This window comes from Leucoraja erinacea, chromosome 31 (assembly GCF_028641065.1).
Source record: "Leucoraja erinacea ecotype New England chromosome 31, Leri_hhj_1, whole genome shotgun sequence".
NCBI lineage: Eukaryota > Metazoa > Chordata > Chondrichthyes > Rajiformes > Rajidae > Leucoraja > Leucoraja erinaceus.
In genome coordinates this window covers 4,149,400-4,271,717 of record NC_073407.1, presented here as the reverse complement: position 1 = coordinate 4,271,717, position 122,318 = coordinate 4,149,400, and the positions used below count along the sequence as shown (strand labels likewise).

Below are 122,318 nucleotides of genomic sequence, written 5' to 3'. Positions count from 1 at the left end.
GAATCAGGATCAAACCCAGGTCTCTGGCGCTGTAAGGCAGCAACTCTACCTCTGTGCCACTGCATGTCATCCACACTCGGACAAAGCATTTAAAACTCTTCACTATGGAATTTCTATGCAGCAGCTGCCTTCAATGAGTGAGATGGATGATGCAGTTACAAACCACAATGAAGGAAAGCATGACTGGGATTTGTTCGATGGACGTCTTTGTCACCAGTGAAGGGTCTAGCCATCACTTGTGATGCACTCTCTTAGAGCTTTGATCTTATTACAAGTACCATAGCCCCAAAAGAACATCTTTTAGTACCAATGTCCTACCTCCGTTTCTCTGTTTGTTAAATTACATTATCAGAGTAATTGTCTTCCCAAAAAAATGAAACCTATGAAAATGTCTCTGATGCTAAGATGTTGGTGATTTTTGCAACTGCAACTGTCAGAGTGGAACACACACACGCACAAACACACGCACACAGCCAGCTCCCTTCACCAGCCCATGTGAATTGTTCAGGCAACGCTCCCCCAGCTTGCCCTGTCTAAAAATTCACATGGTGCAAAGCAAAGGTTGTAAAAGGCTGTAAAAAGACGACTAAAGCACAGTGTGTGGTAAGTCCTTTAAAAGGGTGGGGCGGGAGAAGGAGTGGAGAAAACTTTTAAGAAGCCAGATACACACGGCTGTGAAGCTCGGCGGACATTTAACATTACCGGTCGGTTATCCTTAATTCTGAAAACTACAGCTTACCTTTTTCCTTATGAGCCAATGAAATTCACTGGTCAGCACCAGCTCCAACCTATGAGAACCTCCGAGAAACTTCGACCTCCTGGCAACCCACCTACGGCACAAGAATTTTCGCTACTCTCCATGGCGGCTTCATTCGTCGCCGCTAATTTTTCAACATGTTGAAAAATTCACGGCGACCATGATGAGGCCGCAAATAGTTCCCAGAATGCGGGAACTCCTCGCGACCATGAAGACGACTCCCCGGCAACCACCCGCGAACATGTGGCGACTGCATAGTCTCCTGCAGTCGCCTAAAAAGTTGCCTAAGTGGGACAGGCCCATTAATAATCAAATCCCAAAAGCTCAAGTCAGAAGAAAATTACAAGCAGTCTTAAAGGTGGTTTAGATGAGTTACTCGAGATCTGGTCCTTGGCAATTGAAGGCAAGGCTGTAAATGATGGAAACATTAAATTTGGGTGTCAGCGTGTGGCTAGAATGCTAGTGTGGACATCATTGGGTGTGTAGTACTGAAAGAGGTTATAGAGATGGGGAAGGGCAAGGCCACCAGGATTACAGTTGGTGAGGGAGTTTATGAAGACTTGTGTGGTCCTGAGATCCCAAGAGCGATGCCGTCTGGAGCTATGCTCCTGGTAGGGCCACCCATGGCGGTAAAGTCGAGGGGGAGGTCTCTGACAAAGAGAAATCCAACCAAGACCTCAAAGGTGGAACAGGCAGAGGATGATGGCTGACTTTAGTGGAGCGTCACAACGGCTGGGAAAGCAGATGAAAGCTGCAGAAGAAAAGACTGGTCGTCTTGGACTCTATGCCACTGGCCTTGACCCAGATCTGTCAAGGACCGTGTGGTGGCTGTCTGTGCACCAGTCTCCCCATGTTAAACAAAGTCACGCACAGGCGTCCTCCATACAGGGAATGCACCTAACACCCTGGATTAAGTCCTATGGCGATCAGCAAGTGGCGACGGGGGCAGGATTGTGAGATCTGTAAGCCCCTAGTCATAAGCTGGCACATGAGCGGTGGTTGCTAGATTCAGTCGCTGGACTGTTGGAATGAGGCAGAAGAGCCCTGCAGCAGCTGCACCCATGACTGAGCAGTCCTCTTTAGGATCCACTCTGCTCATCCCACTTGGGTAAAGGGCTAAAAAATTTCCATTTGGAAAAATGGGCTGAAAGATGGCAGATGGAGTTTAATGCTGATAAATGTGAGGTGCTGCACCTTGGCAGGACAAATCAAAATAGGACGTACATGGTAAATGGTAGGGAATTGAACAATACAGTTGAACAGAGGGATCTGGGTATAACCGTGCATAGTTCCTTGAAGGTGGAATCTCGTATAGATAGGGTGGTAAAGAAAGCTTTTGGTATGCTAGCCTTTATAAATCAGAGCATTGAGTATAGAAGCTGGGATGTAATGTTAAAATTGTACAAGGCATTGGTGAGACTAAATCTGGAGTATGGTGTACAATTTTGGTCGCCCAATTATAGGAAGGATGTCAACAAAATAGAGAGAGTACAGAGGAGATTTACTAGAATGTTGCCTGGGTTTCAACAACTAAGTTACAGAAATAGGTTGAATAAGTTAGGTCTTTATTCTCTGGAGCGCAGAAGGTTAAGGGGGGACTTGATAGAGGTCTTTAAAATGATGAGAGGGATAGACGGAGTTGAGGTGGACAAGCTTTTCCCTTTGAGAATAGGGAAGATTCAAACAAGAGGACATGACTTCAGAATTAAGGGACAGAAGTTTAGGGGTAATATGAGGGGGAACTTCTTTACTCAGAGAGTGGTAGCGGTGTGGAATGAGCTTCCAGTGGAAGTGGTGGAGGCAGGTTCATTGGTATCATTTAAAAATAAATTTGGATAGGCATAGTGGATGAGAAGGGAATGGAGGGTTATGGTATGAGTGCAGGCAGGTGGGACTAAGGGAAAAAAGGTTGTTCGGTACGGACTTGTAGTGCCGAGATGGCCTGTTTCTGTGCTGTAATTGTTATATGGTTATATGGTTAAAAAAATATGCCCCACCAATAGCCTGCCTCAAACTTACCGCCTGGATTACCGTGTCCAGAGGTATCACCACACACGGTCAGAAACACAGAAATATGAACATGAACTTTGGAGCATGGAATGTGCGCACATTGATGGACAGTTCAACCAGTAACAGACCAGAGAGGAGAACCACGATCATTGCAAGACAACTGAGAAGATGCCGGATGGACATGGCTGCCCTTTCTGAAACCCGGTGGGCTGACTGAAGGAGGAGAAGGGTGGCTACACTTTCTTCTGGAAAGGAAAAGCTGCTGATGAGCCCAGATTCCATGGTGTTGGGTTTGCCATCAAGAACCAGCTCATCAGCCACCTCTCTGAACTTCCTGTGGGAATCAGTGAGCATCTTGTGACCATCCATCTGGTGCTTGCCAACAACCAGATGGCAACAGTTGTGAGTGTCTATGCCCCTACTTTAGACTCTGAAGTGGAAGTAAGAGACCTTCTATGCCCGCTTGGACGAGACACTGTCTAAAATCCCCAGGGAGGAATAGATTATTCTCCTAGGAGACTTCAACGCTAGGGTCGGCCGGGACCTCTGGAAAGTACCATAGGAAAGGAAGGCATCAGGAACATCAACTCCAATGGAGCTCTGCTTCTCAGCAAATGTGCTCAGCACGACCTCATCATCACCAACAACCTCTTTCGCCAGAAAAACAAACTTAAGGCATCTTGGAGACACCCATGCTCCAAACAGTGGCATCTCATTGACTATGTCATTGTACGAGCCAGGGTTCGCCGTGACGTGAACATCACAAGGGCCACGATCGATGCAGATGACTGCTGGACAGATCATCGCCTCATCCACTCCATGATGTCCATCAAACTCAAGAGGAAGAGGAGGATTCATACAAAGCAAGGCTTCGGCCAAGGCTGAACCTTAAAAGCCTGGAGGAAACTGCCACCCAGCAGCGACTTCAGGCTTCTCTTGGGGAAAGCCTCCAACAGGAATATCCTGATGATATTGAAGGATACTGGCTCAAATCCACCGTCCTTGATACATGTAAAAACATCCTTGGGTGCCAGTCCAGAAAACACCAGGACTGGTTTGACAAGAACGACACCGAGATAGAACAGCTCATCTCCAAGAAAAGGAAAGCCTTTCGTGCCTGGCAAAATGGTGTAACCTGCAAGGCCAAAAGAGCGGCTCACTCCAGAGCCAAGGTGGACGTCCAGAGCCGGGTGAGGGAGCTTAAGAACTCTTGATGGACAGATAAGGCTCTGGAAATCCAGAGACTGTCAGACTCTGGTGACGGAGGCTTCTTCAGTGCTACTAAGGATGTCTATGGTCCAAGATACCGTGGCTTAACCCCACTGCACTCAAAAGGCGGACAAGAACTGTTGATGGACAATGAGTCCATTTACGCCCGATGGAAAGAGCACTTCCAGGAACTCCTCAACCGTGACAGCACAAGTGAATCTGATATTACCCACCGCATCCCTCAGAGTCCCATCAGAGAAGACATGGAAAAACCTTCCACTAGGACAGAGGTTCAAGATGCCATCAAGAGCCTTAAGATCAACAAGTCTACTGGTCCAGATGGGATCCCAGCTGAGATCTTAAAGTAAGGTGGACCGGAGCTCCTGTACCGCATTCATGCCCTACTCCTCAAGGTCTGGGAAAAAGAAGAAATTCCCTCAAAACTCAGGGATGCTCTAATAGTGACCATTTGCAAGAAGGGTCACAAGGCTGAATGTGGAAACTACAGGGGCATCTCGCTCCTGTCAACAACAGGCAAAGTCCCTGCTCGTGTCCTGGCAAACCGACTTCTACCACTGTCTGCAGAGGTACTCCCAGAATCATAGTGTGGCTTCCGCCCATCCAGGGGTTCAGCAGACATGATATTCACAGCACGCCAACTCCAGCAAAAATGCCGTGAACAAATGCAGCCTTTGATGCTTGCCAACAACCAGATGGCAACAGTTGTGAGTGTCTATGCCCCTACTTTGATTGTCGAAGACCACAGTGAAAATGTCAAACATCAGGCTCTCAGTGGCAAAGTTGTTTAAGTTAGCAAGGATGGATGGGTGAATATATTGATTTGAGTCAGGCTGCAGGCAGCAGAGCTTTAGGTGCCCTCAGAGGTGGTTAAAGAGAGGAGAAGAGCTGGCCAGGAGATAACTGGAAGAGTTGTCTGGATGTAACAATGATGTAGGTGTTCAAAGACACATACCAAGTGTTTCCTACTGATCTGAATTCACATAATTATCAGTTTAGAGTGTTTCTTTTAAACAAATGCCAAATTTGTCAAATCATCACTTCTCGGTTTTTTCCAGCTGCTGTCTGACATGTTTCCGACACTTTCTATTTTTATTACAGATTTCCAGCACCTGCAATTTTTTCTCCTTTTGCTCAAAGGAATATCTTGTGTCTAATTAACCACAAATCACAAGTTAACTGGACTCCTGGAGAAGCCATTAAAGAACCTGTAGCAAGAAGTTTGTGGGGCGGATGTATTTAGAGTTTTGAGGTAGTGGGGCAAGGTTCAAGGCGGTTGTTAAACTAGTGTTGGGCAAGTTGGTCAAAGGGCCTGTTTCCGTGCTGTGTGATTCTCTAACTATATAAGTATACACAGGCCCATTTGTAACGGAGATATTTTGGAATGTAGTTGAGTCTTAACTGCCCTCTGAGATGGTGCAACAAGATATTGAGAAAACCCGCGCAGTCACGGGGAGAACATATTAACTCTGTACAGACAGCACCCGTAGTCAGGATCAAAGATCCTAGAGGAGCAAGATAGACCACTCCTCGAAAAACGAGTAGTATGACGTGTGTGATCGTCGACGCCATTTTTTGAGGCATTTATTGGGCTTCCCCCACACTGTCATGGCGCCCTTATCTAAATTTCATCTCACTGCTCTGCTATCAAGTATTCTAATCGTAAATCTAAACGACCCGACCTGTCATTCTTTAGGTTCCCCAATAAAAAAGAAAGGTGAGAAAATATTTTTATTATTTTCAGTCGATATTCTGTTGTGAAAATGTTATTTTCTGTTCTCCCATCAACGGCTATTGGGAAACTGGGTTTGTCGGTACATTAGAAAGTTATTAGACTTATTTTTAATAGTTCTTTACTCACCACAATAATAAAGACAATTTTAACACTTCTGTACGTTTTTGGTTTTGTTTTGTAAGGGATTAGTCTCCACAATATGGCCTGCGGACACATTAGGTCCAGTGACCAGGAGATTTTTCGAGCTCAGATTCAAGTCCGAGAATGGGCGGCTGTTACCCATTATATTCCTCGAACATAGGGACATAGCAAACAACACTCACATACATACAAGACATCACAAGCAAAGATCACAAGCCCGCCGTGAAGAAGGGTGCAATCAAATATTATATAACTCTGCTCTATCATCTTTGGGTGCAATGGTGGGTCGGGGGGTTCGGTGGCGGCGGCCGCAATCAAAGATACTAGTGGAGCTCTGCTCTATAATCTTTGGTCGGAATGGGACGGCTGCGCGTTATAATGTGCTATCGTTCCACTCTCCCTCTCCCCCTTCTCCCTCTCCCCCTTGTCCCTGTCCCCCTTCTCCCCCCTTCTCCCTCCCCCCTTCTCCCCTTCTCCCTGTCCCCCCCTTTCTCCCTCTCTCCCTTCTCCCTCTCCCCCCCTTCTCCCTCTCCCTCTCTTCTCTCAATCTCTCTTCTCCCTCTCTTCTCTCGATCTCTCTCCCCTCCTCTCGATCTCTCGCTCCCCTCTCTTCTCTCGATCTCTCTCTCTCTCCCCTTCTCTTCGCGATCTCCCTCCCTTCCCTCTCTCCCTCCCTTACCTCTTCGTGAGAGTTGGCAGCTCTGCTATGCCTTGGGTCCAAAAGAGGATAGATAGAAAATACTTAATGGTCTTTGTAAGAAGATTTGAATAAGCTCTTCTACATTTAAGGTAAATTGACATATTAGAGGCAAAACGCATTTTCAATATACAGGTCTCTCCACACAACTGAAAACAATTGCATTTAAGTGATATATCATCCATTGTTCAGGCAAGTAGCACTAGGTTACAATAAACTTCCTGCATATTCCAGGAATTCATCTCATAAAAATGGGAGAGGCTTAAATGCATTGTAAAATCATAAATCCATGTTGACTTGGACTAATGCTTTTACTGCTATCCAAATGCCCCATTATTACATCTTTAATAATTGACTCCAGCATCTTTCACACCACCAAAGTCAGGCTAACTGGTCTGTAATTCCCCGTTTTCTCTCTCGCTCCTTTCTTGAAAAGTGGGATAGCATTAGCTATCCTCCAATCCACAGGAACTGATTGTAAATCTATTGATCGTTGGAAAATAATAGAAACATAGAAATTAGGTGCAGGAGTAGGCCATTCGGCCCTTCGAGGCCATTCAATATGGTCATTGCTGATCATCCAACTCAGTATCCCGTTCCTGCCTTCTCTCCATACCCTCTGATCCCCTTAGCCACAAGGGCCACATCTAACTCCCTCTTAAATATAGCCAATGAACTGGCCTCGACTACCCTCTGCGGCAGAGAGTTCCAGAGATTCACCACTCTCTGTGTGAAAAAGGTTCTTCTCATCTCGGTTTTAAAGGATTTCCCCCTTATCCTTAAGCTGTGACCCCTTGTCCTGGACTTCCCCAACATCGGGAGCAATCTTCCTGCATCTAGTCTGTCCAACCCCTTAAGAATTTTGTAAGTTTCTATAAGATCCCCTCTCAATCTCCTAAATTCTAGAGAGTATAAACCAAGTCTATCCAGTCTTTCTTCATAAGACAGTCCTGACATCCCAGGAATCAGTCTGGTGAACCTTCTCTGCACTCCCTCTATGGCAATAATGTCCTTCCTCAGATTTGGAGACCAAAACTGTACGCAATACTCCAGGTGTGGTCTCACCAAGACCCTGTACAACTGCAGTAGAACCTCCCTGCTCCTATACTCAAATCCTTTCGCTATGAAAGCTAACATACCATTCGCTTTCTTCACTGCCTGCTGCACCTGCATGCCTACTTTCAATGACTGGTGTACCATGACACCCAGGTCTCGCTGCATCTCCCCTTTTCCTAGTCGGCCGCCATTTAGATAATAGTCTGCTTTCCTGTTTTTGCCACCAAAATGGATAACCTCACATTTATCCACATTATACTGCATCTGCCAAACATTTGCCCACTCACCCAGCCTATCCAAGTCACCTTGCAGTCTCCTAGCATCCTCCTCACAGCTAACACTGTCCCCCAGCTTAGCGTCATCCGCAAACTTGGAGATATTGCCTTCAATTCCCTCATCCAGATCATTAATATATATTGTAAATAGCTGGGGTCCCAGCACTGAGCCTTGCGGTACCCCACTAGTCACTGCCTGCCTAATGAAGAACTCAACCATATTATGGTCACTCTTGCCCAAGGGGGCAGTACAACAAGATTGCTAACTAACCCTTCCTCATTACTCAATACCCAGTCTAAAATAGCCTGCTCTCTCGTTGGTTCCTCTACATGTTAATCATATGTATAAATATATATGTATGTGTATATATATGCATGTATATGTATATGTGTGTATATATGTATGTATATATATGTTTATATGTGTGTATGTATGCATATAAATGTATCCATATGTATGTGTGTATTTGTATGTGTGGATATGTATGTGTATATGTATGTATGTATGTGTATATATGTGTGTGTATATATGTATGTGTATATATATGTGTGTGTAAATATATATATGCATATATATATTATTACTATATAATTATATATATAATTGCCTTTATGGTTTATGTATATCATCTTACAAGACAAATAAATTAATAGTGATTATTTAAATCAAAGTAGCTTCTGATCCATGAGAATAAACTTAACTATCTCTAACTTGCCTCTCACACACAGACACACATTCATATAAATATATATAATATGTATACGTTAAATTTAATTTTGTGCAGTGTGTGTTAAAGCAATACAATGCAAGGGAAACTACACAAAGGAGGGGGCTGTTCCCGCTACAAGATACTCGAGGATCTTTGCTTTGGATCAAAGATTATAGCGGAGCTCTATAATCTTTGCTTTGGATCACAGCGGGTGGCATACCGGAAGTCGCGTGTCGCATTGAAAAATGGCGGCTGTGACGTTCCGTCACGTACTACACGCCAGCCCATTGAATTTCGAAGGAGTGGTCTATCTTGCTCCTCTAGGATCTTTGGTTTTGGTCACCTTGCCATTGGAAGAATGTTGTTAATTTGGAAAGAGTACAGAGAAGACTTCAGGCTTTAGAGGTACAGTGCAGAAACACTTGCTTCATCCCACCGAGTCCATGCTGACCAGCGATCACCCCGTACACTAGCACTATCCTACACATCGGGGACATTTCACAATTTTTACCAAAGCCAATTAACCTACAAACCTGTACGTCTTTGGAGTGTTGGAGGAAACCGGGGAACCCGGAGAAAACCCACGTGGTCACAGAGAGAGCGTACAAACTCCGTGCAGACAGCACCCATAGTCAGGATTGAACCCGGGTCTCTGGCTGTAAGGCAGCAACTCTACATCTGTGCCGACTTACGAGGATGTTGCCAGGACTTGAAGGCCTGAGCTAGTGGAAGAGGTTGAACAGGGTAGGACTTTTTCCCCTGGAACCAGGAGCATGAAGGATGGTCTTATAGTGATACATAAAATAACAAGGGGAATTGATACGGTGATAGTGGAATCCAGGCCTAGAGGACATAGGTTTAAAGTGAGAGGAGCATGATTTAATACGAGCCTGAGCGGCAACTTTTTCCCGCAAGGTAATTGGAATGAGATGCAAGAGGAGATAGTTGAGGCAGGTATCATAACAGTATTTAATAGACACTTGGACAGGATAGGAAAGGTTGAAATAGATATGGGCCGAACCCAGGGGAATGGGGCTGGCATAGACATAGTAGACAGTCAGAACCTTTCTCCCCCAGGGTGGAAATATCCAACACTGGAGGGGGAAAGTTTAATAGCAATGTGTCGGGGACGTTTTTTTTACACAGAGTGGTGGGTGCCTGGATCATAGTGCCGGGGGTGGTGGTAGAGGCAGATATGATGATGGCGTATAAGAGGCTTATAAATCGGTACATGTAAGTACAAGGAATAGCGGCATATGGATCATGTATAGGCAAGAGGGGATCAGTTTAACCTGGCATTATGTGCAGCTCAAACATTGTGGGCTGAAGGGCCCGTTCCTGTGCTGTACTGTTCTATGTTCTTAGATTGGGGCATCTTGGTCAGTATGGATGAGTTGGGCTGAAGGGCCTGATTCCGTGCTGTGTGATTCGATAATTCTACCAGGTGTGATATTATTTACCATGCAGTGTTCAGGAGTATTGGCAAGTAGAAGGCGGGGCAAGGAGAGGGGTGATCGGATGGAGACGAGGGCCGCAACGTGCCTTTAAAGACGTCCACATCCGGGACTGTTAAAATGGCGGCAAAACCTGGCCACTCTTGTACAGTATGTGGACTCAGTCGGCTGTTTCTATTCACTATCTACCGAACAGAGGTCAAGGAACGAGCGTTCACGTCACGGCCCTGTTTCCACCAATCTTTCCACCGCACACAAGAAGTGACAAGGCCGACACCACTGCAAGCAGATGCCGTGAAGTGTGTTCAGTTCTGGCTGAACAACTTCTAATCTTGATGTAGACTCGATACGAAGAAGATTTACCGAGCAGAGGATTGTATGCGCCATCCAAGTGCACCCTGGGGAATTTCTGGGAGCGCTGGGCGCCACGGTGGAGGGGGGGGGGGAATGCATCATTGACAAGGATTGCAATATAGTTTAAGAATATATTGTGTTTTCTAGGTCTGCACAAAACTTGGGTGTGTTTAACTTACAACATAAGTCTTTAATCTTGGACCCACAATACCTCTACTCTGATCAAGAAGGCTCATCAGCGTTTCTTCTTCCTGAGGAGACTGAAGAAGGTCCATCTGTCTCCTCAGATCCTGGTGAACTTCTACCGCTGCACCATCGAGAGCATCCTTACCAACTGCATCACAGTATGGTATGGCAACTGCTCTGTCTCCGACCGGAAGGCATTGCAGAGGGTGGTGAAAATTGCCCAACGCATCACCGGTTCCTCGTTCCCCTCCATTGAGTCTGTCCAAAGCAAGCGTTGTCTGCGGAGGGCGCTCAGCATCGCCAAGGACTGCTCTCACCCCAACCATGGACTGTTTACCCTCCTACCATCCGGGAGGCGCTACAGGTCTCTCCGTTGCCGAACCAGCAGGTCGAGGAACAGCTTCTTCCCGGCGGCTGTCACTCTACTCAACAACGTACCTCGGTGACTGCCAAACACCCCCCCCCCCCCCCCCCGGACACTTATTATTATTTATTCAAATCGTTTGCTACGTCGCTCTTCCAGGGAGATGCTAAATGCATTTCGTTGTCTCTGTACTGTACACTGACAATGACAATTAAAATTGAATCTGAATCTGAATCTAATGTTTTGCTCAAATGTTGGCAACAAGACAATTCAAAATGTCTGGACCCTCACCCACTACAGACAGGATAAACTATATACAAGACATGTCCCTTTGTCCTGTGCAGTGCCACCTGCTGCATGGGAGGAGCAACAGGTCCTCCCAAACCACACAGTCCACCAAACATCACACTATTTGACATTTAAGAATTTTTGTTTAGATAATTGGGTGATTTTGTATTATGGTGGTGGGTTTGCTTGGTATTGTTGTGTTGTATATATATATATATATATATATATATATATATATATATAAAATATTATATATATATATATATATATATATATATATATATATATATAAAAATATATATATATATATATATATATAAAATACACAACAATACCAAACAAACCCACCACCATAATACATATATATATATATATATATATATTTATTGAATTTTATTTTTTTTTTATTTTTTTGTCATTCAGACCTTTCGGTCTGAACGAAATTTCATTGCCTTGCAGTCATACATATAATAAAAATGACAAAAACACACAATAAACACAAATTTAACATCCACCACAGTGAGTCTACCAGGCACCTCTTCACTGTGATGGAAGGCAAAAGTCTTAAAGTCTTTGTCTCTTCCCTCCTTGTTCTCCCTCTGCTCCGAGGCGATCCAGGGTTCGGATGTTGTGACCCCGCCGGGTGATGGTAAGTAATGTCAGTCCCGCAGCTGAATCTAAGCGCCGCGAATGGGCCGGTTCAAACTCCGCCGCCCGGGGTGGTCGAAGCTGCCGCCCTCCAGACCAGCGGACGCAGCTGTTGTTGCGGGAGCTCTGGAAAAACAGGTCACCAACCTGTGACCTGCGAGCTCCCGACGATGTCGTCCACTGGGCCCGCGGCCGAGCCTCTGAGGTCGGGTCAACGCCAGAACGCCACCACAGCTCCAAGGCTGCCAGCCCCGCCATTAGGCCTCGGCGGAGACGGGGAATACGACAAGAAACGTTGCATCCCCCGAAGGAAGAGACCAAAAACATGTTTCTCCCACCCACCCACACACATACACAACCTAATAAAACAAAATTAACTAAAACAGGACAAAAACAACAAAAAAAAATGAAGAACAGACAGACTGCAGGCGAGCCGTAGCTGCTAAGGCAGCAGCGCCATCTTGCATTATCCGTGGAATAATTGGTTACATTTATTCTTAAATAAAACCCAGAGAATTGTACTTGTGTAGGGCAATAATCTTACTGACCTGTATGCCAAAAAAAGTATTTCCCTGGACCTTAGATGCAGAGTGCTGGAGTAACTCAGCGGGTCAGGCAGCATCTCTGGAGAACATGGATAGGTGACGTTTCAGGTCAAGACCCTTCTTCAGATTGAGAGTCAGGGGAGGGGGAATCTGGAGATACTGCCTGACCTCCAGCTTTATGTGTCTATTGTCAGTGTAAACCAACATCTTCAGTTCCATCTTACACTTTTCACTGTACCTGCACGAGGTCATAAAGAACCATCGAACCATTGATTCTGAACACTTGAGCAATCTGCCAGCAGGTGGTGCTAAAGCACCTTAGTACAAGAGGCATCAAGTAGCAATGTACAGGTCGATCCATGTACTCTGCATGAAGAAAAGTTGCCACCTTAATGGCCTGTCCCACTTAGGCGACTCTTTAGGTGACTGCCAGGTGCTACTTTTAATGAAATTCACCTGGCGACAACCTCCGACAGCACCGACGCCAACCTACGTCAGCAAAAATTGTCGCCTCTTGTCGCCGAAAAATGTTCAACATGTTCAAAATTATGCGGCAGTTGTCTGTAGTCACCCAAAAAAATCGCCCCTTACACAGTCTGTCTCTTACAAATCATTCTCCTTACATCTTAAACCGATGCCCTCCAGCTTTGGACTCCCCTACCTTGAGGAAAAGACTGGTCATTCACTCCATCTACATCTCTTGTGACTTCATGTGTTCTAGGAGCAGAATTAGTCATTTCGGCCCATCAAGTCTGCTCCACCATTCATTCATGGCTGATCTATCTCTCCCTCCTAACCCCATTCTCCTGCCTTCTCCCCATAACCACTGACACCCGCACTAATCAACAATCTGTCTGTCTCTGCCTTAAAAATATCAACTGACTTGGCCTCCACAGCCGTCTGTGGCACTGAATTCCACAGATTCACCACCCTCTGACTGAAGAAATTCCTCCTCATCGCCTTTCGAAAGGTACATCCTTTAATTCCAAGGCTGCACTCTTTGGTCCTAGACTCTCCCACTAGTGGAAACATCCTCTCCACATCCACCCTATCCAGGCCTTTCATTATTCCGTAAGTTTCAATGAGATCTTCCCCCTCATCATTCTAAACTCCAGCGAGTCGAGATAACGTTATAACCTTATACCCTTATATAACCTTGTAAATCAGTGACTTTACAACCTCTGTAAGGTCACCTCTCAGCCTCTTGCACCCTAGGGGAAAATGACCAATAAACCACGAAACCAAGACTCTGTCTCTGCACCCTCATCTTGAAGCTCAAATCCTCCAGAGCCAGTCACATCCTCACAATGTGGAGACATAAGATATTGGAACCTTGAGCCAAGCACAAAGTGCTGGAGGGATTCAGCAGGTCAGGCAGCATCTGTAGAGGGAAAGGCAGATGCGTTTTAGGTCGGGACCCAGACTGAAGAACGGGCCCCGACACGAAACATCGTCCATCCATTCCCTCCACCGATGCTGCCTGACCCGTTGAGTTCCTCCAGCATTTTGTGTTTTCCTCAAAATCCTCATACCCTTCTTTGCTCTTTTACCAATTTCTCGATATGCGTGGCATTATATGCTCGATATAATAAACCAGTACACTCCCCTTGGATAAGTACCTGAACTGCCCGCGGTCTGGAAGGTTTTCCGACTGAATGATAGGAAATGGGTTAGTATAGACAAGTGTGATGGTGGGAATGAACGACCAGTTTCCGGGTTTTGTTACTATATGAAATAGAAGGAAGCCATTTGGCACATTGAGTCTCTGCCAGCCCTCAGAAGATTCCCATTGGTCCCCTTCCACCATTTTGTTGCAACCTCCTCTCCTCTGATTGTCCTACTGTGTACCTTGGTCAGGGGTCATTTACAGTCACCATTTAACCTATAAAGATGGCTTTGGGATATGGAGGGAAAATTGACAATCTCGGGAAACGTCGTAGGTGACAGGGAGAACATGCAAACTCCGCACAGACAGCACCAGAGGCCAGAATCGAGCACACGTCACAGGTATTGTGACATTTCGCCACCGATCACAATTATTCCCATAGATTGTTCTCATCTTAAACCATGCTCCCACTCTATATCATGAAGAAATGGCCATTAATAGTTCTGTTTGGAGATACAGAATGGAAACAGGCCATCTAACCCACCAAGCTGACCATTGATCACCCCGTACACTAGTTCCATGTTATCCCAATTTTGCATCCTACACACTAGGGACAATTTACAGGGACCAATTAGCATACAAACCCACATGTCTTTGTGGGAGGAAGCCGAAGCACCTGAAGAAAACCAACGAGGTCACAGGGAGAACGTGCAAACTCCACACAGACAGCACCCGAGGTCAGGATCAAACCCAGTTCTCGGTGTTGTGAGGTAGCGGCTCTACCAGCTACACCACTGTGCCACCCTGCTGAGTTCATTTAAGATCATCCTGAACATATTGAATGGATGAGATGACAAAGGAGATCACGATGGCACAGCGGTAGAGTTGCTGCCATGCAGCGAATGCAGCGCCAGAGACCCGGGTTCAATCCCGACTAAGGGTGTTGTCTGTATAGAGTTTGCACGTTCTCCACATGATCTGCATGGGCTTTCTCCGAGATCTTCAGTTTCCTCCCACACTTCAAAGATATACAGGTCTGTAGGTTAATTGGCCTGAGAAATGTAAAAATTGTCCCTAGTGGATGTAGGATAGTGTTTAATTGTGATTCGACTCCTAACTTCCAGTAGAGTCCCTGGTGGACTCTTCGGGAATAATGACCACAAGGCATAAGGTATAAGGGTGCAGAGGTGATTTTTACCAGAATGATGCCTGGATTAGGGTGTATTTGCTACATATCTCACTTAGAGCCTCATTGTAACAGGCCTTTCGGCCCACTTAGTCCGTGGTGACCATCAGTCACCCGTACATTAGATCTATGTTGTCCCAACTTCGCATCCTGCACACTAGGGCCAATTTACAGAGGCCAGTTAACATGCAAACTGCACGTCTTTGGGGTGTGGGGGGAAATCAGAGCACCCGGAGGAAACCCACGTGGTCCCAAACTCCACACAGACACCGTGAGGCAGCAGCTCCACCCGCTGCACCACCGTGCCGACCTTCTCTGCGCACTTACTTATCAATACCATCAGACGGCAAATAACAAAAAATGTTTTTTTTATTTATTTTAACCAAATTGAATAATTTATGAGATGTTTCAGGTTCACTTTATCCACCGCACATTATTCAATGTTACCAAAGTGCAGAGATTAATAGGTTACCCCCTCTGAGAGACCTTATTAGTAAACTTCCCCTGGTGCTGCTTGTAATGTTCCTCATGGATAACTTGGCTGGAGTAGTTCACGGGGAAATGGATTTTTCTCTCAAAATTATGCTGAGGAATTGCAAATGTTAAATCATCCAGAATTAGACTTCTTTGTAGACCAAGTTATTGATTGGGCAGCATGGTGTCACAGCAGTAGAGTTGCTGCCTTGGTAGGGTAGGGCAGCTAATGTTATCCCACTTTTCAAGAAGGGAGCGAGAGCGAAAACAGGGAAATATAGGAACATAGAAAATAGGTGCAGGAGTAGGCCATTCAGCCCTTCGAGCCTGCACCGCCATTCGATATGATCATGGCTGATCATCCAACTCAGTATCCCATCCCTGCCTTCTCTCCATACCCCCTGATCCCTTTAGCCACTAGGGCCACATCTAACTCCCTCTTAAATATAGCCAATGAACTGGCCTCAACTACCTTCTGTGGCAGAGAATTCCACAGATTCACCACTCTCTGTGTGAAAAATGTTTTTCTCATCTCGGTCCTAAAAGATTTCCCCCTTATCCTTAAACTGTGACCCCTTGATCGGGACTTCCCCAACATCGGAAACAATCTTCCTGCATCTAGCCTGTCCAACCCCTTAAGAATTTTGTTCAAGAAGGAACTGCAGATGCTGGAAAATCGAAGGTACACAAAATTGCTGGAGAAACTCAGCGGGTGCAGCAGCATCTATGGAGCGAAGGAAATAGGCAACGTTTCGGGCCGAAACCCTTCTTCAGACTGATGGGGGGTGGGGGGGGGAAGAAGGAAGGAAAAGGGGAGGAGGAAGAGCCCGAGGGCGGGCGGATGGGAGGGTGGGAGGAGACAGCTAGAGGGTTAAGGAAGGGGAGGAGACAGCAAGGGCTAGCAAAATTGGGAGAATTCAATGTTAATGCCATCCGGACGCATGGTCCCCAGGCGGAATATGAGGTGCTGTTCCTCCAATTTCCGCTGTTGCTCACTCTGGCAATGGAGGAGACCCAGGACAGAGAGGTCGGATTGGGAATGGGAGGGGGAGTTGAAGTGCTGAGCCACCGGGAGGTCAGGTTGGTTATTGCGGACCGAGCGGAGGTGTTCAGCGAAACGATCGCCCAACCTACGCTTAGTCTCCTCTTAAGAATTAAAAGTTTCTATAAGTTCCCCCCTCAATCTTCTAAATTCTAGCGAGTACAAGCCGAGTCTATCTAGTCTTTATTCATATGAAAGTCCTGACATCCCAGGAATCAATCTGGTGAACCTTCTCTGTACTGCCTCTATGGCAAGAATGTCTTTCCTCAAATATAGACCAGTTAGCTTGACAACGGTGGTGGGGAAGATGCTGGAGTCAATTATTAAAGAAATAATAATGGTGCATTTGGATAGCAGTAAAAGGATTGGTCCAAGTCAGCGTGGATTTATGAATGGGAAATCCTGCTTGAATAATCTTCTGGAATTTTTTTGAGGATGTGCCAACTAAAATGGATGAAGGGGAGACAGTGGATGCAGTGTATCTGGACTTTCAGAAAGCCTTTGATGAGGTCGCGCACAGGAGATTAGTGGGCAAAATTAGAGCACATGGTATTGATGGTTGGGTATTGACATGGATCAACAGTTCGTTGGCAGACAGGAAACAAAGAGTAGGGATAAACGGGTCCCTGTCGGAATGGCAGGCAGTGACGAGTGGAGTGCATTAAGGCTCGGTGCTGGGGCCGCAACTGTTTACAATATATATTAATGATTTTGATGATGGGATTAAAAATAACACTAGCAATTTTGCAGATGACACAAAGCTGGGTGGCAGTGTGAACTGCGAAGAGGATGCTAGGAGGTTGCAGGGTGACTTGGACAGGTTGAGTGAGTGGGCAGATGCATGGCAGATGCAGTATAATGTAGATAAATGTTCACTTTGGCGGCAAGAACAAGGAGGCAGATTAATATCTCAATGGTGTCAGATTAGGAAAAAGGGAAGTGCAACGAGACCTGGGTGTCCTTGTACACCAGTCACTGAAAGTAAACATGCAGGTACAGCAGGCAGTGAAGAAAGCTAATGGCATTTTGGCCTTCATAATGAGAGGATTTGAGTATAGGAGTAAACAGGTCCTATTGTGTGCAGTTTTGGTCTCCTAATTTGAAGAAGGACATCCTTGCTATTGAGGCAGTGCAGCATAGCTTCATGAGGTTAATCACTGGGATGGCGGGACTGTCATATGAGGAAAGATTGGAAAGACTAGGCTTGTATTCACTGGAATTTAGAAGGATGAGAGGGGATCTTATAGAAACATATTAAATTATAAAAGAACTGGACAAGCTAGATGCAGGAAAAATGTTCCCAATGTTGGGGAGTCCAGAACCAGGGGCCACAGTCCAAGAATAAAGGGGAGGCCAGTGTTAACCATTGCTTCTTTATGAAGATAGACACAACATGCCGGAGTAACTCAGCGGGACAGGCAGCATCTCTGGTGAAAAGGAATGGGTGACGTTTCGGGTCGAGACTCTTCTTTAGATATTTTGTGTCTACGGTTTAAGCTAGAATCTGCAGTTCCATCCTACACATTGCTTCTTTCTGACTCTGCAACCAGAAGCTAATCCTCTGAGATATTGTTCTCGGCTGAGTTTAATAACACAGCCCTGGGTAAGTCAACAGTGGCATTCTCAAAATCCACTCAAAAACACAAAGCTGCTCTTCACAATGCCTCTGAGCCGTGTATCAGCTACTTGCGTGGAAGTGCATACCTTATGAAGATTAATTGGTCAAAGCCTCCCATCCACTGAAGAGCTTCTTATTTCCAAGTGGTTTCTAAGCAATGTTGTCGGCTTTTTACTTTTGCTTAAATCATTCTCTCTCTTTGCACTTATTATTGGTTTAGGTGTCCTGAACTGTGACCCTGGTCTCATGGGCCATAGTCCCAGTAGTAACTCATCCCTGATATCAAACTCTGGTTTGGATATCCCTATTAGCTCTTGCTCTCCATCTTTCTGCTACAGCAAGGTCAGATGGTTCAGGCCCAAGGCCAATGTGGTTTGTAGATACAGTCAATTTCTCTTTCGTTTTTATTTTGGTTCAGTTAAAAGTGTTTAGTTTAGTTTAAGTTAGTTTAGAGACCAGCGTGGAAACAGGCCCTTCGGCCCATCGAGTCCGCAGTCGTTCTATCCTACTCCCTAGGGACAATTTACAGAAGCTAATTAACCTACAAACCTGCACGTATTTGGAGTGTGGGTGGAAACCATTTATCGAGAAGGAGACGAGAGGAATTTATCTCTTTAGTCAGAGGGTGGTGAATCTGTGGAATTCATTGCCACAGACGGGTGTGGAGGCCAAGTCATTAAGTATTTAAAGCCGAGATTGACAGATTCTTGATTAGTACGGGTGTCAGAAGTTATGGGGAGAAGGCAGGAGAATGGGTTTGAGGGGGAAAGGCCCTTTATTTTGAAGCTATGGCCTCTGGTCCTAGACTCTCCCACCAGTAGAAACATCCTCTCCACATCCACTCTATCCAGGCCTTTCACTATTTAGTAAGTTTCAATGAGGTGCCCCTTCATCCTTCTAAACTCCAGCGAGCCGAGCCCCAATGTCGCCAAACGCTCATCATATGTTAACCCAATCACCCCTGGGATCATTCTCGATAACCTGGACCCTCTCCAACACCAGCACATCCTTCCTCAGACGTACTCCAAAGACGTACAGGTATGTAGGTTAATCCTCTTGGTAAATGTAAAAATTGTCCATAGTGTGTGTAGGATAGTGTTAATGTGCGGGGAGCGCTGGTCGGCGTGAACCGGTGGGCCGAAGGGCCTGTTTCTGCGCCATATCTAGACTGAAAACCAAACCAAACTAAAATATGGACTCGAAACTACTCACAATGTCTGGGCAAGTTGGGCCAAAGGGCCTGTTTCCACGCTGTGGAACTATGACTATCAGGATTGAACACAGGTCTCCCAAACTGTGAGGCAGGGGCACTAACCACTGCACCAACGTGCCGCCCATTCAAAAACTATCTCAGGATTTCAGAAGTTCTGACTAATTATTAGCCTTCGAGCATGAGGAGGACAAATGTCACAGATGGGAGAAGGGGGGCGTCACTGGGTGGTGAGGACTCCTTACCTGAGTTTAGAGTGGGGGAGATCGGAGTGGATAAAGGGCCTGTTCCGCTTAGGAGGTTTTTTGGCGACTACAGGTGACTAGGCTGTCGCCAAATGGTTACGGGGTGGCGCCTGTATGGTCGTGAGGCGTCTCCTCAAGTCGCCTAAAGAGTCGTAGCGTTTTACTGGTCGTCGTTGGATTTTGAAATGTTCAAAACCTTTTGGCGACTGTGGGCTTGACGTAGCTTGTCTGCTCCTGTCGTAGGTTTTGTCGTAGGTTGTCGCCGGGTAATGACATCGGCGAATTTCATTGGCGACTACCTACGTCAATCGGCGACTGAATTGTCTTCAGTTGTGGCCGACAGGGTGGTAGCTTGTCGCAGGTGGAGGTAGGTTGATTTCGGCTGTCATAGGTTGTCGCCTGTGTGGTCGTAGGTTGTCGTAGGTGTGGTTGTAGGTGGACGTCCTAATGGGTCGCTGGTTGTCGGTAGATTGCCGTATTGACGTCGACTAGGTGGTAGGTTGCCGTGGACATTGTCATTGGGGGGGGTGTCGCCGGTTTTTCGGCAACCTGCTACCACTGTGACTGTCACCGGCAATCGCTGAAAAAATCGCCTAAGTGGGACCGGCCCTTAAGGTATTATAGATGTAGAGACGTCAGGATAGAAACATAGAAATTAGGTGCAGGAGTAGGCCATTCGGCCCTTCGAGCCTGCACCGCCATTCAATATGATCATGGCTGATCATCCAACTCAGTATCCCGTACCTGCCTTCTCTCCATACCCCCCTGATCCCCTTAGCCACAAGGGCCACATCTAACTCCCTCTTAAATATAGCCAATGAACTGGCCTCGACTACCCTCTGCGGCAGAGAGTTCCAGAGATTCACCACTCTCTGTGTGAAAAAATTTCTTCTCATCTCGGTTTTAAAGGAGTTCCCCCTTATCCTTAAGCTGTGACCCCTTGTCCTGGACTTCCCCAACATCGGGAACAATCTTCCTGCATCTAGCCTGTCCAACCCCTTAAGAATTTTGTAAGTTTCTATAAGATCCCCTCTCAATCTCCTAAATTCTAGCGAGTATAAACCAAGTCTATCCAGTCTTTCTTCATAAGACAGTCCTGACATCTCAGGAATCAGTCTGGTGAACCTTCTCTGCACTCCCTCTATGGCAATAATGTCCTTCCTCAGATTTGGAGACCAAAACTGTACGCAATACTCCAGGTGTGGTCTCACCAAGAACCAAGGTGTTTGATGAGTTTCATGGGAGTTGGATACAGAGGGGGTGAGAGAAATGTTATTTTTATCACTTCTGCTTCAGTTTTATTCCTGACGTTATCAGTAAGAGGTCAACTTGTTCCAATTCCAGGTAAATATATTCATCACTCCCCAGGCACGAAGCAGAATTGATCCATTTCCCCACTCTATAACAAACACAAGGCTGACATTAACACAGCTCGGAGTTTATGAAGGAAAGGCCACTCCCAAGACATCTAAGTGCCAGTCAATCAAGACAGAAGAATTGATTCATGTTGATTATAAAGGAAAACAAATAAAAAGGTCCAAGCATCTGAAAGCTGTGGATTAAAAGTAATTTATCCCCAAAGTTTAAATCCAATGACAATTACCCACAACGGCATTTCTGTGGACTATTTCGTGCTTTGTTTTAGTTTTAAAGATACAGCACGGAAACAGGCCCTTTGGCCAGTGCCGGATTTACGTATAAGCTAAACAAGCTATAGCTTAGGCCCCCACTTTCCAGGGGGCCCCCCGAAAAAATTGATGGGCCTCGAGGTCTAGGGGGGCCTCCGGCCAAGGCAGAACACCTACCATTCAACTCTGGGCGGCCCCCCTCTCTATCTCTCTCTCTCCCATCTCCCCCCCGCTATCCGTGTCCGGGCTCCGCTCGCTCCTCATCCGCCGGCACGGCAAGCCGCCTTGCACATGCGCACAACCACGGCAAGCACATCATCGGCCGCCCTGCGCACGCGCACTGCAACGGCATCTGGTCGGCGCTGGGCACTTTCTCCCTCGCTTTGAATTGTGGGAGATTTGGCCGCCATGGCTGTCCGGTCGTTGGGGGCCTCACAAGTGGAACAGCTTAGGGCCTCTCTTCATCTAAATCCGGCACTGCTTTCGGCCCACCGAGTCCGTGCAGACCAGGGATCCACGCACACTAACACTATCCTACAAATCTATATGTCTTTGGAGTGTGAGAGGGAACCAGAGCTCCTGGAGAAAACCTCACAATGGCCCATTGTTGGCTGGGGATGATGTGCTAACGAGAGGGATACAAGGATGTGAACAGTGGATCTGCTAGAACGACTAGGGTGCGGGGGATGGGGGGGGGGGGGGGGGGGGAAATGCAGTGGTTACTTGAAATTTGAGGAAGTCAATGTTCATAACGCTGGGGTGGAAGCTGCCCAGGCAAAATATGAGGTGCTGTTCCTCCAATTTGCGCTGGGCCTCACTCTGACAATAGAGGAGGCCCTGGACACAAAGGTCAGTGTGGGAATGGGGAGGGGGCTGGATAACATTTTAACTCCACTTCCCATTCACATACTGACCTTTCTATCTTTGCAAGAGATCCTTCGGAGAAAACCCACGCAGGTCACGGGGCTGAGTATACAAACTCCGTACAGACAGCACCCATAGTCAGGATCGAACCCAGGTCTCTGGTACTGTAAGGCAGCAGCTCTACTCAGGGTGGAAGGAAGTGCAGTCCCGATAAGTGTGGGATTTGGTTGTTTTGTAGTAGAAAATAACAGGCCCTTCGGCCCAACTGTTAAACGCACAGAGTCTTTCACCCAGAGTACGGCAATCAAGACACAGAGGGTATAAATTTAAGGTCGGGTGGTGAAAGATTTAATAGGAACCTGAGGGGTAACTTTTATACACAAAGGGTGGTGGGTATATGGAACGAGCTGCCAGAGCAGGTAGTTGAGGCAGGGACTATCGCAACATTTACAAAACATTTGGTACATGAATAGGACAGGTTTAGAGGGATATGGGCCAAACGCAGGCAGGTGGGACGAGTGTTGCTGGGGGATTTTGGCCGGCGTGGGCAAGTTGGGCCGAAGGGCCTGTTTCCACACTGTATCACTCTATGACTCTGTGGAAGGATTCAGAGTGGCTCCATGACCTGCCCCTTATTGTAAACCACTGCTTCCAACTCCCACCCCAACTGATAAAATACATTAAGCACCCCCCTAGCAACGTGGCTTCATGTACTCTCGCTCGCTATTTATAGTGCCGTGGACCCAAAAGGATGGAGGCAAATTAAAATGACAAATGTCTCCCTTGGAGAAAGAGGATGATATTTTTCTATCCAATTAGTACTTTACTCGAGAGATGCCAAGTGATAGCTTGGTTGACGTCATCAAGACTTATGTTGAAACCTTTTATGTCTAATTCTCTTCTTCCCAAAAGTCACGTTGACTTTTTCAAATATTAAATGGAGAACATTTGTCTTTGTCAGTGAACATTGCGTGCGGACGGCAGCGATACAGATAGATGCCACCAGTCTCTGGCCTCTCACATATGGCAGGAGCGCTGATAAACTACCAGCTTCCTCATGCTTTAAGCTTCTTTATTAACCATGTGCAACAGTTATTTCCTGAAGAAGGGTCTCGACCCAAAATGTCACCCATTCCTTCTCTCCAGAGAAGATGTTGCCTGTCCCGCTGAGCATTTTGTGTCGATCTTCCGTGTAAACCAGCATCTGCAGTTCCTTCCTGCACCTGCATTATTGATTGCTTGAAGGATCATGTTGGGCACAGACATTGTGGGCTGAAGGGCCTGTTCCACTGCTGTACTGTTCGATGTGCTGTCTTAACGTTATGTGGCGTAGCAGTAGAGTTGTTACCTCGCTGCTCCACACGCCCAGGTTCGATCCTAACCTGGGCGGGTAGGCGGCGCGACTCTCGTCAGCAACGGCCTCTGCAGCCCGTCCGCATTTTAATTATTTTTTGTCTATGTTTATATGTAGTTTTTGTTATTTTTTGTTGGGGTGTGTGTGTGGTTTGGGGGGTTGGGGTGGGAGGGGAGGGGGGGCTTTTAAATCTCTCCCTGCACTGGATAGACCCGACCTTTTCTTGTCGGGTCTCCGTTGTCGTTGGGGCTGCAATGAGGAGCGGCCTCCAACAGAAGAAGCTGGGGACTCTGGTGCCGACTCACCTCACCGTCGCGGAGCTGGCCGAGTCCGGAGCGGGTGGAGCGGTGGTGGAGCGCTGCTGCTGCTGCTGCTGCTGCTGCTGATTCGGAGGCTGCAACTGCGGGTCTGCGGACGGCGGCACCGGGAGGGAGATCGCTTTTCAGGGCTCCTGCAACGGCGACTTCTCCCGCCCGAGTTGCGGGGTCAAAGAGCTCCTGGAGCGGGGCCTAACATCACTGCCCCGAGCGGCTTGGAATGGCCGCGGGACTCTGCGAGCACACGCCGGGGGCTACAACATCAAGACCCGGTGTGCGACCTCGCACCACCCGGCGTGGCTTTAATGGCCGCGGGACAATCGCCATCGCCAGCCGGGGGCTTTGACTTTGACTCTGTCATCGGGGGGGAGAGAGTGCAGTGGAGAGATAATTTTTTTTTGGCCTTCCATCACAGCGATGTGATGGATGTTTATGTAAAATGTAAATTATGTTGTGCCTGGTGTCTTTGTTTGTAATGTATGGCTGCAGAAACGGCATTTCGTTTGGACCTCAAGGGGTCCAAATGACAATTAAATTGACTATTGACTATTGACTATTGACTATTGACTAACCTCAGGCACTCTTCTGTGTGGAGTTTACACGTTCTCTCTGTGACCACGTGGGTTTCCTCTGGGTGCTCTGGTTTCCTCCCACATCCCAAAGACACACAGGTTAAAATTGTCCACAGGATAGAACCAATGTACAGTTGATCAGTAGTCGGAGGTAGACACAAAATGCGGGACTCAGGAGATGCGGCCTCTTCCGCTGAGTTACTCCAGCATTTTGTGTCTTCCTTCGATTTAAACCAGCATCCGCAGTTCTATCCTACACATGATCAATCGTCGGCATGGACTCGATGGGCCGAAGGGCCTGTTTCCACAATGTATATCTAAAGTAATCTAACAATGGGGAATAAGCTGTTCTTGAATCTGCTTGAATGTCCTATCAAGCCCGACAGAAGATAGGGTGTAGAGGAAAGAGCGAATTGCACCTGTCTCCAAAGACACCAGGAAGTGTTCTGTCGGGCTGCATCACAGCTTGGTTTGGGAACAGCTCTGCCCAAGACCACAAGAAATTGCACAGAGTTGAGGATGTAAGCTCCAGCCTTGTTCATTCAATAGATCAGACTTCCTGACAGTAACTCCATCTGCTAGAGGGCAAGGCTATAAGGTGGGAGGGGGAAAGTTTATTGGTGGTGTGTGGCACATGTTATTTACACAGAGTGTTGGGGGCCTGGAATGTGTTGCATGGGTGGTGGTGGTGGAGGCAGAGTGGTGTTTAACATAGACACATGGATAGGCAGGGAATGGAGGGATATTGATCATGTACAGGCAGATGAGATCAGTTTAACTTGGCTATCCAGTAGAAGATACAGCAGCTTGAAAGCGCGCACCACCAGACTCAGGAACAGCTTCTTCCCCTCTGTTATCGGGCTTCTGAACGGTCCTTCCATAAGCCAGGGCACTGTCCGATTCACCTCGACCCCATTGCGGACATTGGACTTTGTCTCTGGAACTGGTGCTACAATGCTGAGAACTATATTCTGCACTCTGTATCTTCCCCTTTGCTCTACCTATTGTTCTTGAGTTTGACGATTGTATTTATGTATAGTATTATCTGATGGCGTGCAAAAACAAAGCCTTTCACTGTACACATGACAATAATAAATGTTGCTTACCTGGGTACGTAAGAATGTCAGGAACGAGTCAAGAGACTCATGAGTCTTCTTCATTACATGCAGCAGGACCGGAACAATAAAACTCTCACTCAAACCTGCTTCAACATTCAATATTAGTTTAGAGATACAGCGTGGAAACAGGCCCTTCGGCCCACCAGGTCCGTGCTGACCCACGATCACCCCAGACACTAATACTAGCCTACACACTAGGGACAATTTACAATTTTTACCAAAGCCGATCACCTACAAACCTGCACGTCTTTGGGATGTGAGAGGAAACCAGAGCACCCGGAGAAACCCCACATGGTCACAGGGAGAACGTGCAAACTCCACGCAGTTAGCACCCATAGTTAGGATCAAACCCAGGTCTAATAAAAGGACTGGACAAGCTAGATGCAGGAAAAATGTTCCCAATGTTGGGCGAGTCCAGAACCAGGGGCCACACAGTCTTAGAATAAAGGGGAGGCCACTTTAAGACTGAGGTGAGAAAAAACTTTTTCACCCAGAGAGTTGTGAATTTGTGGAATTCCCTGCCACAAAGGGCAGTGGAGGCCAAATCACTGGATGGATTTAAGAGAGAGTTAGATAGAGCTCTAGGGGCTAGTGGAATCAAGGGATATGGGGAGAAGGCAGGCACGGGTTATTGATTGGGGACGATCAGCCATGATCATATTGAATGGCGGTGCTGGTCCGAAGGACCGAAGGACCGAATGGCCTCCTCCTGCACCTATTTTCTAAGTTTCTATGTTTGGCGCTGTGAAGCAGCAACTCCACCGCGACACCCTGAGTCATATCCTCCATTAATCTTTGCCAATGCTTTCTTGGTTAACAGCTGAGTATTTATCTTGAAGATAGACACTAAATGCTGGAGTAACTCAGCTGGTCAGGCGGCATCTCTAGAGAAAAGGAATGGATGACATTTCAGGTCGATATCCACTTTTAAAAAGTCTAATACGTCCTCTTCTGCGATGTTTATGGCACCCAACACTTGATTAAAGGATAACAAACATTTCTGGTAATGACATGACAATGGACACCACTGAACACCAATGGAAACAGAACATCTTTGACTGGAATGGTAGCTCTGTTTCACTTCCCAAAGATTTTGCCTGACCCCCCCCCCATCCTTTACTGATTTTACTTTAGATTTTCAGCATCTGCAGTTTAACAAAAAAAAATCACGATATAAGCTATGATGGGAAAAAATATTTTCAAAGTGGAGCAAGAACTGCCCAGCCTGCATAAGGGTTTTGACCCGAAATGTCACCTGGTCCTTTTTCTCCTGAGATGCTGCCTGTCCCACTGAGTTGAAGAGTCATAAAATCATAGAGTGATACGGTGTGGAAACAGGCCCTTCGGCCCAACTTGCCCACACCGACCAACGTGTCCCAGCTACACTAGTCCCACCTGCCTTCATTTGACCACACCTGGAGTATTGCGTACAGTTTTGGTCTCCAAATCTGAGGAAGGACCTTATTGCCATAGAGGGAGTGCAGAGAAGGTTCACCAGACTGATTCCTGGGATGTCAGGACTGTCTTATGAAGCAAGACTGGATAGACTTGGTTTATACTCTCTAGAATTTAGGAGATTGAGAGGGGATCTTATAGAAACTTACAAAATTCTTAAGGGGTTGGACAGGCTAGATGCAGGAAGATTGTTCCCGATGTTGGGGAAGTCCAGGACAAGGGGTCACAGCTTAAGGATAAGGGGGAAATCCTTTAAAACCGAGATGAGGAGAACTTTTCTCACACAGAGAGTGGTGAATCTCTGGAACTCTCTGCCCCAGAGGGTAGTTGAGGCCAGTTCATTGGCTATATTTAAGAGGGAGTTAGATGTGGCCCTTGTGGCCAAGGGGATCAGAGGGTATGGAGAGAAGGCAGGTACGGGATACTGAGTTGGATGATCAGCCATGATCATATTGAATGGTGGTGCAGGCTCGAAGGGCCGAATGGCCTACTCATGCACCCAATTTCTATGTTTCTATGTTTCTATCCTCCTGTGCTCCAAGGAATAGAGGCCTAGCCTACTCAATCTCTCCCTGTAGCTCAGACCCTCTAGTTCTGGCAACATCCTCATAAATCTTCTTTGTACCCTTTCCAACTTGACAACATCTTTCCTATAACATGGTGCCCAGAACTGAACACAATACTCTAAATGTGGCCTCAACAACATATTCTATAACTGCAACATGATCTCCCAATTTACTCAATACTCTGACTGAAGAATTACTCCAGCATTTTGGGTCTAGAAACAGAGAAACATAGAAACATAGAAAAATAGGTGCAGGAGTCGGCCATTCGGCCCTTTGAAATGATCATGGCTGATCATCTAAAATCAGTACCCTATTCCTGCTTTTCCCCATATCCCTTGATTCCTTTAGCCCTAAGATCTAAATCTAACTCTCTCTTGAAAACATCCAGTGAATTGCCCTCCACTGCCTTCTGTGGCAGAGAATTCCACAGGTTCACAACTCTGTGGGTGAAAAAGTGTTTCCTCATCTCAGTCCTAAATGCCCTACCCCTTATTCTGAAACTGTGACCCCCAACATCGGGAACATTTTTCCTGGATCTAGTCTGTCCAATCCTTTAAGAATCTTATATGTTTCTATAAGATCCCCCCCTCATCCGATCAAAGATGTTCAAAGCTTTGACACAAGACATTGCAGATGCTGCAATCTTGAGCAAAAAAGCACAAAGCACTAAACAGGTTGGGCAAAATCTCTGGAGGACTATGGTAGTCTGGAGAAAGGTCCCGACCTGAAACGCCACTTATCCATGTTCTCCAGAGATGCTGCCTGACCCGCTGAGTTACTCCAGCATTCTGTGTCCTTTGCATTGAAAGTTGGATGGATTTCGCAACCGTGTGGATGTGACGAACATGGAATAAATATCAGGAGTTTAAAACTCTGGGGGGTGGAATTGAATCTTTCTCTTGCTGTTGAAGCTCATTTGCTGCTAATGAAGACTTCTGTTTGCTATGAGAGAAACGGTGGCCTATAATGAGAGTTCTGCACTTTGAGAGGTGTGAGAGATGTTTACATTAATGACAATTCACGCTGTTTGCTAATGGAATTAGATCCAATCCAGAAATAAGACTCAAAACAGTTCCACCTTTTGATGCAGTGAGATTCCCCAGCTGAATTGCCGTCTGCAGAGAAATTAAATATACATTTTGTTGGAGGTTCATTACGGATGCATTTATTTTGCCTGTGATACACCTCTCAAAGTAGCTGTCAGAAGTAAAGGGCCCTTCACTTTGTATACAAGCCTGCGGCAGAAAACATGAATGGCAGCTTGCAGATGATAATGCAAGATGTGACCTTTCCAGGAGATGAAACGATAGCACTCAATGCCTTCCTGGGATCTTTAGAAGTCTTGCTCGTTCATTCATGGCGTTTTAAGTTCCCGGTTCAGAATGCAGCATCTTTTGTGCCCTACCTTCCTGCAATCAGAGGAACCTTGGCTGCTCCTCACATCTTGCCCAGCGTTATTTGTGGATCGACATGAAACGAGGAATCTGCCGCTTTGTCTTTTAATGAAAGACTGCTTTGAGGTTTTGAAGTGAATTCAAGTGCGGCTGGTTGCAGAAGACCTGGGTGGCGAATTCGCAGACAGGATGGTGGTTGCACCCCCACTCACTACTGACTGGAATCTGTGGAACTCATTGCCACAGACAGCTGTGGAGGCCAAGTCATTGGGTATTTTTAAGGCGGAGACAGATGGATTCTTGATCAGTGCAGGCGTCAGGGGTTATGGGGAGGAGGCAGGAGAATGGGGATGAGAGGGAATTGATAGATCAGCCAATAATGTTTAGTGCAAGATAAAGTCAGTGAATGTTATTCATGTTATTCCCTTTATCATGTACAGTATCTGTACACTGTGGACGGCTCGATTGTAATCATGTATTGTCTTTCCGCTGACTGGTTAGCGCACAACAAAAGCTTTTCACTGTACCTCGGTACACGTGACAATGAACTCAACTCAAGGAAACTTTGCAGTCTTCACTGTCCACGTGGGGATCGATGTTTTGGCAATCAGGGCAAGAGAGTGGAGTTGAGGTGGTGATACGATTGTTTTGTTTAGAGACACGGTGTGGAAACAGGCCCTTCGGCCCACCGCGTCAGCGCTAACCAACGACTGTGCGCCCTGTACACTTGTTCTATCCTACACTCTAGGGACAATTTATGGACGTCAATTAACCTACAAGCCGTCAACCTGGAGAGAAGGATCTCGACTTGAAACGTCATCTATCCATGTTCTTCAGAGATGGTGCCTGACCTGCTGAGTTACTCCGGCACTCTGTGTCTTTTACATTCAAACCCTGATGAGTTGGTAAACCTTGAAGTGTGGGAGGAAACTGGAGCACCCGGAGAAAACCCACGCGGTCACAGGGAGAACCCGGGTCTCTGGCGCTGTGAGGCAGCAACTCTACTGCTCCGCCACCGTGCCGCACCTTGTGTGGGAGCGTTTTCCCTGGAGGTTGAGGGGGGAACCTGATAGAGTCATAGAGTCATACAGCACGGAAACAGGCCCTTCGGCCCAACTAGCTCATGCCTACCAAGATGTCCTATCTATGCTAGTCCCACCTGCCTGCGTTAGAGGTACACAACATTACGAGGGACATGGATAGAGGTTCCAGTTGCAGACTTTCCCCAGAGCAGATACACACAAAACGCTGGAGTAATTAAGTGGGACAGGCAGCATCTCTGGAGAGAAGGAACGGGTGACGTTTCAGGTCAAGACCCTTCTTCAGTCCCAAGAGTAAAGATGTGTATAACCAGATTTAGGACAGGGGGCAAGAGGCTCCAAGTGGATGTGATTGGGAACATGCTTGTCCTCCCTTCACGCCTCCATCCCCCACCAGGAAGGTATCAGGGCCCTGGGTCTGTCCTTCAACAGAGACCCCTGTCTCCGGGACCTTTCATATTCAAAGCCTGAGGAGTTGATCAATCTTGGAGTGTGAGAGGAAACCGGATCACCCGGAGAAAACCCACACGATCACAGGGAGAACGTGCAAACTCCACACAGGAGTGCTCTCTACTATCCCTCTCCACCACCTGGCAGAACGTCCTCAGCCTCAACAACTTCTCTTTTGACTCGTCTCACTTACTCCAAGTCTATAGTCTATTGTCTATTAAAGGTGTAGCCATGGGAACTCGCATGGGCCCCAGCTATTCCAGCTGCCTCTTTGTCCGTTACATTGAACAGTCCTTCTTCCAAATATACACCGGCCTCATCCCCCAACTGCTTCTCTGCTACACTGACGACTGCATCCGTGCAGACTCAAGGACTTCATTAACGTTGACATTCTTGCTATTGAGGGAGTGCAGCGTAGGTTCACCAAGTTAATTCCCGGGATGGCGGGACTGACATATGATGAAAGAATGGATTGACTGGGCTTATATTCGCTGGAATTTAGAAGGACGAGAAGGAATCTTATAGAAACATATACAATTCTTAAGAGATTGGACAGGCTAGATGCAGGAAAAAATTTCCCAATGTTGGGGGAGTCCAGAACCAGGGGTCACACAGTTTAAGAATAAGGGGTCGGCCATTTAGGACGGAGATGAGGAAAACTTTTTCACCCAGAGAGTTGTGAATCTGTGGAATTCTCTGCCACAGAAGGCAGTGGAGGCCAATTCACTGGATGTTTTTAAGAGAGAGTTAGATATAGTTCTTAGAGCTAATGGAATCAAGGGATATGGGGAGAAAGCAGGAACGGGGTACTGATTCTGGATGATCAGCCATGATCATATTGAATGGCGGTGCTGCCTCGAAGGGCCGAATGGCCTACTCCTGCACCTATTTTCTGTGTTTCTATGTTTCTATGTAACTTCGCCACTAACCTCCATCCTGCCCTCAAATTCACTTGAACCATCTCTGACACCTCTCTCCCCTTTCTTCATCTCTCTGCCTCCATCACAAGGGACAAGCTATCAACGGATGTCTAGCAATAGACACCAGGTGCTGGGGTAACTCAGCAGTTGTGCCAGCATCTCTCGAATCAAGAATTTACCTGTCTCTGCCTTAAAATTACCCACTGACTTGGCCTCCACAGCCTTCGGTGGTAAAGAATTCCACAGATTCACCTCCCTCTGACTAAAGAAATTCCTCCTCATCTCCTTCCTAAAAGCACGTCCTTTAATTCTGAGGCTACGACCTCTGGTCCTAAGAGTGGAAACATCCTCTCCACATCCACTCTATCCAAGCCTTTCACTACTCTGTATGTTTCAATGAGGTCCCCCCTCACTTCCTTTGTGTCACATAGTTCTGCTCTCCCTCCTTGTCCCCTCAGACAGAACAAGGACAGAGTTCCCCTGGTCTTCACCTTTCGCCCCAGCTGCCTCCACATCCAACACATTATCCTCTGGCATTTCCGTCACCTCCAACATGATCCCACCACCAGTCACGTCTTCCCATCCCCGCCCCTTCCCACCCTCCACAGACACCATTCCCTCTGTAACTCCTTGATTCGCTCTCCCTTCCCACCTAAACTACCCCCGCCCCAGCTACCTTTCCCCGCAACCACAGGAGGTGCAACCAGTGGCGTAGCGTGAGGGGGGCCAGAGGGGCAGTTGCCCCGGGTGCTAAATTTTTAGGGGCGCAAAAAAATTGTTGGATAAAAAAAAAATTATTAAATGGCAAAAGATTTTGTTCTAAAGGCCCACTGCACCTCTTTGGCAGCCGTCCCCTGAATTATTGTAATAAAATGTCATTTTTTTTGCCATTTTATAATTTTTTTTTATCCAACAATTTTTTTGCGCCCCTAAAAAGTCTTAAGTCTTTGTCTCATCCCTTCTTATTCTCCCTCTGCGCCGAGGCCGCTGCCGCTGTCCCAGCCGCCGCTGTCGTTCCACTGGGCCCGCGGTCGGGTCGAGTGGCCGCTGCCGGCGGAACGTGCCCCAGCTCCGAGGCCGTGTGGCCACTGCCGCTGCCCCGCCCCAGCTCCGAGGCCAGGCCGCTGCCACTGTCCAGCTCCGAGGCCGTGTGGCCACTGTCGCTGTCCCCGCCCCCGCTCCGAGGCCAGGCCACCGCTGTCGCTGCCGCTGCTGCCGTCCCGGCTCCGAAGCCGCCAGCTCCGCCATTAGGCCTCGGCGGAGACGGGGGATACGACAAAAGAAGTCGCATCCCCCGAAGGAAGAGACCAAAAACGTGTGGCCCCCCCCCCCTTGGATTTATACAAGCTCATGGGCCATGGCTAGCCGCTAATGAGGAGGCGCAATATTTTAAACTGCCCCGGGCGCTCAAAACCCACCCTACGCCACTGGGTGCAACACCTGTCCCTAATCCTCCTCCCTCACCTCCATCCAGGGATCCCAGCAGTCCTCTCTGGTGAGACAGAGGTTCACGTACACCTCTACTAACCTCATCTACTGCACCTGGTGTTCCCGATGTGGCCTCCTGTAAATCGGCGAGACCAAGCAGAGACTATGCGACTGTTTCATCAAACACTTGCACTCGGTCCGCCAAAGCCTATCGAATCTCCTGGTTGCTAACCATTTTAACTCCTCTTCCCATTCCTATATTGGCGATCTTGGCCTGGGCCAGAGTGAGGCCATATGCAAACTGGCGGAACAGCACCTCATATTGTATTTCGACGGCTTGAACATTGAATTCTCCAATATCAGGTATCAATATCAGGCCCCCCTATCCATTTCTTCCACTATCATAACTCTTCCCCCACTTTCCCTGCACTCTGTCCCCTTTCCACATATCCCGCCCTTTATATTTCGCTCCTTCTCCCCCCGTTATCAGCCACACTTTGTCACCTTTCTATCTGAAGCATTTTTTTTACGTTCTCCCCGTGACCTACGTGGGTTTTCTGCGGGAGCTCCGGTTTCCTTCCACGCTCCAAAGACGCACAGGTTTGCAGGTTAATTGGATTGGTATAAGTGTAAACTACCACCAGTCTGTGTGTGTGGTAGTGCCAGTGTGCGGGGATCGCCAGCCGGCACAGGCTCGGCGGGCCGAAGGGCCTGTTTCCGCGCTGTGTCTCCGCGCTGTGAGCTAAACCGTGACCATCCATCTCATCTGTCCATCTCGTGGTTGTTTTAAAACCACTTTAAAGACGTCCCTCAACCTCTATTGTTCCAGGAAAACATTCCCAGCCAATCCAGTCCCTCTTATAACTGAAACCTTTCAATCCCAGTGACAATCGTGTGAATCTTTTCTGCGCCCTGTCTAGCTGAATGAGTTGGGAACAGTCAGAGGTGAAGGGTAATCCCTTGTGCAAAGGCTTGTATTCTGACCTCAAGGTACAGAGCATACTGTGCCTTTTCAAATGGAAGTTTATATTTATCTCTGGCACGTTTACAAGCCCTTCCCCCACCCCCAACCCAACAAGATGAACACCACCGCTCAGTCTGCCTAAACCAACCTGATCTCCCGGTTGCTAAACACTTCAACTCCCCCTCCCATTCCCACACTGACCTTTCTGAAGAAGGGTTTTGGCCCGAAACGTTGCCTATTTCCTTCGCTCCATAGATGCTGCTGCACCCGCTGAGTTTCTCCAGCAATTTTGTGTACCTCCCACACTGACCTTTCTGTCCTGGGCCTCCTCCATTGTCAGAGTGAGGCCCAGCGCGAATTGGAGGAACAGCAGCTCATATTTCGCTTGGGCAGCTTACACCCCAGCGGTATGAACATTGACTTCTCTAAATTCAAATAGCACTTGCTTTCCCTCTCTCTCCATCCCTCCCCGTCCTGGTTCTTCAACCAATCTGCTGTCATCCTGATTAAATGTAACTTTATATGCCTTGTTGGCACCTTCCCCTAGCTCACAATGATCGATTCTCGATTGTCCTCGAACTGCATCCCCTTTGACGCCTTGTTTTCACACCTTACTCTTCCTTGTGTCTCCCTCTCCCCCTGACTCTCAGTCTGAAGAAGGGTCTCAACCTGAATGTTCACCCACTCCTTCTCTCCAGAGTAGGGCAGCACAGCGGCGCAACGGTAGAGTCGCTGCCTTACAGCGTTTGCAGCGCCAGAGACCCGGGTTCGATCCCAACTATGGGAGCTGACTGTACGGAGTTTGTACATTCTCCTCGTGACCACGTGGATTTTCTCAGAGATCTCCGGTTTCCTCCCACACTCCAGGTGGGACCGCTGGGCTCCGCAGGGTGTTGAATGTATCCTCAATAAGGATTGTAACATAGTTGTATAGCAGTATATTATGGATACATGTTTGTATTGTATTATGGTGGTGGGTTCTGGCTTGTTTTATTGTAGTGTCAATATTATTTTTAATAATTGAATACATCTTTTGATTAAAAAATAAAAATTAAAAAAAAAGAAGTCCAGGTTTATAGGTTAATTGGATTGGTTTAAGTGTAAATTGTCCCTAGTGTGTGTAGGATAGTGTTAGCGTGTGGGGACCGCTGGTTGGCCCGGACTTGGTGGGCCGAAGGGCCTGTTTCCCTGCTGTATCTCTAAAAAAAAAAATGCTGCCTGACCCGCTGAGTTACTCCAGTGTTCTGCCTGTCTAATAAGATACAGCTCTTGTTTGCGCTCACGGAGATTGCAAGGCCTTGGGGAGAATATCTTTCACAACGTTAGTGAGTCTGAAGAAGGGTTTCGACCCGAAACGTTGCCTATTTCCTTCGCTCCATAGATGCTGCTGCACCCGCTGAGTTTCTCCAGCATTTATGTGTACCTTCGATATTCCAGCATCTGCAGTTCCTTCTTAAACACTGAGTTTAACACCAGCTCTTTTCCAGATAATCAGGGAATAAAATAATCATCTCCATTCCATAATTGTGCTTCCTGCCATTTCACTTCTGTCCCTCTGCAAATACTGAACTACAAGGCCTAGGATTTTGACTCAATAATACAGGTCAATAATTTCCAGCAGCTGGTGGTCTGGCACCTCCTTTAATCCGGACAAAATTACGAGAGTGCGTTTGAAATTCCCCCCCGCAAACATGGCGCCTAAATAGAGTGAGGCGGCCGATCCCGACCTCATTGGGACTTCCGCGGCCGATCGGCGGGTGGAATTTGTCCCCCTGCAGCCGGGGCTCTGGAACTCCGGCCCGGCCGCAGCCGGCAGATCCGTTCCCATCGCCGACTTCCGAGGCCGTCGTTGCGGGCCAGTATCTCGGCACCCCCCCCCCCGGGCCGCCTAGGTGGAACGTTCCGGTACTGGTGGACTCCTCTCAGAAGCTGTGACCTCTGTTGGACCAGCAACACGGGTAATCCAGAAAGGCTCTGGAACCAAGGATGCTGGAAAACCAGTGGTGGGTTCGTATGTGTTCTGAAGGATTGCAGAAATGAGGTTTACAATGTCAGGTGCCGAGACATTGAGTGTGTTTGCCCATCCCCATGCATTGCAACAGTCAGCTTGTCTCGGCCACAGGCGGGACTGTACCTTCAGCCACAAATCTTGATAGGACTAGAGGTCACAGCCTCAGAATTAGAGGACGTTCTTTCAGGAAGGATACGAGGAAATATCTCTTTAGTCAGAAGGTGTTGAATCTGTGACATTCATTGCCACAGAAGGCTGTGGAGGCCATGTCAGTGGATAATTTTAAGGCAGAGATAGATTCTTGATTAGTACGGGTCAGAGGTTATAGGGAAAAGGCAGGAGAATGGGGTTAGGAGGGAGAGATAGATCAGCCATGATTGAATGGCGGAGTAGACTTGATGGGCTGAATGGCCTCATTCTACTCCTATCACTTATGACAACTAAACAACCATGTCAATCTTCATCTGCATGTCCTGGAACAACTTAATATCCATCAATGAACCAGGGTCAGTGAAATGCAGTGACACAGCTGGTAGAGTTGCTGCCTTTACAGCGCCGGAGACCCGGGTTCGATCCTGACTACGGGTGCTGTCTGTGTGGAGTTTGGACGTTCTCCCCGTGACCTGCGGGGGTGTTCCGGTTTCCTCCCACATCCTGGATTGGAAAAGCAGGTCCCTCTGTGCCACCAGCAGCTTATGCTGAAGTGGACGGACATGGACAGGATAATGAGGATGGTACCAAGAAAGGTGGAGGGGCAGGTAGTGTATGGAAGAAAGGACGGGAGATCATGTTGCAGTTGTATAAGACATTGGTGAGGCCGCATTTAGAGCGTTATGTTCAGTTCTGGGCACCATGTTATAGGAAGGATGCCGTCAAGCTGGAACGGGTGCAGAGAAGATATACGAGGATTAGTTTTAGTTTAGAGATACACCGTGGAAACAGGCCCTTCGGCCCACCGAGTCTGTACCGACCAGCGATCCCCGCACACTATCACTATCCTACACACTAAGGACAATTTACAATTTTTACCGAAGCCAATTATCCTACAAACTTGCAAGTCTTTTGAATGTGGAAGGAAGCCGGAGATCCCGGAGAAAACCCACGCAGTCACGGGGGGAACGTACAAACTCCGTACAGACAGTCAGGATGGAACCTGGGTCTCTGGCACTTGAAGGCAGCAACTCTACCGCTGTGCCACCGTGCCACTCTGCATTTGAGTTTGACTTGCTTGTATTATCTGATTTGATTGGATTACATGCAAAATCACTTTACTTTACCTCGTGACAATAATAAACCTAAATCTAAAAGAATGTCATAAGTTCATGCGATAGGAGCAGGATTAGGCCATTCGGCCCATCAAGTCTACTCCGCCATTCAATCATAGCTGATCTATCTTTCCCTCTCAACTCCATACTCCTGCCTTCTTGGGTGTTTATGCATGCTATTTTCGTGATATTTATTTTAGTTGTTTATCTTTTAATATTTTATCTTGTATGTATCGTTAAGCTTTTAGAAATGTTTGAATGGTGCACTGACTGGCTGACATTTTTAAATTTTGTTGCACATGGTTCATGTTACAATGACAATAAAGAAACTATTCTTCTATTCTTCTCCCTGTAACCCCTGACACCCACACTAATCAAGAATCTATCTATCTCTGCTTTAAAAATATCCATTGACTTGGCCTCCAATGAATTCCACAGATTCACCACCCTCTGACTAAAGACATTCCTCCTCATCTCCTTCCTAAAGGTACGTCCTTTTATTCTGAGGCTGTGACCACTGGTCCTAGACTCTCCCACTGGTGGAAACATCCTCTCCACGTCCACTCCACTACCCAGGCCTACGGGACCCACACAAACATACAACGATCCAACATTATCCCAGATAATAAATACATATTTATTTAAGCATCATTTTCACAAAGACAGTTTCCTGAAGCCCACCTCAGGAGGAAATACATCAAGAGAAGACAGAAAATGCTTGTCGTGTTTTTTTTTCCCCAATTTTCCATTCACTTTAACAAAAATATTCACTTATCAGGTAAACTGAACTTTTTATTTTAATTTGTAAAGAAAAAGACATCTTAAATCCCTTAATATTCTTTCCTACTGGTTAACAGAATTATAGTCTACTTTCACCGCAGTGCCCACACGGCACTGAAAATAGATATATTTTGTAGGTATGAATTCAGTACTTGTCGAGGCAACATTTGAAACACAATACATTTACATTTGTTACTTGGCATAAAACCAATGGCATTACAATATTTTAAGACAGTTGGTGTGTTTTTTTTCCCCATCACAGAGTTCCAGCAACAGTGTTGACAGTACATATTCATTGAGTACAAAAAAAAACCCACTGCTAAGAGGTGCAGGGTAAGAGGTGAAAACCAAACAATCAGGCCAACTTAACAAAATGTACAAATCCTAGCCCACAAACTTCTTCCATTCAACAAGATAAACAATGTGGTAATAAATAAGGAGCAAATCACCTGCAAAAATATCCCAAAACGTCTTGTGGAGATGTGGTTTGAGTATGTGGAGTCGACGTGAACCGTGGAGGGCGGAGGTTGTTGGTGTTCTGGAAGGCCAAGGGCTATGTTGGGTTTGAGTAGACATGCACTGTACAGTCCGGGCAAGGGTGCAATGGATACAGACCCATTGGTCGGGGGAGTTGGGGTGGGAAGAAAGGGACCTTTTCTTCAGAACACAGAGGGAGCCATCAAAAGTCCGCCAGCTGGATGTCACTTCAGGTCCAGGATCTCGTCGTCAAACGATGGGTTGTGATGAAACAGACCGGTGGGTATCGGGCTCTCCATCTTGGCTGCTGTTGTGTCGGGGTCGGAGCTGGTGGATAGATGATGCTCGGGTTCCGGCTCCGTATCCATGATCTCCGTAAGGATCCTGCAACAAAATTACACACAACATGATGGAGTGACTCAGCGGGACAGGCAGCATCTCTGGAGAGGAGGAATCACGTTTGGTATGTGATCCGGGCTTTGTCATTGGGCAACGAAGCGGGGAGGATGGTTTAGGAATCTTACTCAGCTTTTTCCCGTAGTCGTTCGTATCAAGTTTCTTCACATTCGATGTTATATTTCACAAGTTATTGATACTTAAAGGTTTAAAAAAGCCAACTTTGAAAATAATAACTGGCTCTGCAGTGAGGGGTTTCCAGCAGTTGGTTTAGTGATACAGCGGGGAAAAAGGCCCTTCGCCCACCGAGTCCGCACCGACTAGCAATCCCCGCACACTAGAACTATCACATATATATATATATATATATAGATATATAAATATATATAGATTTATATATAGATATATATATATATATATATATAGATATATATATATATATAATTTCTCAAATTATTCTCATTACTGATTAAAAGTTTTAAAAAAATCAAAAGACTTTGAATTTAAAACGACCAGCTTCAACTGATGACGTCACAATGGTTCGGCCAGCAGTGATCAGCTTCACTTGCGTTCGGGACCGGCTTGAGTTTGAGGACCACCCTCCCGTGGGGGCTACGGGTAGGGAACGGGTGAGTTGGGGGAACCGACCCAATGGATCTGCACTTGGTCTAGTATTATACTAAAAGTCTTGCCTTGTTTGGACGTCTGCCTGCCTGTCTGTCTGCTGCGTGCGTGCGTGCGTGCGTGCGAGCGATCTCAAGGATGTATGCCAAAACGGTACACAATGGTGCGAAATGTTTGCAGAATCTTACTCAGCTTTTTCCCGTAGTCGTTCGTATCAAGTTTCTTCACATTCGATGTTATATTTCACAAGTTATTGATACTTAAAGGTTTTAAAGAGCCAACTTTGAAAATAATAACTGGCTCTGCAGTGAGGGGTTTCTAGCAGTTTCCAGTGATGATGTTCCAATGGCATCTCACACAGTTAAAACAAATTGTAAATTGTCCCTAGTGTGTAGGATGGGGTGGGAGATTGCAACCTTTCCCTGGTCCATCTTGTTTCGACTAATGCTATCAACCTGGCGTGCACATACAAAAGATCAAATAGAACAAGTTGACCTACAACTTTAGGCTGTGCACACTATACGCAAGAAGAAGAAGTGTGAAGGATAGTGTTAGTGTACGGCGTGATCGCTGGTCGGCATGTGCACGGTGGGTCGAAGGGCCTGTTTCAGCGCTGTATCTCTAATGTCTAAAGACACGCGTCCAGTTGATGCTGGATTACCTGTCACTGCTGGTCGATCTCACGGCACCTTTCCTCTGCTGCTCTTCTGTTCCTTTCCGGGACCATTTCTTCTGTTTCGGACCACCATCAGATTTGGTGGCGGCGGAGTCTGCCGTCAGCCCTACAGTGGCAAGACGGACAATGTTGAGGTGTGAGCGGCAGCTTTGGGCTCAGCACAAACACTGAAGCAGCCAACACTGTGAAGATGGAGGCGTCAGGAGCAGAGGCAGACTCACACACTAGCCCAGCCCCCGTCTAGCAACTAATAACATCGCCAACTCCATCTCCCTGTCAAATCCCCACATTCACCATCATCGGCGGTAAATGACTGCCCTTTGGGAGGCCTGTGCGTGACTTTGTTTAACGTGGGGGGGACTGGTGCACAGACAGCCACCACACGGTCCTTGACAGATCTGGGTCAGGATCCAGTGGCATGGAGTCCAAGACGACCGTAGACCCTTTTCTGCTGCAGCCTTCATCCGCCTTCCCAGCCGTTGTGACGCTTCACTAAGGTCAGCCATCATCCTCCGCCTGTTCCATCATTGAGGTTTTGGTTGGATTGCTCTTTGTCAGAGACCTCCCCCTTGACCTTACCGCCATGGGTGGCCCTACCAGGAGCATAGCTCCAGACGGCATCGCTCTCAGGATGTCAGGTCCACACAAGCTTCTCCACCACGACAAGGTGATGAAATCCCTACATTACACACAGGGATTCCACAGTCCCGCACAATCCCACAAAGTCAAATAAAAACATGTGGGTTAACAGTGTGTCAACAGGCCCTTCAGCCCAACTCGCCCCTGCCGATCGAGATGCTCCTTCTAAGCTAGCTCCCATTTAATAATAATAATAATAATAATAATAATCTTATTTATATAGCACATTTTTTTAGTCAACTTGCATTGACCCCAAAGTGCTTCACATAATTACATTACATTTACACACAGGCAAAGGTGGGTGAAGTGTCTTGCCCCAAGGACACAACGACAGTATGCACTCCAAGCGGGATTCGAACCGGCTACTTTCCCGGTCGCCAGTCGAACACTTAGCCCATTGCACCATCTGTCGTCCCTGCCCACATTTGCCCACATTTGACCCATATCCCTCTCAACATTTGCTCTCTAACGAGGAGTTCTTACCCAGCAACTCTTTGCGTGTTCTGCATGCAATCTCCTTGATCTCCATGCGTGAGAGTGAGAGCGAGTGGGCGACTGGCATCGGTGCAATGATGCTTGACGTGGGAGTGGTGACGACCCTGGGCACCAGAGGTGACTTCAGCGGCCTCTCGATGCTCCTTCCAACCAGGTTGCTGAGAGGAATCTTGTAGATGTGTTTCCACTGAATTTCCCCTTAAAATATAATACAAAGACACATCGTCAGTCATAAATTCATAGCGTTGTATAGCACGGAAACAGGCTCTTCGGCCCAACTTGCCCATGCTGACCGATATAGGTGAGCAGAATGAGGCCATTCAGTCCATCAAGTCTACTCCGCCATTCAATCACGGCTGATCTATGCCTCCCTCCTAACCCCATTCTCCTGCCCTCTCCTCTGTAAGTGATTTCACCCACCTGCCAGGGCTTGAGAGGATGCTGCCAGGACTCGAGGGCCTGAGCTACAGGTAGAGGCTGGCTGGGCAGGCTAGACTGTATTCCTATGAGCGCAGCAGACTGATGGGCGATCTTATAGAAGTGTGTGAAATCATGAGGGGGGTAGATAGGGTGAATGCACAGTCTCTTACCCAGAGTCGGGGAATCAAGAACCAGAGGACAAAGGATTAAGGTGAGGGGGGGGTGAAGATTTAATAGGAACTTGAGGGGTAACCTTTTCACTCAGAGGGTTGTGGGTGTATGGAACGAGCTGCCAGAGGAGGTGGTTGAGGCATGTACTCTAACGACATTTAAAAAGACATTGGGACAGGTACATTGATAGGAAAGGTTCCGAGGGATATGGGCTAAGTGTGCGGGAATAGACGAGCCATCTTGGTCGGAGTGGACAAGTTGGGCTGAAGGGCAACTATGACACTTCTCTCCTCACCTGTATCCACCCATCACTCACCAGGCTTTGACCTGACCCCAACTCTCTCCTAGCTTTCTCTGCTAGCTTTCTCCCCCCCCCCCCCAACCCCCCTACGACAATCAGCCTGAAGAAGGGTCCCGACCCGAAACCTCACGATTCTATGTTCTCCAGGGAGGCTGCCTGACTCACGGAGTTACTCCAGCGTTTTGCGTTTTCCCTTCAAACCTTCCCTGCCCGAGAATGTGCTAACTTGGATAAGACAATGAATGGTATCGTGAAGATGTTTTTGAGGTGGCCTCCATGTTCAAAAAGACCTTGAAGTGATTTACAAACCTCAAACTCAATTTATAAAAAATGTTATAGCGTCAAGGAGGGGAACAGCACAGAAACAGGGCCCTCGGCACATCCAGCCCATGTACGTCAGCAAGCACCCATTTACACTCATTATACATGAAACATGTTTCATTAGTTTAGTTTAGAGATACAGCATGGTCGGCGTGGACTTGGTGGGCCGAAGCCTGATTCAGGTGACGACCATCGACCACCGGTTCACACTAGTTTCAAGGTCATTTTATTGTCACGGTGAAATTTGAGTTACCGTACAGCCATACGAAATGAAAAGTTACAAGACACACAGCTATATAAAAGTTGGCATAAACATCCACCACAGTGGATTCCCCAGGTTCCTCACTGTGATGGAAGGCAATAAGGTTCTATCTTCTTCCTCTTGTTCTCCCGCGGTCGGGGCAGTCAAACCATCCGCTGTCGGGACGATCAAAGCCCCCCGCAGCCGACGGTCGAAGCCCCCACTTTCTCATCCACTCCCTACACACTGGGGGCAATTTACAGAGGGCCAATTAACCTACAAACCCGCACGCCATTGGGATGTGGGAGGAAACCGGAGCACCCGGAGGAAACCCACGCAGTCACAGGGAGAACGTGCAAACTCCACACAGATGGTATCCAGCCAGGATGTAATCCTGGTCGCTGTAGCTCTGAGGCAGCAGCTGCACAAACCACCCCAATCTTTGTTGAAGTGAAACGTAAATGATACACATGTTCACAAGTTATAGGAGTAGAATTAGGCCATTCGGCCCATCGAGTCTACTCCACCATTCAATCAAGGCTGACCTCTGCCTCCTAATCCCATTTTCCTGCCTTCTCCCCAGAACCCTTGGACCCGTTCTAATGAAGAATTTGTCCGCCTTGAAAATATCCACTGACTTGGCCTCCGCAGCCCTCTGTGGCAATGAGTTCCACAGATTAACTACCCTCTGACTAAAGAAGTTCCTCCTCACCTCCTTTCTAAAAGGGCGCCCTTTAATTCTGAGGCTATGACCTCTGGTCCTAGACTCTCCCACCAGTGGAAACATCCTCTCCACATCCACTCTATCGATGCCTTTCATTATTCTGTAAGTTTCAATAAGGTTCCCCTCAACCTTCTAAACTCCAGCGAGTACAGGCCCAGTGCTGTCAAACGCTCATCATATGTTAACCCACTCATTCCTGGAATCATTCTTGTACCCTCTCCAGAGTCAGCACATCCTTCCTCAGATGTGGGGCCCAAACATGGCTGGAATAAGTCCGAGATGCATCCCCAGCCAGGTTACTCCCTGCATGCAGGTCCCAAAAGTGGATCTACAATTACTTATTACAGTCGCTTCACTCTTTCAAACCTGGACGGCTCGGTGGTAATCATGCATAGTTTTTCCACTCGAAGATTGACACAAAATGCTGGAGTAACTGAGCGGGGCAGGCAACATCTTTGGAGAGACGGAATGAGTGACGTTTCGGGTCAAGACCCTTCTTCAGACTGAGCTCTCCAGAGATACTGCCTCTCCCGCTCAGCTACTCCAGCATTTTGTGTCTATCTTCGATTTAAACCAGCATCTGCAGTCCTTTCCTGCACAGAGTATTTCCACTGACTGGTTATCAAGCAACATGAAGCTTTTTCGCTGTACCTCGATACACTTGATAATGTTACAGTGGTGCAGCGGTAGAGTTGTTGCCTTACAGCGAATGCAGCGCTGGAGACCCGAGTTCAATCCCGGCTACGGGTGCTGTCTGTACAGAGTTTGTACGTTCTCCCCGTGACCTGCGTGGGCTTTCTCCGAGATCATCAATTTCCTCCCACACTCCAAAAACGTACAGGTTTGTAGGTAAATTGGCTTGGTAAATGTAAAAAAAATTGTCCCTTGTGGGTGTAGGATAGTGTTAATGTGTGGGGATCGCTGGTCGGCGCGGACTCGGTGGGCCGAAGGGCCTGTTTCCGCCCTGTATCTCTAAACTAAAAACTAAACTAAACAAGTTGGAGGGTCTGAGAGATAACTGGTCAGCTGTGATCCTCGATGAATTACGCCAGCATTTTGTGCCTATCTACATGTCCCTAGGTGGAGTATGTAACTGCTGCAAACACTGTTTAGGGCTTTTGAGTACTTAGCCGAGGTACAGTGAAAAGCTTTTGTTGCGTGCTAACCAGTCAGCAGAAAGACAATGCATGATTACAATCGAGCCCTCCACAGTGTACAGATACACGATAAAGGGAATGGTCTCCAATGAGGGAGATATTAGCTCAGGGTTGCTCTTGTGAGCCTTACTTGTGAGGTACTGAATTCAGCAATGTCATCTCCACTTCCCGAGTAGGGGAATCGAGGACCAGAGGACATCGGTTGATGGTGAGGGGGGAAAGATTTAATGGCAACCTGAGGGGTAACTTCTTCACGCAAAGGGTGGTGTGTGTATGGAACGATGTGCCGGAGGTGGCCATCCCGGGAATTAACCCAGTGAACCTACTCCCTCAATAGCAAGAATGTCCTTCCTCAAATTAGGAGACCAAAAAAACTGCACACAATACTCCAGGTGCGGTCTCACCAGGGCCCTGTACAACTGCAGTGGGACCTCCTTGCTCCTAAACTCAAATCCTCTCTCAATGAAGGCCAACATGCCATTAGCTTTCTTCACTGCCTGCTGAACCTGCATGCTTACTTTCAGTGGGACCTCCCATTGACACCCAACATCAAACACAGAAATGTCCAGAAACTATTTCCCCATTTCATAAAACATAGAACAGTACAGCACAGGAAGAGGCCCTTCAGCCCACAATGTTTGTGTTGAACATGATGCCAAGTTAAACTGATCTCATTTGCCTGTACATGATCCCTCATAGACTCTATTCCCTGCACATCCATGTACCTCTTTAAAAGCCCCTTAACCACCACTGTCATCCAGTATCTGCCTCCACCATCTAGGCCACTTGGTGTGTAAAGAACTTTAAAAACTCTCTAAAACTCTGCTCCTGGAAAAATAACCTTTTATTTGTGGGCAGGAAGGAACTGCAGACGCAGGTTTAAATCGAAGATAGACACAAAATGCTGGAGTAACTCAGCGGGACAGGCAGCATCTCTGGAGGGAAGGAATGGGTGACGGTTCGGATCGAGACCCTTCTTCAGTCATGATGTCGGGGGAGTGGACGGTACAGATGTAAGGAAGTGTATAGATAAGGACGTGTAGGGTGTGAAACAGGACAAAAGGAATGGAGATGAAGGAAAATGTAGAACAGATCATTGTTAGATGGGAAAAGGAAACAACAAAGCAAACAGAGATAAAATGTAATCGAGGATGGACAGTCTTACTGTGATTCACAGTCTGAAGAAGGGCCTTGACCCGAAACGTCATCCATTCCTTCTCTCCAGAGATGCTGCCTGTCCCGCTGAGTTACTCCAGCATTTTGTGTCTATCTTTTATTTGTGGGCTTCAATTTCCCATGTGGTGCCTGATTGGAGATGAGAGACTGGCGTTGGCAGATGCAAGACGTTTTGGATAATCCCAATTGTGCGGCTTGCTAACCCTGGGCCAGCTATAAAGTGGTTGAGGAGCAAAGGGTCCTTCTGCTGTAACCACCACTGGCCTGAAAATTCTCGCCCCCTTATAACCAGAGGTTCATGATGACTGATGCCCATCTTTGGCACAGCGAGTGGAGTTGCTTTCTCGGCACCAGAGACACTGAAGGATGGCACGGAGGCACATCGGTAGAGTTGCTGCCTTACAGCACCCGAAACCCAGGTTTGATCCTGACTACGGGTGCAGTCTGTACGGAGTTTGTACCTTCTGCCCGTGACCACGTGGGTTTTCTCCAGTTTCCTCCCACATTCCAAAGACGTACAGGCTTGGAGGTTAATGGCCCCGGTAAAGATTGTAAATTGTCCCTAGTGTGTAGGATAGTGCTAGAGCACAGGGATTGCTGGTTAGTGCGGACTCGGTGGGCCGAAGGGTCTGTTTCCGCATTGTATCGCTAAATTAAACTAATAATGTCCAGGCTATTCAAGTGTTCATCTTCAATGCTGTCACAGTCTCTGACTCTGTCATCTGCTCTGCAGTACATTACAAGTTCCTATCATTCTCTATGTTGGAGTGTGAATTGGCAACATTTTGATTTGAATGTTTCCAGCCTTATCTTTGAAGCACAAAGCTGCAGAGGCTGGAAACATGAAAAGAAAAATCAGTAATGGCTGGAAAATCTCCGATAGGGCTGGCACGGTGGCGCAGCGGTAGAGTTGCTGCCTCACAGCGCCAGAGACGCAGGTTCGATCCTGACTACGGGTGCTGTCGGTACGGGGTTTGTACGTTCTCCCCGTGACGGCGTGGTGCTCCGGTTTCCTCTCACACTCAAGTGGCCCGTTCCTGCGCTGTTTCTCTAAAATGTAAACGTCTAAAGTCTGATGACGAGGGCAGAAGCAAGATTGAGGAAGGGCACCTCTATCATCTGGGGGATATCCTATCAGCAGCACTCAGCATCAAATTGTACCAGACTTGCCATTTGTGCCTGCCATCCTTGTTTCCTTTCTCTCTCATTTGTACGTTCAGGTTAGCTTAGGACGGAACTACAGATGCTGGTTTAAACCGAAGATAGACACACAAAATGCTGGAGTAACTCAGCGGGACAGGAAGCATCTCTGGAGAGAAGGTATGGGTGACGTTTCAGGTCGAGACCCTTCAGACTGAAGAAGGGTCTCGACCCGAAACGTCACCCATTCCTTTGCTCCAGAGTTGCTGCCTGGCCCCGCTGAGTTACTCCAGCATTTTGTGCCTATTTCAGGTTAGTTTAGTTTAGTTTAGTTTAGAGATAGAGCATGGTAACAGGCCCTTCGGCCCACCAAGTCCATGTCAACCATCAATCACCACCTTCTCCCACCTCCTCATCCATTCCCCGCACACTGGGGGCAATTTACAGAGGGCCGACTAACCGACAAACCTACACAGCATTGGGATGTGCGAGGAAACCGGGGCATCTGGAGGAAACCCACGTGGTCACGGGGAGATCGTGGAAACTCCACACAGACAGCAGCCGAGGTCAGGATTGAACCGAGTTCTCTGGAGCTGTGAGGCAGCAGCTCTACCAGCTGCGCCACCTGCTCAGTGCATTGAAGATCATCCTGAATATATTGAATGGAGGTGGGGGTGGCATAAGGGTGTAGAGGTGGTTTCCCTGAATGATGCCTGGATTAGGGGGGATGTTAGCTACATATCCTCACTTAGGGCCTCAGCGCAGGGGTTCATTTTATTTCAGATTTACAGCATCTGCAGTTTTGTTTCAGATTTTGAACAATGTTCATGGTCGCCATTATCTAAATCATCACCTAATCTCCACATGTAGCTATTTTTGAATCTACGCTTCTCGGCTGGCCACAGTGGTCTCCATGGCAACCGCACAGACCACTAACCTAATCACGGTGCCATCTCTCCCAAGTCCCCGGAGACAGTAATGACAAAAATAAATTCACAAGGATGCAAAAACAAGCCTGGCTTTGTCCGCCCCTTTCACTTTCCTGAGTGCATCTCGTGGCCTCAGTCCCACAAACCAAAAACACTCAGAAGGTCATAAGTGATAGGAACTGAGTTAGGCCATTCGGCCCATCAAGTCTACACCGCCATTCAATAATGGCTGATCTATCTCTCCCTCCTAACCCCATTCTCCTGCTTTCTCCACTACATCCACCTACATCCGTTGCAATGGGCTCACAAATCAATCCTTATATCTGTACGCTCCTCATCTCCTTATTCCACTACCTTGTGTCTTTTCATCTCTGCCTTTGTCCAACCATCTTTCACTCAATACCTCACCTGTATCCCAAAGTCTCCTGTACACACAAGGAACTGCAGATGCTGGTTTGAAAAAAAAGAGACAAAGTGCTGGAGTAACTCATCGGGTCAGCGGAGTTAGCAAAGCCGGAACGGGGTACTGATGTTGGATGATCAGCCATGATCATATTGAATGATGATGCTGGCTCGAAGGGCCGAATGGCCTACTCCTGCACCTATTTTCCATGTTTCTATGTCAGGCAGCATCTGTGGAGAAGATGGATAGCCAACCTTTCAGATTGGGAAGAAGAGTCCCGATCGAAACCTCACCTGTCCATGTTCTCCAGAGATGCTGCCAGGCCCGCCGAGTTCTTCCAGCATTCTGTGGCTTTTTTTGGTGAAGTAGCATCTGCAGTTCTTTGTGTCTGAATACAGATTTTTTTTTTGAAAGACTGAAAGATACAGCATGGAAGCAGGCCCTTCGGCCCAGCGAGTCCACGCCGACCATCGATCACCCATTCACACTAGTTCTATGTTATCCCACCTTATCATCGACTCCCTACACACTTGGGGCAATTTATGATTACAGAGGGTCAATGAACCTCCACACCCGCACATCTTTGAGATGTGGGAGGAAACCGGAGCACCCGGAGGAAACACACGAGGTCACAGGGAGAAAGTGCAAACTCCACACAGACAGCACCCGGGGTCAGGTTCGAAACTGGGTATCTGGGGCTGTAAGGCCGCAACTCTACTGCTGCGCCACCGTGCCGCCACAAACTGTGGACCAAATGGTGGCAAAAGGGGATTAATATAGATGGGTTCTTGATAGGCAGATATGATGGCCAGAAGGGCCTGTTTCCACGGTGCATAACCCTATGACTTTTTGCCGTTTATGTTTAGAGATACTGCCCAGAAACAGGCCCTTCGGCCCACCGAGTCTGCACCAACCAGCGATCCCCGCACACTGACACTATCCTATACACACTAGGGACAATTTATATTTAGACAAAGCCAATTAACTTACAAACCTATACGCCTTTGGAGTGTGGGAGGGAAATGAAGATCTTGGAGGAAACCCACGCAGGTCACGGGGGGAGAAGGTACAAACTCCATTCACACAGCACCTGTAGTCGGGATCGAACCTGGGTCTCCGGTGCTGCAAGCGCTGTAAGGCAGCAACTCTACTGCTGTGCCACTGCGTCACCCTATGCTGTGTAACAAGGTTAAGACTAGAGGCCAGGTGCTTAAGGTGAGGGGGGAAATATTTAATAAGAACCTGAGGGGTAACCTTTTTACATAAAGGATGGCGAGTGTCTGGAACGAGCTGAGGCTGGGAATATTGAAACATTTAAGAAACATTTGGACGGGGATAGGTTTAGAGGGATATGGGTGGATAGGTTTAGAGTGATGTAGGTTTAGAGGACTGGTGTGGATGGGGCATGTTGGTTGATGTGGGCACATTGGGCCGAAGGGCCTGTTTCCACGCTGTATGACTCTATGAGGGACAAATATAGTGGTGGCTATATGGAATGAACTCCCAGTCAGCTGGAGAGACAGGTACAATTACAATGTTTAAAAGGCATTTCAGTGTGTAAATGGATAGGAAAGATTCAGAGGGGCAAATGTAGGTAAATGTGTCTACTCAGGAAGACACCTGGGTTAACATTGGCGAGTCGGGCTGAAGGGCCTGTATTCGTGCTGTATTACCCAAAGTAACATTTATGCAAAATTTAATCATTAAAACCCCTCTAAAAACTCATTGCTTCCGTTCCCTATCAGAATGCCAATCCTGCAGGCACCATTGAACATCAGAATAATTCCTAAATGCATCTAATTTACTTTTCGGGAGCTGTGCCAGGAAGCTGACAGGCCAAAAGGGGCAGGCGACGTGAGTGGTTTCATCATCGGATGTCAAACTATTTAATAAAAGATCTGAAAACTCAGCAGTTCTTATCCTAATGACTATTACAAAACTGCCCCACTCATGTCAAGGCCAGCAAGCCTTTATTAGGTTACGCTGCAGTAAGTAATAACTGTTAGTATAAAGATCTCAAGAACAAAATGTCTCCTCGTTTATTAATTAGTTCTCGGCACATATTCCTTTCAAAAAGGCGCACAAACTTTAATGTCAACTCTGCAAAACATTTAAGATGGCATTTGGGTTCCTGGCATCTCTCTCTCTGACCTAGCCAGTATTTACCTCTCAATCAACATCAATGGTCTTAGTCATAAATCATCAAACAGGCCCTTTGGCCACTACACTAGTCCCACCTGCCTGTGCTTGGCCCATATCCCACTAAACACCATATCCAAGAGGGATTTTTTATTATGGAGATACAGCACAAAAATCAGGCCCTTCGGCCCACTGAGTCCACGCTGACCAGCAATCACCCCGTCCACTAGCAACTCTCCTGCACACTTGGGGCAATTTACAATATTGTTTTATCTCGCTAAAGCCAATTAACCTACAAACCTGCACGTCTTCGGAGTGTGGGAGGAAACCGGGGCACCTGGAGAAACCCCATGTGGTCACAGGGAGAACGTACAAACTCCATACAGACAGCACCCGAAGTCAGGGTCCAACTCTGGCGCTGTGAGGCAGCAACTCTACCGCTGTGCCACTTTCTCCAGGGTGCTCCGGTTTCCTCGCTTGCTCTAAAGATGTGCAGGTTTGTAGGTTAATTGGCTTCTGTAAATTATCCCCAGTGTGTAGGATAGAACTGACCGCTGGTCGGTGTGCACTCGATGGGCTGAAGGGCCTGTTTCCACGCTGTATCTCTAAACTAAAACCATAAAAACTAAAGCAATGTTGATAAACATAGAGCAGGGCTCCTAATTCTGGAGTCGTAGCTGTGGAGACAATGTTGCTGCTACTGTGGAGAAGTCTACAGGTACGGCCACGTGTAGGATAATAATGGCCATCCTCCACATAAACATGAGGCCAATTTGCACCATCGCCTTGTACCACCAGCTGGTTTATAATAGCAGCTCATTTAGCTGGAGCTGGAGATAGAATCGCAGAGTCCTACAGCATAGAAACAGGCCCTTTGGCCCAACTCATGCAGGCTGACCAAGGTACCACATGTATACTAGTCCCATTTGCCTGCATTTGGCCCATATCCCTCTAAACCCTTCCTATCCAAGTACCATGTACATGTCCTTGAAATATTGTTTTTGTACCTGCCTCCTCTGGTACTTTGTTCCAACCACCCACTACCATCTGCGCTAAAACGCTGCCCTTCAGGTCCCTAGTATATCTCCCCCGCTCACCCCTCACCTTAAACCTAAGAAACTCAGGTTATTGATTACCCTACCCTGGGTAAAAGTGTGCATTCACCTTATCTATTCCCCTTGCGATCTTATACACCTCGAAAAGATTACCCCTCATCCTTCTGCGCACCAAGGATTATAGTCCCAGCCTGCCCAACCTCTCCCTGTAGATCAGGCCCTCAAGTCCCAGCAACATTCTCGTAAATCTTCTCTGCACGCTCTCCGGCTTGGCAACAGCCTTCCTACAACAGCGTGAGCAAAACTACTGGCCTGCTGAAGTACGGAAGTGGTTTGGCAATTCTGTTCTCTTGTTACGATGGATCAAAGAATGAGCAATATCTGTGAACACACCAAGTTCCAAATGGCTTTTAAATCCGTGCCAAAAGCACTTTTGAGTTCCTGCAGCGAATCGTCCGATCAGCTGAGAAGGTTATTGGCTGCAACCTTCCCTCCATTGACGAACTGTACACTGCAAGGGCCAGGAAGCGAGCGGGTAAGATCATCTCTGACCCCTCTCACCCTGGCCACAAACTCTTTGAATCACTTCCCTCTGGAAGGCGACTCCGGACTGTCAAAGCTGCCACAGCCAGACATAAAAACAGTTTTTTTTCCACGAGTAGTAGCTCTACTCAATAACCAAAAATCTGTAGCCTCCTTTTGCTCTGGTATTATATTTAATTCACATGTTTAATCAATAATGTTTTATTATTAATGTTTAATGTTTTATGTGTCATTCTTAACTGTCACTGTATGTCATATTGTCACTTGTGGGTGGAGCACCAAGGCAAATTCCTTGTATGTGAATATTTGGCCAATAAACGTATTCATTCATTCATTCATTCATTCACCGTACACTGATGATTGAAAGATACAGCATGGAAACAGGCCATTCGGCCCACCGAGACCATGCTGACTATTGTCCACCCGTTCATAGTAGATCGATGTCATCCCACCTTCTCACCCAACCACTACACACTAGGGACAATCTACAGAGGGACGATTAAATTACAAACCGGCACATCTTGGGGATATGGGATGAAACTAGAGCTCCCACCCAATCACAGGGAGAAAGTGCAAACTCCACACAGACAGCACCTGAGATTGGAATTGGAACCCAGATCTCTGGCGCCACCATGTGCCCAATGGTGAACATTGCAGCTCTGGCCAGGCCCTTCCGTTTGCCCGGCTAATCTGCAGCATGCAAGAGCTGGTTACTTTAATTTGCTTTAAAGATACAGTGCGAAAATAGGCCCTTTGGTCCACTTAGTCCGCGCCGACCAACGATCACCCTGTACATTAGCACCAAATAAACTAAATATATATCGTTGCCTGATCTGCTGTGTCCTTTCAACATACTCTATCTTCATTTAAAATTTCCAATATCTGCAATTGTATATAAAAAATTAATTACACCAGGGACATATCTCGTCAATTGAGCCTGGAACGATTGCTGAGCTTGATTGAGAGGGGACTGTTGTAATTAAAATGCAAAAAAAGTTAATTTGGTCATATAGCTTGCCCACTGGCCTCCACACTCAGTTTGTGTTCAGGGAGGGGGGGATGGGGGGACTACTGTACTTTCAGCCATCATTTTCTTTTTCTTCATATAAGGACACAAGTGCTGAAGTAACTTAGCAGGTCAGGCAGCATCTCTGGAGAGCAGAATTAGGCCATTCGTCCCATCAAGTCTACTCCGCCATTCAATCATGGCTGATCTATCTCTCCCCCTGACTAAAGAAATTCCTCCTTCCTAAAAAAACGTCCTTTAATACGAAGGCTATGACCTCTCCTACGAATGGAAACATCCTCTCCACACCCACTCTATCCAAGCCTTCTATGAGGCCCCCCCCCTCATTGAGTACAGGCCCAGTGCCGTCAAACGCTCATCAAACCTACTCATTCCTGGGATCATTCTTGTAAACCTCCTCTGGATCCTCTCCAGAGCCAGCACATCCTTCCTCAGATACGGTGCCCAAAATTGCTCACAATATTCCAAATTCGTCCTGACCAGCGCCTTGTAGAGCCTCAGCATTACATCCCTGTTTTTGTATACAAGCCTCGTGAAATAAATGCTAGCATTGAGTTTGCTTTCTTTGCTACCGATTCGACTTGCAGATTAACTTTTTGGGAATCCTGCACCAGCGCTCCCAAGTCCCTTTGCACCGCTGATTTCTGGATTCTCTCCCCATTTAGAAAATAGTCTACGCCTTTATTCCTACTGCCAAAATGCATGACTCCACACTTTGCGACCCTATATTCCATCTGCCACTTCTCTGCCCACTCACAACCTGTCCAAGTCCTTTTGTAGAGTTCCTGCTTTCTCTACACGACCTGTCCTTCAACCTATTTTCGTATCATTCGCAAACTTGGCCACAAAGCCTTCAATCCCCCTTGTCCAAATCATTAATATACAACGTGAAGAGCAGCGGCCCCAGCACCGACCCCTGCGGAACTCCGCTGGTCACTGGCAGCCGACCAGAAAAAGCCCCCTTTATTGCCACTCCATGCTTTCTGCCATCCAGCCAACCTGCTATCCATGCTAGTATCTGCCCTTTGATACCGTGGGCACTCATCGACCTTGGCAGCCTCCCGTGTGGAACCTTATCAAAGGCTTTCTGAAAATCTAAGTAAACAACATCTACTGACTCTCCTTTGTCTGTCCTGCTATTTACTTCTTCAAACAATTCCAGCAAATTTGTCAAGCCAGACCATCCCCTTCAGAAATCCATGCCGACTTCAGCCTATTTTATTCCATAACCGCTTCCTTTATAATTACCAACCATCGAAGTTAGACTAACGGGACTATAGTTCCCACTATTCTACTCTACTCCCTTCTTGTGCAGTGAGGTCATTTTGGCAATTTTACTTTAGTTGAGAGATACAGTGCTGAAACAGGCTCTTCGGCCCACCGAGTCAACACTGACCAGCGATCACCCCGTACACTAGCACTATCCTACACACACTAGGGACAAGTTACAATCTTTAACGAGGCCAATTAACCTACAAACCTGCACGTCTTTGGAGTGTGGGAGGAAACCGGAGCACCCGGAGAAAACACACGAGGTCACGGGGAGAACGTACAAACTCTGCGCAGACAGCATCCGTAGTCAGGATCGAACCCGGGTCTCTGCCGTTGTAAGGCAGCAACTCTGCCGCTGCGCCACCGTGCCGCCCCTTACCTGCGTCTAATTTATGAACTAATCCAGGGTTGCTGACACAAACTGTCAAAGTAAAGCCAACTTGAATCAAGTTACAAGTTCGGAAGATTAAATGAATGCTGTAAATCGTGTCTGAAGGGTCCCGGCCTGAAACGTCACCTATCCATATTCTCCATGGTTGTTGCCTGACCTGCCAAGTTACTCCAGCACTTTGTACCTGTTTTTGTACACTAGCATCTGCATTTCCTTGTACCTACACTATTTTTTTGCACTACCTGCGCAAAGAAAAAGCAACATCTGCAGTTCCTTGTTTCCACGCTGTAAATTGCCCCTAGTGTACAACTGTGTGGTAGAATGTTACCAATGATCCCAGTAATGAGTAGGTTAACCTATGATGAGCATTTGTCAGCACTGAGCCTGTACTCGCTGGAGTTTAGAAGAATGAGGGGGGGGACCTCATTGAAACGTACAGAATAATGAATGGCTTGGATAGAGTGGATGTGGAGAGGATGTTTCCACTAGTGGGAGAGTCTAGGACTAGAGGTCATAGCCTCAGAATTAGACAATGTCCTTTTAGGAAGGAGATGAGGAGAAATGTCTTTAGTCAGAGGGTGGTGAATCTGTGGAATTCTTTGCCACACAGAAGGCTGTAGAGGCCAAGTCAGTGGATATATTTAAGGCAGAGATAGATAGATTCTTGATTAGTACAATTATGGAGAGAAGGCTGGAGAATGGGGTTAGGAGGGAGAGATGAATCAGCCATGATTGAATGGTGGAGGAGAGTTGATGGGCCGAATGGCCTAATTCTATCACTTATGACCTTATGAATTTGGAGGTGTTGATCAGAATTTGGGGATATAAAGTTGTACAAATGGAAGATTAATGTAGTTTGATAGTCAGCAGGGGCTCAGTGGATGAAGCATCTGTTACTGTGTTGTATGACTCTTACTTTATAAATCATTTTATAACTAAAGAGTTGGTAAGAGATTTAGTTTAGCTTGGAGATACAGCACGGTAACATGCGGTTTGGCTCACCGAGTCCGCGCCGACCAGCGATCCCCGCACATTAACACTGTCCTACACACACTAGGGACAATTTACAATTTTACCGGAGCCATTAGCCTACAAACCTGTACGTCCGATACACCCGGAGAAAACCCATGTGTTCACAGGGAGAACGTACAAACTCCGTACAGACAGCACCCGTAGTCAGGATCGAACTCGGATCTCTGGCGCAGTAACGGGCCTGTCCCACTTAGGCGATATTTTTGGCTATTGCCTTAGTCATAGCAGTTTGCACGAAAAACCGGCAACTGGACCCCCCTACAACAATGTCTACGACAATGTCTACAACAACCGACCACCTAGTCGACGTCAAGCTACTGCAAGCTACCGACAACCGGCGACCCATTAGGACGTCCACCTTTGACCACGCCTACGTCCAACCGCGACAAGCTACGACCCTGTCGGCGGCAACTGAAGACAATTCAGTCGCCGGTACCTGTCGCCGATTGACGTGGGTTGACGTAGATGGTCGCCAATGGAATTCGCCAAAGTCAGCTAAAAAAATCACCTAAGTGGGACAGGGGCACAAGGCAGCAACTCGACCCCTGCGCCACCATGCCACCCATGTTAAGGTTGTGGCATGTTACTATGTACCTGTGAATGAGTGCAGCAAAACACTCTGAGAGAGACTAAGCTCTGGATCAACGATCTGTCTGTGAAATATCTGCACATTGAGTGTTTGCGTGGGCTCATCTACTCAAACAGTGAAGCTGTACGTTCAGCATCAAAGGGATTGAAACATGATCCTACTCAGTAAGGCATCTGAAGATCTCAGTGTAATAAATTCAAGCATTTTGCTCCGTTTAGCTGCTGTCAGTTCCATTTGACCACCAATGAAGACGACAGATCTCCCTTGCTCCACAACAACCCCCTCCATTTGTGGAGCAGGAAATATCCTCCTGGTGTTTCCGTGGTGTGTTAGAGTCACACACTCATAGTCAAACAGCGGGGAAAGTGGCCCACACTGACCAACATGCCCCATCTACACTAGTCCCACCTGCCCATATTCCTCTAAGCCTATCCTATCCATGTAACTGTCTAACTGTTTCTTAAACATTGTAATAGTAAGCCTCAACTACCTACTCTGGCAGCTCGTTCTGTATACTTGCCAACCAATATGTAAAAAAGTTGCCCCTCAGGCTCCTATTAAATTTTTCCCCACTCACCTTAAACCCATATTCTTTGGTTCTTGATTCCCCGACTCTGGGTAAAACAACTCTGTGCATGTACCTTTTCTATTCCCTTCATGTCCTATACAGCTCTATACTGTATGTTATTGTACACTACCATGCTCTTATACACCACTGTCTATATGATCTTATATACTATATGATCTTATACACCTGTGTCGTGATCTTATGCACCAGTTGTGCAAGCAAGGTTGATATGGAAGTTCAAGTCGGCTGAGATGTACTCGTACACAGAGATGGTTCAAAGGAGCATCAGACGAGAGGGGAGAAGGGTTGGAGGATCCAACTGAGGGAGCTCTGGAGTTGAGCAGCAGAAGGTATGGTCGGCAATGCCCAAACAATGGTATATCTCAGCGGCTTCGCCTCAGTAAATCATTGATTAGGATAAATCAATTGGATTAGTTGGGTCAAGGAGAGAGTGTTCACGTCGCGGCCCTGTTTCCACCAATCTTTCCACCACCACGCACTAGAAGCGCAAGAAGCAACAAGACAGACACCATTGTGTGCAGACGCCGAAAACAACGTCTCATCTTGATGTGGACTCGATATGAAGAAGAAGAATTGGATTAGTGTATATTTTGCTTTACATTTCAATCATGTTGAAAGTATTGGGAGGCCAGTGCCAGGAACATTGCCTTTTGTTACTCTAATAAAAAGCTATGTGTGTAATGTGTAACGTGGAATGTGTTGCCTGTCATCTGGCCACAGACACGGTGATTAAATGGGCCATCACGGCAGACCCTATTGATACAATTGAGGGCTGCACGGTGGCACAGCGGTAGAGTTACAGCCTTGCAGCGCCAGAGACCCAGGTTCGATCCTGACTACGTGTGCTGTCTGTGTGGAGTTTGTACTTTCTCCCCCTGACCCGTGTGGGTTGTCTCCAGGTGCTCCGGTTTCCTCCCGCACTTCAAAGACATGCAGGTTTGTAGGTTAATTGGCTGCTGTACATTGTACATTTTCCCAAGTGTGTGTAGGATAGTGTTAGTGTACGGGGTGATCGCTGGTCGGCGCGGACTTGGTGGGCGGAACAGTCTGTTTCCACGCTGTATAGGTCCTGTCCCACTTGCCAATTTTTTTCGGCGACTGACGTATCAGGTCACCGAAAAAGTCGCGGCGTGACGCAGCTTGCCGAAGTATTGACGTGCGGTGTTTCCTCAAGTGTCGCCCAGAAGCGGCTACTTAGCTCACTGTTTATTAGTAGACTCATTATTTCACTCCATCCCTAGAGCCCAGTGAATTAGTATCAGGGACTTCATATGGGCCTTGTGCATGGTGTGATCAACTATCTTTTCATCGCCCCTACATGCAGTGAGTTTTAAAGATGCTAACAGCTCTGTATAAAAGTGTTTTTCCTTAAATCCCTCTTACAGTAAGTTTTTCCTCCATGCCCTGTGGTTCCTGGTCCATTTGCTGGTGAGAATATCTTCCCTGTGTATATGTAATTGAACCAGTCACAATCTGAGCTGGCTGCATCAAGCCTGCCCAGGGAGTAGGGGCATACCATGTCGAGGTGGATAATTTAGAACCAAGATGATACTTAACTGTGAACCCAAGTTTAAGGATGTCATTCAGGTGGAAAGAAGATTTACAAGAATTGTGCCAGGACTTGAGTGCCTGTGCTATAGGGAGAGGTTGGGCAGGGTGAGACTTTATGCCTTGGAGCGCAGGAGGCTGAGGGGTGATCTTATATGAGAGATCATATAAGATCTCGAGGAAACACTTTTTCTCACAGAGAGTTGTGAGTGTGGAATTCTCTGCCTCAGAGGGCGGTGGAAGCCGGTTCTCTGGATGCTTTCAAGAGAGAGCTAGATAAGGCTCTTAAAAATAGCGGAGTCAGGGGACATGGGGAGAAGGCAGGAACGGGGTACTAATTGGGGATGACCAGCCATGATCACATTGAATGGTGGTGCTGGCTCGAAGGGCCGAATGGCCTACTCCTTCACCTATTGTCTATTGTCTATCACAATAAAATCATGAGAGGAATAGATCGGGTGAAAACACAGAGTATTTTACACAGAGTGGAGGAATCAAGAACCAGAGGATATAGGTTTAAGGCGAGAGGGGAAAGATTTCATAGGGACCTGAGAGGTAACTTTTTCCACACAGAGTTGGTGTGTGTATGCAACGAGCTGTCAGAAGAGGTAGTTGAGGCAAGAACAATAGCAGCATTTAAAAGACACTTGGACAGGTACATGGATAGGAAAAGTTTAGAGGGATGTGGGCCAAAGGTGGGCAGGTGGGACAATAGTAGATGTGGCACCTTGGTCGGCATGGACGAGTTGGGCTGAAGGGCCTGATTCCTCTCTGACTCTAAGCTGGAGCTGGGATGATACAGTAAGTTATTCCTCTCTGTACATCCGTGCCCTTGTTCAGTGAGATGACACTTGGTGGGAGCAGAGTGCACAATGCAACAGGGTGATGTTCTGGCTACGTGTCCAATAGTTTATAAAACACCATCTCCATGAGATTATACAAATGGTTGCCGTCTTTATGGTCCAATGGTGTTTTTATTTGTCACACAGTGAAATTCTTACGTATAGTCCAGCACAGCATTGCCATACCTAAGCACACCGCTGATTAGAAAAGTGTCCAGAATAGTCCACTGAGCCCGCATGTAAGACACGCCATGCTTTTAAGAGCCCAGTCCGAGGTCTAGTTGTTATGAGCGGTGTCCGATCCAGGCAAGGCCCAGGCTGCTGCGGGCCTCCAGCCATCACATTCCTTGACCCTCTCCTCGCCCGTCCATCTCGTTTCCCCTGGGCCTCCTCCCGCAGCCGCCCTCGAGGCCAGACCCCGGTTCCCTCTTCTCTCCCACTGGCCTCACCCCTCGCCAGTAACGCTACAAATAGCTGCTCCAGAGTCTAACTAACTGCACCCTCGGGCTGACTGTTGAAGGACTAAAGAATCTGCTGTGATGCTCCATTCATTCACCTGTTCTGTGGCCACATAGGGCGGCACGGTGGCGCAGCAGTAGAGTTGTTGCCTTACAGCGCCGGAGAGACGGTTCAATCCTGACTGCGGGTGCTGTCTGTACGGAGGTTGTACGTTCTCCCCATGACCGCGTGGGTTTTCCATGTGGGTGCTCCGGTTTCCTCCCTCACTCCAAAGACGTACAGGTTTGTAGGTTCATTGGCTTGGTATAAATGCAAATTGTCCCTAGTGTGTGTAGGATAGTGTTAGCATAGGGGTGATCGCTGGTCAGCGCGGACTCGGTGGGCCACAGTCCCTGTTTCCGTGCTATATCTCTAAACTAAACTAAACTAAACTAAACTAAACAAACTAAACTAAACTAAACTAAACAGGTTGTTATTAGAATAGCAAGGGAAGTGTTCCTGGCAATGGGCTCCCAATACTTTAAAGATGATTAAAACCTGAAGCAAAACATATTCAAATCCAAGTGACGAAAATTCACGTCCACTTTCAATCACAGGAATTGGGTCAAGGAAAGAGCGTTCACATTGTGGCCCTGTCTCCACCAATCTCTCCACAAGAAGCGACAAGACAGACACCAGTACATGCAGATGCAGAGAAATGTGTTCAGCTCCAGCAACTTCTAATCTTGTGTGGACTCGACAAGAAGAAGATTACATCAGATTCTATTTCAGCTCCATTCCTCACTTGGGATTGAGTTGGATGGTTCCATGCGTTGGCTTGCTGCAGTTTAATCTACAAAATGCAGCGTTGACTCAGCGTGTGCCTTGAAATGAGATTTAAATGTCTCTCTCCTGCTTTCATTCCCTTCCCTAATTGTTCCTCTATGATTGAATGGCGGAGTAGACTCGATGGGCTGAATGGCCAAATACTTCTCCTATAACATATGAAGATGAACAAATAGCTGGGTTTAACGTAGGAGGAGCGGGGAATTTTAGTTTGGTTTAGTTTAGAAATCCAGCACAGAAACAGGCCCTTTTGCTCACTGAGACTAGCGATCCCCACACACTAACACTATCCTACACACGCTCTGGACAAGTTACAATTCACAGAAGCCAATTAGCCTACAAACCTGTACGTCCTTGGAGTGTGGGAGAAAACCGGATCTCCCGGAGAAAACCCACGCGGGTCACAGGGAGAACGTACAAACTCTGCACAGACAGCAGTCAGGATCAAACCTGGGTCTCTGGTGCTGTAAGGCAGCAACTCTACCGTTGTGCCATCCATGTCTAACTCCGCCGTGCTTTACAGCTCACTGCCCACCCTCCCCGGACCAATGCTTCATGGAGTCTAAAATTGGGCAGAGAAATACAAATGACTCTTAATCACTGTCCCCAATGGCAGAGTGGTGTAGCAGTAGAGCTGCAGCCTCACAATGCCAGAGACCCATATTCCATCCTGACCTTGAATGCTGTCTGTGTGGAGTTTGTACGTTCTCCCTGTGACTGCGTGGGTTTTACCCAGGTGCTCCGGTTTCCTCCCATACTCCAAAGAAATACTGGTTTGTAGGTTAATTGGCTTTGGTCAAATTGTAAAATTGTACCTAGTGCTGGTGTACGCGGTGATCACTGGTGGGCCCGAGGCCCTGTTTGTTTGGTGTATTTTAGTTTTGTTTAGTTCAGAGATGCAATGCAGAAACAGGCCCTTCGGCCCACAAAGTCCCTGCTGACCAGTGATCTACGCACACTAACACTATCCTACACACCCTAGGGACAGTTTACATTTTTATCAAGCCAATTAACCAACAAACCTGTACGCCTTTGGAGTGAGGGAGGAAACAGCAGCACCTGGAGAAAACCCACGTGGTCACAGAGAGAACGTACAAACTCCGTACCGACAACACCCGTCGTCATACTCAAACCCGGGTCTCTGACACTGTATGGCAGCTACTCTACCGCTGCGCCACCGTGTCAAGGTGATGAAGCCGAATTTTAGTTAAAAATATAAGAAGATATTAAATTGGTTTCTGGGCTAGCTTACAGCTTATATTTAGTCTCAAATTAGGCTTGCCTTAGGTTGCGGGTGTGTGAGATAATAAATCCTATAACATTGTCTCCCAAGTGACAGGCAGAGGAGAAGCTAGAGAGATAGCTGGTCAAATCTTTGAAGTGAGATGCCATAAAGCAAATGACCAATGTTTATGAGGGACCAAGTGACAAAGAAGAACCAGGGAAGTGGAGATAAAATGGCCTATGTTTATGGGGGAGGAGGTGATAGAGGAAGAGAGACATAGTTGGTCACATCTTTGAAGCAAGAGGCAATAAAGCTAATGGCCAATATTTTTAGTATATCTTGTACCATGTAAACAAAAGGCCTTTGATGTGATGCAATCTGTGGAAACCTTTTCCTGTACCTCTGACTTGATTAATGTCTGTGGAATGTGCTAAGGGGACGAAAAAAACCCTATTTAAGGCAATGTAATTCTGTTGTTAAGGGAAGGTGGCTGAGCACAGTTAAGTGTCTACATTGGTCACTTAGCTGGAGTTCTCCCTCCCTTCCATCGGCCGATGTTAAGTAAAGTTTTGCACTGGTCTACCAAACAGTTTGTGTGGTGTCTGTTTATTAAGAAGCGAACCTGGTTTAGTAGTTAAGATAAGTAGCTTTTTCAAAAGGTCCAGACTTAAATCCCCCATGGTGTCCTCCAGAGGAGAGACATGTTGACGCTTACCTTCCCCCTGGGACGAGGGGAGGACAGGCATCTCCTGGCCGGTTGGTGTCTGTGGAGAACTCTGTGAACTCGCATCTCTCGAGCTCCCGCCGGACGCCGCATTCATCGATGAGACAGCTGATGTGAAGTAAATGTCTGACTGGATAGAGGGATAGAGAACCAACAGTCAGTCAATGCTCGACCAAGTATCCCAGACCCAACAGTTGTTTAGCTTAGAGATACAGCCCGGAAACAGGCCCTTTGGCCCACCGAGTCCGCGCCGGCTGGCCACAAGGGTGCTCTGTACAGCATCAATATATCCAGAAGATAGATACAAAATACCGGAGTAACTCATTGGGACGGGCAGCATCTCTGGAGAGAGGGAATGGGTGACGTTTCGGGTCGAGACCCTTCCAAGGATCCAATTTATCCAAGCAGGACAGCACCCAGCACAGTGGTAGAGTTGCTGCCTTACAGCGCCAGAGACCCAGGATCAATCCTGACTATGGTTGCCGTCTGTACGGAGTTTGTATGCTGTCCACGTGACCCCGTGGGTTTTCTCCGCCTGCTCTGATTTCCTCCCACGTTCCTTACAAATTTATAAACTCGCTCCAAGGACTTGCGGTTTTTATGTTAATTGGCCTCTTTAAATTGTCCCTGGCGTTTTGGATAGAACTAGTGTACGGGCGAATGCTGGCCGGCGAGGTTTTGGTGGGCCGTATGACTTGATTCCACACTCTATCTCTAAACTAACCTGAACCAAAGTTTCCAGCATATGCAGTATTTAAATCTATTGGCATTTTACATTGCTCAACACCAGTTATATTTGTGCACCAGGAATCTTCAATGATTGCGAATAAGAACAACAAGTTATATATTTGACACCAACTTTAACGTGGACAAATGTCTCAATGTTTGCTTATTTGGCAAAGTCTGACACCCCCATATGGAGATCTTCGGACAGACCAAACCAACAGGTTTTAATGAGCATCTTAAAGTTGTATGAAGGAACTTTCAGATGAGGTTGCCAACTTTCTCACTCCCAAATAAGGGACAAAAGGTCAAAATACGGGACAAATTCTCGATGGTAATTCGTCGACCGACCCGGCCGTGGCTGGGTGAATGATGAGTTGGCCCGGGTGCTGGCGGGCCAGCTGAGGAGTTTTGGCACCGATTTGAACCGATTATCGGCCATGAGAAGGAGGGGTGGCGGTGTCGACGGTAAGCGAAGGTTCGAAGGTCGGACCTTCAGAGTGCCGTGCCTGAGTGAGTGAACTGCCAGCCCACCAGCCATGAGTGAGTGAACTGCCAGCCCACTAGCCGTGAGGCTGCCGACCGACGGGGCGCTGCTGCTGCACCCCATGGGTTGCACTGCACCAGGACAGATGAGGCGGGGCTGGACACTACACTCCGACCCAACAGTCCCCTCGACCCAAGTAGTAGCAATCAAATACGGGACAAGGGTGGTCCCGTGTGGGACAAACCGATTTAGCCCAATATACGGGATGTCCCGGCTAATACGGGGCAGTTGGCAACCCTATTTTCAGAGCCCAGGGGAGCAGCAGCTGAAGGCACAGCCAATATTTGGAGCAACAATGCTCCAAGGGATCTCATTAGACCAGAAATAGAGGAGTACAAAGGTCTGTGAGGGTTGAAGGGCTGGAGGAGGTGACAAAGCCAGGGGGGGTGGCAAAGGTGGAAACAAGGGTGAAGATGTTAAAGGATGTTTCCACCAGTGGGAGAATCTAGACATACCTTCAGAAAGGCGAGGATGAGGAATTTCTTTAGTCAACAGGATGGCAAATCTGTGAAATTCATTGCCACAGACGGCTGTGGAGGCCAAGTCAGTGGATATTTTTACGTTGGAAATTGATAGATTCTTGATAAGTACGGGTGTCAGGGGTTATGGGGAGATGGCAGGAGAATGGCTTCGAGAGGGATAGATGAACCATGATTGAATGTTGGAGTAGGCTTGAAGGGCTGAATGGCCTAATTCTGCTCCTAGAAGTTATAAACTTATAAACCTAACACTAAGTTGGGGCTTGTAGGAGCTAGTGCGTGATCAATGGGCACAGGGGGATGAGGGAGTGGGATTTAATGTGAGTTCAAAGAGCAGCAGATGTCCATAGGTTTATAGAGCACAGAGACAGGAGGTGAGATGCAGCAGTAAAGCCTGGAGGTTATCACGGATGTGTACGTGAGGATAGAGCCTGACTTCCCCAACGGAAACTCACAAGGGTTCAACCTCAAAACGTTGATTGGTATGTAATTACCACGGTGCGATCCTGCTCTGACTGGCCGTGAAGAAGTCAGGTTTGTATTGGCCCCAATTTTGTCAGGCTGTGTATTACATAGAAACATAGAAACATAGAAATTAGGTGCAGGAGTAGGCCATTCGGCCCTTCGAGCCTGCACCGCCATTCAATATGATCATGGCTGATCATCCAACTCAGTATCCCGTACCTGCCTTCTCTCCATACCCCCTGATCCCCTTAGCCACAAGGGCCACATCTAACTCCCTCTTAAATATAGCCAATGAACTGGTTTTCGATTGGGCCTCAACTACCCTCTGTGGCAGAGAGTTCCAGAGATTCACCACTCTCTGCGTGAAAAAAGTTCTTCTCATCTCGGTTTTAAAGGATTTCCCCTTTATCCTTTGTGTAAGAAGGAACTGCAGATGCTGGCTTAAACCGTAGATAGACACAAACAGCTGGAGTAACTCAGCGGGACAGGCAGCATCTCTGGAGAGAAGGAACAGGTGACATTTCAGGTTGAGACCCTTCTTCAGATGTCATCAGTTGGGTCTGAAAAAGAGTCTCAACCGAAAACGTCACCCATTCCTTCTCTCCAGAGATGTTACCTGTCCCGCTGAGTTACTCCAGTTGTTTGTGTCTATCACAGGTCAATGATTGGTTACAGTTCGGTCAAGCTGGGGTTTGATTCACCACGGTTGGCTCAAGTTAGGTTTCCATTGGCTCAGGATGGATCAGGTTGGGTTTTGATTGGCCACAGTTCGAACAAGCTGGCTTTCGATTGGCCACAGTTGGGTCAGGGTAAGTTTTGATTGGCTGGCGTTGGGTCAGGGTAAGTTTTAATTGGCCACAGTTGGGTCAGGGTGGGTTTCGATTGGCTGGCGTTGGGTGAGATTGGCTTTTGATTGGCTGCAGTTGGGGCAGGTTGCCTACAATTGGTTAGGGTTGGGCCAGGTTCATTTTCGATTGGTCCCAGCTGGGTCAGAGTGGGTTTCGATTGGCTGTCATTGGGTCAGGGAGGGTTTCGATTGGCTGGCGTTGAGTCAGGTTGGCCTTCCCAAGTCCAGGTGATGCCAGAGTTTTCCAGTTGACGGGCTTCTGATGGGCCGACCGTGGCAGACAGACAGACAGACAGACAGACAGACAGACGTGGTGACAGGGACCGGAGCTCCTACCTGTGAAGCCGTGAGATGGAGTTCCAACATGACAGCGGTGTGCACGAGGTTTCCGTTCACCACCAGCCGAATCTCAATGGAATCCGTGGTGAAGGCCAAGATGTAGGGAAACGCACAGACTGCGGGGAGAGAGAAAGAGAGAGAGAGATGTCAACAGTGATGTTACCAGGACATTCCCCACGAGATCCCCACTGCTTGACTCCGGTGGGAAGGGGCAGGAGGAGAGTTACAGTGGTGGTGTTGGTGGGAGGGCTATACCAGGGGATTGCCTTCCTCTGTAACCCACAGCTACACTGAGGCAGTTGGTTGCTGCAGCTGAGGCGGTGCTGGTGTAAACGTGGGAGGCGGCAAGTTGGGACTGAGGAGGCTGCAGGCTGTGGAGAGTGGGCGATGTTACACAAGGTCCGTCCCAGAGTGGGTGCGGGGGGCATCAATGCGAGAGGGGGTGAGTGTAGAGTGGAGGAGGGATCAGTGACAGGGTTGGTGTGGGGGTGTCACATTGGGGGGGAGGGGGGGTCACATTGTAGGGGGGGGAAGGTAGTAAGAGGGTCAGTGTGGGGGGGAATTAGCTGGGGGGGAGGTCAGTGCGAAGGGGGACAACTTGGGTAGAACGGTGACGCATCGGTAGAGCTGCCCCCTCACAGTGCCAGGGACCCGGGTTCAATCCCGACCTCGAGTGCTCTCTGCGTGGAGTTTCCACATTCTCCCCGGTGCTACGGTTTCCTCCAACACCACAAAGACGTGCGGGTTTGTAGGTTTAATCGGCCCTCTGTAAAAATTGCCCCACTGGTGGGCAGGGAGTGGGTGAAAAAGTGGGGATAGCGTAGATATAGTGGGAACGGGTGATCGATGGTTGGTGGGCCTGCATCTCTAGACTAAACTAAACTAGAGGGGGTGGGGGAGTAGTGCGGGGTCTGTGTGGGGTGGGGTCACAGTGCGGGTGGGTCTATGTGGGGTGGGGTCACAGTGCGGGTGGGTCTACGTGGGGTGGGGGGTCACAGTGCGGGTGGGTCTATGTGGGGTGGGGTCACAGTGCGGTGGGTCTATGTGGGGTGGGGTCACAGTGTGAGACGTCAGTGTGTGGGTCATTATTGGAGGGGGGGTTGATGTGGGGGGGTTGATGGGGGGGGGGGGGTTGATGTGGGGGGGGTTGATGTGGGGGGGGGTTGATGTGGGGGGGGTTGATGTGGGGGGGGTTGATTGATGGGGGGGGTTGATGTGGGGGGGGTTGATGTGGGGGGGGGTGATGTGGGGGGGTTGATGTGGGGGGGGGGGGGTGATGTGGGGGGGGGGGGGGATGTGGGGGGGGGGGGGGGGATGTGGGGGGGGGGGTTGATGTGGGGGGGGTTGATGTGTGGGGGGGGTTGATGTGGGGGGGGGGGTTGATGTGGGGGGGGGTTGATGTGGGGGGGGGGATTTTGATGTGATGTGGGGGGGGGTTGATGTGGGGGGGGGGGGGGGGGGTGATGTGGGGGGGGTGATGTGGGGGGGGTTGATGTGGGGGGGGTGATGTGGGGGGGGTGATGTGGGGGGGGGTTGTTGATGTGGGGGGGTTGATGTGGGGGGGGGTTGATGTGGGGGGGGGGTGATGTGGGGGGGGGTGATGTGGGGGGGGGGGGGGGGTTGATGGGGGGGGGATGATGTGGGGGGGATGATGTGGGGGGGGGTTATAGTGTGGGGCAGTCACAGTGTGTGGGGGGGGGGGGGGGGTCAGTGTGTGGGTCTGCACTGATGGGGGACAGTGAGATATACTCTAACCAGGAGTGGAGAAGCTACCAACAACCGCTGCCAGGGGTGATGCAGCCCCGAGGTCAGACCGCAAGGGAAAGCCCCTCACCGGCCGGCTCTCGGTGAAACCAGTTTCATCGCAACGTTTAACTCCCTTTGCTGGTTTCATGCATCTGCCCATGAGAGGGCGAAGTCACAGGGAAGCCTGTGATTGTGATGACAAAGCATTTGGAAGGTCTGCGCTCCTTGCGGCCTGGTGTACCTACCGATGGAGTTGGGCACCTGGTTCCAGCAGAAGTGGAAGTCAGAGGGCGAGGGCTGCACCAGCGGAGAGCCACCGTTAAAGGGGCACACCTTCTTGTAGTAGCACACGTCTGCGGGCCAACAGAGGACAACCCCATCACCGCATGGCAATCAAACATGTACTGCAATGGCAGCTCCAAACCCCAACCAGAGGCAAGTCATACAGTGTGGAAACAGGCCCTTCAGCCCAACATGTCCCAGCTACACTAGTCCCACCTAGAGTCATAGAGTGATACAGCGTGGAAACGGGCCCTACCTGCCCACACTGGCCAACATGTCCCGGCCCGAAACGTTGCCTATTTCCTTCCAGGGCTTCGGCCCGAAACGTTGCCTATTTCCTTCGCTCCATAGATGCTGCCTCACCCGCTGAGTTTCTCCAGCATTTTTATCTACCCTTGGCTGTCTAGTCATTTGAGGTTAGTTATTACCATTGGGAGAGCGTTTGAACTTGGGATCATCAAACTACCAGAACTGGAGGATGGTGGATAGACAGAAAAAGCTGGAGTAACTGAACGGGACTGGCAGCATCTCAGGCGGGAAGGAATGGGTGACGTTTCGGGTGGAGAACCTTCTTCAGGAGGATGGTAGGTATCTCAGATGGTTAAAGAAGTGACTACTGCGATTAGAGAAGAGATTACAGAGCTCAGGAAGGTTGAGACCATGGGTGCATTTGAATATAAATGTATATAAACATGGAGAGCTCTGCAGAGTTTAATTTTCCCCATACAACAAACTCATGCTGCGCAGAAACCTAAATTAGGATCATTCTCTGCAGTTCCCCATTGTCTAACGACAAGAGATTTGCAACCTACAAATATCGTGTGGTGCAGATGAATAGATGAGCACCACAAAGGTAGATGCCCTGACACGACTGTGAGGTGAGAACATCGCTTGTTCAATTTTAAACCGATTTTTCTTATCTTTATTAAACCAAACTTTACCGAAACAGTTTATAGGAATACTGAAGAAAATAGTTTTACTGCTTATTTTGGTAAAAATCGACAAATATATTTTCACGTGTTTAGTTTAGTTTAGAGATACAGCGCGGAAACAGGCCCTTCGGCCCACCGAGTCCATGCCGACCAGCGATCATCACACATTAACACCATCCTACACCCACTAGGGACAATTTTTACATTTACCATTGTACGTTTAACCTACAAACCTGTCCGTCTTTGGAGTGTGGGAGAAAACCGAAGATCTAGGAGAAAACCCACGCAGGTCACGGGGAGAACGTACAAACTCTGTACCGACAGCACCCGTAGTCGGGATCGAACCCGGGTCTCCGGCGCTGCATTCGCTGCAAGGCAGCAACTCTACCACTGCGCCACCGTGACCGCCCTGCCACCGTGCTGTAGGGGGACTTCATAGAATCTTACCGAATAGTGAAAGGCCTGGATAGTGTGGATGTGGAGAGGATGCTTCCACCAGTGAGAGTCTAGGACCAGAGGACACAGCCTCAGAATAACAGGATGTGCCTTTAAGAAGGAGATGAGGAGGAATCAGAGGGTGGTGAATCTGTGGAATTCATTGCCACAGACGGCTGTGGAGGCGGTCAATTGATATTTTTAAGGTAGAGATTGATAGATTCTTGATTAGTATGGGTGTCTGGGGTTCTGGGAAGAAGGCAGGAGAATGGGGTTGAGAGGTAGATCAGCCATGATTGAATGGCAGAGTAGACGATGGGCCGAATGGCCTAATTCTGATCCTCTGACATATAAAGATGAACTTATCAATTTAATTTATTAATTGCTGTCATATAAAGTTTGCAAAGGCAGAGGGAATGCAAAGCCAATGGAATTGAAGAGAAATTATTGAAATGTTTATCGTTCCGGTCCCACTGCCCAGACAATCAAAGACTTGTCCCACCCTGGTCATTCCTTCTTCTCCCTGCTCCCGACAGGCAGAAGGTACAGAAGCTTGAAAGCGCGCACCACCAGACTCAGGAACAGCTTCTTCCCCTCTGTTATCGGGCTTCTGAACGGTCCTTCCATAAGCCAGGGTACTGTCCGATTCACCTCGACCCCATTGGGGACATTGGCCTCTGTCTATGGTTATATGCGCTCCAATGCTGAGAACTATATTCTGCACTCTGTATCTCCCCCTTTGCTCTACCTATTGTACTTGAGTTTGACGTGATTGTGTTTATGTATAGTGTTATCTGATCAGTTTGGCCATGCAAAAACAAAGCCTTTCATTGTACCTCAGTACACACGACAATAATAAACCAAAACATACTCATGCACTCTGCAATGACAGAAAACTGAAGAGAAGATATTCCCTTGCAACAATAAGACAGAATATAAAAGTAATAATTTCCGATTAACGTAAGTAAGTGTGTGAAATGCTTTGACTTACAGTTATAACAGAGTAGGAGTCCAGCTTCACCATCTTCATACACATCAATAGCTGCAACAAAAGTAACCTGCAATGATAATGGGTATGAGTAGTGCATAATGTCGGCAAGAGGTATGGACAGCCTTAACTTCTAAACACGGAAGGGCGGCTTCACCATCTCCAAGGCGTTCCCTCCACAGTAATCGACAAGCAAAATACCGCAGATGCGGGGGAATCTGAAATAAAATCCTGAGAAGACTCGGTGCGGCAGTCAGCATCTGTGGTGAAAACTGTTAGCGTTTCGGTTCGAGGCCTTTCCATCGGGAAATTAGAACGGTTCAACAGCAAACACGTGTCACTGCCCTCAGAACGTAGCATTGGCTTCGAAGATAGACACAAAGTGCTGGAGGAACTCAGCCAAGTAAGGCAAGGTCTTGTCATTAAAGGGTCTGTCCCACTTGGGCGTCATTTGCGCATAATTTACGTGACATCATTTACGCGTCACAACGCACGACGTGCGACGTCGTGTCGCGCACGTGATGCGAGCGTGGTGCGCATTAGGCGCGCATGGTGCATGGTGACATAGGCAGTGACGAGCGGTCGTGAGCAGCACCTCAGGATTTTGGGATATACGAAATCTTGCGTGACTCGCAAATGACGCCCAAGTGGGACAGGCCCTTAACTCAGTGGGTCAGGCAGCATTCCTGGTGAAAAAGGATGGGTGATGTTTCTGGTCAGGACCCTTCTGCAGTGACTTCAACAGTTTCAGAAAACCACCCATTTCCATAGAACATAAAACAGTGCAGCACAGGAACAGGCCCTTCAGCCCACAACATCTGTACCGAATATTAGATGTGGACGAGTTAGTTACTAAGTTTGAAGATGACATCAAAAAGTTAGTTTAACACAAGTTGAACCAATCACCTTTGCCTGAACATGATCCATATCGTTCCATTCTCTGCATATCCATGTGCCTATCTACAAGTCTCTTAAATGCCACTATCGTATCTGCCTCAACAGTGTATTCCAGGCCCCAAACACTTTCCGTATAAAAATGACAAACTTTGAACTTTGCCCCTCTCGCACTAAAGTTTTGCCCGTCAGACATTTCTATCCTGGGAAAATAGTTCTGACTGTCTACCCTATCTATGACATTTTTTATATACTTCTATCAGCACTCCACACAATTTCCAACGTTGCCGAGAAAACAATCCATGTCGGTCCAACCTTTGCTGATAGCTCGTATCTTGATCCTGGTAAAACTTCTTCTGCACCCTCTCCAAAGCTTGCACACCCTTCCTGTAATGGGGTGGGCAGAACTGTACTCGATACCCCAAATGCGGCCTAGCCAAAATGTTATAATACTGCGGCATAACGTCCTGACTCTTATACTCGGCCGATGACGGCAACTAATGAAGGCAAGCATACGATGTGCCTCCTTTACCACTCTATCTGTGTGCGTTGTTACTTGCAGCGAGTTACTGCATCGCTACAGCGAGTTGTGGACTTGGTCCCTCTGTAGATCAATGCTGTTAAAGGCCTTAACATTAACGGCATACCTTTCCCTTACATCCGACCTCCCACAAGTGCAACACCTCACATTAAACTTCATCTGCCATTTCCCTACCCATTTGTGGAGATTTACGAGGATGTTGCCAGGACTCGTCTTCTTGTTGGGTCCACGTCAAGATTAGAAGTTGTGGTGGTGGAAAGATTGGTGGAAACAGGGCCGCGACGTGAACGCCCTTTCCTTGACCCCGCCAGGACTCGTGGGCCTGAGCTACAGGGAGAGGTTGAGCTGGCTAGGACTCTACTCCTTGGAGCGCAGGAGGTTGAGTAGAGGGTGAACTTATCGATGTATACAACATCTTGAGAGGAATAGATTAGGAGGTCGCACAGAGTCTCTTGCCCAGACGAGGCCAATCGTAAACCAGAGTACATGGATTTAAGGCGAGAGGGGGGGGAAGATTTAATAGGAACATGAAGATTTCGGAAGTGGCGGCTCTGTGAAACGGCTGCGGCTCGCCTGCAATCTGTCTGTTTTTACTTTTTTGTGTTGTTTTTTTTGTCTTGTTTAGTTAAACTTTTGTTTATTAGGTTGTGTTATGTGTGGGGGGGGGGATGAAACAGGGCTTTCTGTCTCTCCCTTCGGGGGAATGCGACTTTCTTGTCGTATCCCCCTTCTCTTCCCCCGTCTGAGCTGAGGCCTAATGGCGGAGCTGGCGGCCTCCAACCTGCGACCGACCTCGAGGATCCGAAGGTAGAGCCAGCCAGGACTTACCAACACGAGGCTGGCCGTCTTTGAGCTGCGGCGGCGTTCGGGCAGCGGCTCGACTCGGCGCTCCGGTGAGGGTGGACGGTGCGGGGCTGAGACACTCCTGTGTGGGCAGCCCGGCTCCCGGCTGGAAGGCGCTCCTGTAGGGGCGGTCCGGTGCGGGGCTAAGACACTCCTGTGTGGGCGGCCCGGTGCGGGGCTGGAAGGCGCTCCCGTGTGGGCGGCCCGGCTCCCGGCTGGAAGGCGCTCCCGTGTGGGCGGCCCGGCTCCCGGCTGGAAGGCGCTCCCGTGTGGGCGGCCCAGTGCGGGGCTGAGACGCTCCCGTGTGGGCGGCCCAGTGCGGGGCTGAGACGCTCCCGTGTGGGCGGCCCAGTGCGGGGCTGAGACGGTCCCGTGAGGGCGGCCCGGTGCGGGGCAGAGATGGTGCTCCGGCGGCTGAGACGGCGTTCTGGCGGCGGCGACCTGAATCCGGGGCTCGGCCGCGGGCCAGTGGATGACATCGTCGGGAGCTCGCGGGTCACAGGTTGATGCCTGTTTTCCGGACCTCCCGTGGCAACAACTGCATCCGCTGGACTGGAGGGCGGCAGCTTCGACCACCCCCAGGCCGTGGAGCTTGAACCGCGGGACTGACTTACCATCGCCCGGTGGGGTATCGCCTCAGCGCCGGGGGACAAGAGGAGGGAAGAGACAGTAACCCTAAGACTTTTGCCTCCATCACAGTGAGGAGGTGCTTGGTGAACTCACTGTGGTGGATGTTAATTTGTGTTTATTGTGTGTTGTTTATTATTACATGTATGGCTGCAGACAACAACATTTCGTTCAGACTGAAAGGATTCAAGATAAAGGATTCAATTCAGTAACATTTTCACGCAGAGGATGGTAGTTGTATGGAACGAGCTGCTGGAGGAGGTCATTGAAAAAGACGTACAGGTTTGTAGGCTAATTGGCTTGGTAAAACTTTATATTGTCCCTGGTGTGTACAGGATAGTGTTAGTGTACGGGGATCGAAGGTCGGCACGTTGGTGGGACAAAGGGTCTTTTTCCGCGCTGTATCTCTAAACTAAACTAATCTCTGGCTCATATTAAACATTTTCCCTTCATTTCTAATTTTGTTTACAGTTCTGACTGAAGAGTACCGACCTGTAACATTAACCCTGTTTCTCCCCCCACAGATGCTGTCTGACCTGTTGAGGATTTCCGCCATTTGCTGTGTTTAATTCCACTGCCACATCTTGGCAGTGAACTGGTATCCAGGAGCCAACAGCGGCTCACGAGATCATTAACTTCAACAGTGTCAATCAACCAAAGCCAGTGACTGAGAACCGTATAGCTATACAGTGGTCGCAGGTGCAGATGTTTACACAAAGGTTACAACCCCCCCCCCCCCCATCCAATTCCCACACTGACCTCTCTGTCCTGGGCCTCCTCCATTGTCAGAGTGAGGCCTGGTGCAAATTGGAGGAACAGCACCTCATATTTCGCTTGGGCAGCTTACACCCCAGCGGCATGAACATTGACTTCTCTAACTTCAAGTAGCCCTTGCTTTCCCTCTCTTTCCATCCCCTCCACAGTCCCAGTTCTTCCACCAGTCGGACTGTGTCTGACTACATTTTATCAGTTTTGTTGATACCTGCCCCCAGCTAACAATGATCTATTCTTTCCTTAAACCACATCCCCTTTGTCCTCTTTTCACACCTTACACTTCCTTATCTATGTATCTCCCTCTCCCCTGATGGCAGTCTGAAGAAGGGTCTCGACCCGAAATATCGCCCTTTCCTTCTCTCCACAGATGCTGCCTGTCCCACTGAGTTCCTCCAGCATTTTGTGTCTATCATTGTTAGAATATTTCACTCATGCTGATTAGATGTGGCATTAATGAATATTAACACATGGGCAATACATCAAATGTAGAAAATTACACGAAATGCATTCAGTATAGAAATTGGTTTTGAACAGTACAGATTTCAACTGGGCTCAAGATTCTCGACTCAAGATTAGGCTTAACAATTTCAGATAAAGATTCTGATATTGCCACTTCAATTTTTTTCCTTTAGAGAAACGTTATAGAAACAGGCACTTTGGCCCATCGAGTCCATGCTGACCAGTGACCCCTGTACATGAACACAGACTCGGGCCAATTTACAATTTTGGTTTTACTGAAGCCAATTAACGTACAAACCCGTGTGCAGTGCAGGAGGGAACTGCAGATGCTGGTCTACACCAAAGTGAGGCACAAAACGCTGGAGTAACTCAGCGGGTCAGACAGCATCTCTGGAGCAAAAGGAATAGGTGAAGTTTCGGGTCGAAACCCTTCTTTACACAAACTTACAAACTTGTACGCCTTTGGAGTATGGGAGGAAACCGGAGCGCCCGGAGAAGATGCGCGTGGCCACAGGGAGAACGTGCAAACTCTGTACAGACAGCACCCGTAGTCAGGATCGAACCTGGGTCTCTGGCGCTGTGAGGCAGCAACTCTACCTCCGTGCCACTGTGCCGCCCTCAAAGTTTTGTTTAATTATGCATCACCTTCTATGCTCACGTATCTTCACCTCTTTATTCAGTACCCCTTACTCAACCTCTACCACATTCAGATTCTTTCTCCCCACTGCCTGTTACTCTGCATCTAAAAAAAACTGTTTTATCGTGATTTTTCCCCCCTCCAGTCCTGATAAAAGGTTGTTAGCCTGAAAGGTTATCTCCTTCCTCAGACACTGCAGGCTTGCTGAGCATTTATCAGTTCCACTATAATTAAACGCATTAAATTTGAGGAATCATTAGAATGTCTGCAAACTGTGTCATCTGATGCCAATGATGGACACAAAATGCTGGAGTAACTCAGCGGGTCCGGCAGCATTTCTGGAGAGAAGGAATAGGTGACGTTTCGGGTCGGGACCCTTCTTCAGACTGGTTTTATGACCAAGCATCTGCAGTTCCTTGTAACCAGTATATCTGATCCCTTCACCAGTTTTGAGAACAGCTTCTTCACCACTGTTGTGAGTCCCTGATGCAGCGGGTAGTACCGCTACCTCACAGCGCCAGAGACCTGGGTTCGATCCTGACCTCGGCTGCTGTCTGTTGCACGTCTGCATGCTCCCTCTATGACTGCGAGGGTTTCCTCCTGTACCCCAAAGAAGTGCGGGTTTTGTAGGTTAACTGGCCCTCAGTAAATCGCCCCGAGTGTGTAGGGAGTGGATGAGAAAGTGGAACAACATAGAACTCGTGTGATGGTCGGTGTGGACTCGATGAGCCAACGGGCTATTTCCCTGCTGTATCTCCAAACACTTGAAGGGACCTCTCATGAGTTAAGGGTGAATTTCTGATCTTCCAATCTACCTTCTTGCGCCACTTGCACTATTTTGTTCCTGCACTTTCCCTGTGGCTTCGACACAACATTCTGTCCTCTGTTCATGTTCTCTTTTGCACGACCTGCTGTACTTGTGGACGGTGTGATTGACCTCATCTTCACTGTACGTAGCATCAGCAACAATAATAAGCCAAGCCTGGCACACAATCAACAAGACAAACAGAAAGATGAAACCATTGCAGTGCACGATGGGTGCAGCTTGAGCAGATGCTGCCTCATTGGGCCAGGGTTCAATACCAACCTCTGGTGCCAACTATTAGTGTGTATGTTCTCACTGTGACCATGCGGACTTCCTCCCACATCCCGAAGATTGTGGAGGTAGGATAATTGCCATCTGTAAAGGGCTCCTCCAGAGGTGGAATCTAGGGGAAGTTGACACACAAACCAACCACCCTTCCATTGACTCCATCTACACTTCACGCTGCCTCGGCAAGGCCACCAGCATAATCAAGGACCAGTCTCACCCCGGCCACTCCCTCTTCTCCCCTCTCCCTTCAGGCAAGAGGTACAAAAGTTTGAAAACACACACCTCCAGTTTCAGGGTACCATTTCTTCCCAGCTGTTATCAGGCAACTGAACCATCCTCTCACCAATGAGACAGTTCTCCTGACCTCCCATCTACCTCAAAGGAGACCCTGGGACTATCTTTAATTGGACTTTACCTTGCACTAAATGTAATACCTTTTATCCTGTATCTGTACACTGTGGATGGCTTGATTGCAATCACGTATAGTCTTTCCCGCTGACTGGACAGCATGCAACAAGAAAGCTTTTCACGGCATAATACTCTAAACTTGATGGGAATGTGAGCAACAGATGGTGCAGAGAAAGTAACAGGGGAGTGTGAGCCCAGCATAGACTGGATAGGCCGAATGGCTTCCTATGTGTTGATGGAAAGACAGCAGACTCCCAGTAGCCAGGATAGTCACAAGATCTGGTATCACTGTGATGGCTGAAAATCTCCAGCGGTCTGCCTATGAAACCTATTTGGGATTGTAGTTCGCCACTTAGAGTTCTAGCTCCAGTCAGGGCAGTTGGTCAAACGGGTTAATGGAGGAGCACAGTGGCACTGGGTGATGCAGCGGTAGAGTTGATGCCTCACAGCACCGGACACCCAGGTTTGCAGCGTAGGTTCACAAAGTTAATTCCCGGGATGGCGGGACTGTCATTTGCTGAGAGAATGCAGCAGCTGGGCTTGTACACTCTGGAGTTTAGAAGGATGGGAGGGGATCTTATTGAAACACATAAGATTATTAAGGGTTTGGACACGCCAGAGGCAGGAAACATGTTGCCGATATTGGGGTAGTCCAGAACCAGGGGCCACAGTTTAAGAATAAGGGGCAAGCCATTTAGAACGGAGACGAGGTAACACTTTTTCTCACAGTGAGTGGTGAGTCTGTGGAATTCTCTGCCTCAGAGGGCGGTGGAGGCTGGTTCTCCGGATACTTTCAAGAGCGAGCTGGATAGGGCTCTTAAAGATAGCGGAGTCAGGGGAGATGAGGAGAAGGCAGGAACGGGGTACTGATTGGGGATGATCAGCCATGATCACATTGAATGGCAGTGCTGGCTCAAAGGGCCGAATGGCCTACTCCAGTACCTGTTGTCTATTGTTTGACCCTGACTACGGGTGCTGTCTGTCTGGAGTTTGTACACTCTCCCCATGACCGGCGTGGGTTTTCTCCGGGTGCTCCGGTTTCCTCCCACACTCCAATTTACAGATGCTAATTAACCTACAATCCTGCAACTAAACTAAAAGGATGTGGTGGGGGAGCAGATACGATTGTGCCATTTGTAGGGAATGGAGGGATATGGATTCTGTGCTGTGCAGGCAGATAAGAGTTGGTCTTGGCATCATGTTTGGCACAGAGATGTTGGGCCGAAGGGCCTGTTCTTGTGCTGTACTGTTCGATGTTCAAAAAGTTAATGGGTTAAACCTCGCTGGCTGCTGAACATGTCACATAGTGCTGTACATAAATACAATCGAGTCCAACTCAAGTACAATAGGTAGAGCAAAGGGGAAGATACAGAGTGTAGAATATAGTTCTCAGCATTGTAGCACCAGTTCCATAGACAAAGTCCAATGGGGTAGAGGTGAATCGGACAGTACCCGAGCTCATGAAAGGACCATTCAGAAGGCTGATAACAGAGGGGAAGCAGCTGTTCCTGAGTCGGGTGGTGCGCGCTTTCAAGCTTCTGTATCTTCTGCCGGACGGGAGTCGGGAGAAGGAATGACCGGGGATTATTTTGGCTGCTTTTCCAAGGCAGCGTGAAGTGTAGATGGAGTCTACACTTGGGGCTAGTGGAATCAATGGGATATGGGGAGAAGGCAGGCACGGGTTATTGATTGGGGACGATCAGCCATGATCACAATGAATGGCGGTACTGGCTCGAAGGGCCGAATAGCCTCCTCCTGCATCTATTTTCTATATTTCTACAAGTCGATGGTGGGGAGTCTGGTCTGTGTGTCGGACTGGGATACATCCACAACTCTGTGCAATTTCTTCTGGTCTTGGGCAGTGCTGTTCCCAAACCAAGCTGTGATGTGACCCGACAGTGTGCTTTCAATGGTGCATAGCTGAGGGACACTCTGTTGCTATGGATAAGCATTCTGTTGCCTGGAGTTAGAACTTTAGATAACAAATTTGATATTACAGTTTGAGAAATACAAATGTAGCATTTAAGAGACTTTTAGATAGAAATACAAGTGGAGGGATATGGATGGTGTGGAGGCAGAGATTTGTTTAATCTTGCACCATGTTCGGAGCAGACATTAGACTTGAGACAAATGACTGGATTTGGAATTGCACATGGATAGGCAGGAAATCTTTAGTTTAGTTTAGAGATACAGTGCCCTTCGGCCCACCGAGTCCATGCTGACCAGCGATTACCCCGCACACTAACACTATCCTACACACAATAGGGACAATTTACAATTTTGCCAAAGCTAATTAACCTACAAAACTGCACGTCTTTGGAGTGTGGGAGGAAACCGGAGTCCCAGAGAAAACCCACGCTGTCACGGGGAGAACGTACAAACTCCGTACAGACAGCACCCGTAGTCGGGATCGAACCAGGGTCTCCAACACTGTAAGGCAAGCAACTCTACCACTGCGCCACCGTGCCAACCCTAATTGTGGGCTGAAGGGCCTGTTCTTGTGCTGTACTGTTCTAGGTTCAAAATAAAAAATTGAAATTGCTCAGGAAAATACAAATTCCGAGGGCCTTTCTAAGGGATGGCAATGTCTAAATGGTTAGATTTTAGCACTTAAAATACCTATGATGGAGGTAGTAATGTCGTAAATCACTGCGTTATGAGGTTATGAGGAGAACGTGTAAAGAATTCTTCGGGGAAGGCAGGAGACATTTGGCGCTTTGGTTGATGAATAGCTGGTGCTGCGCAACTCTCCACGGATCCATTGGAATGAGGCAGCACAGATAAATGAGTTGCATTCACCTGTACCAGGGTGGTGACCACAGGCTGAGGCTCGCACCCTGGTGTGCAGTAGACACAGTAATCCACCCAGAACATCCGGGGTCTGAGAGATCACCTGTAGATGGTGCTCACCACCTCTACCACAGCCCACGCTACTAACCAAGGGTGACTCAGTGATAGAGTTGCTGCCTTACAGTGCCAGAAACCCGGGTTCGATCCCAACTACGGGTGCTGTCTGTACGGAGTTTGTACGTTCTCCCCCTGACCTGCGTGGGTTTTCTCCGAGTTCCTCATTTTCCTCCCGCACTTCAAAGACGTACAGGTTTGCAGGTTAATTGGCTTGGTGCAAGTGTAAATCGTCCCTAGTGCATGTGGGGTAATAGAAACATAGACATAGAAACATAGAAAATAGGTGCAGGAGTAGGCCATTCGGCCCTTCGAGCCTGCACTGCCATTCAATATGATCATGGCTGATCATCCAACTCGGTATCCTGTACCTGCCTTCTCTCCATACCCCTTGATCCCTTTAGCCCCAAGGGCCACATCTAACTCCCTCTTAAATATAGCCAATGAACTGGCCTCAACTACTTTCTGTGGCAGCGAATTCCACAGCAAGCAGCCCCCCACCAGGGCTAGGCCCCCCCCCCTTCATTCTCGACGGCTCCCCGCCAGGTAGCTTCCCAACGGCCCACCTCTCAAATGGCCCTCATTGCTTTCCTCGCTCAGAGACCTAGGAGTTGCATCTCAGAGGAACGTTCAGAATTTGGGCTGGTGTCAGAATCAAACCTGGGCCACTGGAGCTGTAGGTCTACGTATAAGAAAACGTATAAGATTGTTAAGGGCTTGGACACGCTAGAGGCAGGAAACATGTTCCCGATGTTGGAGGAGTCCAGAAGCAGGGGCCACAGTTTAAGGATCAGGTGTAAGCCATTTAGAACAGAGACGAGGAAACACATTTTCTCACAGAGAGTGGTGAGTCTGTGGAATTCTCTGCCTCAGAGGGCATTGGAGGCGGGTTTTCTGGATGCTTTCAAGAGAGAGCTAGATAGGGCTCTTAGAAATAGCGGAGTCAGGGGATATGGGGAGAAGGCAGGAACGGGGTACTGATTGGGGATGATCAGCCATGATCACATTGAATGCATAAAAATTGTCCCTAGTGGGTGTTTACATTAGTGTTAATTTCACCTTCCATCACAGTGAGGAATGTGGAGGAGTCACTGTGGTGGATGTTCATGTTAAAATGTATTTTGTGTGTCCCGTTGCTATTTGTTGGAATGACTCAATGGCAAATTAAATTCCTCGTATGTTGCTAAACGTACTTGGCTAATGAAGTATGATTATGTTGATTATGATGATGATTAAGATCAAGGGACATAGAGATTGTGCAAGAGTGCGGTGCTGAAGTCAAAGATCTGAGTATGGCAGAACAGGCACCTCATCACTTCTACCATCAGTTCCTCAGCCCAATAACTCAGTTGTTTCAGTTTAGTTTAGAGATACATCACGGAAACAGGGCCTTCATCCCACCGAATCCACACCGACCAGCGATCCCCGCACGCTAACACTATCCTACACACACACACACACTAGGGTATAATTTACATAATTATCAAGCCATTTAACCTACAAACCTGCACGTCTTTGGAGTGTGAGAGGAAAGCGGAGCTTCCCGGAGAAAACGTACGCAGGTCACGGGGAGAACGTACAAACTACGCACAGACAGCACCCGTGGTCAGGATGGAACCCGGGTCTCTGGCGCTGTAAGGCAGCAACTCTACTGCTGCGCCACCGTGCTGTCCGCGCCACTCTGTATTTTTAATATCTCTTCACAATTGAACTCTTGAACCACTGTTTCATCTTGTGTTAGGTTCAGACAGGTATTTTATCTCTGTCTGCTTCGTTGTCACCTTCCCGTGGCGAACAACGATCTATTCTACATTTTCCTTGAACTTAGTCCCCTTTGATGTCTCATTTTCACACCTCACCCTTCCATATCTCTGTAGGGTCTCCCTCTCTCCTGACATCAGCCCGAAGAAGGGCCATGACCCGAAACGTCCCCCATTCCTTCCCTCCAGAGACGCTGCCTGTCCCGCTGAGTTGCTACAGCATTTTGTGTCTATCTTCTTCAGATATTTTCCCGCCGGCCCCGGCGTTGAGACGGCCGAGCGCTGATCGTTACCCGGTGGTGGCCGCGGGGTCCTGGCGCTCTGCCCCGGGCCCCCGTATCCCACGGGCCGCGGGGGGCTCACCTTGCTGGCGTCCACGTGGTGCAGGCGGTAGGTCTCTCCCGTGCTCTCGTTCACCAGGTCGAACTGGTGGCGGTAGGCCACGCAGATCAGGTTGTCGTTGTCCCCGGTGGGGCCGTCCACCAGCGTCATCACCGCCGCTGGGTCGCACAGGCAGATCTCCTGCGGAGAGAACCAGGGCCACACGCTGACTACCAGGGATGGGGCGGAGAGGGGGGAAGGGGAACGAACCACCACCCCCCAGTCTCTAACCCTCCCCCAGTATGAGGACAAAGAGGGGCGGCTAAAGAACTTGGGGTGGAAACCAGATTAACGGCGGCACGTTCGTGGATCGTCCTAATGTGGGGACAGGGAACCGCAGGCAAAGACCAAAAGCAGAGACATGGAATGCAGCGATGATGTCACCCTAGTTTCAGGAGATCCATTGATGATGTCATAGTGTGCGCCCATCATTGGGACAGAATTTTAGATCCACTGACAACTTCGTTAGACTTAGTTTAGTTTGGAGATCATAAGATCATAAGTGATAGGAGCAACATTTGGCCCATCAAGTCTACGCCGCCATTCAATCATGGCTGATCGCACTTTCCCTCTCAACCCCATTCTCCTGCCTTCTCCCCATAACCCCCTGACACCCGTACTAATCAAGAATCTATCCGTCTCTGCCTTAAAAATATCCATTGAGTCCATTCATAAGGCCATTCAGCCCATCAACCCTGGACTGACTTCTAGAACATCAACCCATCAGTCTTATTTTCCCTTAGCTCTGCAAATTGTTCTCAGTTTAGAGTTGAATGTAGAGATACAGTGTGGAAACAGGCTCTTTGTGTCTATAGGGTCATAGTGACACAGCATATAAACAGGCCCTTCGGCCCAACTTGCCCACAACAGCCAACATATCCCAGCTACACTGGGCCCACCTGCCCGCATTTGGCCCATATCCCTCCAAACCTGTCCTATCCATGCACCTGTCTGACTACTTCTTAAACGTTGGGATAGTCCCTGCCTCAACTACCTCCTCTGGCAGCTCGTTCCAGATACCCACCACCCTTTGTGTGAAAAAATTACCCCTCGGATTCCTATTAAATCTTTTCCCCTTCACCATGAACCTATGTCCTCTGGTCCTCTATTCCCCTACTCTGGGCAAGAGACTGTGCGTCTACCCGATCTATTCCTCTATAAGATCACCCCCTCATCCTCCTGTGCTCCAGGGAATAGAGTCCCAGCCTGCTCAACCTTTGCCTCGAGCTCACACCCTCTGGTCCAGGCAACTGCCTTTGGTGTCAACCAGCATCTGCAGTTCCTTGTGCCACCCCCTTGCACTACCCGTGCTCGAGGTCAGAGCTTACCCTGATGTACTGGAAGTCTTCAACGGGTGAGTCTGTGGACGGCGGCAGGATGGGGAAGCTGTCGGACCTGTTGATGGTTTTCCTGGTGATGAGCAGCAGCTTGTTGCGGATGGCCACCACGATGCGGAGCTCGTTGCCGTGGTGCGTGTTGATGGCGTACAAGTGGCAGCCTGCAGGGGGCACCACACCACACCACACCACACCACACGTCGTTACCAGGCAACTGAACCACAAGGTCATAAGTGGTACGAGGAGAATTAGGCCATTCGGCCCATCAAGTCTACTCCGCCAATCTATCTCTCCCTCCCAACCCCATTCTCCCACCTTCACCCCATAACCTCTGACACCGTTACTAATAGCCCTGTCCCACGATACGAGTTCATTCCAAGAATTCTCCCGAGTTTAAAAAACGTAAACGTGGTAACGTAAGCACGGAGAGTGAACGTAGCAGGTACGTCGGAGCTGGGGGACGACTCTTAGCGGCTCGTAACGCTAACTGCAGGTACTCGGGAAGATTCGCTAATGGCAGGTAAGCACGGGAAGACTCGTGAAGATTTTTCAACACGTTGAAAAATGTCCACAAGAGCCTCGAGTACTGACGAGTGGCCATTACCGTAAATCTCCGAGTTCGAATCAGGGCAAACTCGGGAGAACTCTTGGAATGAACTCGTACCGTGGGACAGGGCTTTTATCATTCTTCCAACAACTAGAGAACAGTCCTGAGCTACTGTCCACCTTACTGGAGACCCTCGGACTCTCTTAGATCAGACTTCACTAGACTTTATCTTGCGCTAAACATTATTCCCATCATCATGTATCAGTACACTGTGCATGCCTCAATTGTAATCATGTGTTGTCTTTTCGCTGACTGGTGAGCTCGCAACAAAAGCTTTTCACTGTACCTCGGTACATGTGACAATAAACTAAACTCAAACCCAAACTTGAAAACTTCTGTGGGGAGGATTTCAAGTACGCTCTCATAATTATGTTCAGATTCACCACCAGAGAATGTCCTTTGGTTCTCATCATATCTCCTTTAAACTTTGTCCTTTGCATCTTTAAGCTATGCCCACTAGCCTGGGAAACGCACATCTACTCTGTGTGAGATGAAATCCTTCTCCACATCCCCCCGCTGCTACAAGCCTGGTCTTCTTGAGGAACGTGACGTGCGAACGCTGATACAACAGGCACATTACCTTTTGTTTTCTCGAGCCTGTTGTCCTTGCAATCGGATTTACTCTTCACCATCTGCCTCTCCTCCAGAGCCTTCTTGATGGAGCTCAGCCTGAAGACAAACAGCCGTGCATCCTTCCCTGTTGGAAGAAGGCCAAGCATTTGCACGGGTTGGCTGTGATGGCTGCCCACAGTCTCACCTGCAGAACTAAGGTGCCAGGTAGAAGACTCATAGTCATGCAGCACAGAAACAGGCCTTCGGCCCAATTTGCCCCTGCCGAGCATGATGCCCCATCTACACATGGAGTCAAAGAGTTGGACTCTATACAGACAAGCAAACTTTTTTTTGTGTTTTGTGAAGATGTGGACAAAAAGGTAAATGAGGGCAGAACTATAGATGTTGTGTACATGGACTTCAGCAAAGCATTTGACAAGGTTCCACATGTTAGGCTGCACTGGAAGGTTAGATCACATGGGATCCAAGGAGAGATAGCTGAATGGATAGCAAATTGGCTCCATGGAAGAAAGCAGAGGGTGATGGTGGAATGTTGCTTCTCTGACTGGAGGCCTGTGACTAGTGGTGTGCCTCAGGGTTCGGTGCTGGGCCCGTTACTGTTTGTCATCTACATCAATGATTTGGATGAGAACATACAGGGCAAGATTAGCAAGTTCGCTGATGATATAAAAGTCGGTTGTACTGCAGATAGTGAGGATGGTTGTCAAGAATTGCAGCAGGATCTGGATCGATTGGCCAGGTGGGCTGAGGAATGGTTTGATGGAATTTAATACAGAGAAGTGTGAGGTGTTGCATTTTGGCAAGTCTAACATGGGCAGGACTTACACAGTGAATGGTCAGGCTCTGGGGAGTGTTGTAGAGCAGAGGGATCGAGGAGTCCAGGTACATGCTACCTTGAAGGTGTCATCACAGGTAGATGTGGTGGTCAAAAAGGCTTTTGACACATTGGTCTTCATCATTCATAGTATTGAGTATAGAAGTTAGAAGTCTGAAGAAGGGTCTCGGCCCAAAACGCCACCCAAAGATACCGCCTGTCCCGCAGAGTTACTCCAGCATTTTGTATCTATCTTTGGTTTAAACCAGCATCTGCAGTTCCTTCCTGCACATAGAAGTCGGGAGGTCGTCTTGCAGTTGTATAAGACGTTGGTGAGGCCGCATTTAGAGATTTTGTTCAGTTCTGGGCACCATGTTATAGGAAAGGTACTGCCAAGTTGGAAAGGGTGCAGAGATGATTCATGAGGATGTTGCCAGGACTCGAGGGTCTGGGCTATAGGGAGAGGTTGAACAGGCTGGGTCTCTATTCTCTGCGAGCGCAGGAGGATGAGGGGTGATCGCAGAGAGGTGTATAAAATCATGAGAGGAATAGATTGGATGGATGCACAGTCTCTTGTCTGGTGTGGGGGAATCAAGAACCAGAGGGCATAGGAAGGTGGAAAGATATTATTGGAATCTGAGGGGTAAGTTTACACAAAGTGGGGTAGGCATATGGAATAAGCAACTGGAGAATGTAGTTGAGGCAGGTACTTTCGCAATGTTTAAGGAACTTTTAGACAGGAATATGGATAGGATAGATTTATTGGGATATGGGCGAAACACAGGCAGGTGGGACTAGTGTAGATGGGTGATGTTGGTTGGTGTGGGCAGGTTGGGCCGAAGGGCCTGTTTCCGTGCTGTATGACTATGTAAAGGACAATGCAGAGAAATCGGTAGGAAAGAACAGCGGATGCTGATTTAAATCGAAGATAGACACAAAATGCTGGAGTAACTCAGCGGGACAGGCAGCATCCCTGGAGAGAAGGAATGGGTGACGTTTCAGGTCGAGACCCTTCTTCAGATTTATTAGGAATTAGAAATTAGGGCTGGGTTGGGCATTACAGGTGATTCTGGGATAATGTAATGATATAATCCTGTGATTTATGAGTTTATGGGGTCTCCATGTTGTGTCCCACTGTCTGGCTCCAGTGTTAATTAATCCCCACTGTGCCTTACCTTTGTCAACTCGGCTGAGGAAGAGGTCCTGAGTTTCCAAAATATCCATCTGTTTCACCGACAGCGTCCTGTCAAACACGGGCACCGGGGTCTGGCCCTCTGCGTGGAACAAGAGCAACCAGTGATCAAATCAGACCACAGTCCACAGAGGCAGCCCAGGGAAATACAAAGTAACCCTCTCACCTCCCTCAGAAGCAAGGAGAGATATCGTCATTAAAGGGGCTGTCCCACTGCGGCACACACACACACGCACACACCCACGCATGCACACACACACACACACACACGCACATACACACACACGCACACACACGCACACACACGCACGCACACACACACACAGCACACACACACACGCACACACGCACGCACGCACACACGCATGCACACACGCACGCGCACACACACGCACGCACACACACACTTAACACACACGCACGCACACACACACGTACGCACGCACGCACGCACACACACACCACGGAAACACACACGCACACACGCACGCTGCACACACGCATGCACACACGCACGTGCACACATACACGCAACACCAGCAACACACAAGCACACACGCAAGCAAAGGCAGGGGCCAGGGAAAGTGGGGGAGCGCTGCCTGAAATTCACACCAGCAATGAAGAGGAAGGAAAGAGGGCTGCATAGTGTACAGTAAGTCCTTTAGAGAGGGGGGTGAGGAAAGAAGGGGAGAGAAGGGGAGAGAGGGGAAGAGAAGGAGGGAGAAGGGGAGAAGAAGGGGGAAGGTGTTACCACTTTTAAGAAGTATAATAAAGTTTAGTGGGCATTTTACCTACCGGCAAGACACCTTTGGCAAGACAGAGCTCACAAAACTCATCATTTTGCAGCTAGTTTCCACCCTGACCTCATTTTCACACCATCTCTGAGCCTCCCCACACCTCCCTGGATCGCTCTGCTTCTCACCCAGGGGCAAATTTATCCATGAATATCCACGACAAATCTACAGACTGCCACATCCATCACAGCTACACCTCCTCCCATCCTGCACAGTCTTGTTGTGGAGATCCATCCAGCGTAGTCTTGTTGGCTTTGGAAGCCGCGGTCTCCAGTACGGAAGCGGCTGTTTCAGGTGTCCCAAGCCACCGTGAGGATTCTCCCGACGCCGGAGCTACATCACCCGGCGAGAACGGCCTGGAACATCGGGCCTTCGTAAAGGCAACTGCGGAGGCCTCAATAGGCCCGACTATGGGTGAACTGGGGATGGGGACTGGACATTGTGCCCTTCCCCCACAGTGGGAACCATTGTGGGGGGATGTTTTTACGTTTATTGTTAAATGTCGTTAATGTTGTGTCTAATCTGTATCTGCAAGGCAAGACAAATTCCACTACACCATTTGGTGTACGTGACAAATAAATGTCCTTTGTCCTTTGTCCTTGTACTAAAGAAATTCATAGGTAGACAAAAAATGCTGGAGCAACTCGGGTGAGGCAGCATCTATGGAGAGAAGGAATGGGCAACGTTTCGGGTCAAGACCCTTCTTCAGACTGATGTTGGAAGGGGGATGGGTGGGAAAAAGAAAGGAAGAGGTGGAGACAGTCGGCTTTGTGGGAGAACTGGGAAGGGGAGAAGAAATTCAGCCTCACTTTCTTCCTAAAGGTATGTCTTTTTATTCTTGTCCCACAAGTGTAAACATCTTCTCCACGTCCACTCTATCCAGACTTGGACCATGTTCCCTTCCCCCACTGTCTCCAACCCATCCCCAAGGCCCCGCACACTCAAACCTTTGTCCCTAGCTGTTAGTTTTGACCAAATGTTGATTGACCTCTGCTCTGGAAGGGTGGCACGGTGGCGCAGCAGCAGAGCTACTGTCTCACAGCGCCAGAGACCCAGGTTAGACTCTGACCACGAGTGCTTAACTGTACGGAGTTTGCACGTTCTCCCCGTGACCTGCGTGGGGTTTCTCCGGGTGCTCCGTTTTCCTCCAACGCTCCAAAGGCGTTCAGGTTTGCAGGTTAATTGGCTTGGTAAATTGTCCCCAGTGTGTGCAGGATCTCCCCGTTGGATTGCAACCTTGTCGTGGTCGGAGAGCTTAGAAACATAGAAACATGGAAAATAGTTGCAGGAGTAGGCCATTCGGCCCTTCGAGCCTGCACCGCCATTCAATACGATCATGGCTGATCATCCAACTCAGTATCCTGTACCTGCCTTCTCTCCATTCCCCCTGATCCCTTTAGCCACAAGGGCCACATCTAACTCCGTCTTAAATATAGCCAATGAACTGGCCTCAACTACCTTCTGTGGCAGAGAATTCCAGAGATTCACCACTCTCTGTGTGAAAAATGTTTTCCTCATCTCGGTCCTAAAAGATTTCCCCCTTATCCTTAAACTGTGACCCCTTGTTCTGGACTTCCCCAACATCGGGAACAATCTTCCTGCATCTAGCGTGTCCAACCCCTTAAGAATTTTGTACGTTTCTATAAGATCCCCCCACAGCTTGTGTGTCTCAGTGACCCCTAGAAATTCACACACGGTGCAAAGCCAATGTGATACAGACACACACCGCGATGAACAGAAAGGCTGGCGCTGTAATTCAGACGGCTAAAGCACAGTGTACGGTAAGTCCTTTAAAAGAGGGGGGAGAAGGAGTGGAGACAACTTTTAAGAAGTCAGAGATACACGGCTGTGAAGTTCGGCGGATATTTAACATTACCGGTTGGTTATCCTTGGTTCTGAAAACTACTGCTTACGTTTTTTAATCCCCAATGAGCCAATGAAGTTCACTGGTCAGCACCGGCTACAACCTACGAGAACCTTCGACCTCCTGACAACCCACCAGGACCTCCTGGCGACCCACCTATGGCACGAGAATTCTCGCTACTCTCCATGGCGGCTTCATTCTGGTCGCTGCTAATTTTTCAACATGTTGAAAAATTTGCGGAGACCATAATGAGTCCGCGACTAGTTCCCAGAATGCGGGAACTCCTCACGACCATGAAGGTGACTCCCCGGCAACAACCCACGAACAGGTGGCAACCATGTGGCGACAGCATAGTCTCCTGCAGTCACCTAAAAAGTTGCTTAAGTGGGACATGCCCATTAGTTTAGTTTGGAGAATATTAGGTCATAAGTGATAGGGGCAGAATTAGGCCATTCGGCCCATCAAGTCTACACCGCCATTCAATCTTGGCTGATCTGTCTCTGCCTCCTAACCCCATTTTCCTGCCTTCTCCCCATAACATCTGACACCTCTGAGATACAGCATGCAAACAGGCCCTTCAGCCCATCGAGTCCACACTGACTAACGATCCACCATACATGTATTCCATTCTACACACTAGGGGCAATTTACAGAAGCCAATTATCCTGCACACCTGCACGTCTCTGGAATGTGGGAGGAAACCGGAGCACCCGGAGAAAACCCACGCGGTCCCATAGGGACAGCACCCGTTGTCAGGATCCAACCCGGGTCTCTGGTGCTGTGAGGCAGTAGTTCTACCGCTGCGCCACCGTGCCACACCAAGGGTGCCACACTTGTGGATAATCATGTTATCTGTAATTAAGACCTCGTTTGTTACCTAATTAAGTCTTTCTGAGTCTCTCTCGACACTCTGTAATCAAGACTGAGTTTTACTGTTAATCAAGTTTCTGCGTAAACCTGTCAGCTGAGAATGTAAAAGCTGTGCCTGAGTCGAGCTCTGGAGATCGGCTGTGACTAGTCTCCTGGCGAGCACCAGATTTAATAAATCGCCCGTTACGTCGAACACCGTGGCCTTTCCATTTGCTCCCACAACTACAATGCTGGAATACTGAACGAACAGACTCTTGTCTGTGGAACTGATGCGCTACAATGCTGAGAACTATATTCTGCACTCCGTATCTTCCCCTTTTTGCTCTGCCTATTGTACTTGAGTTTGGCTTAACTGCATTTATGTAGAGTATTATCTGATCTAATTGGATACCATGCAAAACAAAGTTTTTCACTGTACCTCGGTGCAAGGGACAATAACGAACCTTGCAGATTCTGGCAGACGTGCAGAATTTGAGAATATCATACATCATATTCATTCATTTTGAAGGCATTTAAACCTGTGGGGATTTTGAATTTGGTAATTTAATCGTCATTGCAAAGATTGAGTTCCTAATAATTTCGAATGTTATTTGACATCTGAAAATGAAGCCACAAATATTATGATATCTTCCCTGTGTGACCACCACAACGATATTTGTTACACGCACAACGGAGCATCATGTGAATCCATGGGTCCTGTTTATTCAGAATGTGAAGTCCATAACTATGAAGTCAACACAAATAGTATGGAACAAGTTGCCAGAGGGGGCCGGTCGTTGAGGCAGGGACCATAGCACCATTTAAGAAACAATTAGTTGCATGGATAGGATAGGTTTGGAGGCAAACGCGGGCAGGTGGGGCTAGTGTAGATAGGACATGTTGGTCGCTCTGGGCAAGTTGGGCTGAAGGGCCTGTTTCTACGCTGCACAACTCTGTTATTTTAACATGTTTATTGTAACAAATCTCACACCAGTTTGCGGGAGATTTAGTGTCGGGCCAAAGGGGGGACTTGAAGGACGACCCTCAGAAATTACAGAAGGGAATTCCAGGCTCAGGACCCAGGGGAACAGATACAATCTGGGATGTAAGAACTAAAGGATTACAGATATCCCAGGGGGATGGAGAATTGGGGGTGAGAGGGAGGGAGGAAGCTCGGGAGATTGATGAAGGGTTTAAGATTGAGCCACTGATTCACTGCGATGGATATCAGATGAGTACATACAGGGGTGCTGGTGAAGGGGTTTAAAGTCCAGTCCCACTGTACGAGTTCATTCAAAGAATTCTCCCGAGTTTGCCCTGATTCGAACTCGGAGATTTATGGTAATAGCCGCTCGTCGGTACTCGGGGCTCTCGTGGACATTTTTCAACATGTTGAAAAATCTTCATGAGTCTTCCCGAGCTTATCGCGTTTCCAGAGTACCTGCCGTTAGCGTTACGAGCCGCTAAGAGACGTCCCCGAGCTCCGACGTACCCGCTACGTTCATTCTACGTACTTACCACGAGTTTGATTTTTTTTTAAACTCGGGAGAGCTCTTGAATGAACTCTTACAGTGGAACAGGGCCATTAGTACAGCACAGAATAAACTGGAAAATGAGCTAATGACTGAGGTATGTACCACACTCAGTCCCTTATGTTCTCGTGCTAAACCCACACTCAGACAGACTGACTGTTTTTACTTTGATAATGTTTCCTGTGCATTCTGATCCGAACATAAACTTATAACACGCACACGCACATGCAGTCACACGCACAGACATAGACACATATGCACACACACACATCCACATTCACATTCATACTCACATACACACACAGACTCGCCCACACTTACACACTCATATGCTTGGCAACATATCCGCGCACACACAGGCATGCACAACCACACACACACACACATGTGCATACACACACAAACGCACACACATCCACACATGCGGATGCACACGCACAGATGCACACACACATACACACACAAACATACACTCATGCACCAGGCACACACATGCATGTCCGCACAGATGCACAAGCACACACACTCACAGAGATACACAGGCACACACTCAGCTGCATCCACACACAGACAAACACATGCACTCACACACACACACACACACACACACACACACACACACACACATACAGCCACACGCACACGCACACACACACACACACACACACACACACACACACACACACACACACACACACACACACACACACACACACACACACACACACACACACACAGGGACACTGTGGGCAGATTGTCACTGTTGTCACTGACCATCAAGCAGCAGTACTCCAGCTTCAGTGGATATCAGCAGTGACTGGCCCCAGGAATCGCTGCAGTTGATCTCGAGGGCGAAGTTGTTGCAGAAACACTGCGGCTCCCAAGGCTGCAAGGCAAAGCAGAGGGAAAGGTGATCTTACAGACAGCACAACATGCCATATTGTAAACTAACCCAAATCATCAGAGCTGTAATGTAAGAAGGAAGGGTCCTGACCCAAAACGTCACATATCCATGTTCTCCAAAAATGCTGCCTGACCCGCTGAGTTTCTCCAGCACTCCGTGTCATTTTCAGCTGCAATGTAAAGTTGGTTCCCTAATCTAGACTTCTGGATGGCATTTCTCTCACACAAGATAGCTGTATGGTTTAGTTCAGTTCAGAGATACAAAATGGTAACAGGCCCTTCGTCAGAGTGTTCACACTAGTTCTGCTATCCCACTTTCTCATCCACTCCCCGCACACGCGGAGTAAATAGCCAATGAACCCACAAACCCGCACATCTTTGGGATGGGGGAGGAAACTGGAGCACCCGGAGGAAACCCACACGGACTCAGGGAGAACGTGCTAACGCCACATAGACAGCACCAGAGGTCAGGGCCCGGGTCTATGGCGCTGTGAGACTGCCACTCCAGCTGCCTCCCGCACCCCAAAAATGTGTGGGTTTGTAGGTTAATTGGCCCCTAATGTGTCGAGAGTGGATGGTAAAGTGGGATAACATAGAACTAGTTTGAACAGGCGAACGATGGTCAGTATGGACTCAGTGGGCCGAAGGGCCTGTTTCCATGTTGTATCTCTAAAAAAATAACGATGGAAAGCTGTGTTCTCAGTGCGTGGGTAACACTGATGAATTCAAGCTGCTAACACCAAAGCTTGAGCAATGTAATAACAGGACCTGCAGTTTATACCAGATGGAGACAAAATGCTGGAGATACTCATCAGGTCAGGCAGCATCTCTGGAGAACATGAGACGGGAGGTGTCACCTCTAGATAAGTGACATTTCAAGGCGGGCCCTTTCTTCAGACTGATTCTGAACGTATCCATGTTCCCCAGCGATGCTGCCTGACCTGCGGAGTTACTCCAGCACTTTGTGTCTTTTATTGTAAACTAGCACCTGCAATTCCTTGTATCGCCAAAGTTTAATAATCTACAATAATAGTTGAAGAAATACTGCCTAACTACTGCCTAATTGGATGACAGTGCCAGTTCCTGCCTGCCTGTTTGTTAATGTATCTGGGATGCAGAAGTGTTTGACTTTTTCTATTAGCTGGGCTGAATTTAGGTTTTAGAGATACAGCGCGGAAACATGTCCTTTGGCCCACTGAGTCCGCACTGCCCAGCGATCACCCCCGTACACTAGCACTATCCTACACACGCGAGGGACAATTTACAGAAGCCAATTATCTCACAAACCTGTACGTGTTTGGAGTGTCGGAGGAAACCAGAGTAAACCCGCGCGGTCACGGGGAGAACGTACAAACTTTGCACAGACAGCTCCCATAGTCAGGATCGAACCTGGGTCTCTGGCGCTGTAAGGCAGCAACTACCGCTGCGCCACCGTGCCGCGCTGAATGTTCAAGGATTTCATCCCTGCACGAATGTAATTAAATTCTGACGGTAAACTTTTACTGATGGGCTTATGCGTTTGGTGCAATGCCGTTGCCAAGACAAGGGTAGGCTGCTCCTTGTTGACTCAGCGAATCCACCAGGCTTCGTGTCGGCTTACATTGATGTGCTAATGTCAGGCATTTCCTTACCCACACATTCAGCACCGGTTTCTCCACGATTTCTCAATATTGATATTTGCTTTGAAACAACGTTTCTTTCAAAAGTAATCATGGGCCGTCGGAGGGCTTTGTTTGGGACCGAGCTTCTCCGACAAATCATAGATTAATCACAACGGAGGGAACCCAGTGGACAATTATCTCCATCACAACAATCAAACTATTGGCCTCTACCCACTTCCCAGCTCCACGTCTGACGTGCTGGCAGAGATACAACATTAATGTGCTGTTGCACCCATCATATATTTCACATCAGGGTGGCACAGTGGTGCAGCGGTAGAGTTGCTGCCTTACAGCGCCAGAGAAACGGTTTCGATCCTGACCACGGGTGCTGCCTGTGCAGAGTTTGTACGCACTCCCGTGACCCGCGTGGGTGCTCCGGTTTCTTCCCACACTCCAAAGGTTAATTGGCTTCTGTAAATTGTCCCTAGTGTGTAGGATAGGTACTAGTGTACGGGGGGGTGTTCGCTGGTCGGAAGGTTGAGCAGTAAATTGATAGCGCTGAGCCACGACCTATAGCGTATGGAGGCTGATGATTGATCATTTCACCGCCCGGCCGTGAGGCTGTCTCGACGCCCCGCTGAATTAAAAAGCAAATGACCTAAAGAAGCCAGGATTACCGTGGTGGGTGGGCAAAGATCCTATAGCGAGCAAGATAGATCACTCGACGAAAAAGATGTAGTACGGTCAAGGGCAGATTCATGGGTAATTTTCGGCCCCATTTCCGTAACCGGCTTCCGTCTCCGCACCAAAGATCCCGTAGTGGAGCAAAGATACTAGTGCGGAGACGGAAGCCGGTTACGGAAACATCCTCGTAAAAATAAAAGTTCTTTGGTAAAAATCTTCTCATTTTCAGAGTTATAATTTATTGACACAAACTGTTCCCCCTCAACGTTGATTAAACTGCGAGTCCGGTCGGGTCGGGTTACGTAAATGGATGAAAAAAATGCCCACGTTACGCTCCGTTGCGTACTACACGTCAGCCCATTGCATTTAGTTGGAGTGGCCTATCTTGCTCCGCTATAGGATCTTTGGTGGTGAGTGCTGGGCTGGGCTGGGCTCAGAGCCTCTGCTCCACAAGACCTGAAGCCACAAAGGTGATGAAATATGGCACCGGGTCAGATTCCAGACAATATCAAGACAAATTAGCAGTCTGCAGTGATAGAAATACTCCGGAGTCCAGCAACCGAGACTCACAAATCAATTAATTTGACGGGATGAAGTGTGCATTAAAGCATTGTCGGCATTAATCTTTCAACAGCTCCACTCTGTAGTAGCTCAAACAGCACAACCACACAATGTAACACCTTGGAGACAAACGTTCTTACATTACTAATGAATAACACTTCCACAAAGCCTGAATGGTAGGTCTCAAGGGAGTGGTTGAACATGCTCGGATTCTATTCCTTGGAGGCAGACAAAAGTGCTGGAGAAACTCAGCGGGTGCAGCAGCATCTATGGAGCAAAGGAAATAGGCAACGTTTCTGCCCGAAACGTTGCCTATTTCCTTCGCTCCATAGATGCTGCTGCACCCGCTGAGTTTCTCTAGCACTTTTGTCTACCTTTGATTTTCCAGCATCTGCAGTTCCTTCTTAAACTCTATTCCTTGGAGCGCAGGAGGATGAGGGGTGATCTTATAAAGGTACATAAAATCATGAGAGGAATAGATCGGGTAGACGCGCAGTCTTTTGCCCAGAATGGGTGAATCGAGAGGCAGAGGGCACAGGTTTAAGGTGAAGGGGGAGAGATTTAATAGGAACCTGAGGGGGTGACTTTTTTTACACAAGGAGCGGTGGGTGTATGGAATGAGCTGCTGTAGGAGGTAGTTGAAGCAGGGAATATCGCGACGTTTCGGAACCATTTAGGCAGGTACATGGATAGGACAGGTTTAGAGGTATACGGGCCAGGTGGGACGAGTGTAGATGGGACATGTTGGTCGGTGTGGGCAATTTAGGCCGAAGTTTCCATGCTGTATGACTCGGTGGCAATATCTCCAGTTCTTTTACGGATAAAGCATTCCAGAAAATATAGTTTGTCACTTGTGCCTCTGTCACCTCCACTGCCACTGGAGCACAGCACAGAGGGGAACTTAGAGTCAGGGGGTACAGTGCAGGCAGCTTTCAGCCTGGCCCCGGACTCCCTCCCATCTCCCCATCACCGTTGCCCCATTCCAAGGTCACTGGAAGCGCAGAGAAGATTTACGAGGATCTGAAGGTCTCAACCAGAAACGTCACCTATTCCTTCTCTCCAGAGATGCTGCCTGACTCGCTGAGTTGCTCCAGCATTTCGTGTCGAACTAGGATTTACGAGGATGTTGGCTAGCACAGACGAGTTGGGCCGAAGGGCCTGCTGTTCCCCCGTGCTACATGAATCTGCGACCCAGTCATGCCGAGGCAAGTCCGTGGGCTTCGCTGAGGCGCTGGCTCTTCTGAGGCATCATCCACGTAAACATTTGCAAAGGGGTAAGCGGTGTGGATATCTCACTCACCTCCTTCCTGCACAAGCCTGTGGTCACCAGGCTGGTGGGGGCATCCCCTCTGACAATCGTTTTCAGCTTCAGGGCCTTAAAGAAAAGAATGTCCAAGGTGTAAATGCAGCAGAATACGATCCAGGTCTCAAAGTGTTGCCCCTGCTGCAGCGCATATTGTTACCGTAGTTAGGTGTAGGGTTAGGGTTAGGGTTAGGGTTAGGGTTAGGGTTAGGGTTAGGGTTAGGGTTAGGGTTAGGGTTAGGGTTAGGGGTTAGGGTTAGGGTTAGTTTTAGGTTAGGGTTAGGGTTAGGGTTAGGGTTAGGGTTAGGGTTAGGGTGGTTAGGGTTAGGGTTAGGGTTAGGGTTAGGGTTAGGGTTAGGGGTTAGGGTTAGGGTTAGGGTAGGGTTAGGTGTAGGGTTAGGGTTTAGGGTTAGGGTTAGGGTTAGGGTTAGGGTTAGGGTTAGGGTTAGGGTTAGGGTTAGGGTTAGGGTTAGGGTTAGGGTTAGGGTTAAGGGTAGGGTTAGGGTTAGGGTTAGGGTTAGGGTTAGGGTTAGGGTTAGGGTTAGGGTTAGGGTTAGGGTTAGGGTTAGGGTTAGGGTTAGGGTTAGGGTTAGGGTTAGGGTTAGGGTTAGGGTTAGGGTTAGGTTTAGGGTTAGGGTTTTAGGGTAGTTAGGGTTAGGTTTAGTTAGGTGGTTAGTTTAGGGTTGCAGTTTAGGGTTAGGGTTTAGGGTGCAGTTTAGGGTTAGGGTAGGGTAGTTTAGTTAGTGTTAGGGTTTAGTTTAGGGTTAGGTGTAGTTTAGTTTAGTTTAGTTAGGGTTAGGGTAGTTTAGTTAAGGGTTTAGGGTTAGGGTTAGGGTTAGGTTAGGTTAGGGTTTTAGGGTAGGGTTAGGGTTAGGGTTAGGGTTAGGGTTAGGGTTAGGGTTAGGTGTAGGGTTAGGGTTAGGGTTAGGGTTAGGGTAGGGTTTAGGGTTAGGGTTAGTGTTAGTTTAGTTAAGTAGGGTTAGGGTTAGTGTAGTGGTGTTTAGTTAGTTAGTGTAGTTTTAGTTAAGTGCAGTTTAGTTAAGTGTAGTTTAGTTAAGTTAAGTGTAGTTTAGTTTAGAGATACAGGGTTGGCAAAATTGATGCTTGATTAGCAGCAGAGACACCAGTGGACTGAAGGGCCAGTCCCTGTGTTGTATTACAGGGCTTTACCATGGGAGCAGGCCCTTTGGCCCACCTTGTCCGTACCGATCAGCGATCGCCCTGAACACCAACACAAGGGACAATTTACAATATTACCAAAGCCAATTAACCAACAAACCTACACGTTTTGATGTGGAAGAAAACGGAAGCACCCGGAGAAACCCACACGGTCACGGAGAGAACGTACAAACTCTGAACAGACAATCATAACACTATCCTACACACACTAGGGACAGTTTTTACATTTTTATCCCATGCCAATTAACCTACAAACCTGCATAGGCCCTGTCTGACTTAGGCGATTTTTCAGTGGACTGCTGGCGACTGTCAGAGTGGAACACACACACACCACACACACACACACACACACACACACACACACACACACACACACACACACACACACACAACACACACACACACACACACACACACACACACACACACACACACACACACACACACACACACACACACACACCACACACACACACACACACACACACACACCACAAAGGCGGGGGCCAGGGCAAATGGGGGGGTGAGCACTGTCGGAAATTCACACAGTGCCAAGCCAAGGTGATACAAACACACACTGCGATGAACGGCAAGGTTAAGACGGCTAGCACAGTGCTTTAAAGTCCTTTAAAAGAAGGGGAGGGGGGGGGGGAGAGGGGCAGGAGGGGGGGAGAAGGGGTGGAGAAACTTTTGGAGAAACTTTTAAAAGGCCAGACAACTTTTAATAAGCCAGAGATACACAGCTGTGAAGTTTGGCGGGCATTTAACATTACCGGTCGGTTTTCCTTGTTTCTGAAAACTCGTGCTTACATTTGTTTCCCCCAATGAGACAATGAAAATGCCTGATCAGCAAAGGCGATTAACTAAAACTACCTACTACTAGATCGACTACCCATAACTACATGGCGACCCCATTACAACTGCACCTACCACTACAGCATTATCGATTTTCTCCATGGTGGCCAATTTTTGGTCGCAGAAAATGTTTCAACACGTTGAAAAGTTTGCGGCGACCATACTGAGTCTAGAAGCGGAACTCCTCGCGACCATGAAGGAGACTCACGAGAGACCACCAGCGAACATGTGGTGACCATGTGGCGAGCGCAGAGTCTCCTGCACTCGCCTAAAAAGTCACCTAAGTGGGACAGGCCCTTAAGTCTTTAGAGTCTGTGAGGAAAACCGAAGGTCGTGAAGAAAGCCCACGCAGGTCACGGGGAGAATGTGCAAACTGCTCCACTCGCCGTGCCACTGCACTGCCAGCTCCACAGGAGCCCAACAGGGGTCAGTGAGGTCTGGGCTGGTGCCAGCCCCTCAGGCAGTGAGGCTGAGCCCAAGCCAGCCCCACCACAAACTGATGGAGAACACTTTCAACAGCCTCATTTCAAGTAAAGATCATTTCTTAATTCTTCAGCTGGACGAAACCCACACAGCCACAGGGAGAACGTGCAAACTCCGTGCAGACAGCACCTGGATTGAACCCGAGTTATAGAGAAAGGTTGAACAAGTTAGGGCTTTATTCTTTGGAGCGCAGAAGGTTAAGGGGGGACTTGATAGAGGTCTTTCAAATGATGAGAGGGATGGACAGAGTTGACGTGGAAAAGCTTTTCCCACTGAGAGTAGGGAAGATTCAAACAAGGGGACATGACTTGAGAATTAAGGGACTGAAGTTTAGGGGTAACATGAGGGGGAACATCTTTACTCAGAGAGTGGTCGCTGTGTGGAATGAGCTTCCAGTGAAGGTGGTGGAGGCAGGTTCGTTTTTATCATTTAAAAATAAATTGGATAGTTATATGGACGGGAAGGGAATGGAAGGTTATGGTCTGAGCGCAGGTATATGGGACTGGGGAGAATATGTGTTCGGCACGGACTAGAAGGGTCGAGATGGCCTGTTTCCGTGCTGTAATTGTTATATGGTTATATGGGTCTCTGGTGCTGTGAGGCAGCAGCTCTACCAGCTGAACCACTAACTCAAAGTTAGGTAAATAATTCAAATACACTCACACAGATAGAGAATGTATTATAGATTAATAGATTCTAAATTATTATAATACATTACATTATTATTATATTATTTATAATATTATATTATTAACACCAGCAGCACGGTGGCGCAGCGGTGACCTGTGTTCGATCCTGTCTGCACGGAGTTTGCACGTTCTCCCTGTATATTGAACTGAACTGTTCTGTATTTATGTTTACAATATTCTGTTGTGCTGCAGCAAGCAAGAATGTCATTGCCCTATCTGGGACACATGACAATAAACTCTCTTGACTTGACCTGCGTGAATTTTCCCGGGATCTCCGGTCTTATCCGACACTCCAAAGACGAACAGGTTTGTAGGTTAATTGTCTCGGTAAAATTGTAAGTTGTCCCTAGTGTGTGTAGGATAGTGTTAGTGTGCGGGGATCACTAGTTGGCACGGTTTCAGTGGGCCGAAGGGTCTGTTTAAAGTTCTATCTCTAAACTAAACTAAACTATACTAACGTTAGACATAGTAGGCTTGGCTTCTACCTTTAATAGAAGTGAACTCAGTTAAAGCTCAAGTGGGAATTCAAATCACAAACAAAATCCAGTCTTTGTGCATTTCTGCCGTGGTAAATGGATCTTGGAAATGAGCACATTTATTTACAAAACGTTGATCACATATGATCAGTTCACCCATGGGCCTAAATCCAACTCCTCCAAGATTTAATTTCATTTTGTTTAGTTTAGAGATATAGCGTCCACCATGTCCGCGCTGACCAGCGATTCCTGCACATTAACACTGTCCTACACCCACTAGGGACAATTTCCACATACACCAAGCCAATTAACCTACATACCTGTACGTCTTTGGAGTGTGGGAGGAAACCGACGATCTCGGAAAAGACGCGTGTGGTCATGGGGAGAACGTACAAACTCCGTACAGACAGCACCCGTAGTCAGGATCGAACCCGGGTCTTGTGGCACTGCAAGCGCAGTAGAGCAGCAAGTTTACCACAGCGTCACCATGCCACCTGGAGATGCATGGACCATTGGAGTCAGGTTGGGTGGTAGAACAGAGGGTGACGTCTGGTGTATCCTCTGGCCACTTTCCACACTATAACTCTACATCCATAACAACAGGGACTTGAAAGTGGCACCAACTCTGGCTACTCAGTATCTGTGTACTAATACACTATACACTTGTACTGAATCTGAGGTGCGTATCTAAGATGTATCTAAGTGCTTATGTATAGTGTTACTTGTATTGAACTGCATACACAATTGAATTTCACTGCACCTCGGTACATGTGACAATGAAGGTACCATTGAACCACTGATCATTCCATCCTGACCAAACTTCCTCCATTTCAAGTATCCAGTGCCATCCATTTTGTAGATGCTGCCTTACAGCACCAGACCACCTGATTCCATCCTGACTACGGGTGCTGTCTGTACGGAGTTTGTACTTTAGACTTTTGAGGTACAGCGTGGAATCAGACCCTTCGGCCCATCAAGCCCACTCTGACCAGTGATCACCCCGCACATTAACACTATCCCACACGATGGGGAAATTCACAATTTTACCAAAGCCAATTAACCTACTAACCTGAAAATAGACACATAAATGCTGGAGTAACTCAGCGGGATGGGCAGCATCCCTGGAGAAAAGTTTCCCATGAAGTTTCGGGTCAAGCCCCTTCTTCAGACCCAAAACATCACCCATTTCCTTCTCGCCAGAGGTACTGCCTGTCCCGCTGAGTTACTCCAGCTTTTTGCGTCTATCTTCAGTATAAACCAGCGTCTGCAGTTCCTTCCTACACATAACCTACAAACCTGCACGTCTTTGACGTGTGGGAGGAAACCGGAGCACCTGGAGGAAACTCACGCAGTCACAGGGACTGTACGGAGTTTGTACGTGATCGCTGGTCGGCGCGGACTCAGTGGGCAAAGTGCCTGATTCTACCCTGTATTTCAAAAGTACAAAGTCTAAAGTAGTATTCCTCAGCTATCACCTACCTGTTCTTGCAAACCCTACTTTCTCTCTCACACTAATAAAGGGGGGAATCCAGCTCATTTGGCAAATCGGCTCTATGGCAAGAGAAGGCAATTAAACTTCATTCGATTCCTACTTGCAAGCTTTTATTAGATCCAAAATCATAGACATTTCAGGCACCCAACAAGTTTATTTGGCCCTGGTAGCCAATGCAAGGAAATAGCAGGTTCTTAGGCAAGTTCAAGTCACAACCATCGAAAGAAAGAAGGCATAAGAGTCTGAAGAAGGGTCTCAACCCGAAAAACATCACTCATTGCTTCTCTCCAGAGATGCTGCCTCACCCGCTGAGTTACTCCAGCATTTTGTGTCAACCAAGGCATATGATATGATTGCCTTCATTGCAAGGGGCATTGAGAAACAAGTCAGGAAGTCATAATGCAGCTTAATGGGGCTTTGTTCGGGTCATGTTTGGAGTAATGCGTGCGGTTCTGGTGGCCCCATCACTGGAAGAACATGAAGCTTTGGAGAGTGTGTGGAGGAGGTTTACCAGAACGCTGCCTGGATTCGGGGGCATTGGCTGCAGGGAGAGGTTGCACAGGTGTGGGCTGTTTTCTCCGTAACGCTGGAAGTTGCGGTGAGTCCTGATAGAAGTGTACAAATTGATGAAAGGCATAGATAGCAGAGACAGTCAGAACCTTTTGCTCAAGATGCAGATACCAAATAGGCATCGGTTCAAGGGTAATAGGCGCAAAGTCTAAAGGGGATGTGCAGTGCAAGGTTTTTATCCTGAGGCTGGTGAGTGCCTGGGACACAAGGCTGAAGATAGTGGTGGGGGCATACGATAGTGGCGTTGAAGGGACTTTTGGATAGTCAGGGAATGGATGCACATAGATCATCTTCAGGCAGACAAGAGTTGGGTTTGACATTATGTTTGGCACAGACATTATGGGCTGAAGGGCCTGTTCCTGTGCTGGACTGTTCGATGTTCTATCTTTGTAAACATTTCAATGGGAGCCATGTTTGACTCAGTCCTCGCACAGCACAGAAACGTCAACCTAATCCTGTCCATACCAACCAAGATGCTCCATCTAAGCTGCTCCCATTTGCCTGCATTTGGCCTATATCTCTCCAAACCTTCCCCATCCATGCATCTGTCTGTGTCTTTTCAATGCTGTTATAGTACTTCATGCTTCAATGACCTCCTCTGGCAGCTCATTCAACATACCCACCACCCTCTGTGTGAATAAGTTGCCCCTCAGGTTCACTGTAGGTTAATTGGCTTCTATAAATGTGTAAATTGTCCCTCATGTGTAGGACAGTGCTGGGCGATTGCTGGTCAGAGTTTCTGTGCTGTATCTCTAAAGTCTAAAAGTCTAAAGTCCAAAGATTCAAACAGTGTCTGCAAGCAACATTCCGTTTTATATGGTTGATGTTCAGAGCATTTTAGATGCATGCGGTGATTGACTCAATATTGGGCAGCCGCTGTTTGTTCTACGGTAACACTGACCTTTAGGGAAGGATAAGGATGATGCACAGACTGGGCCTTGTCAGGTAGGCTCTCTGTACCTTGTTCACTGCTGCCATTTGGAGACTCATTAAAATCCCCGTCTTTCTAGCGCAAGCTGGGTGGCATTGCACTGTTGGAGTGTACACCTCACCCACAGGGCCAGCAGGCTTAGTTTAGTTTGGTTTAGAGATACAGCGTGGAAACAGGCCCTATGGCCCACCGAGTCTGCACCGACCAGCCATCCCCACACACTAACACTACCCTGCACACACAAGGGGCAATTTACATTTAGACCAAAGCCAATTAACCTACAAACCTGGACGTCTTTGGAGTGCGGGAGAAAACTGGAGGTCTCGGAGAAAACCCACGCAGTCACGGGGAGAACGTACAAACTCTGTACAGGCAGCACCCGTGGTCAGGATCGAACCCGGGTCACTGCCGCTGAAAGCGCTGTGAGGCAGCAACTCTACTGCTGCGCCACCGTGCCGCCCTGTGAGTTACATAGAAACATAGAAAAATAGGCGCTGGAGTAGGCTATTCGGCCCTTCATGCCAGCACCGCCACTCAATACAATTATGGGTGATCATCTAAAATCAATACCCCGTCCCGGCTGTCTCACCATACCCCTTGATTCCTTTAGCCCTAAGAGCTAGATCTAACTCTCTCAAGTTAACCGATTAAAGAAATAGCAGTTTGGCACGGTGGTTGCAGGTTCCCAATGGAAGCCTCTGCTGGTGAGAGAGAACTTACTTGTCCGACTCGAACAAATTCCGCCTGCCGAGCCTCCTCTTTCTTGCGCGCTGACTTGGGCGACTCTGGCAGCACGTCACTGAAGGAGCGCCTGTTCAGCATGTTCTAGACACACGATAAGAGAGAGAGATTGAGAACCCGTCACCGTTCTGGCTCAGTCACTGAAACTCAATGAAGAGACACAATGAAGACCAACCTAGCAACCTACAGGATGTGGACATTGGCGGCTATCCTCTTGCAGGGCCTCTGCTTTAACTCTGCAGGCTGCAACCCCAAATATTTACCCCTACTTCAAGCGGAATTATTAATCACAGCTGATGCTCCCTGTATCACACAGTTCAGTTCAGTTCAGTTTATTGTGTACCGAGGTACAGTGAAAAGCTTTTGCTGCGTGCTACCCAGCCAGTGGAAAGATAATACATGATTACATCGAGCCATCCACAGTGCACTGATGAATAAGGGACTAATGTCTAGTGCATGGTAAAGCCAGTAAAGTCGATCAAAGAAAGTCCGAGGGTTGCCGATGAGGTACATAGTAGTTCAGGGCTGCTCTCTGGTTGTGGTAGGATGGTTCAGTTGCCTGATAACAGCTGGGAAGAAAACTGTCCCTGAATCTGGAGGTGTGCGTTTTCACACTTCTGTACCTTTTGCCTGATGGGAGAGGGGAGAAGAGGGAGAGGCCAGGGTGCGACTGGTCCTTGATTATGCTGCTGGCCTTGCCGAGGCAGCGTGAGGTGTAAATGGAGTCAATGGAAGGGAGGTTGGATTGCGTGATGGTCTGGGCTGCGTCCACAATTCACTGCAATTTCTCGTGGTCTTGGATGGAGCTGTTCCCAAACCGTGCTGTGATGCATCCCGATATAAACGGCTGCAGAGAACAGGGCAGCACAGCGCTGCTCCTGAGTGTGGAAGCACATGGAGGTGTCTTGGCGTTGGAGTCATCCCGTCTGCCTCTAATGATGTTTGTGGAGATGAGTTTAACACCGTCAAATATAACATTATGGCAACTTCCAGTCAAAGCCCCTCTCCAGCAGCACACACTTCTCATAGCACTGACTGGTTAGTAACTTCTAGAGTTTATTTTTGTTGCGGCCTCTTGGCTAGACAATAAACTGCATCTAAAAGAAGACAAGATGGCCTCTAGTGCGTGCATGCCATCTTGTCTTGTACTTGCATTGGAGGCAACGTTAGCATTTGGTGATGAATGTTCCAAATCCATGTCGTAAGTTAAATCCAGTGGGAAATGAGGACCACAATGAAGGAACATGTTCCCTTCCTCTGATCGCTTGTATTGTGTTGAATGTCTTTAATGTCTCAGCATTGGTGGGTAGAGTTATAGATCCAATCAGAGATTTTAGATTAGTTTGGTTCAGGGATACATCATGGAAGCCGGCCCTTCAGCCCACCTAGTCCACGTTGACCGGTGATCACCTGTACATTAGCACTATCCTGCACAACAGCGACAGTTTACCAAAGCCAATTTACCCAAAGCCAATCCGGCACGTCTTTGGAGTGTGAGAGAAAACCAGAGCACCTGGAGAAAACCCACGCAGTCACGGTGAGAACGTACAAACTCCGTAGTCAGGATTATAACCAGGTCTGGTGCTGTAAAGGGCCTGTCCCACTTGCACAATATTTTTGGCGACTAGCTGGCACCCGTCGTAGTCGCAGTAGGTGGTCGAAAATTTTCGACATATTGAAAATCCAGCGGCTACCAGAAAAAGGTACAACTCTTTGGGCGACTACAAACAGGCGTCACCCCGCGACAAAAACTGTAGCCTCCTTTTGCTCTGATATTTTATTTAATTCACGTTTAATCAATAATGTTTTATTATTAATGTTTAATGTTTTAATGTGTCATTCCTAACTGTTACTGTATGTCATGTTGTCACTTGTGAGCGGAGCACCAAGGCAAATTCCTTGTATGTGTATACTTGGCCAATAAACTTATTCATTAAGAGGAGGGGGGGCAGAAAAATAGATGTTGAAGAGGAGGGGGGCCAGAAAAATCCTTTCCCTCTGATGTAATGATTTTGTAAAAGGGCACTTTCCTCTAGTGGTAAACCGTAGAGATGTTTGTGAGTTGTCCCAAAGTACTGGAGGAACTCAGCGGGCGTTCAAGGATCCAAGGAGAAGGTGCGACAACCCAGGTTTCGGGTTGGGATCCCTTCTTCACCTCTTCTAATGGATTGCTTCTCTAGATATTTGCATCTATATCAATGATGACCAAGCGGAGGTTGGGCCACTCGGAATTTCGTCCACATCCCGCAAGCGAAAGATCCGCAAAACCAGGGCTGCACAGTGGCACCCGTGGGAGCTCAGCACCACAACTCCCCCTCCAGAGACCCGGGTCGATCCGACCTCAGGTCTTGTCTTTGTGGAGCTCCACTGTGACAGCCTGAGCAGCACCGGAATGGAGGAACAGCACCTCCATATCCCCTAGTTTGTCAGATGCAAAAACTGGGGATAACATAGACCTAGCGAAACAGGCAACTGTTAGTCAGCGCAGACTCCCCTGCTGGAAGGCCTGTTTCCATGCTGCATCTCCAAACCAAAATCTAATTGTTCGCATTATTGATTTTTTAATTTAGCACCCCCCCCCCTCCCCTTCTGATAATGGATTGGTGATCAGTCTGAAGAAGATCCTGTTCTTCATTCCTGTTGCCTAATTCCTTAGCTATAGATGCTTGCGCAGCGGCAGAGTTGCTCCTCACAGCTTTTTTGAGTACCCTTATTCGACCATTGACTACTTGTGCCGGTCTGTACGGAGTTTGGGCTGATGTTCTGCTTCCGTGACCGGGTGGGTCTATACGGGATCTCCAGTTTTGGATTTACACTCCAAAGACGTAATTGGTTTGTACATAGATATTTGGTATTATGTAAATTGACACCCAGTGTGTGTAGGAAGTGTTAATGTTCGGGATCGCTAGGCGGGATAGGACTTGGTGGGTTGGGACCCTGCTTCCGACACTTTCTAATGGATTGCTTCAAGTTAAATTTGCATCTAGTCCCAATGGAGAAATCTTAGGGGATCAGGCAGGATCTGCGGAAGGAGATGCACAGACGATGTATTGGGGTTGGGACCCTGGGGTGGATTTTTGCTCAAGGTTTCAGCCTCTCGTGCCTCCATTTTATTGCTAGAAAACCGGGTTCGATGGATGTGCTGCATCTTTTTGCCCAATTGTGGAGCTTCAGATACAGGGCTACCCTCTATGTTTTCCCCCACATGCCTGGAATTCCTCCACATTCCCTAATTTGTCAGATGCAAGAACTGGGATACAGTCAGAACCTAGCGTGAACAGGCATGTTGGTCAGCGCAGACTCGGTGGCTGGATAGCCTGTTTCCATGAGAGGGGCAAAACCAAAAGGAATTGTGCGGGGCATTGATGGTCACTTAGCAGGGTGATTGGAACACTTCTGCCAAGGATTTGGTGTGGAGGCAGATATGACAGTGTTCTTCATTCCTGAGACTTTTGGATAGGCACATGCGTGCGCAGCGGAATGGTTGATGCCTCATAGTGCCAGGCAGACCCGGGTCAGTCCCTGGCATCATGTTCTGCAAGAACGGAATGCGGCATGTTCCTCCCCTGTGCTGTACTTAGTTTAGTTTTTCTACGAGATACAGCAGTTTCCCTCCCCTATTCCCACTCCAAAGATGTACAGGTTTGTACATTAATTGGCTTTGGTATTATTGTAAATTGTCCCCAGTGTGTAGGATAGTGTTAATGTTCGGGGATCGCTAGGCAGCGCGGACTTGGTGGGCCGAAGGGCCTGCTTCCGCACACTATCTCTAAACTAAAGTTAAACTAAATAAAGTGCTGGAGGAATTCAGGGGATCAGGCAGCATCTGCGGAAGGAGATGCACAGACGATGTATTGGATGGGGTGGCTTTTTTGCTCAAGGTTTCAGCATCTCGTGCCTCCATTTTATTGCTACAAAACCTTGTTACTGGATGTGCTGCTATCTTTCTGCCAATTCAGTCAGATCAGATCCACAGGGCTACCCTCTATGTTTTCAAGTTATGTATCTGGAATTCAGATCTTAATTCTTAATTTGTGAGAGGCATAGATAGGGTAGACAGTCAGAACCTTTGTCCCAGGATGGAAAAATCAAATACTAGCGGGCATAGCCTTAAGGTGAGAGGGGCAAAGTTTAAAGGAGACGTGCGGGGCAAGTTGGTCACTTAGAGGGTGATTGGAACGCGTTGCCAAGTTTGGTGTTGGAGGCAGATACGACAGTGGCGTTTAAGAGACTTTTGGATAGGCACATGGATATGCAGGGAATGGAGTGATATGTATAGTGTGCAGGCAGATAAGGGTCAGTCTTGGCATCATGATTCAGCAAGAACAATGTGGGCCGAAGGGCCTGTTCCCGTGCTGTACTTAGTTTATTTTTGTGTAGAGATACAGCGTGGAAACAGGCCCTTCCGCTCACCGAGTCCGCATTGACCAGCGATCCCCGCATATTAACACAGCCCTACACACACTAGGGACAAATTACATTTATACCAAGCCAATTTACCTACATACCCTGTAAGTCTTTGATGAGTCTTTGAGTGTGGGAGGAAACAGAAGATCTCAGAGAAAACCCACGCAGGTCACGGGGAGAAGGTACAAACTCCGTACAGACAGCACCCGTAGCCGGGATGGAACCCGGGTCTCCGGCGCTGCATTCGCTGTAAGGCAGCAACTCTACCGCTGCACCACCGTGACCGCCCTGCTGTTACACGATCCATGTGCATTCAAGGTGAGCACATTGTTGACCATCCCTCACTGAAGAAGCTTGTGGTGAGCTGCCTTCCTGAACTGCTACCATCCTTGTGATGGAACTGTACTGGCTAGGGTGTCATGGGATCAGGATGGTCCAGAACTGAAATCCAGTATTAGCAAGGAAACAGCCATATTTTTCCACTGACATATTTTCAAGTCATGAGAATGATGTGGAGAGGATGTTTCCACTAGTGGGAGAGTCTAGGACCAGAGGGCACAGCCTCAGAATAAAAGGATGTAACTATAGAAAGGAGATGAGGAGGAATTTCTTTAGTCAGTGGGTGGTGAATCTGTGGAATTCATTGCCACAGACGGCTGTGGAGGCCAAGTCAGTGGATATTTTTACGGTGGAGATTGACAGATTCTCGATTAGTACGGGTGTCAGGGGTTATGTGGAGAAGGCAGGAGAATGGGGTTGAGAGGGAGAGATAGATCAGCCATGATTGAATGGCGGAGTGGACTTCATGGTCAAATGGCCTAATTCTGGTCCGATCACTTATGAACATGAACTTATGAAATCAATTTGGTGAAGGGAAAGCTGCCGATGATGCATTTTGTGATATTCCTAGTTCCACGCTGCTAATGAGGATGTATATCCAACTGGGCCATATACACATTTAGTCCTTAACTCTGGCCACAAACACAAGCAAATGCTCCAATTTCACTCACACTCTGCCAGAATTTGCAAGGGAGGAACGGTGGCGCAGCGGTAGAGTTGCTGCCCCACAGCACTTGAAGGCCAGGAGATGCGGGTTTGATCCCGACTACGGGTGCTGTCTGCACAGAGTTTGGGTACGTTCTCCCCGTGACCGCGTGGGATTTCACCGAGATCTTCGGAATCCTCCCACACTCCAAAGACGTGCAGGATTGCAGGTTAATTGGCTTTGTATAAATGTAAATTGTCCCTAGTGTGTGTAGGGTAGTGTTAATGTGCGGAGATCGCTGTTCGGTGCGTATACAGCACGGTGGGCCGAAGGGCCAGTTTCCACGCTGTATCTCCAAACTAAACTAAATTAAAAATTCCCCACCCTCACATGTTTGAAGAAGGGTTTTGGCCCGAAACGTTGCCTATTTCCTTCGCTCCATAGATGCTGCCTCACCTGCTGAGTTTCTCCAGCATTTTTGTCTACCTTAAAAATTTGGGAAACTTGTTTGGTGGTCTTATTCAACGCTGGCAAACGAGGTCCGGACACAATTTGGCTACAACTTTGCTGAGATGAAAATCTAAACATATTTGGAGTTGCAACATTTTGGGACCAACTTTAAATGTTCATTACAATTCAGCTAAATGACCAGAATGGGGAAGGGGACTACATGGAAGAGAAGGATGACTGGTGCTATGACAAGTACACACTGGCCATTTGGGTCAGACATGTCCCCTAGATACATCATTGAGATACATCACCCCTACTGCACACCATTAACGTCAACTATAAGGTTTCCCTTTCAAAGCCTGTTAGCTCAACCTTTTGCATCTTAATGTAACGGCCACCAATTTCAGAAATGACAACAACCAATAGACAACACTGCTTGGTAAGATGTTAGTCTTATTAATATATATATATATTTTTAAATAGAGTTAGTGTTAGGCACTTTCAAAAACCATGCTTAGTTGTCGGATGCAGTTAGATGAATATTATTAACATGGGCAAGGCAATGTTAATCCTTCGAGGCCGAGCATCAGCATTCAGGCACCAGAAATCAACACCCTTTAAGATCTGGACCAATTTTCAGGGTCGGTGTGCTGTGTAACATCGACAAGAGATTTCGCAATCTGGTGCTTGTCTCTGATTTTCAATATTTCTGTGATTACGCCAACTTTTTGAAACCCTGTACAATTTCAAAGCAATGTGCAGGGAAGGCAGACACGAAGAGCTGGAGTAACTTGGCGGGTCAGACAGCATCTCTGGAGAGAAGGAATCTTCCCCCCAGAGATGCCGCCTGACCCGCTGAGTTACCCCATCTTTTTCGTGTCTGCCTTCGGTTTGGACTGGCATCTGCGGCTCCTCCCGACACGCAGTGTGCGGGGAATCCAGACCAATATTGGCTCTGCACGCATTGTTTCTGGTGCTGTGCGAATGCTTTCCAGTCGGCCCGCCTCGGCTTGCGAAAGCTAATGCTCATGATGCATGAAAGAGAAAGAGAAATGGTCTCACTGTTATCCAGCCTAGTTGAATCTCATTCATTTCCTGAAGGAGAAATGTGACACAGAACAGTGGTTCACTGTGATACACACGCCACATCAACACGTTATAACTAAACCAGGACGTGAGTCCATCTTAATCAACGCTTGTGCAGAAACACTATCACGCACAGAGTACATTCTCGAAACATCGTTAACCTTGCGGATAATTATACTTGAATAATCGCATGCAAAAAACAACTAATGAACTTTCAAAACAATTTATTTAGCAAATACATAAGGTTTAAAATTAATATTTTCAATAGATTATGCCCCTGTCCCACTTCGGAAACCTGAACGGTAATAATGTACGACTGATATACATGAAATGTTTATAATATGTGTTTGCTTCTAATAAAAATATTTTTTTTTAAAAGGAAACCTGAACGGAAACCTCTGGAGACTTTGCGCTCCACCCAAGGTTTCCGTGCGGTTCCCGGAGGTTGCAGGTGGTTGCCGGAGGTTGTAGGTGGTGGAAGCAGGTAGGGAGGGAGACTGGCAAAAACCTCCGGGAACCGCACGGAAACCACACGGAACCGCACGGATGCAAAGTCTCCAGAGGTTTCCGTTCAGTTTTCCTAAGTGGGACAGGGTCATTACAATGCAAAAATATCAAAATGCACTTTGATGATAGAAATTTCTTTGCCCAGCAGAACTGTTAGACCAGTTGCATGCAAAATCAGGCAATTAATTTTGAACACAATTTATTTAACAAAAATGTAAGGTTAAATTCATATTTTTATTTGATTACAATGCGTGCAAAAATATTAAAACTTCAATATAATTTTAAGGTAGACAAAAATGCTGGAGAAACTCAGCGGGTGAGGCAGCATCTATAGATGCTGCCTCACCCGTTGAGTTTCTCTAGCATTTTTGTCTACCTTCGATTTTCCTGCATCTGCAGTTCTTTATTAAATATAATTTTAAATTGTCTCTAGTATATATACTCTGATGATGAAGATTGCTTTATAAAGACTTTGCCCACTGGATATCAAGTGCTGGAATAACTCAGCGGTTTAGGCAGCATCTCTGGAGAACATGGATAGGTGACATTTTGGGTCAGGACCTTTCTTCACATCTGAAGAGGGGTGTCAACCCAAAACGTCACCTATCTCCATAGATGCTGCCTGATCCACTGAGTTACTCCAGCACTTTGTATCCTTTTGAGTAAATCTGCATCTGCAGTTCATTGTGACTACATTTTGTCCAATGGTTGCAATGGGAGCTATTCATATATGAAAGTGGTATGTCAAAGGGGTCAAGCAAAAGTGTAGGGCTGCTAATCCAACGTTATTTCTGTGTCAGGGATCCCTTACCCCAAACCTACTGAAGGTCACTGGCTCAATGGTCAGAGATGGTCTTCTTTATGAGCAGATTGTGAGAAAATTTGGGCCCCATATCTGGGGAAGGATGTGATGGCTCTGGAGAGGGTCCAGAGGAGGTTTACAATAATGATCACAGGAATGAGTGGGTTAACCTATGAAGAGCGTTTGGCAGCACTGGGCCTCTACTCGCTGGAGTTTAGAAGGTTGAGAGGGAACCTCATTGAAACTTACGGAATAATGAAAGGCATCGATAGAGTGGATGTGGGGAGGATGTTTCCACTGGTGGGAGAGTCCAGGACCAGAGGTCACAGCCTCAGAATTAAAGGTCGTTCTTTTACAAAGGAGGTGAGGAGGAACTTTAGTCAGTGGGTAGTTAATCTGTGGAACTCATTGCCACAGAGGACTGTGGAGGCCAAGTCAGTGGATATTTTTAAGGGCCAGATAGCCAATTCTTGATTAGACTGGATGTCAGGGGTTATGGGGAGAAGGATTGGAAAATGGGATGAGGAGGCAATGATCAACCATGATTGAATGGCACAGTGGACTCGATGGGCTGAATGGCCTAACTCTACTCCTATAACGTGAACTTTATGCCACGACAGTTCTATGATTCTATTTTTTGATACCTTGCCGCTGATTGTACATCAACAAATACCTGAATCCAAGCTTCAACGACATTATTTTTTTTGTTATTGCTGATCTATCTAATCCTTCAAACACTTCCATCAGGTCTCCCTGCAACCTCCTGTGTTCCAACTCCGTCCAATCTCTTACTGTAAATAATCCAGGCATTCTTTTGGCAAACATTTCCTTTTCCAAAGCCTCCACAACCTTCCTGCAATAGGGCGACTAGAACAACATCAATTCACAGGTCATAAGTTATAAGAGCAGAATTAGGCCATTCAGCCCATCAAGTCTACTCCACCATTCAATCATGGCTGATCTATCTCTCTCCCTCAACCCCATTCTCCTGCCTTCTCCCCATAACCCTTGACACCCGTACTAATCAAGAATGTGTCAATCTCCAAGCACTGCATGCAATGCTCCAAATTTGATCGAACCAAAATCCCACAAAGCGGCCTATTCACAAGCTTGAGCAACCTATGGTCTAGATCTGGTCCAATCTTGCACCATTAAGAAGAAGAACTCAAAGGAAAATAACTAGCTTCAACTTTTTCTTTCTAGTGACTTGTTGCCTTTAACCACCATTAGATATTTCTCAGTAACAAAGTAACGACTAAAGTTTTGCATAGACCCTTGCACAGTAGTTACATTGAAACTGCATCAGGAAGATAGAAACATAGAAACATAGAAATTAGGTGCAGGAGTAGGCCATTCGGCCCTTCGAGCCTGCACCGCCATTCAATATGATCATGGCTGATCATCCAACTCAGTATCCCGTACCTGCCTTCTCTCCATAAATTGGCCACAAGGGCCACATCTAACTCCCTCTTAAATATAGCCAATGAACTGGCCTCAACTACCTTCTGTGGCAGAGAGTTCCAGAGATTCACCACTCTCTGTGTGAAAAAAGTTCTCCTCATCTCGGTTTTAAAGGATTTCCCCCTTATCCTTAAGCTGTGACCCCTTGTTCTGGACTTCCCCAACATCGGGAACAATCTTCCTGCATCTAGCCTGTCCAACCCCTTAAGAATTTTGTAAGTTTCTATAAGATACCCACTCAATCTCATAAGGAAGATGATCCATTCTGGGGCACAAATCAAAAGGGTCATGTTGGAGGTTGATAACTCCGTACAGGCAGCGTAAAATCCTGTAAGGGTGATCTGATAGAGGTGTACAAAATCATGAGTGGAATAGATCGGGTAGATGCACAGAGTAGGTGAATCGAAGACCAGAGAACACAGGTTTGAGGTGAAGGGGAAAAGATTTAATAGGAATCTGAGGGTGGTTGTATGGAACGAGATGCCGGAGGAGGTAGTTGAGGCTGGGACTATCGCAACATTTAAGAAACAGTTAAACAGGTGCATGGATAGGACAGGTTTAGAGGGATATGGGCCAAAAGCAGGCAGGTGGGACTAGCATAACTGGGACATGTTGGCCGGTATGGGCAAGTTGGGCCGAAGGGCCTGTTTCCATGCTCTATCACTCTATTGACTCTATGACTGAAGTAAATATTGTTTGAATTTTGGATTTTCAAATGGTCAGAGTTAAAGGCAGATAAAATGATTCATGACTCCAATGCAGAATTGCTAACACCTCACGACTTTGATAGCATGCAAACTCATGCAGACAATGAAGCCACATGGCCACTGTACCTTGTGCAAGTCTGGTATGAGGTCCTGGTACAGAGACCATATCAACATGTCCAACGTACGCTGACGTTTCTGAGAAAATGTCGGAGTCTCCAGGGTTGCCTTTTCTCCGTTGATTACTGAAAATGACACAACAAAGATCAAAGAACAACAAACAACAAGGACCAGAGGTCATAGCCTCAGAATTAAATGCCGCTCTTTTAGAAAGGAGGCGAGGAGAAACTTCTTTAGTCAGAGGGTAGTTAATCTGTGGAACTCATTGCCACAGAGGGCTGTGAAGGTCAAGTCAGTGGATATTTTTAAGGCAATTCTTGATTAGAACGGGTGCCAAGGGTTATGGGGAGAAGGCAGGGAAATGGGATTAGGAGGCAGCGATCAGCCATGATTGAATGGCAGAGTAGATTCGATGGGCCGAATGGCCTAATTCTACTCCTGTAACTTGTGAACTTGTGAACAAAAAAAAGAGAAGTTAGAAGTGTCACTGGTCTATTTAATTTATTTACTTTCCATGATGTGACCACAGGTGACATTGGTGAAGCCACGATGGACACAATAGACACACAACGCTGGTGTGACTCAGCGGGTCAGGCATCGTCTCTGGAGAAAAGGAATAGGTGTTGAGCCCCTTCATCAGAATGTTGAGATTTGGTCACCCAGTTGTGGGAAAAATGTTGTCAAACTGGAAAGGGTGCAGAGAAGATTTACCAGGATGTTGCTTGTACTCGAGGGCCTGAGTTACAGGGGGAGGTTGAGCAGGCTGGGACTCTATTCCTTGGAGCGCAGGAGGATGAAGGGTGATCTTATAGATGTGTACAAAATCACCAGAGGGATAGATCAGGTAACTGCACCGTCCTTAACCCGGGGGGGGGGAATCGAGAACTGGAGCACATAGGTTTAAGGTGAGGGCGGAAAATTTAACCTGACAGCCAACATGTTTACACAAAGAGTGGTTGGTGTATTGAACAAGCTGCAGGAGACGGTAGTTGAGACAAGTACTCTCACAATGTTTAAGAAACATTTAGACAGGTCCAAGGTCAGGACAGGTTTAGGCAGAGGGACTAGTGTAGATGGGACATGTTGATCGGTGTGGGTAAGTTGGGCCGAAGGGCCAGTTTCACAGTGCATGGCTCTTTAGGTGGCAAGGTGACCACCTACTGCAATCTGCGTTCATAATGGTGTCAACTTAGCACATTCCCATAGCCTTTTCAAAACGCTGTACAGGAAAACTATATTTGGAGACCTAAAGGCTTTGGCAACTGGTTGAGAGTGCTGAACCTATGCTGTCTTTCACACAATGAGGCCTTGGCTCCCACACTTGCTTTGAGCTCATCGCGCGGTCCCAGATACCACACTCTCCTGAAAAGTGTCTGTTTCTCCGCATAATTGAATATTCTACTGCGCAGTTTAGTTTAGTTTAGAACTACAGCATGAAAACAGACTCTTCGGCCCACCGAGTCTGCATCGACCATCTAAAAAAGTGTGCATCACCTGTATGTAGGATTAAAAGTAGGAATAAGATCCACTTGTTGTCTGCCAATCTGGCATCATTAACATCTAAAGTGCCGCAAGGATGAGAGGGGATCTTATTGAAACATATAAGATTATTAAGGGTTTGGACATGCTCGAGGCAGGAACATTTTTCCCAGTGTTGGGGGAGTCCAGAACCAGGGACTACAGTTTAAGAATAAGGGGTAAGCCATTTAGAGCGGAGACGAAGAAACCCTTTTTCACACAGAGAGTTGTGAGTCTGTGGAATTCTCTGCCTCAGTGGAGGCCGGTTCTCTGGATACTTTCAAGAGAGAGCTAGATAGGGCTCTTGAAGATAGCGGAGTCAGGAGATATGGGGAGAAGGCAGGAACGGGGTACTGATTGTGGATGATCAGCCATGATCACCTTGAATGGCGGTGCTGGCTTGAAGGGCCGAATGGCCTACTCCTGCACTTATTGTCTATTACCATACTTTTACCTGATCCTTTTTAGTATTTGGCAAAATGTGACTGTGTTTTTCCATGGCCCTTGGAAGGGTCTCCTTAAGAGACCCCACTTCACTGTCATAGACTCATAGGGTCATACAGCTTGGAAACAGGCCCTTTGGCCCAACACGCCCACACCAAACAGCAAGCCCCATCTACACTGGTCCCAGCTACCTGTGTTTGGCCCATATCCCTCTAAACCTGTCCAACCCATGTCCATGTCAAAATGTTGCGATAGCACCTGCCTCACCCGCCAGCTCGTTCCATACACCTACCACCCTTTGTGCGAAAAAGGTTCCTATTAAATCACTTTACAATTCACATGGGAGTGAAGGAACAAGTCAAATACTGGTAGAGTAGAAAAAAAAAAAAATTAAAATTAAAAATTAAATCAAAGGTTGGGCTGTTCCCAAAGCAAATTATGATGTAACCCGACAGTACGCTGTGCAAGGCACATCTGTATTGTATTGTATTGTATTCAAATTTATTGTCATTGTCTCAATTTGAGACAACGAAATGAATTTCCCTTACAGGCAGTATCATAAAAAAAATCACAAAAAAAATAAATAAATAATAAATAAATAATAAAACATATTAAAAATAAAATTGAAATTGAATTAAAAAAAAGCACAAACACAGAAAGTCCACGCCACAACATAACATAAATGACAGCAAGGTGAAGATGGCACCATAGTCCAGCCAGCCTCCCCTCCGTGTTCATCCGTGGTCGGGGCCTTCCGAGCACCCGCAGTCGCCGCCCCGGGTGGCCCGATGTTCAGGCCCTCACGCCGGGCTGGTGGAACGCCGACGCCGATCCCCGACGGTGAGCATCCTCCTCCTCAGCGGAGGATGTAAAAGGGGACCTTCTGATAAAGTCTTATCCCAGAGCTGGGAGCTCAACAGAGGTATAACCATTTACCACTCACCTGTTCCCGCCAGGCCCCCTCGATGTATGGGCACACCTGGCCCCAGCCCACACTTCACCTGCCTCAGGTTCAGATACACTTTGTATACAATAAATCATCACCAACATTTTTAATTTTTTAGAGAAACAGGTCCTTCGGCCCACCGAGTCCGTGCCGACCAGAGATCCCCTTACACTAGGACGATCCTGCACACACTGAGGACAATTTACCAATTAACCTCCTGATCTGCACATCTTTGCAGTGTGGGAGGAACCCGGAGCACCCGGTAGGGTTGCCAACTGTCCCGTATTATTATATCCCGGGACATCCCGTATATTGGGGCTAAATTGGTTTGCCCCATGCGGGACCGCCCTTGTCCCGGTTTTGACTGCTACTACTCGGGTCGAGGGGACTGTCGAGTCAGACGCCCTGTGTCTCCCGTCCCGATGTAATGCAGCCCATGGAGTGCAGCAGCAGCAGCGCCTCGCCAGTGGCCCCATCGGTCGGCAGCACGGCCAGCTGTCCGACCTTCGGACCTTCGCTTACTGCCGACACCACCACCCCTCCTTCTCACGGCCGATCATCGGTTCACGAGTTGGATGGGGCGCCGGACTTTGCGCGTGACGTCGCGCGGCCCGGGCCAAAACTCCTCAGCTGGCCCGCCGGCTGGGCTTTGTGTACAGTCCAGCACCCGGGCCAACTCATCATTCACCCAGCCACGGCCGAGTCGGTCAACGAATTGCCGTCGGGAATTTGTCCCGTATTTTGACCTTTTGTCCTTTATTTGGAAGTGAGAAAGTTGGTAACACTAGTCTCTGGTGCTGTAAGGCAGCAGCTCTACCGCTGCGCCACCGTGCCACCCCAATCGGTAGCGTTTTGGCCCAAATTACTGCATGGGTAGTTTATCCCAAGAATAAACAGCAATGGCGGACTTACATTTGACTAATACAAAGTCCCTGAACTCATGGTGATCTGTAAACACGGGCGGAGTAGGTAGAGGAGGTCCAAACAGTGGCACACTTTCTTCGGAAAATATCTTAAGTCTGTTGAACCAAAATGAGCAAACGTCAACAGAGATCGCACAGCACACAGTGATTGGCCAAGTTCATCAACACAGCTCCTGAAACACTGGCGTGTTAGCCCCAGTTTATAAAATGTAACACTAACTATTTCCTTCGTCATTAAGGAAGAGAAACAAGGGTTTCCCACAGCTGCCAGCTGTATGAAGCAAGGCCAAAACACAGGGCCATGTTAGTGCCAACACGCAGTAAAGCCAAACCAACCTCCCTTCCCTCTTTCACCTCCCTCTTCTTACGTTCTTTGTAAAATTTAAAAATATATAGTCATTAAACAAATCAAAACTACGTGAAAGACTTACCAGTAGCTGTCATTTTGTTTGTTATATCGGACTAAGGCAAAAATATCTGTGACAGAAGCTAAAGAAATATCCACAGTTTACATATTAATACAGTCATGTTTTTAAGCAGATGCCCATCTTAACAATCTCCCATCGTCCCATCTTAAGAATCGTAGACAATTGCTCAAAGGAATATTTGTACTCACTTATTCTTGGTTGTTTTGATTTAATTTTGTTGAAGATAGACACAAAATGCCGGAGTAACTCAGCGGATCAGGCAGCATCTCGGGAGAGAAGGAATGGGTGACGTTTCGGGTCGAGATGCTTCTCCCTAGAGATGCTGCCTGTCCCGCTGAGTTATTTTGTGCATATATTCTGTGTCAACCAGCATCTGCAGTTCCTTCCTACACATTTAATTTTGATGATATTAATCAAAACTGACAAAATACCAGCATGTTGGTTCAGCTGGTAAAGCTGCTGCCTCACAGCGCCAGACGCCCGGGTTCAATCTGACCTTGGGTGCTGTCTGTGTGGAGTTTGCATGTTCTCCATATATCCGGGTTTCCTCTGGGTGCTCCGGATTTCCCCCCACACTCCAAAGACGTGGTTAGCAGGTTAATTGGTCCTCTGTAAATTGCCCCGAGTGCGTCTGGAGGGGATGAGAGAGTGGGATAGCATAGAACTGGTGTGAACGGGTGGTCGATGGTCGGTATAGACTAGGTGGGCCGAATGGCCTGTTTCTATGCTTATATCTCTAAAAAAACTAAAACCGCCACACTAAATTCTTAGCTCAAGATATTCGTTTCACGGAATATTTATGTGTTAATGAGTTTTTAACATTTCAATCATATTTTTATCAAATGACATTTCGCAACATAACGCTGAAGTTAATTCAGGAAGAACTTAAAATCTGATGCATTATGCAGTGTAATTTTTACTTGGTCTCCGAATCTAATAGAGGAATAAATCATTGCTGTGTGACTTCCCCAAATAGCAAAACAAAATACAAAACACAAATTATATTAAAAACCTACTGAAGGTCCAGTAATGATGGTAAAAGAAGCTAAGGTGCGGAGAAGGTTTACGAGAATGATCCTAGGAATGAATGGGTTAACATATGATGAGCGTTTTGCGGCACAGGGCCTGTACTCGCTGGAGTTTAGAAGGATGAGGGGAACCTCATTGAAACTTACCGAGTAGTGAAAGGCTTGGATAGAGTGAATGTGGAGAGGATGCTTCCACTAGTGGGGGAATCTAGGACCAGAGGGCACAGTCTCAGAATAAAAGGATGTACCTGAGGCAGCAGATCAAGTGATGTGAAACTGGCCCAGTGATCTCCAGCTATGTTGGTCCCAAGCCCAGCATTGGAGCTAGGCAAGACCAGGAGCAAGATTTTGTGGAAGGCATCAGGGTTAACAATGGCAGACCGTAGACGGGCGGTACGGTGGGGCAGCGGTAGAGTTGTTGCCACACAGCGCCTGAGACCCCGGTTCGATCCCGACTGTGGGTGCTGTCTGTACGGAGTTTGCACGTTCTCCCCGTGACCGGCGTGGGTTATCCCCGGGAGCTCCGCTTTCCTCCCACACTCAAAAGGCGTAGGCTAATTATCTTGGTGAAATTGTAAATGGTCCCCAGTGTGTGTTGGATGGCGCTAGTGTGCGGGGATCGCTGGTCGGCACGGGTTGGGTGGGCCGAAGGGCCTGTTTCCGCTCTGCATCGTTAAACTAAACTAAACTAGTAATGTTTCCTCCATTAGCAGGAGCTACTGGGTTAGTGGGGGGTGGCGAAAAGAGGATGCAGGCAGCCTTAAACCAAGCACAGACCGTCAGACTAAAGGCCAGTAACCGTGAGGCATGTACGGGAGAAGAGGATACGTGTGAAGTGTGAACGGATCATTGAAGGTTTGAAGGCTGGCGACGAGTCCTCCCCCTGCTGGAATACCATGGTTACAATGTCGTTCCCGATATGCCGCTTCCTCTCCACCTGAAAAGCAAAGAGTCAGACCTGAAGTCACTCTATAGGCAATTACACACACAGAATGCTGGAGTAACTCAGCGGGATAGGCAGCATCTCTGGAGAGAAGGAATGTGACGCTGGTCTCGACCAGAGACGTCACCCATTCCTTCTCTCCAGAGATGCTGCCTGGCCCGCTGAGTTACGCCAGCATTCTGTGTCTATCTTTGGTTTAAACCAGCACCTTCACACACATACTCTACAGGCATTGCTGAGCAGTCTACTAATGAAAGGGTCTCTATGTTAACAATCTCTATATATAGGTGGTGGCGCAGTGGCGCCGCGTTAGAGCTGCTGCATTACAGCGCCAGAGAAACGGATTTGACCTTAACTATAGAAACATAGAAAATAGGTGCAGGAGTAGGCCTGCACTGCCATTCAATATGATCATGGCTGATCATCCAACTCAGTATCCTGTACCTGCCCTGATAAATTTAGCCACAAAGGCCACATCTAACTCCCTCTTAAATAAAGCCAATGAACTGTGGCCTCAACTACCGTCTGTGGCAGAGAATTCCAGAGATTCACCACTCTCTGTGTGAAAAATGTTTTTCTCATCTCGGTCCTAAAAGATTTTCCCCATATCCTTAAACTGTGACCCCTTGTTCTGGACTTCCCCAACATCGGGAACAATCTTCCTGCATCTAGCCTGTCCAACTCCGTAAGAATTTTGAATTTTCTCTCTCAATCTTCTAAATTCTAGCGAGTACAAGCCGAGTCTATCCAGTCTTTCTTCATATGAAAGTCCTGACATCCCAGGAATCAGTCTGGTGAACCTTCTCTGTACTTCCTCTATGGCAAGAATGTCTTTTCTCAGATTAGGAGACCAAAACTGTACGCAATACTCCAGGTGTGGTCTCACCAAGACCCTGTACAATTGCAGTAGAACCTCCCTGCTCCTATACTCAAATCAAACTATGGGGGCTGTCTGCACGGAGTTTGTACGTTCTTCCCGTGACCTGTGTGGGTTTTCTCCAGCATCTCCGGTTTCCTCCCACACTCCAAAGACGCACAGGTTTGCAGGTTCATTGGCTTGAAAAATTGTAAACTGACCCTAGTGCGTGTGGGATAGTGTTAGTGTGCGGGCATTGCTGGTCAGTGCGGGCCCGGTGGGCTGAAGGGCCTGTTTCCACGTTGTATCTCTGAACTAAAACTAAACTCAATTTACCTTTCTCACTGAATACCCCACCGTCTTACCAGTGAAAGAAAAGGCTGGAGCCATTACCAAATTGGAGGAACAGCACCTCATATTTTGCTTGGGCAGCTTACAACCTAGCAGTATGAATATTGAAGGTAGACAAAAAACTCAGCGGGTGAGGCAGCATCTATGGAGTGAAGGAAATAGGCAACGTTTTAGGTCGAGACCCTTTTTCTGACTGTGAGGGTGGACGGGGGGGGGGGGCGAAGAAAGGAAGAGGCGGACACAGTGAGCTGAGGGAGAGGAGAAAGCAGGGACTTCCTGATATTAGAGAAGTCAATGTTCATACCGCTGGGGTGTAAACTGCCCAGGCGAATTTCTCTTCAAATAAGCCTTGCATCCCATCTCTCTCCGTCCCTTCCCCACCTTAGTCATCGTATTAGTTTCACTGTCTTCTTGCTGAGTTTCACTGTTTGTATCAACTTCTCCACAGCCAACAATGGACCATTGTGGGCTCCACTTTTCCATGATGATCGTTGTTTACTTTAATTTCTTCTGTTGCATACATTTCATTCTTTTGTTCTATGCACCTACTCATATCTCTTGTTTCCCGCTCCCCTGACCCTCAATCTGAAGAGGGGACTCGAGCCGAAAAGTCACCTCTTCCTTTTCTCCAGAGATGCTGCCTGACCCTGCCCTATCCTTGATGCTGCCATGGATAGGACCGGTGTGGAGGGATATGGGCCAAGTGCAGGCAGGTGGGACT

General features: G+C 47.8%; 1 protein-coding gene across 2 annotated transcripts; it reads right to left on the bottom strand.

The window, feature by feature from the left end:
• Positions 1-37,772: 37,772 nt before the first annotated feature.
• Positions 37,773-120,410, bottom strand: LOC129711834 (GTPase-activating Rap/Ran-GAP domain-like protein 3). 2 transcript variants are annotated; one of them, XM_055659789.1, is made up of 19 exons: positions 120,276-120,399; positions 118,423-118,468; positions 117,981-118,087; positions 114,170-114,285; positions 110,543-110,575; positions 103,618-103,722; positions 96,220-96,294; positions 91,945-92,056; positions 86,115-86,213; positions 84,133-84,249; positions 82,937-83,106; positions 81,591-81,749; positions 70,291-70,357; positions 67,896-68,003; positions 65,902-66,020; positions 62,496-62,634; positions 41,250-41,459; positions 40,113-40,233; positions 37,773-38,815 (listed from the first exon to the last, which is right to left on the bottom strand). In XM_055659789.1, exons 4-19 carry the CDS (start codon positions 114,215-114,217, stop codon positions 38,656-38,658), a joined length of 1,842 nt encoding a protein of 613 aa, XP_055515764.1. In that variant the 5' UTR covers positions 114,218-114,285; positions 117,981-118,087; positions 118,423-118,468; positions 120,276-120,399; the 3' UTR covers positions 37,773-38,655. The 2 variants fall into 2 exon arrangements, with proteins under 2 accessions (XP_055515764.1, XP_055515763.1); XM_055659788.1 differs by lacking the exon at positions 117,981-118,087 and having other exon boundaries at positions 120,276-120,410.
• Between the last annotated feature and the right edge of the window lie 1,908 nt (positions 120,411-122,318).

Coding starts and splice junctions, on each gene's coding strand:
- LOC129711834 (XM_055659788.1), bottom strand. Junction 110,576..114,169: donor TCATACCAGACTTGCACAAG/GTACAGTGGCCA, acceptor TTTCTCCTTCAG/GAAATGAATGAGATTCAACT. Junction 70,358..81,590: donor ACCACGTGGACGCCAGCAAG/GTGAGCCCCCCG, acceptor TTATCATTGCAG/GTTACTTTTGTTGCAGCTAT.